This window comes from Jaculus jaculus, chromosome 8 (genome assembly GCF_020740685.1).
Source record: "Jaculus jaculus isolate mJacJac1 chromosome 8, mJacJac1.mat.Y.cur, whole genome shotgun sequence".
Lineage (NCBI taxonomy): Eukaryota > Metazoa > Chordata > Mammalia > Rodentia > Dipodidae > Jaculus > Jaculus jaculus.
In genome coordinates, this window is record NC_059109.1 from 83,049,034 (window position 1) to 83,179,939 (window position 130,906).

The window sequence follows — 130,906 nt, forward strand, 5'->3', positions numbered from 1 at the left end:
TGCATTTGTAAATGGGAGTGATTCTCTGATGTCATCCTCTATGTGTTGTTAGCATATAGGAAGTCTACTGATTTCTGTATGTTTATTTTGTAACCTGGCTACATTACTATAAGTGTTTATCAGCTTTAACAGTTAGCTGGTAGAGTCTTTAGGGACTTTTATGTATAGAATCATATCATCTGCAAATAATGATAACTTGATATCTTCCTTTCCAATTTGTATCCATTATATGTGTGTCTCTTGCCTTATCACTATGGCTAATACTTCCAGTACTATATTAAATAAAAGCGGGGACAGCGGACACCCTTGTCTTGTTCCTGATTTTAGTGGAAAAACTTCCAGTTTTCCCCATTTAATAATATATTGGCTGTAGGCTTGTCATAAATAGCCTTCATTATGTTAAGGTATGTTCCTTCTATTTCCAGTATCCATAGGACTTTTATCATGAAGGAATGATGGATTTTGTTGAAAATTATTTTCTACATCTGAGATGATCATCTGATTTTTGTCCTTCAGTCCATTTATACAATGCATTACATTTATTGATTTGTATATGTTGAATCATCCCTGCATCTCCAGGATAAAGTCTACTTGGTTAGGATGAATGATCTTTCTGATATATCCTTGTATTCTGTTTGCCAATATTTTATTAAGAATTTTTACATCTATGTTCATGAGGGATATTTGTCTGTAATTTTCTTTTTTTTTTTTTTTTGTTCTATCTTTGTTTGGTTTTGGTATCAGGGTGATGCTGACTTCATAGAAAGAGTTTGGTAGGATTCCTTTCTTTTCTATTTTATGGAAAAGTTGACAAGCATTGGTATTAGTTCTTCCATAAAAGTATGGTAAAATTCAACAGTGAATCCATCTGGGCCTAGATATTGTTTAGTTGGGAGAATTTTTTAATTAATAACTGCTTGGATCTCCATACTTCTTGTAGGTCTATTTAAGTGGTTAATCCCATCTTGATTTAATTTTGGTAGAAAATATAAATCAAGGAAATCATCCATTTCTTTCAGATTTTCAAACTTAGTGGAATATATGTTCTTATAGTATGTCCCTATGATTTTTTGAATTTCTCTAGTATCTGTTGTGGTGGTGCCTTTTTCATCTCTAATTTTATTAATTTGTGTCTCTTCTCTCTTTCTTTTGGCCAGATTTGCTAAGGGTTTATCAATCTTGTTTTTCCTTTCAAAGAACCAACTCTTTGTTTCATTGATTCTTTGGATCGTTGTTTTGTTGTTTCTATTTCATTATTTTCTGCCCTAATCTTTATTATTCCTTCCCGTCTACTGATTTTCGGTTTCCTTTGTTCTTCTTTTTTCCAAGGCTTTAAGGTGAAGCATTAGGTTGTTTACTTGCAACCTTTCTAATTATTTCAATTTTCCTGTATTTTTTAAGATTTGTTTTGTGTCCTAATATATGGTCTATTTTAGAGAATATTCTATGTGTGGCTGAAAAGAATGTGTATGCTGCAGCATTTGGATGAAATGTCCTGTATATATCTTTTTTTTTTTTTTTACTTTTAAAAAACGATTTATTTTTATTTATTTATTAGAGACAGAGAGGGGGAGAGAGAGAGTGAATAAGAATGGGCATGCCAGGGCCTCTAACAACTGCAAACTGAACTCTAGACTCATGCACTATCATGTGTATCTGGCTTTGGTGGGACCTGGACAGTCAAACCTGGGTTCTTAGGCTTCGCAGGCATGCGCCTTAACTGCTAAGTCATCTCTCTAGCCCAAGAAAAATTATTACTTTTTAAATAATTCTGAGAAATGGGGTAGTTTACAATTAAATTAACTTAAAAAAATTTTTTTTGTTTATTTTTATTTATTTATTTGAGAGTGACAGAGAGAGAGAGAGAGAAAGGGGCAGAGAGCAAGAGAGAGAATGGGCGCTCCAGGGCTTCCAGCCACTGCGAACAAACTCCAGACACGTTTGCCCCCTTGTGCATCTGGCTACTGTGGGTCCTGAGGAATCGAGCCTCAAACCAGGGTCCTTAGGCTTCACAGGCAAGTGTTTAACCATTAAGCCATCTGTCCAGCCCACAATTAAATTAACTTTGATTCTCATCTTACACTAGATATTAAAATAAATTCCACTCATATATATGAAAGTTCAGTTTCCTGTATATACCTTTTAGGTTCATTTGTTCTATGATCTCATTTAATCCAGATGCATTCTGTTTATTTTTTGCCAGGATGACCTATCAATTGATTAGAGTGAGGTGTTGAAGTCACCCACTACAACTGTGTTTGGTGTTATCTGTGACCTTAGTTCTAATAGCATTTGTTTGATGAAGTTGGGAGCCCCCATGTTAGGTGCATATATGTTTAGGATTGTAATGTTCTCCTGTTGGAGTGTGCCCTTAATCAATATAAAGTGACTTTCCTTATGTTTCCTAACTAATGTTTGTCTGAAGTCTGCCCTGTCAGATATTAGGATAGCAATCCCTGCTTGTTGTCTAGGCCCATTTGCTTGAAATACCATTTTTTAAACTTATTTTGTTTATTTTTACTTATTTGAGAGCAACAGAAAGAGAGAGAGAGAGAGAAAGATGCAGATATAGAGAGAGAATGGTCACGCCAGGGCCTCCAGCCACTGCAAACTGAATTCCAGATGTGTGCACCCCCTTGTGCATCTGGCTAACGTGGGTCCTGGAGAATCGAGCCTTGAACAGGGGTCCTCAGGCTTCATAGGCAAGCGCTTAACCACTAAGCCATCTCTCCAGCCCGAAATACCATTTTTTGACCTTCCACTCTAAGATAGTCTCCATTCTTTGTAGAAAGGTGAGTTTCTTGGCAGCAACAAATTGAAGAATCCTGTTTTTTTTAACACAGTCTGCAAACCTATGTCTTTTGGTTGGGGCATTGAGGTCATTGGTAAGAGTTATTGTTGAAGGGTGTGTATTTATTTTTAATATTTTTCTTGTTTTGTAGTTCTTCCAGTTTTACCTTTGCTGTCTTGTGTTAACTAGTATCTGAGTATGGTTTGTTTTTACCAGGTTCCTTATATGTGCACTTTTCTTTCTCTTTAGCATGGAGGATCCTTCCAAGTATTTTCTATAGAGCTGGTTTTGTCTTTAAATATTCCTTTAGCCTGCTTTTGTTGTGTAATGTCCTTATTTCTCTGTCTATTTGAATGGATAGCTTTGCAAGATATTGTAACCTTGGATGACAGTTGTTATCTTTCAGAACTTGGAATATATCATTTCAAGCCCTTTTGGCTTTTAAAGTCTGTGTTGAGTAATCCTCTGTTATCCTGATGGGCTTGCCTTTGTATATAGCTTGATTTTTTTCTCTAGTTGCTTTAATACATTTTCTTTGGTTTGTGTGTTTGGTAGTTTAACTATAATATGGCAAGGAGAGGTTTTTTCCAGATATTGTCTGTTTTGTATTCTAGTGGCTTCCTGTATCTGCATTGGCATCTCTTTCCCTGTTTGGAGGAAGTTTTCTTCCATGAATTTGTTGAAAATGCTTATTATGTCTTTGCAGTAAATTTTTTCTCTTTATACTATACCCTGAATTCTTATGTTTGATCTTTTCATAGAGGCCCAAATATCTTGAAATTCCCATTCATACTTTCCTATTAGTTTGTCTTTCTCTTTGTTGGAATGTATTAGATCTTCCACCTGGTCTTCTAGTTTAGATATTCTGTCTTCTCCTTCATCCATTCTACTAGTGAGATTTTCTACAGAGTTTTTTTCTTTCATTGATTATGTTCTTCATTACTAGTAAATCTGACTGGTTTTTCTTTATTGTTTCTATTTCCTTATTTATGTCTTTATTTCATTAAGTTGGTTTCCTGCACCTTTTTTGATTCCTTTGATTTCCTCTTTGACTTCTTTGAGCATTTTTTAAAATTTTTGTTATTTATTTATTTTTTGAGAGCAACAGAGAAAGAGGCAGAGAGAGAGAGAGAGAAAGAGAGAGAGAGGATGGGCATGCCAGGGCTTCCAGCCACTGCAAATGAACTCCAGATGCATGCGCCCCTTGTGCATCTGGCTAATGTGGGTCCTGGGGAACTGAGCCTCGAACTGGGGTCCTTAGGCTTCACAGGCAAGTGCTTAACCACTAAGCCATCTCTCCAGCCCATCTTTGAGCATATTTATAGTTATTCTTTTGAAATCTTTCTCAGGCATTTCCTCTAACTCATTCTCACTGAATGTCATTTCTGATGCATTAATACTTTTTGGTAGATTTATATTATCTTGAATTTTTTGTGTTTCTTGTATTATAATGTACATATTTTTGCATCTTGGATTAATTTAATGCTTGGTTGATCTAAGTATCTGCAGTATTAATAGATGTATCAATCAATCTTCAGGGTAGGAGCTTAAAGTGCTAGGTGTGGCTCCTAAGACTCTCAGAGTAACCACCAACATGACCGTAGGTGTTGGTTTGCCTGATATGAGAGTATTCTAGTAGGATGGGTGGAACAAAATACAGGCAAATTCTAAAATTTATTAAACAATATATTCATTCCATGAAAAACAGCATACGGTATATATGCAGGAGTAGATATTACAACAAACAGATCTTCTAACAAAGTCACAGTCCCTAAGGATGTGTTTGTCCCACACCCTTAATCCTGTCAATTGGGAGGCTGAGATTTCTGGTCTGTAGAGGGTTTCAAGGTCAGTTTGTAACTGAGTGAGACCCTTCCTCAATGAATGACAGAAGAGAAGACAAAGTCACTATAAATCAGTAAGCAACAAATGACAAACCCAAACTATAGCTTATTTAAGAATGGCAAATCCAGCCTATATAGCAGGCTTTTTTGGCAGGTACTGACCTGGTGTAATCCCAGAAGACCCAGTTATCTTCTGGGATGGCTTTAGTCTCAGCTATGCTACACACCTGCTTGGGTGCTGTGCTGTGGGCTCAGGTAGGCTGGCTGGATCAGTGAGTCACTGCTCTGATTGCCTGTGCCGGGTGCTCTCTAGGTGAGCTCCCTTCCCCAGGACTCTGGTACTTGCTGGAACTTGGGCTGGTAGTGGGGGGAGGGGAGACTGTGGATGGTGGCTGAAGTTCTACTGCAGGTCCTCATGATCCTCTTCCTCATGAGCCACTCTGATGACTGCTGTCCTCCCTTCATCTTTCTTGTGTTTGCAAGGAGGCTGGTATGAGTGGAAAATCCCCTCACTTGGCTTTTCCTGCAGTTCAGGCTGAGCCTGGTGGTGTGGTGACACAAACCTAGTGCCGCCACTGCTGGAGCCCCTTCTGCCTACTTCTGTGGTCTTTAGATACTCTAGATCTCGCTTACTTATTTGCGGTGGTTGATAATTTTTTATACACCTTCACTTTTTAGTAGAAGAGCATATTTATTTTGCAGGGTTTTTTCTTTTTGTTTTTTCTCCCATAAGCTGCTTTGGCATGGTTCCTATGCACCATCTTAACCAGAAATTCCCACAATCCTTTTTAAAAATATCCATTCACGGGCTGGAGAGATGGCTTAGTGGTTAAACACTTGCCTGTGAAGCCTAAGGACCCTGGTTTGAGGCTCGATTCCCCAAGACCCACGTTTGCCATATGCACAAGGGGGCACACAAGTCTGGAGTTTGCTGGAGGCCCTGACATGCCCATTCTCTCTCTCTCTGCCTCCTTCTGTCTTTGTCTGTAACTCTGAAATATATAAAATAAAACAGAACAACAGTGTGTGTGTGTGTGTGTGTGTGTGTGTGTGTGTGTGTGTATGTATCCATCCAGGGCTGGGGAAATGACTTAGCAGTTAAGGTAAAGCCTAAGGACCCAGGTCCAATTCCCCAGTACCCACACAAGCCATATAAGCCATATGCACAAGGTGGTGCATGCATCTGGAGTTTGTTTAAAGTGGCTGAAGGTCCTGGTGTACCCATTCTTTCTCTCTCTCTCTCTCTCTCTCTCTCTCTCTCTCTCTCTCTCTCTTTCTGCCTCTTTCTCTTTCTGTCTCTAAAGAATAAATAAATAAAAATATCTATTCAGAGCTGGTCATGGTGGTGTTTGCCTTTAATCCCAGCACTTAGAAGGCAGAAGTAGGAGAAGCACTGTGAGTTCAAGGCCACCCTGAGACTACGTAGTCAGCCAGGGCTAGAGTGAGACCCTACCTCGAAAAACAAACAGACAAAAAAAATCTATTCAGGTCAGGTGTGATAGCATACACCTTTAATCCCAGCATTCTTTTTCCTTTTTAATATATTTTATTCATTTATTTGAGAGAGAGAAAGAGGGAGAGAGAGAGAGAGAGAGAGAGAGAGAGAATGGGCATGCCAGGACCTCCAGCCATCCAGCCACTGTAAATGAACTCCAGATGCATGTGCTCCCTTTTGCATCTGTCTTACATGAGTCCTGGGGAGTAGAACTGGGAGCCTTTGGCTTTGCAGGTAAATGCCTCAACCACTAAGCCATCTCTCCAGCCCAATCTGAGCACTCTTGAAGCAGAGGTAGGAAGATCACCATAAGTTCAAGGCCACCCTAAGACTACATAGTGAATTCCAGGTCAGCTGGGCTAGAGCAAGACCCTACCTTGAAAAACCAAATCATATGTATGTATATATATATATTCTTTTTTCAGTGGCTGGGTGTGGGAAGCTGAGGTAGGAGGATCACTGTGAGCTGGAGGCCAGCCTGTGTCTAATTCCAGATCAGCCAGGATTAGAGTGAGATCCTACCTTGAAAAAAACAATGTATTCAGGGGCTGAAGAGATGTCCAATGGTTAAAGGAACTTGCTTGCAATGCCTACAGGCCCACGTTTGATTTCCCAGTATGGATGTAAAGCCAGATGCACACGGTGGCACTCATGTCTGGAGTTTTACTATAGTAGCAAGAGGTTCTGCCATGCCTATATTATTTCCCATGTGCTCTCTCTCTCTCTCTCTCTCTCTCTTTCTCTCTCAAATATTTTTTGTCCCTCACAAATAAATTTTAAAAATTGAGGGGCTGGAGAGATGGCTTAGCAGTCAAGTGCTTGCCTGTGAAGCCTGAGGACCCCAATTCGAGGCTCGATTCCCCAGGACCCACATAAGCCAGATGCACAAGGTGGGGCATGCATCTGGAGTTCGTTTGCAGTGGCTGGAGGCCCTAGCACACCCATTCTCTCTCTCTCTCTATCTCTGCCTCTTTCTCTCTCTGTCTGGTGCTCTCAAATAATAAATAAAAATAAGCAAAATAAAAATTTTAATAAAAAATAAAATAAATTTAAAAAATTGAAATGTCTATTTTAAAATAAGGACAGAAAGAAAGAAAGAAAAGAAAAAAGAGAAATTTAGCCAGGCATGGTGGCACATGCCTTTAATCCCAGCACTCAGGAGGCAGAGTATGAGAATCGCTGTAAATTCAAGGCTACCCTGAGACTACATAGTTAATTCTAGGACAGCCTGAGCTAGAGTGAAACCCTACCTTGAAAAACCAAACAAATAAAAATAAAAGAAGAGAAATTCAAATCCTATGCCAATTCTCTTAGGTAATTTTTTTCCCCCAGTGTTGGGGTAGGGACCCAGGGCAAATGTTCTCCCCAAATGAGGGCCCAGACCAGATATTCTTTCTTACAGTGCTTTAATACCTGATCTCCTTTGAAGACCGTGACGAATTCTGTCCTTTGTAGGAGTCTTCTGATTCCTGCTGCCATTTTCTTTCTGTCAGTGTTTGTCTTTTTTTTTAATTTGCTTTTTGACAATTTCATACCTGTATATAATGTATTTTGATCATATTCACCTCCCATCATCTTTTCTTGTCCCCTCTTACTTCTACTAACCTACTCTTCCCAACTAGTCCTCTTCGTTTCCACTTTCATTTCTTTTTTGTGTGTGTGTGACCCACCAAATTTAATTAGGGTTGATTGCATGGGCATGGGTGGGGATTATTTACTGTGGCATGGGCAACTTACCAATAATGAATGGATAACAAAGAGGTGGTACATTTATACAACGAATTTTTTAAACTATATTTTTAATATTTTTTTGTTCATTATTTATTTATTTATTTGAGAGTGACAGACACAGGGAGAACGACAGAGAGGGAGAGAGAGAGGATGGGCGCGCCAGGGCTTCCAGCCACTGTAAACGAACTCCAGACCCGTGCGCCCCCTTGTGCATCTGGCTAACGTGGGACCTGGGGAACCGAGCCTCGAACCGGGGTCCTTAGGCTTCACAGGCAAGCGCTTAACCGCTAAGCCATCTCTCCAGCCCAAATATTTTTATTTTTATTTATTTATTTGAGAGAGAGAGAATGGGCATGCCAGGGTCTCTAGCCACTGCAAACAAACTCCAGATGCATGCGCACCCTTGTGTATCTTGCTCATGTGGGTACTGGGGAATCAAACGAGGGTCTTCAGGTTTTGCAGGCAAGCTCCTTAACTGCTAAGCCATCTCTCCAGCCCTACAACAAAGTTTTATTCAGCTGTAAAGAAAAGTGAACTTAAGCTGGGCATGGTGGTGCACGCCTTTAATCTCATCACTTGGGAGGCAGAGGTAGAAGGATTGCCAAGAGTTTGAGGCCAGCCTGAGACTACATAATGAATTCCAGGTCAGCCTGGACTACAGTGAAACACCACCTTGAAAAAAATATATTAACTTCTTTGCTAACAAAATAATATATGTTAAAAAAAAAAAAGAGCCAGGAATGGTGGGACATGCCTTTAATCCCAACACTCAGGAGACAGAGGTAAGAAGATTGCCATGAGTTTGGAGCCACCCTGAGACTATATAGTGAATTCCAGGTCAGCCTTGGCTAGAGCAAGACCCTACCTCAAACAAAAAACAGAGACAGAGAGAGTTGTCAGGCATGGTGGTACACAACTATAATCCCAGCACTCAGGGGGCAGAGGTAGGAGGATTTCTGTGATTTGGGGGCCATCCTGGAACTACAGAGTGAGTTCCAGGTCAGCTTGTCTCAAAAAAAAAAAAAAAAGATTTTGGGCAGAAGTACCCTGTGGAGGTAGATAGTGCTGTGCCTAGGAGCCACAGATTATTACAAGAAAAATTAAGGCCAGGGGTTAGATACCTCCAGCAAGTTATTGGCCAGGGAGGCTCCTAATGCTCTCAACACAATATAGGCTATTGCCAAGGTTCTTGGTTGCACACCAGACCTAGATGATTAAGATCCTATTGCTGAAGATACCACATGCTTGGGCTGTAGGAAACTGAGAAATAAAGCTGGAGCTGAGCTGGAAGCCTCCTCCCGGTTTACTAGCTGTCAGGATGCTGGAAAGATCTATGCAGCTTGTTGGGGAAGAAAAATCATCATAGGCCTTAACTAGTAGTGGACCCTATAAGCTTTACAGCTGGTTAGCCAGACCAAATGGTGGTATGTCTGTTATAGGGGTAACCAACTACTCTGTGATTGAACTTGAGGCCCACTCCACAAGAGGATACTGAAAACTTAATCAAAAGTCTATGGCTAAAAAAAAACAACAAAAAAAAAAACCTATGGCTTAGGTGGTCATAAGCCATAAGCAGGGATACTACTGTTGCCCACCAAACTGTTTTCTTTTTTTTTTTTTTAAATGAGTGAGAGAAAAGTCATAGTCCTTCCTCCCATTTTTTAAAATATTTTTTGGTTCATTTTTATTTATTTATTTATTTGAGAGTGACAGAGAGAGAGAAAGAGGCAGATAGATAGAGAGAGAACGGGCGTGCCAGGGCTTCCAGCCTCTGCAAACGAACTCCAGACGCGTGCGCCCCCTTGTGCATCTGGTTAACGTGGGTCCTGGGGAACTGAGCCTTGAACCGTGGTCCTTAGGCTTCACAGGCAAGTGCTTAACCACTAAGCCATCTCTCCAGCCCCCAAACTGTTTTCTAAATACTTATGTTTATGCCCACATATTAATTAATTAACTCACTTTTGGCTAAAGATCCTTTTCTTTTCAGAGGGTGGTGACCACTGGGATGACTCAAAAGTCACCATAGTACTGAGAAGTGACAGTGGAGTGTTCAGCAGTAAATGAGACATTTCTTTCACACCCTCTAAGTCTTAGGGACTATTACAGATGAGGTAAAAGAAAGAAAGTAGGGCTGGACCCCTGTTTGATTCCCCAGGACCCACATAAGCCAGATGCACAAGGGGGCGCACATCTAGAGTTTGTTTGCAGTGGCTGGAGCCCTGGCATGCCCATTCTCTCCCTCTCTCTCTGTGTCAAATCAATAAATAAAAATCAAATATTTTTAAAAATAAAAAAGAAAGAAAGTAATAGCCAAAGGATGGGGAGGAGTGCTTACAGTATTCTCTTCCAGATACAGAGCAATGTGGATATTCATGACCTCAGAGTGGCTGATGCTACCTACAGAAGACCTGCATAATAGAAGCGGGGAGATGACACCGACATAGAAGAGACTAGTTGGAAAGAAGAAGGGATTCAGTTGGAGGGTTATTTGGGACAGGGAAGAGAATGATGGGAAGGGATTATGATCATGGCACATTACTTACATTTATGCAAGTTATCGATAAAAAAATTTTAAGAAAATCGGGTATGGTGGTACACACCTTTAATCCCAGCACTTAGGAGAGGTAGGAGGATTGCTGTGAGTTTTTAAGGCCACTCTGAGACTACATAGTGAATTCCAGGTCAGCCTGGGCTAGAGCAAAACCCTATCTCAAAAAAAAAAAAAAAAAAGAAAAGAAAAAAGGCTAAGGCTAGAGTGGTCATAAACCCTAAGATGAAAAGTTCTGCTGTTGTCTGGCTAAATAGATATATTATACCCACTATAGTGCCCTGTAAATACTTATGTTTATGCCCACATATTAATACTACTGTCATTTTTGGTTAGTGAAACTTCTCTTTTCAGATGACAGTGACCATTGGGGTGACTCAAAACTCATTAAAGTACTGAGAAATGACAGTTAATGCTTGCTTGGGCATGGGTGGAGGTTATTTGCTGGAACATAGGCAACTTCCCAATGGCTAAACCACTGAAGAACATGACTCCTCTTCACCCAGCAACTATTAACTGTTGGTAGTTCCTCAGGGAGGAGTGCAGCCTTGTGTCCCTCCCCGACCCATGATGGTATGTTAATGGGCTCTTGTGCGGGTAACCACAGCTGTTGGGAGTTCATGAGTGAAGCGGCCATGTCATGTCCAAAAAACTGCATTCCACAGTACCACCCTCTATTCTGAAGCTAGTTCACTCTTGCTGCTTTCTCCCAGCTGACGTGGCAAGATATGATGCCCAGCTGTCCTGCTATGCTTTCCCTGCCATGATAAAACTTCCCATCAAACCAATAGACTGAAATGAATACTTTTCCCCAAAAAAATGCTTCTGGGCAGGTGTTTTTTGTTTGTTTGTTTGGTTGGTTAGGGTTTTAGGTTTTTTTGTTATTTTTAGTTGAGGCAGGTTCTCACTCCAGGCCAGTCTGACCTGGAATTCACTATGTAGTTTCAGGCTGGCCTTAAACTCACAGTGATCCTCCTACCTCTGCCTCCTTAGTGCTAGGATGAAAGGTGTGTGCCACTGGCTTGTTTTTGCTTTTTTTTTTTTTTTTTTTTGAAGCAGGATCTTACTCTATCTTTCTAGTCCCTTGTTTCCTTTCTTTTCTTTTCTTTTTTTTTTTTTTTTGGTTTTTCGAGGTAGGGTCTCACTCTGGTCCAGGCTGACCTGGAATTAACTCTGTCATCTCAGGGTGGCCTTGAACTCATGGTGATCCTCCTACCTCTGCCTCCCGAGTGCTGGGATTAAAGGCGTGCGCCACCACGCCCGGCTCCTTTCTTTTCTTCATATATATATATAATTTATTTACAAGAAGAGGTGTGGAAGAGAGAGAATGGGTGCACCAGGGCCTCTAACCGCTACAAACGAATTCCAGATGCATGCATCACTTTGTGCATCTGGCTTTACGTGGGTCCTGGGGAATTGAACCTGATTCATTAGGTCATTAGGCTTTGCAGGCAAGCACCTTAACTGCTGAACCATCTCTCTACCCCCCTCCTTCCTTCTTTTTTATTTTTTAGAAAGTGTCACTATATAGTTCAGGCTGGCCTCAACTGATGACTCTCTTGCCTCTATTTTCTGAGTACTGCAATAACAGGTGTACATCAATCTTTATGCTGAGTGACCAGATACATGACAAAGAGGGAAATGTTCACCATTAACAAAAATAGCAATAAGGCTGGAGATATTGCTCAATGGTTAAAGGTGCTTTCTTTCAAAGCCTGTCAGCCTGGGTTCAATTTCCCAGTACCCATGTATGCAGTAAGAGGGCCTGGCATGCCCATACATCTCTCTCTGTCTCTCGCTCATGCACAAATAAATTGATTAATTAATTAAAGAAAATAACAGTAACTACTGGAGTGGAAGCAACTAACATCGTATGTCCAACAATACACAATCTCCTCTTACCTGACATGGGTGAGGTGGAAATTTTGCTTTCCCCAGCATTTTCTCTCCCCTTATTCTTGCTCCTTTGTGCACATATCCCCCTCAAGAGGGGCAATTCTATGGGACCAGGAGCTGGCAAAGGAAAGTCTCACACAAACTAAGTGAAGAAGTTGTTCAATTAAGCTGAACTTCATCAGGATCAGACAGTGAAAGGCCCAGACAGAAGATACCCAAGTGGAGCAAGTGGAGTTAAAGGTTCCTGGGCAAAGGACCAGAATGTTTGTTAGGTGTGATCACTGGCTGCCCAGTATGGTGATTCCAACCTGCCTTCAGTTGGCTCTACTCTCTCTATATAGAGAGAGTTCTGTATATACAGCCACTTGCACCTGGTGTGTTCTTCTCCATGGGGTCCACTCCTTCAGGGCTCAGATCAGGGGTCACCTCCTCCAAGGTTCCTGTCAACAAGGAGGGGCCAGTCTCCTCTGGTCCCATTTCCATTGAGAAGAATGATGCTGCCTGAAGCCTGAGACCACAGGCCACAGAAAGGAAGTCCATCTGGGTGGCGTCAGGCAGAGTAATTCCTGGAAGGAAGCTCACACCTCAGGAATCTGGTAGAACACTGCTGAATCTCTGTCCCAGGAGCTGCCCACCACTGGTCTCCAGGACCTGCCAGAGCTGGACTGAGCCACCAACTAGGCCATCCAGCACCTGAACTAGGGGGTTACTGCACCATCCCCAGCCCCTGTCCTATGGCTAGGGCAAGAGTGGGGCTCAGAGGTAGCCTGTACCCCATTGTTTCTCTATAGCTACAGCACCTTCATCCAGATGGTGAAATAAAAAGACTTTCTTTCCATGCTTGCAACAGGACAGCGAGGGCACCTGAGTAAGGTCCTCAGCTAGGCACCAGCATATCACAATGTCCAATGACCCTGAAAGAGTTCCCCCCATCGTGTGTGTGTGTGTGTGTGTGTGTGTGTGTGTGTGTGTGTGTCTGGAGTAGAGCTAGCAGCCAGACTTGGATAAGAGGTGGGCTGGGAGCACAACTGCAAAGCTCTCCCCACAGTCCCTTAGCACAAATGGGCTCAGGTAGCTTTCCACTCCTCTGCCATGTCATGGGCACTGGGAATAGAGCTCATTCTCCTGCCTTCCAAACCCAAAGATTCTTCTCAACATCCCTCCTGGTGGTGCAAGGGGTCAGAAGCTTTCTGAGCAGACACACACAGTACCCACAACAGGATCCAAGGGGTCCGTTTCTCCTGCAGGCCTGGAGGAGGGAAGTATGCCTGGTGAGCAGGTCAAAACGGGGCAGGCCCAAATAGAGCAAAGGTTAGGAAGGGGTCAGAAGGCAGGCTGTGCTCAAAGAGCAAGAGAAGAAGCTGAGGCTGGGAAGAAAAGAGTTGAGACATGAGCTAAGGGCCTTCTGTGGATTTTAGGGAACGATGGAGAATGTTAAGAATGATGAAGTGATAGGCTAGATTTGCATCTTTGAGAGTCTAACTGTTACATGTTACAAATGGGCTGGAACGGTAGGACTGGGAGGGAAGACAAACCCTGAAAGAAGAAGGTCCTGGAGATGTCCAGAGAAGGCCTGGGGACAGATCTCACTTGGGAAAGATACTCTCAGAGGCCATACTTTCCCCTGTTCCTTTCCCCAGGGAGAAAGAGGAAGCCACTAGGGTCACAGATGGGTCCAAAATGGTGCTGAAGAGGACAGGAGGGAGGCAAGAGGGCCCAAACAGGTGAAGGTCAGGGGCTCAGCAGGACGCTTTGCCCAAACTTTCTATGGTGGCTGAATTGAACTTCTGCTAACATGGATCAAGGAGTCACTGGAACCATTTGCTATCCTTCTCTGTAAAAAGTGGCAGCTGCAATTTATAATAGCTGGGAAATGGAACCAGCCTAGATGTCCCTCAACTGATGAGTGGATAATGAAGATGTGGCACATTTATACAATGGAGTTCTACTCAGCGGTAAAGAAAAATGAAGTTATGAAATTTGCAGAAAAATGGATGGACTTGGAATGGATTATACTAAGTGAGGTAACCCAGGCCCAGAAAGCCAAGCGCCACATGTTCTCTCTTATATTTGGATCTTAGCTACAGATGACTGGGCTTCTGCGTGAGAATGAAAATACTTAGTAGCAGAGGCCAGTAAGTTAAAAAGGAGACATAAAGGGAAGAGAAAGGAATGGAGGAGGGTACTTAATAGGTTGATATTGTATATATGTAAGTACAATGATTGTGATGGGGAGGTAATATGATGGAGAATGGAATTTCAAAGGAGAAAGTGTGGGGGTGGGGGAGGGAATTACCATGGGATATTTTTTTATAATCATGGAAAATGCTAATAAAAATTTAAAAAAGAAAAAAAAAAAAACGGCAGCTGCCCAAGGGTGCAGCCTGTGAGTCCCACATCAAACCGATGAGGCCTGAAGCAGAGGCAGAGAGGCAGGGAGCTGCAAGCAGATGTTGGGGTAGGGGGCAGGCAGTTTCCTCACATCATCTCTCTGGCTGGGTACCTGCTGCTATGGCCCTCAGAGATGAGTTAATCTCAAGGGTTGAGGTGGGAATGGAAGAAAATAGTTAGAGGTACAAAGATAAACAAGAAGCAGGCATGTGTGAGGAGCCAGACCCTTCACTCTCAGCCCAAACACACTTTAGTTTTCTCTGGCTTAGCTCAGCCTTGAATGAAATTCAAGCATGTCTGTCCCGGCCAAGATCTGTCATACACATACACACACACACACACACACACACACACGCTCCCAAACAGGCAAATGAGACAGATACACATAGACAAAATACAGTGACAAACATGTGTACTATACAAATACACAACACACCCTTAGTTAGGCAGGCAGAGGAGTCTGTTGATTGGACACCTTGCTGACATCCCGGCCCATGACCTCAGTAAGAAGGCACTCAGGACAGTGGACCTGACAATATGGGCAGCAAGCCTAGGGAGCAGCATTTTGTCTGGTCAAAGCGGAAAAGGAAAAGCCACGGAAAGTGGACTTGCACAGAGGTGGGTTGTAAAGGGCAAACATGGTTCCTGCCTTGTTGGCTGGGATTGAGGGAACGGTCACAAAGAGTCACTGCAGGGAAGTAGCTGGAGCCTCTACGGGGCAAATGAAAGGCCTAGACCCTGCCAGATGTAGGGGGTGCCAAGCTGGAGGGCAGGATGTCCTTGCTGAGGAAGCTCCATGAGGGACCTGGCAGAATCCTTCTGCTCCTATAAATCCCCACCTGGAGGCCAAGTTCTGCCATCCAAAAGAGTCTGGGGATAGATCAAGAAGACTGTGGGTCCCACTTGAAAAGCTCAGCACTTCCCCTCGTTGATACAGGATGAACACTGATTGGACCACTGGCCAAATGTGGGGTCCTAGCTTATGAGTACCTTGTCTTGCAGACTGACCTTGAGCAAGGACAAGGTTAGGCTAGGCCCCAATCTGGTAGATGAGGGTCTGCCCTAGCCTTCAATTCCGTCTGACCATTGAAGACCCTCTAGGAAAAGTAAAGGAAGGGGAGGTCTGATGGAACTCTGGATCAAGGAACTAGGAACCCATAGGAAGGTGTCCCTTTGCAGCAGCTAGACCTTAGGTTGTAGATGGCAAGGCCAAGCCCCAAGGTGGACTGCTGGAAAGGCGGGAGTTTGGAATTCCTCCTCCCTCCCGTCTCCTTCCCTCTCAGCCTCCTCCCACCCCCTGGGCTGCCCACGGAGCTGGGGAGGTGCAGGAGGGGCGCAGGGAGGGGCCGAGGACAGGGCTGGGCCCCTCGGCAGAGGCCGCGCAGCAGGCCCCGCCCCGGCCTCGCACATCTGGGCGGCGAGCGCGGCCATCCGGCCTGGGGGAGGGGGCGGCGGGCGCGGTGGGCGGCGCGGGCCATACCGGGTGCGCATCGAAGGCTGCGAGTTGGCATCCAGGCGACCGGACGCGGTGGAGCTGTCCGGAGGGCGGAGGTGAGCTGGGGCAGGGGCTGCGGGGCTCCCAGGGGGTGGAGAGAGGCGCGGAGGTTGGTGGTCTGTGGCTGTGCGCTGAGAGCCCACGAAAACTCCAGACTCCTGGGCTGGGTGGGAGCAGATCTGTAAGCTCCTCGAGACAGCGGGGCTGTGGGCCCACTAGGCAGTTGTGGCAGCACCCAGCTCCTATCTGGGCTTTGGGACCCCACAACCGCTGCTGCCAAGGCTGGGGCTGGAGGGACATCTGTAACTGGGGGAGTAGCCCTACAGCCTGTGGGGTTGGGGCCTGCACCGTGGAGTTAGTTTTAAGGACGCACTACCTAGGCCTAGAGGTGGAGATTGGGGGTTGAATGCATGTGTGTTGGGAGGTGCCTCACAGGCCATAGGCACTCTAGTCCCATTCTGCAAGAGTGGCTGGGTGGGCAGGGTATGGATGTGCCACAGACCTCAGATCTCTCTCAATGTGGCCATCTCAGGTTGGGTGGATCTGGGCTCCCATAGGGGCCAAGAATCTGCCTGTGGAGCAAGCTTGTGTGGAGCAGAGAAGGGAGGGAAGGACCTCTTAACTAGGACTGCAGTGAGCAGATGGGCCCCGAAGATCATGAAAGGTGAGGGAGGTCATGGGAGATAGTGAGCAGTGATGGGAAAGTTTCAGGTCTTTGTGGGACAGAGGTTGTTTGTGAATTGGCTGCTCCCATGATGAAGACCCAAGAGGGTGGGGCATGTGTGGAAAGCAAAGTTGATGGCAAAGAGGCCCCAGGGGAGACCATTTCTGTCACTCCAAGCCCAGCACAGGAAGGGTAGCCTCTTCACTTCATAGTCTCATTTGCTCCCCTCTCCTTGAGGACTCCATTCTAGAAATACTGCGGAACAGCTCTTTAGATGTCATTTCTGGTCTGACCTTTGGGCATTATTGGTTGGCCCATATAGTGCTTGGAAGAAATGCCTGTGTGGCCTCACTCAGTTCACTGACGTTCTGTTCCAATAAAGGACTGGCAGGCTGCTGTTAAGTAGACAACACTGGACAGGGAGAGCGGATCTAATCATTGGGATCTGAGCCGGCCTTTTGTTCTCATGGCATCGTGTGGAATCCTGAAACCCAGCAACACTACAACTCTGCAGAGCTCCAGGGACCATAAATGCATAAGTACCACACCCCAGGAAGAGGTTCTTGGAGAATTCTGTCAGGCAAAAAGTCCTAGGCTTTTGTGAGAAACTGGAAGTCTCTGGTTGTGAGTCTGTACTTGACTATGTCCTGTCCTGGTCTTTAGGCATAGCCTGTTAGATGGGAGTCAAGGCCATGGGTCAGAGTGAATCTGAAGATTAGAGGTCAACATGAGACCAAGAGTGAGGTACCAGTCTATAGGCAAGGTTAAGGGTCTCTGCACAGGTAGAGGAACAGTCAGGTTGGGAAGCCAATGGCATGTACTTGCTGCCAGCAAATGAACTTACTTTCTAGGTAAACCAAACTGTCCCACCCAGTTACTCACAAACTCATAGATATCAGCAGTCTGGACTCTGTCCAGACCTAGCTTTTGGGAGCTAGGTTGTCCTGAGCACCATGATCAATATTCTTAAATGTTTTTGTGTATGGTGGGGAGGTCTCAAAGACACATGGGGTATGTGTATACCCTTGCATGGCTACCACTCCCTTTACCCCACCTCTCACTTCTTTAACACAAGTTGATTCAGTTTTTACCTCTTTCCCAAAGACCTCAGGATGAGTAAAATAAAATTCTCAGTAAGCCCCAAAACTATACAAGTGGAGATTCAGAGCCCACATGGTGAAGGAAAGAACACTGCCCACACATGTGCAACCCCTCCCTTGACCCTCACCTTCCACACCTGGATTTGTTGGTTCTTACAGGTACCCAATGTCACCCATTGCATAGGGAAGGACATTGAGACACACAGAGAGGACATGACAGTCACATCAGGTATGTAATAAGGCCTTGGTATCCCTGAGGCACCAATTTAGGCCACTGTGTGTCTCACATCAAGAGATAAAATTTAATAAGCTTCAGCAAGCTGGGGAGAGTATAGGAATGAGGTTGTGGCCTGGAATTCAGTTTAAGAGTGACAATTCAGTCTTCTTTTCTCCAGGTCCAATAAGATTGGTCCAGGAAAATCCATTCATTCATTCAACAAGGTACTTCTTAGCACTTAGCCCCAAACTTGTTACAAAGAAATGTCCAGTACATATTGCTGAAGAATTATGACTTCGATCCAGGGCAGGCTGGTAAAAATACTTCACAGACAGACTCCCTGAGGAGTAGGAAAAAAAAAAGATTTGTAGTCTGCTAGTTTCTCTGGTGTAAACTCCTAGCCATGGCTGCCTTCACGCTACCAGCACTATGCCAGTGAATTCAGAATTGATAAAGGAGACATAGTGCCACCTCTGTTGAGCTTGTGGCATCCAGCTGTAGCATACCACTCTGTCATTCTGATCTGGGCACCTGCTCTGATTGCCAAGGTTCCTACAGGCCATTTCCTCAGCATTGTCTTGTGCCTATAGCCAGCACCATCTTTCCCCTGATTCTGATCCCTGAGCACCTACTGCATACCCCTAGTAATATAAAGGGCAGAAGGGCAGCAAGTACCTGGAAATCTCCAGGGTGCCAGCCATGAAGAACATACATGTGTATGTGGGAGTCTAAGTTTGTCTATGGTGGGGCTGGGTTTGTGAATGAGCAAGGGTGTGGGTGTGCTGGTGCCCACCTCTGTGTCTGCTTGTTTTCTGTTAGCAAAACTTCCTGATGAGGCTACAAAGAGAGAGACAGCGGGCCCTGTGCAGCCCCTGCCTTTGTTTAGAGAAGCCAGGTTCATAGATCTGGACAAAAGCAGACACTTCAGCATTGCTCATACTTTAAGAGAAGTCTGAATTACCTTGATCAGAATCAGTTCTGATTCTGCAGGTCAGGAGGGGGGCCTCATGTCTGCATTCCTACAAGCCCCCTGAATGACCAATGGTGCCACTGCTGCCTGTCCTGAAGGCACACTTTGAGAAACAGAACTGTTGCAGATTTGGAAGTGTTTGCCTAGAGCCTGGCCCTCAGAATCTCACAGATACAAGTTCAAGTTCCTTCAGTCTTGCAAAACAAAATAAATATCCTTCCTCGCCTCCCTCCACTTACTGCCTTTATATCTGTTCCTCTTCTCAGCAGTGCTAGTTCAGATTTCACCTCCTGCTAAGCCTCACCTGGATTACCTGCTTTGGGAGGAGATGTCTGCCATTGTTTCTAAGGATGTCCTTGAAGTATATGGCTTCACCCCTTATTGTAGCTTTCATGAAGCCACAGGACAGTCCTCAGTCCCCTGCCAGCCCACCTCTACCTGTTTGGTCTTTAAGTGTCATTTTTCCTCTTTTCCTTCCTTTCTTTACTTCCTACCAAGCCTTGCATGACAATGACTCTCAATGTACATCTCCAACTCAGAGATTATGCATTACCTGGTTGCTTGGTATATTTTCTTAGTTTCCACTTCAAACTCTGCCCTTTCTTGTTGCCAACCTGCCCTTTCTCCACCTTGATGTCTTCTTCCTAACTACCACCCCCCATAACAAGTCTGGTCAGCTGGGTTAGTCTTAACTCTGTCTCTGCAATGTCTCCTTGAGTCTTCAGGCATACAGCCCCCATTATCTATAGCTGGGAGCTATAGCAGCCCACCTGGGCTCCTGCTTCCATTTTGTCCCACAGCAATCCACCCTCCCATGCAGCCAAAGGGCATCTCAAAGTGAAACCCAAGGCATGCTCCTCCCCACCTTGCCATTGCAAACCCTTCAAGGTCAGCTGTTATCCTGCATATAAACCAAGTCTAAAGGAAGGTTGAACTCGGTCCTTCTCTCCCACACTGCTGTCCACCTCCAAGCCCTTAGTACTGTTTACCTTCACAAAATTATCTGTTATTGACTAATTATGTTCAATATCCCCACTAGGCTGTCCATACCCAGGACAGGAACAGTGTCTCTAGATCATGGCTTCTTAAACCATGGGGTCACAACCCCTAATGAGGTCCAATAATTGAATGTGTAGGTCTTGAAAATTTAGCAACAATAAAAGTTTTCTGAATGGGCAACAGCCAAAACTTAATTCAGAAACAAACATGTAATGAATCTGAGGTATTTCTGGCAGTGTAGACCCATGTTGCATCAGGTGACTTTATTGTAGGCCTGTTCTAAACACACAATATGTGCACTGTGCATGTCATCACATCACACAATGACAACAAAACACTTCTAAAACTACGTGTGTTATGATTGCAGTGTTTTTATTGTCCAAGTAAAGTTTTCGGCTTATAGAAACGTAATTGTTTAATTACAGAAAACAATACTTCTAACATTTCCCTACATCATTTCTCAACATGTATCAAATTAGTGTATCTTAAAATATATATTTTATTGGGCTGGAAGGATGGCTTAGTGGTTAAGGTGTTTGCCTGCAAAGCCAAAGGACCCAGGTTCGATTCCCCAGGACCCACGGTAAGCCAGATGCACAAGGGGGTGCACATGTCTAGAGTTCCTTTGCAGTGGCTAGAGGCCCTGGCATGCCCATTCTTTCTCTCTCTCCCCCCATCCTCTTTCTCTGTCAAATAAATAAATATTTAAAAAAGGAAACACCAAAACCAAAAAATTTAAAATATTTTATTCATTTATTTGAGACAGAAAAAGAGGCGTAGATGGAGGGAGGCAGAGAATGGGCATGCCAGGGCATCCAGCCACTGCAAAAAAAAAAACCTGCAGGTGCATGTGCCATGTGCATCTGGCTCACATGGGTACTAGGGAATTGAACCTGGGTCCTTTAGCTTTGTAGGCAAGTGCCTTAACTGTTAAGCCATCTCTCCAGCCCCAACTTAAGGTATGTTTGAATTTTACTGTGCTAGAATGATTTTTGGGTTTTGTTCATTTTTGAATGTTTGATTTTTAAAAGAATATTTTTAGTTGTTTGTGAGGAAAGAGAGAGAAAGTATATATGGGTGTGTCACGGCCTCTTGCAGTTGCAAACTCTAGGTGCACATGCCACTTTGTATACCTGACTTTAGGTGGGTACTGGGAAATGGAACCCTAGCTGACATGATTTGCAAGCAAGTGCCTTTAACATCTGAGCCATCTCCCAGCCCCAGAATATTTGATTTTGTTTTTGTTTTTTTGTCTTGTTTTTCAAGGTAGGGTTTCACTCTAGCCCAGACTGACCTGGAATTCTTGATGTAGTCTCAGGGTGGCCTTGAATTCATGTGATCCTCCTACCTCTGCCTTTTGAGTGCTGGGATTAAAGGCGTGTGCTACCATGCCCAGCCAGAATATTTGATTTTTGAAAATGCTATTTGAGTTGCTACCTTGAATTTCATTAAAAAAATTATTAAATGAATTTTGGATGGGGATTAAAACAGAATGTCCAACAATTTGTGAAATGTCCCTAAAGATTCTTCTGTCATTTTGTACTATGTACTTATGTGAAGCAGCATTCTCAATATTGACAATTATAAAATCAAAATATTGATCAACTCTGAAAAATATTAAGATGCTGTATATATCCTGCAGTATCAAATCTGCAATGACTCAAGATTTTTTTTTCTTTTTAAGACAGGGTCTTATAGCCCAGGCTAACCTCATGACCACTGTGTAGTTCAAGGTGGTCTTGAACTCCTGATCCTCCTGCCTCCATTACCCAAGGCCTGTGATTACAGGCATGAGTCACCACATCTGTCTAAAATTTAATTTTTTTTTCCCCAAGGTAGGGTCTCACTCAAGTTGACCTGGAACTCACCCTGTAGCACCCCCATGCTGGCCTTGAACTCATGAAGCATCTCCTACCTCAGCCTCCTGAGTGCTAGGATTAAAATGTGCACCACTATGCCTGGTTTATGTATAGGAATAAACAAGCACATCCATCTCACTATTATGCAAATTTACTTTCATGTTTATTAAGTGGTAAAATTTTATGTACACAAAAGAATTGTTTTGTTTTAAAATATTTTTAACAGTTTTCAGGAAATATTTGATTTGTATACCTATTTTATATACTTACACCCTCAGGACTGCATAATAATTTCTCAGGTGAAACGAGGTCATGAGTGGAAAAAGTTTAGGAAGTCCAACTCTAAATCACTGATGCCCCTCAGCACCTGGCACAGAGCAGGAGCCACAAAGCACTGAGGAGGGTCTTGATTCCTACAAAACAAAGCTACATTTGAGTTAAGCTGGGCCTGCAAGGACAACTTCAGCTATGATGAAGGAATTTAGTCAGCCATTGTAACAGTGATGATGTTTTTCACAAGTCTTTAGACTCTTCTCAGAGGTATATTAAACAGTGTATGAGTGAAACAACATGGTGTCTGGGATTAGCTTCAAATGACTCCAGAAAAAGGTAAATAACTAGCATAAATAAGCCTTCAATGAAAGGAAAAGACAGGTAAATCCCATTCTGCTCATCTGTTCCTGTTGACAGGTACAGGGCCTTAAAGGATGCTGGCTGTTCCAGAGATGGGCCTGCAGGGGCTGTATATCGGTAAGACCTTTGTTTCTCTGTCCTCCCCACTTACCACCCTGCTCCCTCACTTGCATGGGCCCACTGACCCATGACCCACATGTGCCTCTCCCACCAGAATTTTCTAAAAGCTATTCTGAGCACATTCTTGTATATGCACAGGTGCCCACATATGCAAGGAGGGTCTTGCACTCAGGTGTTTGTATATAGGTGTAAATAAAGGGAGGTGTACAGGGAAGATCTATCTCCAGAACTCTTCTGTTGTGTACATGAGTATATACGTATGTGTAGGAATAGTCCGGGTGCAGAAAGCAAATCTGCTCCGATCTCCTGTGTATGTGTCTGTGTACATGCTTGTGTGTAAGTAGGACCTGTCTTCACAAAACTGTGCATATGTTGTGTGCATGTGTGTGCACAGGGCCCTGAGGGAATATATGGGTAGGTGTATCTGTGTGTAGATGGATTCCTGTGCACAGTACTTGTGTGGGCTGAGTGTCCTGCAGGTGGACATGGGAGCACTGAACTCTGTGCGGCTGACCTCATCTAAGTGCAAACTCTGTGCAGGGGTGGGAGGCCAGCAGGGACACTCCTCAGGAAGTCCATTCACAAAGACCTGGTGGGCTGGGCCCTTCCTTCCTGCCTCCCTTCCCAGGCTCAAGCCACAGCAACTTTGCCTCTCATACTAGAGCTGGTGGCAGGGCCCAGCCTATGCTGGCTGCCCAAGGAAGGGAAGCCTAGAATGTGGTGGCCATGTCCCTGCCCCTTTGATACTCAGCCCTGCCCAGGCACTTCCTAGAATCTCTCAGTCCCAGCCCCTCACATACATTCCTGGGCTATTACAGGGCTGGCAAAGGCTGGGCCTTATCAGGAGTCACTTGGTCAGGCTGTGGCTGAAGGAGTACAGATTCCTGTGCTGCCCTGGGGTGAAGACAGACAGACTTACTGACTTGACTATGTCTTTATGCCAGATCCCACTGTGCTTCTCTGACCAGCCTCCTTGTCCCCATCCATGGGTGTCAGTATTGCCTCAGTATTGCCACTTGTGACCCTTCGTGAAGTTCAATATGATAGTAGCCACTGCCTTGGCACCACTTATGAGTGTCCAGCCAGGCCTTCCCTCCTGCCCCATGAGTGCCCAGTACTTCAAACCAGGCCTGGGATCACCTCCAGCCCAGTCCAGTGCTTCAGGAAGGTCTCAGTGAGCCGTCTGCCCCCAAATATTAACTGTGGTGTGATGTGTGTACATGGGAGTGGGTGATGGGGCATGAGATCAGAATTCCTAGTGCTGCAGACATCCACTGGCTCAGGGTTGGGCTACCTTCCCCTCCTGGTCCTTCCCAAACATCCAGCTGGGCCTGTCGATAGCCCTTGGAGGAGGAGGAGAGGGAACTCCCTCAAGTCTTGATTAGAACCATGTGGCTCAACTTTAGGAGAGAAAGGAAGAACCCACCTCTGAGCCAGCTACCCCACCTCCCAGCTCTTGAGTTTGTAGTTCTCCAGCCACACAATAGAAATTCATCTGCCCCATTGCTCCTGTCCTTCCATCTCTGGGCTCTGCTTTCCCACTACATGATACCTCTCTGCTGCCTTATGGCCCCACTGTATGTCTGAAGGGGGCTGTGGACACAGTGTGACCAACTGAAACACACAGGTCACCCTCCAAGGAAAGGATGCTTTGGGATGATCCAGACAGGCTTTTGCCCTACCTCTCTGCCTCATGTCTGCTCTTCCTACCCCCTCCAGTCTTCCTTCCCCAGCAGATGGTCCCTTGCCTCAGCCAAGCTCAGCTAGTGTAGAGAACCTTACATGCCACGCCTATTGTCCTCCTGCACTGACTGTGCCAAGGTGACCTGCCCTCTCTTCTCTGCAGGCTCCAGTCCAGAACGGTCCCCAGTGTCCAGCCCACCCGGCTCCCCAAGAACCCAGGAAAGCTGTGGCATTGCCCCTCTCACACCCTCACAGTCTCCCGTAAGCCCTGACTAGGGGGGTTGGGTGGGGAATAGGTGGCCTGGGTGGTTCAGAGGGTGGTGGTGCCTGGTAGAGCCATGACCAGGCCTGGCCAGGGAAGGAGGAAGGAGCAGGAGCATACCACCATGCCTCCTGTTCCTACACTTTCTATTCATATGCACCATGTGGCCCTGGACTGCAGGGGTGATAGTTTTACTGAAGTGATCCCTAGCTAACTTACTCCTGAATTTCCATGTGATAGGATGACACCCAGGGGCTACTGTGGCTATCCTGCTTGGGCAGATAGTGAGCAACCATATAATTTTTCTAGGTCCTAAGAACACTGTGGTGGGGCTTCCCAGAGTCACTTACTTTTCTTGCCAACCCCACCTGCACTTAATCAAGGTCCTATCTGAGGGAGAAGAGATGTATTGCTTAAAAAAAAAGGTTAGAAGCTGGGTGTGATGGTGCATGCCTTTAATCCTAGCACTCTGGGAGGCAGAAGTAGGAAGATCGCCATGAGTTTGAGGCCACTCTGAGACTACATAATGAATTCCAGGTCAGCCTGGGCTAGAGCGAGACCCTAACTCGAAAAACAAACAAACAAAAAAAGAGGTTAGAAAATGCTTTATTAAAGTTTCCAGGGCATAGCCTGCTTACCCACAGCCTCCCTAGACCACTCACCTTGCATGGTCTTGTCCTAGTCATTCAGCTTAGGGAGTCCTGGCCTGGCCTAGGAGAAATCAGGGGCCACTGCCATGCACATGGACTTCTCCTCACTTCCACAAACCAGTCTGGGTTGTGTCATAAAAAGCAAAACGTAAAGCACACAGAGGTCCATGTGTTAGAAAGCAGCCCAGAACAGCAACACTGCTCCCAGCTGGGCCCCACCTAGTGTCAGGCTATGAGGATGGGCATGGGCTGAAGCTGTTTGTGCAGAAATCAGGTGAGCTGGAAACAGGAAAGCAGGAGTTTCTGCCCCATACTAGCAGGACTGAGAGGCTTGGGCTATCTGAGCTGCTGGTATATCCGGGTCTCACCCTGGAGTCTGGGAGGCAGAGGAAGCAGGCGGGCAGGCAGGCTGATGGCAATGGGTCAAGGCTGCTCTGGGCCACAGCCAGCAGAGAGGAGGAGTTCCCACTAGCTGTTCCCTGACTCCAGGTCTTGGATTTGCAGAAACCAGACACCCGAGTCCCCCAGCAAGCGCCCTTCTCTGTGGTGGTGGCCATTGACTTCGGCACCACATCCAGTGGCTATGCCTTCAGCTTTGCTAGTGATCCTGAGGCCATCCACATGATGAGGTAGGACAGCTGGGCTGGGATATTGGGCAGGGGTTCACCTAAGACATGGAATCTTCTCAGAGCCTTTCCATCCCTAGTTTGGGGCTCCCCATTAGGACATAAGCTGGAGGGTGGGCCTCAGATCCAAGGTGCTGTTCTCACTTGGAGCACTCCTATCCTCTGCAGGAAATGTCGGGCTTTATTGATTGATTGATTTTTTTTATTTGTTACAGTCTTGGGGACCCAACCCAGGTTTTCAAGCATGCTACACAAGTGCCCAGTTATACTCCAGCTCAGGATTTATTTCTAATTTTATACTGAGACATAACAAACATGCAGTAGGCTACATTAATCTTTTCCTCCAGTTGTATAGAAACATGCACACACACACACGCACACATGCATTTTATTTCACACATATATTTTGCAAATAGGTAGGCTAAGCCAGGTATAGTGGTGCATGCCTGTAATTCCAGAACTTGGGAGATGAAGACAGGTCTCAAAGTCATCCATGGCTACATATGAAGTTGAAAGCCAACCTGGGCCAACTGAGACCCTGTTTCAACTAAAAATGAATTAGTTTTTCATTTTTTAAAATAGGCTAACTCTACCCTAAAACTACATACATAGTGAATTCCAGGTCAGCGTGGGCTACAGTGAGACTCTACCTCAAAAAAAAAAAAAAAGTGTGTGTGTGTGTGTGTGTGTGTGTGTGTGTGTGTGTGTGTAGGCTATCTGGGGCAGCACATTCCTATTAAGTCCAGTACTTGGAAAACTAATGATGGAGGATTTTGAGTTGGAGACCCACTTGGCCTACATAGCAAGACCTTGTCTTGGAAATAAATTAATAAATAAAAACATGGAGGGAGGATGAAGCCATCATACAGTTTGCATTCTAATTATTTGTATTTATATTTATTTATTTGAGAGGAGAGAATGAGCTCATCAGGGCCTCCAGCCACTGTATATGAACTCCAGATGCATGCACCATTTTGCATCTGGCCCCACATGGGCACTGGGGAACCAGACCAGGGATGGCAAGCCCTAGTAACAAGCACCTTTATCCACTACACCATCTTTCCTGTCCCATTCATTATTATCATTACTATTTTAATTTTCAGTTGTTTTTATTTTGTTTACCTGACATCCACTCTGTAGTCCCAAGCTGATCTTGAACTCATGATGACCCCTACCTCAGCCTCCACACCTGACTAAATTTTTAGGTTTTTTTAAAAAATTTATTTATTTGAGAGAGCAAAAGAGAAAGAGGCAGTGAGAGAGAGGGAGAGAATGGGCACTCCAGGGCCTCCAGCCACTACAAATGAACTCCAGACTTATGTGCCACCTTGTGCATCTGGATAACATGTGTCCTGGGGAATCAAACCTTTGCAGGCAAATGCTTTAACCACTAAGCCATTTCTCCAGCCTTTTTTCAAGGTAGGGTCTCACTCTAGCTCAGGCTGACCTGGAATTCACTATGTAGTCTCAGGGTGGTCTCGAACTCTTGGCGAACCTCCTACCTCTGCCTCCCAAGTGCTGGGATTAAAGGTGTGCACCACCACGCCCAGCTTAAATTTTCAGTTTTTAAGTATGGGGTTTTCCACAAACTTGCATGGCATCCTTGAGCCATGGTAATCTCTGGATCATTTCAGTTTTAGTACATGTGGCTGTCGAGGCACATGCACTGCTTGCTTAATTTTAAACTCACAATAGGGCTGGAGAGATGGCTTAGTGGTTAAAGTGCTTGCCTATGAAACCTAAGAATCCACATTTGACTCCCCAGGACCCACGTAAGCCAGATGCACAAGGTGGCACATGCATCTGGAGTTTGTTTGCAGTGGCTACAGGCCTTGCCAAGCCCATTCTCTCTCTCTCTCAAATAAATAAATAAACTCACAACACTGTTTTGTAGACATTCTATGTCACCACATAGAGAGCACTCGCTTTCTTTGAGAAGTTGTAAAGTATTCCATAGTACAGAACTATATAATTTTTTTTCCCTTGACGGTTTTAGATTTTCCTTCTCTCATTTTTCATGATAAAAAAAAGTGCTGGAAGAGGGCTGGAGAAGTGGTTTATCAGTTAAGGCACTTACCATTTGAAGCCTAAGGACTCAGGTTCAATTCCCCAGAACACACATAAGCCAGATGCCCAAGGTGGTGCATGTGTCTGGAGTTTGCAGTAACTAGAGGCCCTGGTACATCTATTCTTTATCTGCCTTCCTCTCTTTCAAATGAATAAAGAAAGAAAAATATTTTAATTTTATTTATTTATTTGAAAGAGAGAATGGGTATGCCAGGGCTTCCAGCCACTGCCAATGAACTCCAGATACATGTGCCACCTTGGGCATCTGGCGTATGTGGGTCCTGGGGAATCGAACCAAGGTCCTTTGGCTTTGCAGGCAAATGCCTTAACCACTAAGCCATCTCTCCAGCCCTGAAAACAAATTTTTAAGTGCTGCAAGAGCCAGGTGTGATAGTGCATGCCTTTGACTCCAGCACTCGGAAGGCAGAGGTAGGAGGATCACTGTGAGTTTGAGGTCACCCTGAGACTACATAGTGAATTCCAGGTCAGACTGGGCTTGGTCAAGACCCTACCTCAAAAAACTAAAAAAAAACAAAAACAAAACGACAACAACAGCAACAAACAAACAAACAAAAGTCTGACGAGGATTGTTCTCTGAAAACTAGCACTGGAATCTTTATGAGGGAGGTTTCTGGAAGCAGATTCTTAGACCCAACATAGGAAATGAAAACAAGCAGATGAAGGTTCAGAGATTAACAAGTCACACAAATGATATAAAAGAAACGTTTGCTGGGCATGGTGGTGCACACCTTTAATCCCAGCACTTGGGAGGCAGTGAGTTTGAGGTCAGCCTGGGGTAGAGTAAAACTTTTAACTTGAGAAACCAAAAAAAGGAAAAACGAAAAAAAGAAATGCTTGAAGGCTGGAGAGATGGCTTAGCCATCAAGGTGCTTGCCTGCAAAGCCAAAGGACCCAGGTTAAATTCCCCAGTACCCATGTAAAGCTAGATGCACAAGGTGGTGCATGCTCACAGCATCAGAAGGGAGAAGTAGGAGACAAGGGTTCACCAGGCCAACAACAAAAAAAGGGGATAGGGACAGGATATTCTACATGTGTGTTGAGATTCATGATCTCATTCAGGTTTTAGGGACATACCCATAGTCTTCTAGGACATGACTACTGATGTGAATCACATACAGATAATCATAAAATGGCTGTGAACACTTCCTGTGCCAGCATAAGGGCCTGACAGTCCACCCGGTTGGATACTCAGGACCCATATAAACAGCTTGCATGGCTGTAACCCCAGTGTCAGAGGAGAATCACTGGAGCTTGTGAAAGAAGCTCCTGGGTAAGATACTCCAGCTCAAGTAAGAACAGCTGAGGATGAGAAGATGGCTCAGTAGTTAAAGGCACTTGCTTACAAAACCTACAAGCCTGGAGTTCAATTCCCTAGCACCCATATAAAGCTAGACTCAAAGTGGTGTATGTGCTTGAAGTTCATTTGCAGCAGAAGACCCTGATGTGCCTATACACATGTATGCATGCATATGTGCATGCAAATAACTACGTAAAATTCTTAAAAATTTGAAAGAGAATGGACAGAAAAGCGATGGAGTGGGACACCCCTGATATTTCATTCCAGCCACTGCAGACAAACACACAGGGTACCGCATGGGCGCACAAACATGAATGCACTAACATCATACATGAATATACCACACACATGAATACACCACACACAAAGACATACACACATATGAATACACCACACATGCATGAATAAACCAACACAGCATACAAACATACATGCACATACATGAATACAAAACACACACACGAATGCACCAATACACACATGAATATACCAACACACATACACTCACACATGCATGAATACACCAATACACACCAACATACCACACACATGAATATATCACACCACACACGAGTACACCAACACACACAAATATACCAATACACACATGAAGAATACACCACACACATATAAACACACCCCATACACATATGAATACAGCACACACATCACACACACACATGAATATACCAACATATACATGCATACACATGCACACATACCACACACACACATATACATGCAGGATAGAGAAAGAGAGGAGGAGGGAGGGAAAAGCTAAGTGTAGTGGTACACACTTGTAATCCCCAGAACTTGAGAGGCTGAGGCAAGAGTTTACTGGGAGTTCAAGGCCTGGGCTACATAGTGAGATCCTGATAAAGATAAAGAGAGGGGTCCTGGAGAGATGGCTCAGCAGTTAAAGGCACTTACTTGCAAAGCCTGATGGACTGGGCTCAATTCCTGAGTGCCCACATAAAGCACATGCACAAAGTGGCACATGTGTCTGGAGTTTGTATGCAGCATTGGGAGGCCCTGGAGCACCCTCATTCTTTTTCAAATAAATATTTTTTTAAAAAGTAAAGAAAGGACTGGAGAGATGGCTTAGTGGTTAAGGTACCTGCCTATGAAGCCTAAGGATCCAGGTTCGGTTCTCTAGGTTCCACATAAGCCAGATGCACAAGGTGGTGCATGCATCTGGAGTTCGTTTGCAGTGGCTAGAGGCCCTGGTGCTCCCATTCTCTCTCTGTCTCTAAGAAATAAATAGGGCTGGAGAGATGGCTTAGCGGTTAAGGTGCATGCCTGTAAAGCCTAAGGACCCCGGTTCAATTCTCCAGGTCCCATGTAAGCCAGATGCACATGGTGGAGCATGCGTCTGGAGTTCGTTTGCAGTGGCTAGAGGCCCTGGTGCACCCATTCTCTCTCTCCCTCTCTCTGACTCTAATAAGTAAATAAATAAAAATAAAATCTTTAGGTATTATATATATGTAAGTACAATGATTGAGGTGGGGAGGTAATATGATAGAGAATGGAATGTCAAAGGGGAAAGTGTGGAGGGCAGAAAGGGTATTACCATGGTATTTTTTTTATAATCATGGAAAATGTTAATAAAAATTAAATAAAAGAAAAAAAGAAATAAATAAAATCTTTAAATAAATAAAAATAAAATTAAAAAAAACAGAAGGAGAGAGATCAAATAGATGAGGGTTGAGGAAGAGGAACAGGGGCCCATGGATAGGGAGTACCCCAAGGGGAAGCAGTAAGCATTTGTGGAGATTCAAGTATGTGCTATTTGTTCTTAACCCAAAGAGATATGTACTATTTTTAAAAAATATTGGTTTATATGAGAGAGAAAAAGGCAGAGAGAGGGTGCATGCCTCCAGCCACTGTAAACAAACTCTAGATGCATGTAGGACCTTGTACATTGGCTTATGTGGGTACTGGGGAATTGAACCTGGGTCCTTAGATTTTGCATATAAGCTCCTTAACTGCTGAGCCTTCTCTCCAGCCCCAACATGTACTCTGTAGCCTCGACTGGCCTGGAACTCACTTTTGAAGCCAAAATACTCATGGCAGTCCTCCTTGCCTCATTCTCCAAAGTGCTAGAATTATAGGCTTGAGTCACCAAAACCAGCCTCATTATTCTCACTTAATAGATGGAAAGTTGAAGCTTAGAAATGGTGCCCTGCTATGGGCTGGAGAGATGGCTTAGCGGTTAAGCGCTCGCCTGTGAAGCCTAAGCATTCCAGTTCAAGGCTTGATTCCCCAGGACCCACGTTAGCCAGATGCATAAGGGGCACACACATCTGGAGTTTGTTTGCAGTGGCTGGAAGCCCTGGAGCACCCATTCTCTCCCTCTCCCTCCCTCTCTCTCACCCTTTCTCTGTCACTCTCAAATAAATAAAAATAAACAACGACAAAAAGATATGGTGCCCTGCTCAAGGTTATGCAGCTGTCCCTGGAGCCAGTCCCTAACTATATATAGGAAGGTTGCCACTGTTGCCACTGACCCTCTGTGCCTCCACAGGAAATGGGAGGGCGGGGATCCAGGTGTGGCCCACCAGAAGACCCCTACTTGCCTGCTGCTGACCCCAGAGGGAGCTTTTCACAGTTTTGGCTACACCGCCCGTGACTACTACCATGATCTAGACCCTGAGGAGGCGCGGGACTGGCTCTACTTTGAGAAGTTCAAGATGAAGATCCACAGCGCCACTGTGAGCCACTGTGGCTCAGGCAGTGGTCTTGCCTGGGAGGCAGAGTTTAAAAGGGAAAGAGCAGGTTTAGTGGAGGATGGGGTACAGCTAAGAGACAGGAGGATGGGCCAAGAGAGAGTGCGTCAAAGGGAGCAGGAATTGGTGGGTGGGGTTCAGACACTGGAGGCAGAGCTAACACACTTGAGACTCCAGGTGAGGATGGGATGGGACAGCAGCAGGACTAAGAATGGCTGGGGACAGAGCAAATTAAAAAAGAGGAAACTCTAGGAAATTGGGTGGTTTTAGCAGTTGTCAAGAAACGGGGCAGAACTGTGGCTCCCTGCAGAGTGACTCCATGTGTGTCCCCGCCAGGATCTCACGTTGAAGACCCAGCTAGAGGCAGTAAATGGGAAGAAGATGCTGGCCCTGGAGGTGTTCGCCCATGCCCTCCGCTTCTTCAAGGAACATGCCCTGCAGGTTTGCTGCTATCCTTTCTCTCTAATGACTAGGTTAGGGACCTCTCCCCTTATCCTATCCCCTACCCAACAAAATGGATGGTCACTGCTAGTCACAGTCCTGTGTCTTCGTGTCTAAAGAACTTGCACTGGGCCAGCCAGGTGGAGGAAGGACTTTCTGAGGCTGACTTCCTCCAAGCTCCCAAAAAGGGCTAAACGTGACCACAGCAAACTTGTCCCCTCACTGCCTTCCACTCCAGGAGCTGAGGGAGCAGAGTCCATCACTTCTGGAGAAGGACACTGTGCGTTGGGTGTTGACAGTGCCTGCCATCTGGAAACAGCCAGCCAAGCAGTTCATGCGGGAGGCTGCCTACCTGGTAAGGAATCAAGCAAGCCCCCTTTCAAAATGGCCTGTACCTCATCTCCTCTGCTATCACAGAAGACCTCCAGCCTTCCCTGTGGGGGACTTTGGAGATGTGTCTAGGAAAGGAGCATGTCAACAGGGACAGACCACAGGCCGGAGTAGACAGTATCTTATCAGGATTCCAAGGAGCGGATCATAAGATAGTTATTGGAGAACCTTGTGCATGTGTCTATTGAAAACAGGATCTTGGGAGAAACGATGCGGAATCAGGACAGGAGGGTGTTGAGCAAGGACATGGTCTCAATAGTCTAGCTTCAGCCTGGTCCCACCAGGAGCTCATAAAGGAGGACTGTGGCACTGAATTAGCCACGACAGTGAGCCAAGGGTCCATACTGACCTGCCACTGGCTGCTAGTGGCATGGGAAGGGCACAAGTCCAAGTGAGGTGGTTCCCATACATACAACTGGAGCAAAGCAGCTCTATGACAATAGCAGCCAACACACCAGCAGCAGGCAGCAGACATTCACTTCCGCCTACATCAATACTTTCAGGCACCCTCACTCCTGCCCCAGCCATTGTAGGTTCTTCACCACAGGAAAAGGACTATTTACCCAGGAAGGAAGGTGATTCTAACCAATATGTGCTGCTCTTCCCACTACAGAGATGCCCAGAGGTCTGGAGTTGTGGGTTTAGACACTAGTCTCTCTGGGGGAAACAGACCGTCAAACATCCAAAAAGTATCTCAAGCCTGCTTGTACGCCCCCTTGGAGATACCAACTCCCCCACATCTGTGATCCTGGCATGCCCCGAGTGACATGTCTGTAGGAGCCTACGCTTGTCCCTGAAAGAAGCTGGCTTTAAGTACAGTGAGTCTCCTCCACTGCAGGAATCAAGATGTCCCCAACCAGAACACTCTCCACCATTCTCTCCTGCCCATTTCCCATTTCCCATTGTTTCCTGCTACAAATTTAGAGAGGGCTGGCCTTGATCAGGAAGTCTCCATCCCTCCCTTTCTCCTACTCTTCCACCTGGTCAGAATCCCACAAGAGCCAAAATATTTCCCAAAGGACTCTCTGGCCCTGTGCTGATCTCCCTCTACTGGCTGGTCTGGCACCTAGAATTTCAGATTCCTTCCTGCTATAGCAGATTCTTTTGCAAGTGGAGCAGCCTGTGGCCAGTATCTGACACCAGCCTAGTGGACCCCACCATCCCTCTGGTCTACTACACCAGAACCCCACTGCTAGAATCCTTGTTTACATCATAGCCAGTGCTAGGATGGCCAGCTCTGCAACTGGGAATGGGAACCTTGCTACAGGTCCTCCATCTCTTACTAGGGAACAGACCCTCTGTTGGATCCTTGGGCATAGCCATGCTCTTCCCCAAACCTGATCTCAGGGTGGCTGCAAGGCAGCTCCAGCTACATGCCTCATGAAGGTGCTAAAAGGCTTAGCATAGATTGGGAAGAGGTGTTAACACCTAGATCCTAGAGTGCCATTTTATATGGATGCCCATGGTGCTGCCTTGTCCTGCCCACCACTTATCCCCAGGCTGGCCTAGTGTCTCGAGAAAATGCTGAACAACTGCTCATTGCCCTGGAACCTGAAGCCGCCTCTGTCTACTGTAGAAAACTGCGCCTACACCAGCTCATGGACCTGAGCTGCCGGAATCCAGGTGGTGGGCGCCTGGGTGAGCGCCGCTCCATTGATTCCAGCTTTCGGCATGGTGAGCTGTCCCAAGTTGCTGTCCAGTGCTGGGCTTGATGACAGTCGCTGATGGAAGGTCAAATGCTCATGGAGCCTGGAGACTTAGCCCCCAGCTTCATCATGAGCTTTCCTTTAAGCAGCTGTTGTACCAGTTGTCACCCCACCCCTCAACAGCCCAAGTTCTTGCTTGCCAGACCCAGGCACTGAGGCCAATGACAGTGGTGGTCAACCTTGATCATCCTCCCAAATGCCATCTCCTATGATAGAGGCCCAAGTCCTGAATTTTTTGTTTTGTTTTTGGTTTTTCGAGGTAGGGTCTCGCTCTGGTCCAGGCTGATCTGGAATTCACTAAGTAGTCTCAGGCTGGCCTCAAACTCACGGCAATCCTACCTCTGCCTCCCTAGTGCTTGTGTGTCACCACGCCTGACCTGAACTTCTTTAGGAACCCTGAACTGTCCCCAAACCAGCACCTCTAAAACCTAAGCCTGACTGTGCCATGGCCTGAGTCCCCCTGGACAAAGGGATGGTAACGTGTCTAGAAATATCTCATCCAGCTGCTTAGGCTGCCACGGGTTTGGGATGAACATTGCCTGTCCTGTTGGCTGTCTGGAGTGGCTAGGGGGTTTCAGGAGCACCTGCTCCTTCAGGGTCCCTGCTCAGCATTGATGGGAAGCATAGGGGTTGAAACTAGTAGCTTCTTCAAACCTCAGTGTCTCCCAACCTCAGCCCGAGAGCAGCTGAGGAGGTCCCGTCACAGCCGTACATTCCTGGTGGAGTCTGGCGTGGGAGAACTGTGGGCAGAGATGCAAGCAGGTAAGGGTATTGGGGTATTTCATGGCTTCTGCTGAGACCCTTCAACTGATGGGTGAAGGTTTCATTCTTCCATTCCCTGTACAAACCTTGTATTCCCCTCAGTTGCTTATACCCCATCCCATTCACAGCCATGTCCCTATCGTGATCCGTGGATGAAGTTGCATAGTGTCAAACCATTTTTCCCCACACTCTACTCTTATTTGGTGATCTGAGGTTGGAGATTCTTAAGTTCAAGGCCTGGAGTAGGAGTGGTAGCTGGGGGGCACAGGACTGAGGGCGAGAGGCAGATTCTGAGTGTTTACCTATGGTGTCCACCACAGGAGACCGCTACATGGTGGCAGATTGTGGGGGAGGCACTGTGGACCTGACGGTGCACCAGCTAGAGCAGCCCCATGGCACTCTCAAGGAGCTCTACAAAGCATCTGGTGAGTAGACAGCGCTATGTCATCGTGCTTGTCTTGCCATATCCCCCTGGTGGCCAGATGGGCAATGACACCTTTGCCCACTGCAGGTGGCTCCTATGGTGCAGTTGGCGTGGACTTGGCCTTTGAGCAGCTGCTCTGCCGCATATTCGGGGAGGACTTCATCACCACCTTCAAAAGACAACGGCCTGCAGCCTGGGTGGACCTGACAATTGCCTTTGAGGCCCGTAAACGAACAGCAGGCCCACACAGGGCAGGTGCGCTGAATATCTCACTTCCCTTCTCGTTCATTGACTTCTACCGCAAGCAACGAGGCCACAATGTGGAGACTGCCCTGCGCAGAAGCAGGTATGCTCGGAGTCAAGGCCCAAGCAATATTTGATGATGTGACTGACCCCCACAAGGGGGGATTTAGGCCCCAGCTGGCAGAAGTGCATCTGTCTGGTCAGTTATACACATACCAAGACAGAGGCAGGGAAAGGGTTGTGACCACTGCAGGGGGGTGGGGGAGGCACAGGTACATTGGGATGAGAACTCTGCAACCCAAAGTGGACGAGAGGGCAGTTGTGGGACCTCACACCTAGGACGGGGGCAGACTGCAGAGTGGGGTTGAAGGCAGGTGTCCACCCTTCACACACAATGCAAAGCTGCCTCCCTATTGAACATCCCCAAAAGAACTAGGAAGTAAGGCTAAGAAATAAGGACCACAGACTATAAGCTGTGACAAGCAGCTGGGCTCTGACCCAGACCTGTACTCCTTCACTACCTACAGTGTGAACTTCGTAAAGTGGTCCTCACAGGGGATGCTCCGCATGTCTTGTGAGGCCATGAATGAGTTATTTCAGCCCACGGTCAGTGGAATCATCCAGCACATAGGTGAGTGCATGAGCCTGTGTTCTCTATAACCAACTGTGGAAATAATTCCTCTCCTCTATGCCTGGAAGCTATCATGCATCCTTACATGGGAATAAGACCCAGAATCACCTGTTAGTACCAGAAGCAGCAACGTGTGGTGGTTAAGAGAATCCTTGGTCTTGCTTGGTTAAAGAACCCTGGTGCCTGCCTCCATTTCCCCATGTACAAAATAAGTGTCTAGAGCAGGCACACTGTCCTGAATAGTGTCAGTACATGTCCCAATTCCCTACCCTCCAAGGAGTGGGGGAAAGAGATGGAGGTAGAGTGTTAGGGGAGGGGGTTAGCAGGGCTGGGGGTGGCTAGGAACCTTCAATGATAGTGCTCAGTGTTTCCTATCAGAGGACTGGTTTTTAGTTGCCTTAGAAATACAGGTGGAGGAGAGGTGCCAGTTGTACTGAAATGAAGGCCTCTGTATCTTTTCCCTCCTCCACTCCCCACCCACCTTGTCCTTGTTCGGTGCAGAGACGCTGCTAGCACAGCCAGAGGTGCAGGGTGTGAAGCTGCTGTTCCTGGTGGGCGGCTTTGCCGAGTCAGCTGTGCTGCAGCATGCTGTGCAGACATCGCTGGGCAACCGTGGCCTGCGTGTTGTGGTCCCCCACGACGTGGGACTTACCATCCTCAAGGGAGCAGTGCTCTTTGGCCAGGCACCAGGTGTGGTACGGGTGCGCCGCTCACCACTCACCTATGGTGTGGGTGTGCTCAACCGCTTTGTGGCTGGCCGTCACCCACCTGATAAACTACTGGTTCGCGATGGACGCCGTTGGTGCACTGACGTCTTTGAGCGCTTTGTGGCTGCTGAGCAGTCAGTGGCTCTGGGCGAGGAGGTGCGGCGCAGCTATTGCCCTGCGCGCCCCGGCCAGCGGCGTGTGCTCATCAACCTATACTGCTGCGCAGCCGAGGATGCATGCTTCATCACCGATCCTGGTGTGCGCAAGTGTGGTGCACTCAGCCTTGAGCTGGAGCCCACTGAAGACTGTCCAGATGGTGTGTCCCCCAGCCGCCGTGAGATCCGTGCTGCCATGCAGTTTGGCGACACCGAAATCAAGGTCACTGCCATTGATGTCAGCACCAATCACTCAGTGAGAGCTGCAATTGACTTTCTTTCCAACTAAAGGTGTGTCTGTGGTCCCAACCCAGGACCAAGGTATGTTAGCTCCTATGACAATACCCCTTTACTGGCCTTCCAGCCCCAGAGAAAGGGTGGAGCATAGGAAGATGACAGGGACACTGGAGATTCACTTTAGGATTGGGACACTGACTGGAAGTCTAAAGAGCCCCACCTGAAAACCTAACAGACTGCCACTATTTTTCCAGTGGTTTTCTTGGGGGAGCCCAGCTGGACAGGGGGTATATGACCAGATAGAATGTAGCATAGGACCAAACATTAGCCTGAATTTAAGGGTTGGGGGAAGAGGCCAAGCAAAAGTGGGCTGAGGAGCCACAGGGCCAAAAGGGTCAGAATTTACCCACTGTTGAACTATGGCAACAGAAACTAAGCAGAGCAACCCTCTGCAGCAGGAAAATGACAACTGCACATTGGAGGGGTGGGGGTGATAGCACCCTCCTAGATGTGGTGCTAACCACCCAAGTGCAACTCTTAACTGAGGAAAGAGCAATAGCTGACTGCTGAGGATGGTACATTGTTACAGTGAAGACAGTTCTGAGGGGAGCTGTGTGCTGGGGGACAAGAACAGCCTATGCATGACTCATCTGCCCCCGATCCCAACCATGGAAGGACAGCTAGAGAGGAGACGGAGGAAAGGGAGACTGGGAAGGGGTCCCAGCACTAACATGCTGTGCCATTAGAACATGCCTTGATCACCATGGGTCCCAAAGTCTCCAAGTATGAAATGTCAGGCTCTTCATACCAACCATGACATGCAACAACTCTGTCTGAGAACTCCCCCTAAGATGACAATAAAGCATTTACACTGAAGGAAAGCCACTGCCTGTTAGTACCACCAGAGGGGGGACTCCATACTGGGAGCAGTGTAGGAGGCCTGAGTGTTAGAGAGAGAAGGGAAAAAGGTTTCAGCTACACAGGTGGAGGGCAACTGGCAAAAAGGGACTACTACTTTATCCCTGACCAGCCTCCCAAACAGACTTCCTTGAGACTGCTCTATGGCCTGGGTAGGAGTCCTATCCCCAGCCAAACTCAATGAACAACAAGTCTGAGGCCCCCTTTTTAGGGTTAAGATCTATAATATCATGCAGTACCCCTTGTCTCCTGAAAGAATGAGTTTACCCAAGTCCTCCCTTGTCTTGGCCCATCTATGGAGTATTGGGCGGTCTCCAGACCCCAGATAAGAAAAATCCATTCTGGCCTCTGGTATCACTAGAAGTTTTATTTCTTAAGGATTCCATTCCAATCAGTCACTTAAAAACCAAGTATCACAAACCTGAGGGAAGGGGCTGGGAACTGTCTCCTTCACACTCACATGAACAGCAGTAGAGAAGGAAGGACAGGAGAGGTGGCTAAGGTGAGACAACAGCAGCAACAGTAACGGGGTGTCAACGTCATAGCCACTCCATCCTCCCCCAGACCCTGACTGAAGCCCCTATGGCTTGGGTTGGAGAATGGGTAGATCCATCCCAGGCTCTCCCTTCCTCTCAAATAGCCTCCTTGGGGGCTCAACCCATTTCTTCGGTCAGGAGACTGAGGCACATAGAGGAGGAAGTGGGAGAAAATGCAGGAGAGGCAGGGTGGTGGCATGAATGAAGGCAGAGATGGGAGGCAAGAATAAGCCCAACCCTGCCACCTTGGAAGAGTAAGGAAGCCATATCATCAGGCAGCATGTCTGGAGACAGGCCAAGTTTAAGGCTAAGGGGCCTGAGGCACGAAAGCAGGGCCACAGGCCTCAGTCGAAACCATGCCAGTCACTGTGCTCCGAGTCGTACTCCAGCTCAGCGCCCACGCACTTGACACCATCTAGCAGCATAGGTGTGCCATGGTGCCGGTCTGCAAGGAAGACACCACAAGTTGGTGTGTCCACTGTGCCCAGGCCCCACACAGGGCTTATGCCTCTGGGACTTCTTCCTGAAGTTGGTTGTGAGGAGGACCATTGCCAAGGAAGTTGGAAGCCCCAGGCAGCTTCAAGGATCCCTTGAGGCCAGTCTCACACCTCCCTCCAGCCAGATCCCACCTCACATTCTCACTCACCCATGACACGAGCCTGTACTGTCACGCGTACCCAGGTGCTGGTACCACCCTCACAGGCCAGTAGCATCTCCTCTTTGAGGACACCTTCCTTGTGTGCTGTGTACTCACATTTGATGCTGTAACCTGCCATGGGTCAGGAATGGGTAGGCAATCAGTATCTCCATGGCTTCCACATACTGGTCCCAGAGCTCGCATCTCCCTATCCAGTAAGGCATGCTGAGCCTCTGCCAGAAAGGGATAAGTATGATTCTTCCACCACTCAGACATTCAGCCCCACAAGGCTAACACAAAGAGCTAGGAAACTTCCCATTCTTCAATCAAGTGAACATGCCTCTGGCCTGAGAGCTCAGCATGTCTCCAAAGGTGAGGCAGGCTCCAATTCATGCTTCCAAGAGAAAGGTCCACGGTTCCACACAAACAAAAGCAGGGAAAAGGGATGATGGAGAACAAGTGGAAGCAGGCAGTGTAGGTTTTGAAAGGCCTTAAAGGCCTTGCTTAGTGCCAAGAAGGGAAAGGTTATAAAGAGATTGTTGTGGGGAAATGAAAATGAAAAGCTGGGGATCAGCAAAACACTATGAAACTGATATCCTAGTATTTACCAGGCTGCAGGTTGGGGGTGCGGCAGGGCCTAAAGCTAGCAGGAGAAGCAGCCTGAAACCCAAGGCCTCAGACTAATGGGTTCTAGGAGTCAGCCATCCTGTGTTCCTGCAGCTCCAGCTTTTTGCTTCCCCATAACCTCAGGCAGGGTCTCACTCTAGTCCTGCTGACCTGGAACTCACTCTGTAGCCCCAGGCTGGTCTCAAACTCAAGGCAATCCTCCTATCTCAGTCTGCCAAGTGCTGGGATTAAAGATGTGTGCCACGCCAGGTAGCTCCTGCCTATTTCTTTTTGGGGGGGAGGGGGTTTCAAGGTGGGGTCTCACTCTAGTCCAGGCTGACCTGGAGTTCACTATGTAGTCTGAGGGTAGCCTCAAACTCAAGGTGATTCTCCTACCTCTGCTGGGATTAAAGGTGTACGCCATCACTCCCGGTTAGGTCCTGCTTTTTTATCCAGAAAGATAGGAGGGAAGGCTGAAGGCCTATAGCCAGTTGCTCAGTGGTCCCCACCTCAGTAACCTCCCCAACTGAAGGTACCAAGAGCAAGCTTGTAGTGTGAGCTCATAGATGTCTGTCCAAGAAAGGAAGCCTGAGGCTTCAGAACTGCCATACTACCACACGGCAAACTTACAAAGTAGTACATATCCTTGACTTCATGAGCTGTTGATTCAACCTAATTAGAAGAAGGGGACACCAGACATTCTCACTTGCAGTAACAGCAGCAGGCCCTGCGGGATGAGGACAAGCCTCTAACAACCCAGGAGGACCTACCTTCAGGAATGGGCAAGACACTGAGAAGCTTGAGGTGCAGGCTGTGGACAGGTGCCTCACGTATGTCCTTGCTCAACCTGTGCACTGGGGGCAGAGTGAAGGTAATCTCATATCTGTGCAAGATCTTCAGGAAGCCAACCTGACACAAGAGAGGTGAGGGAGAGGTATCCCTTGTTATTTCCCTCAGGGCCCATCCAGGGTATGCCAACTATGATCCTGGTTGGCCCCAGTATCTGCTTTCCCACTGTTCTCCAGCTATTCCACCCCACAACCTAGCTTGATGGTTCCAGATACTTTGACAGACCCCTTCTCCTGAGGACCAGCACAATCCTTAGCATCTGTCTCAGGGCTCCCACAGGCTCCACTGGCCAAATTTATAGATACGAGCATAGAAAATAAATAGGCATGCATGGAAGCCAGAAATGACGAGTAGCAGGCCACACTGTGTGACTAAGGAAAAATTCTCCCTAAGACCTCTTGATCATTCCTGTCATGTGTAGCACACAATATAGCACCACCCAGCATCCATAAACAGAAACTCAAAGTAACATGACAGGACATCTACCTTCTCCCATCACTTCTAGCACCTGCCCAGAGCCAGGAGCCAGGGGTCAAGGTGCCTGGTTCTCAAGTCACTCATACACACCAGACAACTTGACAGCATAAGATGAATGATGGGATGAAATGAGACAAATACACTGGGGAGTTGGGGTGTACCTCAGCGGTAACAGTGTGTACTTAGTATGTGTGAGGCCCTGGTTACAATTCCCAGAACCAAAAATATTACAAAACCACACTAGCCTAGCTGTCAAAGACCACAGCAGACCCACAGGCTAGGCATCAATCACTAAACCTGGATGCCTGCCTACCCACTCAAAGGTTCAGTGTGCCCAATAGCCTCTGCTCACGGCCCAAGCAATTTTTGTTGTCCATACACACTGCTTGGCAACCAACACTGTCATTCTGGGACAAATGCCATCCTTGAACTCTAGTGATGTGAAGGGTCACAAGCTGGGATAGCTGCTGAGGAGAGTGGCCAGTCCAGTAGACACAGGTGTGGCATGCTGTACCCCAAGCACAGGTGGGCAAAGGTACTGCTGCTGTTATAGGAGCCAAAGGGCCCAGCAATAATAACCTAGCAATAGGTTAGGAATGGCTACATGGAGCAATCACCCTGCTGTTGGAGGGTCACCTCTCAAGACAGTTTTTTGCACTGGGCTGGTAGCTCACACCTGTAATCCCAGCACTCAGGAGACAGAGGCAGGAGGAACAGGAGTGGAAGTCATCCTCAGCTATACAGTAAGTTTGAGGCTAGCTTAAGATACATGAGACCCCGTCTCAAAAAAAGGTGGTGCTAGAGAGATGGCTTAGTAGTTCAGGCGCTTGCCTGTGACACCTAAGGACCCAGGTTCAATTCCCCAGTAACTGTGTAAAACCAAATGCACTATGTGGTACATGATCTGGAGTTCATTCAAAATGAAAGGGCTGCAGAGATTGCTTAGTGGTTAATGTTTGTCGGCAAAGCCAACCCAGGTTTGATGTCCCAGGACCCATGTAAGCCAGTTGCAAAAGGTGGTACATGCATCTCGAGTTCATTTGCAGCAGCTGGATGCCCTGGCAAGCCCATATTCTCTTTCTCTCTAATAAATAAATTAATTAATTAAAAAAAAGAAGAGCTAGAGAATTGGCTCAGCAGTTAAGGTACATGCATACCTGCAAAGCCTAAGGACCCAGATTCAATTCCCAAGTACCTACATAAGCCCCATGCATATGGTGGCATATGTGTCTGGAGTGATTATAGGCTCTGGCACACCTATTCTCCCTCCCCCCTCCCTCTCTCTCTATCTCTCTGCCTCTCTCCCACTCAAATAAATGAAAATAAAGAAAAGAAATTGAAAGGAAAAAAAAGAGGCCTTCTGGCTATGCCTAAAATTTGCCAGAGAAAATACTCAGTGATGTGCAAAACAATACTCATCAGTACCCAATTGATACAGAAAGAACTATTAGCACCCAAAACACAGAAGCAACCAAATCAATGATACACATACAGGCAGGTGTAAAGCCTCATGGAAAATTATTTTCTAACTCATCAGGAAACATTTCACAAACAGAAGCAAACAAAAAGACAACATGTCCACTGTGAAACCAGCTTTTTTTTTTTCTTTAGCTGTTTTGTTTAAAAAAGAGAGAAAGAGAAAGATTGGGGCTAGGGAGATGGCTCAGTGGATAAAATAGTGGCTAAAGTATCAGAGTTCAACCCCCATGTCCCACATTACAAGCTGAAAGCCTCAGTGGGCTTCTGCTATCCAACACAATGACAGAGATCTGGGAGAGAGAGACAGAAGATTTTCCCAGAAGCTTGTGGCAAGCACAGCAAAAAACAGCAGCAGAGTGAGAAAGTGAAAAATCCTGCTTCAAACAAGATGGTAAGACAAGAACCTGCTGGAAAATTGTCATCTCATCTGACCTGCACAAATACACCATGGCACACATGCACCTACCTACACATACATGCATGCATACACACAAAAATATTTTTTTTAAAAAAAGGCTAGAATGGGGCTAGGAGTATTGCTCAGTGTTAAAGACGTCTGCCTGCATAGCCTGCCAGCACATGTTCAGTTCCCAAGTCGACCATGTAAACCACATGTGAATGGCGGCACAAGCACCTGGCATTCATTTACAGAGGCAAGAAGCCCTGGCATGCCCATATTCACATACATGCACATACATACACATACATACAAAAAATAATTTTTTAAATTTAATTTGTTTATTTGAGAGAGAGAGATAGAGGCAGATAGAGATAGAGCAAGAGAGAGAGAGAGAGAGAGAGAGAGAGAATGGGCACGCCAGGGCCTCCAGCCGCTAGAGACTCCAGATGCACCTGGATTACATGGGTAATAGGGAATCGAACCTGCGTCCTTTGGCTTTGCAGGCAAGTGCCTTAAGCACTAAGCTGTCTCTCCAGCCCCACAAAATATTTTTTTTTAATCTTTATTTATTTGAGAGGGAGGGAGAGAGAGACGGAGAGAGAGAGAATGGCTGTGCCAGGGCCTCCAGCTGCTACAAACAAACTCCAGATTTACGTGTCACCTTGTGCATCTGACTTATGTGGGTCCTGGGGAATTGAACGTGGGCCCTTTGGCTTTGCAGGCAAGTGCCTTAACCACTAAGTCATCTCTCCAACCACCACAAAATAATTTTTAAAGGCTAGAATGACACACATTAAAATTGTAACCATGTTTATTTCTGGTTTGTATAAGTGTGTGACTAGTTAACTCTTAATCTTTTTACCTTTTTAAAAATAGGGTATTGATGAGTATTTTTGAGGTGTTTTTTTTTTTTTTTTTTTTTTTTATCACTGCAAGGACAGAACCCAAAGGCCTCCTTACATGCTGGGCAGGCACTCTGCAAGGACAGAACCCAAAGGCCTCCTTACATGCTGGGCAGGCACTCTACCAGTAAGCTAAGTTTTCAGCTCCTTTGCATTTTTCTTTATCTTCCAGATATTTTCTAGTAGACATAGATAGATTTTGGAATAAGGGAGGGAACTACTTTTTAAAGTTTTGGTTACTGCCCTGGGGAAAACTGTCAGCAGTTAAGAGAGAATGAAGACTTTTTAGAGGTAGACAGAAATGAATTCAAACCTGGGTCCCCTCTAAGCAGGGTAGCAAGCCTCTTCAAGTGGTCTTAAAGACCAGTCCTCTGTCACTGATGGCACTATCACAAGGCACTCCACTCAACACTGCACCCCTTGCTTACTGATTAATCTGAAGGCCTTGAACCCTCCTTTTCTCAATGCACACCTCCAACAACTCTTTCCTGTCCCTTCCAAGTGAATGTGTCAACAGTGTCACAACAACTGGAGAAGCCATGCTGGTAGGTGTTTGAGGTGTATCTGTGAGAAGGGAGTTTTCTACCAAGTAGACAACACAAGGTAAAAAGGTTAATGTAGCTCAATGGTGGAGTGTGTGCTTAGCATGCTCAAGGCCCTGGATTCAATTCTTAATGCCAAAAATGTGAGTTGATAAATATCACTACAAAGAGCCTAAACCATCCAGAGATTAGCAAAAAATAGAAAATTATACTTGTTATCACCATAATTAGCTTCACCTCTGCATTTTATACACACATTCTTTTATTCTCATACCACCTCTGTGGGGTATGAATAATCTCCACTGCAAAGGACAAATGGAGGTGAACTCAGGGTACACAGCCAGAACAGCAGGCCAACACCTGACCCAGGTTCTAGGCTTCCACACCAGCCTTCTACTGTTCCTGTGTGAATGAGACCAATGACAATGGCTCTGCTCATCTTGACTCAAGTGACTTTCTAGCTTCATTGATCTTACTGATCTTCCTACCTCCCATCTTAGAGATGAAGAAACAATGGCTCAGGGAGGGGGAAGATGGTGCCTATGAAGCTAGCTGAGGGATGGGGACAGAAAGTCCTAAGAAGCCAGGCAAGGCCAAGGAGGGTGGAGAAGGAGTGAGGCTGATGATAGTGAGGAGCACACATACCTTGACCAGATAGCTGCTGTCACTCTCCTTTGTAACCATAACCACTGAGTCATGTAGCTTCTCATCGAAGTGAACATGGCTCTGGGAACCCTCTGCATCATGGCCTGCCGCAAAGCGGATACTCCGGACTCTGGGCTTATTGCCTAGAAGAATGAGAGCACAATCCAGAGGTGGTTGGTCTCCCCTACTCCCAGGAAACCACTCCCGCTTGCTCCCTACCCAACTCTAGTCTGCCCCTGACATTACCCAGCATTCACTGGTCAGACTCATTTGAGGCCTAAGTAAATACTGGTGCTCAAGAGTGTTGAGGCTCCCCAGTGAGACCTAACTGTTCAGTTCTCTCACAAATATACCCTCTGCCTTACATGTAGCAGAAGCTAAGAGACTGGCTGATATAAGCTTTCTCTTGGAGGGGAAGAGGCTGGCAACTGAGAGTACTCTTGACCTTCTCCTATCACCAGGCAGTGCAAAATAAAGCTCAGGCTTCTACATGCCCCATCCCATGCTCTCCTCTAGAGTTCAAAGCTTGCCATCCCCGGCACCTTTTCTCCCAGGTCTGTCAGGCATGAGGCAGGCCTCTGTATATACCACCTGATGATAAACTCAACAAACCTGGGGTACAAGGATAGGAATGGATTCTAGGGGACCTACTTTGAGAGTAGGAGGAAGGTCAAAAACCATACACGGTTACCTAGGAAAGGCTACAACTGCCATTAAGGCTTAATGATCATTAGCAGGTAAGAAAGAAGAGGCTAGGAAGCCACTCCATGTATTTTCCTTCTCCATCAAGGTCCTTGGTTGTCACTATAATGGACTGGGGTCTCCAAAGCCAGAAAGAGCAGGGGATTCACACAGTGGTGGGGAGATAGATCAAGGACTTAGAACAGATGAACACTCAGCCTAAGGAAAGCCAAAGGTTATGACCCCAGTACTTTCTAACCCTCTAGCAATGCCTAAGGCCTCTCAGGGTCCTGTCTAGTCTTTTTAGTGGGACAGCTCGGGTTCTTAAGATATTCAAAAGAGGCCTCAGGAGCCAGCCCGGCATACCCACAGTGCCTGTTGAGCCCTCACAAATCTGAATCTCAAATCGTACCCAGTTACCCTTGCCTAAAGCCTTCTAGTAGCCCTCCAGATTACAGATTCCTGCTGTGGCCTGCCTATTTCTGTAATCTGGTACTCACCACAACTCTGCATGTCCCCTAAAGTCATCCCCACCAGTAAAGGGGAGCTGACACATGAAGACACATGAGCACAAACCTCCACAGAATATCAAACCAAGGAACCAGCAGGGGTATATTAGCATATTCTGAATGACAATTTAGACAGTCACAGGTACACATTCAAAATACAAACACACACACACGTCTGAAGCAGGTCCAACTTCCAGAAATACCCCTTCTCAGCCGGGTATGGTGGCACACACCTTTAATCCCAGCACCTGGGAGGCAGAGGTAAGAGGATCGCCATGAGTTCAAGGCCACCCTGAGATTACATAGTGAGTTCCAGGTCAGCCTGGGCTAGAGTGAGATCCTACCTCAAAAGACCAAAAAAAAAAATAAATAATAATAATAATAAAATAATAACAACACCCCTTCTCCCAGGGACCACAGGAAGAGTCCTGCAGACTCGCAGACGAGGAAAGCACTTACCTTTATTGGCCGCAGCCATGGACGTTCTCCCTGCCACTGGACAAGACAAGTAGCTCCTGTTGGACACCACCACTGAAGCTCAAAAGCTTCCCATGTTTCAAGGACACCCAGCAGAAGTCTGGAGGATAAGAGATGGGAAAGGCAGGAGTTAGGACCACCCATGAGCCCATAACTGATGGGGAGCAGAAGGATCTCTTTATGAAGGATCCAATCCTGTTGCTTTCAGAAGCCTATAGACAGGGGTTTCTGCTCGATCTCTCCAGCCACCCCCCACATACATGGAGAATTCTCACCCCTGCCTGACACCCTACTAATATAAGGCCTTACCAGCATGTGCTATGCTTCAGGGTTTCAAAGTTCCAGTATAGGGTTCAAGTGTCCAGCCCACCAGAGACAGACAGGAAAGCCTGGAAAAAAGGGAAGCTTTATTTATTTCCAATTATATGGTATCTTCCCAAACTTTTATCAGTATCTTTAGAGGCCATTTTTGGCACTGAGGATACTAAAAGGCAGGCCCAGGGGCCACATTATTCAACTTATACACCCAGTACAGTTGTGTGAGTACAAGATAGTCAACATTTTGCTTAGAGGTCACCAAGAATAGGAGACCCATCAGAGTGGAGAGATGGTTTAGAAGTTAAGGCACTTGCCTGCAAAGCCTAATGGCCAGGTTCAATTCCCCAGAACCCACATAAGCCAGATGCACGTGGTGGCATATGCATATAGAATTTGCATGCAGTGGCTAAAGGCTCTGGTGCATCCATACTTTCATTCTCTCTCTCATAAATAAGTAAATATTTTAAAATATATATTGAAAAGTACCAGGGTCATACCTTTGTCTTCTCTCAGGCTAGTGTTCATCTATTCTAAATCCTTGGTCTATCTCCCCACCACTGTCTGACTCATCTGCTCTTTCTGGCTTTGGAGGCCCCAGTCCATTACAATGACAACCAACTCGAGAGATGGCTTAGTAGTTAAGGCACTTGCCTGTGAAGCCTAAGGACTCATGTTCTACTCCCCGGGTCCCCACATAAGCCAGAAGGTGATGCAAGCATCAAGGTCACACATGCATAGTAGGTGACTCACGTATATGGAGTCTGATTAACAGTGGTGGAGGCTCTGGTACACCAAGTCTCTCACACACACACATTCTCATTCTCTCATTAAAAAAGAAACTAAAGGGAGGGGATATGATGGAGAGTGGAGTTTCAAAGGAGAAAGTGGGGAGAGGGAGGGAATTACCATGGGATATTTTTTATAATCATGGAAAATTATGGAAGTTGTCAATAAAAAAATGAATTAATGAAAATAAAAAAGAAATTTTTAAAGAGGAAAAAAGAGCAAGAGACCCATAAGGTAAACATAGCCTGGCACCAGGTCAGGGCCATATACAGAACAGAGGCCTAGTGAGGTGGTGTTCCCCCAGCTGAACCTGCCATTCAGACCCTGGCCTGAGTCTCAGGGTAACCTCTAGCTCAACAAAGGGTTATGTCAGCACCAGCATAAGTAGTGAGGAACGTCTAGGAAGCCTCCAACTGGCTGAGCTGGGCCCATCAGAAATAATTATGAGTGCAACTGCTAGAAACAGGTAGAATACAAAAAAATGGAGCATGGGGGCTGAGGAGATATCTCAGTGGTTAACAGTGCTTGCATGCAAAACCTGCCAGCTCAGGTTCAATTCCCCAGCCACCCATGTAAAACCAGACAGGAATTTGTTTGCAGCAGCAAAGGATCCTGATACACCCACACGTGTGCGTGCACACACGTGCACGTGCGCACACACACACACACACACACACACACACACACACAAATAAACTTTTTAAAAAAATGAAAAAGAAAACCAAAGCATGCACAAAGATTACAAAAAAGTGAGTGAACAAAACAAACCCAAACCCTCATGGGTCACTACTGATGGTGGCAGTGCCCTAACTTGATTCTGGAGGCTAGCAATTAAGAAGCAATTTAGTCCATCTTTCAGCCTTTCTTGAAAGCAAACTCCCCTGGTGGTTGATGGAAAACTCTTCTTCACAATTTCTTGGCTAATAACAAATGATCAAATGCTAAGTCATCCTGAATCCCTAAAAAAATGTCACAGTCAAGGGCACTCAGGGGATGCTGAACCATGAGGGGAAAGGTTGACAGTTTGCAGATATCCAAGTGAAACTGACGAATGACTTGGTAAGCTTAAGGGAGAGCCATATAATAAGCCTACAATGGGGGGATAGGACATCTCTGCTGCCACACCCTGGTCCATCTCCCCTAACTGGGGACAACCCGAAACACTGATGCTTCCTGATATGTATGAAGCAGCCCACAGTCAGCAGCCCTGACAAGGTATTCCTGCCAAATATGCTTAACCTGGATCTAACTAAGCCTACAGGATAGTGGAACAAATTAAAATAACTGTGAGGAAGAAATGAGACAACCTAGAAGGCAGGATATGCCACAGAATAACTGACCTGCTTCTTTCCCTTTTTTAAAAAATATTTTATTTGAGAGACAGACAGAGGGAAAGAGGAAGGGAGGGAGGGAGGGAGACAGACAGACAATCGGTGTACTAAGGTCTCTAGCCATTGCAAATGAAAACTCCAGGTGCATCCACCACCTTGTGCATCTGGCTTACGTGGGCACTGGGGAATTGAACTCAGATTCTTAGGCTTTGCAGGCAAGCGCCTTAACTGCTAAGCCATCTCTCCAGCCCATGGTCTACTTCTTTCAAACTATAAAGAAAAAAATATATATGGGAGACTGTTCTAGATAGGAATCAGCCTGCTGGGCAACTGCCTGCTTTTTGTAAATGAAGTTTTACTGGATCACAATCATTCTTGTTCATTTACAAGTTGTCTGTGACAGCTTTTGCACTGAAACAAAACTACTTTGAGTAGTGACAAAGACCATCTTCCGACACAGTATAAAATGTTTATCTAGCCCTTTACAGAAAAGTTTGACAATTTCTGTTTAAATTAATACACACTTAAGGGACCAAGAAAGTAGAAAAATCTACAAAAAAAAATGGTCCTTTTTTTAAAAAATTTTTTTGTTCATTTTTATTTATTTATTTGAGAGTAACAGAGACAGAAAGAGGCAGATAGAGAGAGACAGAGATAGACAGAATGGGTGTGCCAGGGCTTCCAGCCACTGCAAACAAACTCCAGACACATGCGCCCCCTTGTGTATCTGGCTAACGTGGGTCCTGGGGAATCGAGCCTCGAACCGGGGTCCTTAGGCTTCACAAGCAAGCGCTTAACCACTAAGCCATCTCTCCAGCCCTAATTCCACATTTTAAAAGACATTTGAGGGCTGGAGAGATGGTTCAGCAGTCAAAAGGTACTTGCTTGCAAAGCCTGATGGCCTAAGTTCAATTCCCCAGTACCCATGTAAAGCCATGCAATACCATGCATCTGGAGTTCATATGCGGTGGCAGCGGCACACCTGTACTCTAGCTCTCTTCTCTCTTCACAAATAAATAATTTTTATTAAAAAAAATGTGGCATAGCCGGGCATGGTGGTGCATGCCTTTAATCCCAGCACTTGGGAGGCAGAGGTAGGAGGATTGCCGTGAGTTCGAGGCCACCCTGAGACTCCATAGTGAATTCCAGGTCAGCCTGGGCTAGAGTGAGACCCTACCTGAAAAAAAAAAAGTGGCATGCCAGCGGCAGTGGTGGCTCAGCTCAGGCTCCTTGAACAGGTGGACAGGGCGACCAACATGACCAGGTTGGAGATTACGTCTACTTTGAGAATTTTTCCAGCAATCCATACCTAACCAGAAGAACTTAACAAGACTGTAAATAGCAATGTAGAAACAAAAGTCATGTGCTTTGCTGGACGTGGTGGCACATGCCTTTAATCCCAGCACTTGGGAGGCAGAGGTAGGAGGATCACCATGAGTTCAAGGCCATACTGAGACTACATAGTGAATTCCAGGTCAGCCTGAGCTAGAGTGAGACCCTACCTTGGAAAACAAAACAAAACAAGTCATGTGCTTTTATAGAACACAAGCTATTTCCAACACACAGACAAACATACTAAAAAAGTTGAGGAAGAGTCTGAAACACCCATTGAGGCTGCCTCAACCAAGACAAAGAAACACCAGGGGCTCTTTCTGTCCTGCCAGTACCCATCTCTGCCTGCAACACACATCAGGGGAAAATGCAGCACTGCTCTACTGAATGAAACAGAGTCAGTGTTGTCATATCTTGAAATAGAGGACACCTTTTTCTATTCATGGGTCTATGGTAATAATGTAAAAACATTAACTGACAAAGGTGAAGTCAGAGTGAGCCCTAGACATCAAACAGACCTTCCAGAAATGCTCTTAGAAGGAGAAGCAGATGAGAGGAACAGTCAAAATTGGAAGTTAAAGCCTGGGATCCCAATAGCCCACTCTTAGGTCACCAAATTGACCAGTTTTTAGTTGTTGCTCATGCTAATGGGACATATGTCTGTGCCCTGTATTGTAGCAGTTCCATGAGGCAGCATGAGTGCAGCTGCAGCTTGTCAAGATATCATTTCAGCTGAGCGTGGTGGCGCATGCCTTTAATCCCAGCACTTGGGAGGCAGAGGTAGGAGGATTGCCATGAGTTCGGTTCGAGGCCACCCTGAGACTCCATAGTGAATTCCAGGTCAGCTCTGGGCTAGAGAGTGAGACCCTACCTCGAAAAACCAAAAAAAAAAAAAAAAAAAAAAAAAAAGGATATCATTTCATTCCGCACTATGGGTATGTGTTAGTGCCTCTTGGAGGGCCTGTTCTATGCAGAGATGACATGGAAGAATGGTCAGCTTCTGAAGCTAGCTTATTTGAAGAAGCACTGTAGAAGTATGGCAAAGACTTCAATGATACATGCCAAGACTTTCTCCTATGGAAGTCACTGACTAGCATCACTGACTATTACAACATGTGGAAAACTAATGACAGATATGTTCAGCAGAAATGCCTAAAAGCAGCAGAAGCAGAGAATAAACTAAAACAAGTATATATCCCAACTTACAAACCACAAACCAAATCCTAACCACATATCCACCAACAATGGCAAGTATGGCACTGTGTATGGAGCTATGGGGACCACGTTCCAGTCCCAGAACCCCCTCTTAAGGAAACCCTGTGAGAGCTGTTATGCGACACAGTCTCACCACTAGTATTCTTGGGGTCCACCTAATATGCAGTAGTATAGATTATATGCAACTTGTTGGATGTATTGGAAAAAATATGGAGGTCTGGAAATGCCCAACCAGTCAGAAGAAGAAAAATTATCTCCCAATCCTACTACAGAGGATCTCTGTGTTAGAAGTCACCTGTCCCAGCAGGCCATGCAAGGGATGCCAGTCCAGAACACTGAAAGTCCAAAATCTGCAGTGAAGACCCACCACGCTTTCTTCCTTCATGCAACATATTTCACAAAGTTTGCTTGCCAGGTCTGCAAAAATACCCTCCAGTTGTGGCAAGGAGCAAGACAGCCATTTGTTGCTATTAATTATGCCACCATTAGGGCAAAACATATGATGTTTTAAATTTTTTTAATTAATTTATTTATTTGACAGAGAAAAGAGGGGGAGAAAGAGAGAGGAGGGGGAGAAAATGGGCACACCAGGGACTCTAACAACTGCAAACGAACTCCAGACGCGTGCACCCCCTCGTGCATCTGGGTAATGTGGGTACTGGGGAATTGAACCTGGGTCTTTTAGCTTTGCAGGCAAATTCCCTAACCACTAAGCCATCCCTCCAGCCCCGTTTTAAAATTCTTAACCTTATATGTTGTGCTTTGTCTCACCATTTTTTCTTTCTCTCTCTTTTTGTTTGTTTGTTTGTTTGCAATAAACATAAGCTCTTGTGTACAAAAAAAAAAAATTGGAGGCCTGAGGATGAACTCAGTGGTAGAGTACCTGCCTAGCATATGCAAGGCTCTAACACCAAAGGGGGGAAAAAGAGAGAGAGAGAGACATTTGGAGATTTGGAGAATAACTAAGGAATATAGTGGCCTGGATAATAAATGACAAGTAGCAAATGAACTGGGGGCTGGGGATGTGGCTGAATCTGGTGAAGTACTTGCTTAGCATGCACAAAATCCTGGATTTGATCCCTAATTCAGCATGAACCTGGTTTGGTGGTACATGCTTATAATCCTAGTACTCAGGAGGCAGAGACAGGAAGAAGTTCAAGGTCAAGCAAATCCAGGTCCACATAACTGATTTTGTTAAGTGAGATCATGAAACTGTACTATTATCCTCATTTTCAGAGAAGCACACTGAAGAATTTAGAAATGAATGACTCATGGGCTGGAGGGATGACTTAGTGGTTAAAGGCACTTGTTTGCAAAGCCTGATAGCCCAGGTTCAATTCCCCATTACCACATAAAGCCAGATGCACAAAGTGGACCATGTATCTGGAGTTCATTTGCAATAGCAGGAGGCAGCTCTGGCATGCTTATATTCATTCATTCATATTCCTTATCTCTCTCATGTGTACATAAAACTGTTAAAAAAAAAAAAAAGAAATGAAAGACCCATTAATTAACCCTGGCTAGTGAAAGAAACCACAAGGTGGCCTCATAATGGCTGGGCCCGTCCAGAGCATGACCTCAAAGTCACTGGAGTAGGAACCCCTGGGAATGGAAGTGTCTTTATCCCTACTTCTTGCTGCCAGACAAGTCTACTATGGCTAGTGTTCACAGCTTAAATCCCAGGGAACACCTGGTACAAAGAGGCCTGGGGACATGCATGGAAGACTAAGACTTTGGCCTCTGGAATGCAGGAGTGGGAACAAACCCCAGTCAACATACCTGCCACTTACTTGGATGCTAGTTCCCAGGCCTCAGCATGCAGAGAAGCAAACTATGTCCTACTCACTTTTGGCCAGGGTAGCTTGGGGTCAGCTTTCCTCCAGGAAACCTGGCCTTAGAAAATAGTCTGCCCTGATCGCTCCATTGCAGCCACTCTGAAGCAATTGACTCCAGGCATGTGCTCAATGGAGCAGTGAACTTCAGGCATGTGATCAGTGACCAGGGTACCAGGTCTTTCATTACAGCCACACTTCTGCAGCCATGGGGCAGGTACAGCCAAATGTACAAAGGATCTCCTCTCCCCAGGACACTATCTACAAGCCCAGGTGAAATTCTTTTTATTTAATTAATTAATTTATTTATTTATTTACTTATTTATTTATTTATTAGAGACAGAGAGGGGGAGAGTGTATGAGAATGGGCACACCAGGGTCTCTAGCCACTGCCAACTCCAGATGCATGTGCCACCATGTGCATCTGGCTTACGTGGGACCAGGAGAATTAAACCAGGGTCTTTAGGTTTTGCAGGCATACGCCTTAACTGCTAAGCCATTTATCCAGCCCCCAGGTGAAATTCTTAACCAGCAGGTGATGAGCAAAGGCTCTCACAGCTTTTTCACAAAACATTCTGATGCAGTGTGCGCCCAATCCCTGGCTACATTTGACCAGGCCATCAGCCAGAAACAAGTACTTGACACTCACCAGTCCACACCTTAGCTAAGGGCTCAGCCTCAGCCCTAGCATCATCTTTTTAGAGAAGCAACCCTCAGGAATGGCCTTACACTTTACATGTACAGCAGCATCTCCATTCTAACTTCTGGAATCATTTATTTTCAATCTTCCCTATCTTAAAAGAGCAGTGGGGCTGGAGAGATGGCTTAGTGGCCGCATGCCTACAAAACATAAGGATCCAGGTTCAATTCTCCAGGTCCCACGTAAGCCAGATGCACATGGTGGTGCATGCATCTGAAGCTCCTTTGTGATAGCTAGAGGCTCTGGCACACCCACTCTTTTTCTCTCTCTCCCTCTATCTCAAATAAATAAAAATAAAAAGAGCAGTGGTTGTGGTTTGCCAAATGTTTCCAACATCCAGCAAAGAACCAAAGTACTGAATTCAGTTTACATTTGTTGAATGACCACCCCACAGGAAGCCCAACTGTGACAGATGTGGTATGATCAGGAGCAGCGACTCTTGGAACTCCTCATTCCACTCTCTTAGCCAAGCCCTGCTCTGGAGGGGACTCTCCTACCAAGTGAAACTTCCTTCCACTCTTCCACTGTTGGTTTGCCACAACCAGTTGGTTCCCTGCCCATGACCACTTTGAGAGGGACAAGATGCTGAAAGCAGGAACCACTAGTGTTCAGAACTTGGGGCAGAGCAATTACTCAGGAACTGCCTGTCACCCTCCATAAGTTAATCATAGAGTGGTGAGGCAAGTGGCTGCAGGGGCTCAAAGAAGCCTGGAAAATAAACCAAACTTCTTTCACAGTAGAGAAACTGCCAGTGCATGCCCTCCTGGGAGCTAGACTCTCAATCACACAAATTCCTTATTAGAAGCAAGGAAAGAGGCCACTGGGCCTCCCCTGCTGCAGCTCTACCCAAAGGAAACTGCTAGGTCACCTTACAACCCCTGGTTCTGCTTCCAGACTGCACCTATAGCAGCCAGATCTTCACTGTGGCCCAAGCTACACAGAACCCCCCTCCCCTCCCAGGGGCAGTAGCCCTCGTACTAAATTCAGGCTCTGCCCTTGCTGACTGCATGAGCCAGCCATCTCACATCTATGATAAAGTAGTGACATCTTGTGGGGTTGGTTTAGCTGTCTAAAACTATGAAAATGTTACCACCCACCCCAGATCACTGCAAAAACAAAGCCCTAAACACATAGTTTCTAAAGTAACAGCAATTTTACTGGAAGAGGCACTGGAGGACAGCACTTTAGGTCAACCCTGCAGGAGCCAGGAGCAACCCTCCAAATAGGCCCTAAGGAGTTCAGCCTTTCAGAAAACATCTGATGGGACACAAATGGCCTGGATATCCATGACCTCACAGTGCCTGACACTATCTACACAAGACCATCATAAGAGGAGGAAAAGATCATGACGTCAAAAAGAGAGTGGGCTGGAGAGATGGCTTAGTGGTTAAGTGCTCGCCTGTGAAGCCTAAGGACCCCGGTTCGAGGCTCAATTCCCCAGGACCCACGTTAGCCAGATGAACATGCATCTGGAGTTCGTTTGCAGTGGCTGGAGGCCCTGGTGCACACTTTCTCCCCCCTCCCTCTCTGTCACTCTCAAATACATAAATAAAACAAAATAAAAGAGAGACTGATTGAGAAGGGGAGGGGATATGATGGGGAATGGAGTTTCAAGGGGGGAGGGTATTACCATGGGTTATTTTTTATAATCCTGGAAGTTGTTAATAAAAATTTGAAAAAAAAATCTGCTGGCCTAAGGAGGGCTCTGTCCTCTATCCTTCTCTTCTTCTACTCACAGAGCAGCTAAGCCCCCCAGGGAGGACAAAGTAAAACTATGTTCTCCCTTCCCTCCCAACTACATGGGCTCAAAAGATATAGATAATGTAATCTTACCCTGGCAAAGCTATCAACAAATAAGGGGTGAAAATGGGGTATGGTGACACAAACCCACAATCCCAGCACTCAGGAGGTGAAGACGGGGATAAGTTAAAGGACATCCTCAACTACATAGCTAGGTATAGGACCAGTCTGGATTACATGAAACCCTGTCTCAAGTCCCCAGCCCCCCACAAAAAAGTCAGGGTGAGACCATGAACAGCTGCAGTATGAAAAGGAGGGTACCTACCTAATCAAGTGAGACTTGGGACAACAGCTTTGGGAGCTTCTTGGGCCTTCAGATGCTCTCAGAAAAACTGAGGGAACAGATAGTTGCCTCTTTGGCAAAGGAAGGCTGTCTTACCCAGGAACCAGCATGTGGGCAGATAGCTGACAGTTAAAGATGAACTAAGAATTCTCAGCACACCCCCCCCCCAACAGAATGCTGGCCACAACCCCAGGCTGCCCATACTAGGTCCCAAACTCCAAACTGAGAAAAAGCCACACAGTCTGTTCTTGGTAATGTGGGGCTTCTGACTCTGACTCTTGCTCTTCCCAGTGCACATCACCTCTCTAACCTAGAGGTGGCCCCTAAGGCCCAAGGCATTACAGGCCAATGCCAGCTTGACCTGAGCTGTGGCTGCAGCATGTATCTAACCTTTTAGAACCTCTGTCTCAATCCTTCAGTCCTCAGTCTCAATCTAGTAGAAACCTTTCATGTATGAGGCCACACAAACAACCTTCTACTTTTGCTACTTTTCCCCTATTCCCATTCTGGGACCCAGTTCTGATTCAAGCATGCAGCCTGGCAGAAGCATTGTCTGATCTCCCATTAAAGTTCAAACTTGTGCCAGGCATGGTGGCACATGTCTTTAATCCCAGCACTTGGGAGGCAGAAGTAGGAGAACCGCTGAGAGTTCAAGGCCAGCCTGAGACTACATAGTGAATTCCAGGTCAGCCTGGGCTGGAGCAAGATCCTACCTTGAAAAAAAAAAAATTCAAATTTGTAGGGCTGAAGAGAAGGCACAGTAGTTAAAGGCACTTGCTTGCAAAGCCTAACAACCTGATTTACGATTCCCCAGTACCCACAGAAAGCCAGATGCACAAAGGGGTGCATGTACCTGGAGTTTGTTTGCAGTGGCTGGCACGTTCATTCATTCATTCATTCATACTCTTTCTCTCTCTTCTTCTTCTTTCTTCACATTTTTTATTATTTTTATTTATTTGAGAGTGATAGAGAAAGGCAGAGAGAGAGAATGGGCACATCAGGGCCTCCAGCCACTGCAAACAAACTCCAGATGCAAGCGCCACCTTGTGCATCTGGCTTCCGTGGGTACTGGAGAATCTAGTCCCGAACCAGGGTTCTTAAGCTTCACAGGCAAATGTTTAACCACTAAGCCATCTCTCTAGCCCCTCTCTGCTTCTTTCTTGTAAAACAACACCCACTAAGGCCTTGGGATAGACAGGACTGGACACACAGCAGGGCTACACACAGAAAGATAAGACTAAAAGGTTAGATGTGGGAGTAGTGTCCCATCAACTTAGCCTTCACCTGTCTTCATTTCTTCCTCTAAGAAGCCAAAGGTGTAAGGATGGTATGGGTGTTTTCTCTCACAAACAGTGGGTTGGGAAGCCGAACCTCAGAAATAATCCCACCATCCCTCCTCTTTACAAGCAAGTGCTGCCCTCCTGTGCCCAGCATCCTCTCTCCACACCACCCCCCTGCCCACAGCCAGAAGATGCTTGGATTCCTCTAGCCTCCAGGTTGCCTGCCCCACCCGAGAAGCCAAGGCCAGTCTAGTATCAGGGGATGACAGTTGCCCCTGACTTTCCTCAACTCCCTGGAGCAGAGTAATGCCCTATCCCCACTTCCCACTGCCAGGATTCAAATGGAAAGGCAAAGTGAGGCTCCCTTTTTAGTCCAACGGGGTCTTGTTCACAAGGAGAAGGTCCTGAACCTAAATAAAATTCCTACTGCGTGACAGCGGGGAGGTTCCAGCCAAGTCTCCACAGACATCTTTTCCTGTCGCCATCCCAGTGGGTGTGGCACCCTTATCCCCACCTCATTCTAGTCTTCTGGGAGGACAAAAGGTACTGGACTTGCCCTGGTCGTACCCATCCCAAGCAGCAAGGTGGCGGCTCTGTTCTCAGACAATCCCCCTAAGCTCTTAGCTCACCTTGGCTGACGCAGGAGTGTGGGGAGCACACACTCCCAACCCCACGGCCCTCCTCCCGAGTGCTCTCGGGCACTGGAGGCGCAGAGGCTATTCTTCCAAGGTCACGGGGAAGCGGGCACGAGGCGGGAGGACGACGACAACCCCATCACACCCCCGCCCTGTGTCACTCGTGCCCAGCGACAATGCCTCGCGGAAACACCATCGCTCCTCCAGACAACGGTCAGCGGCGTCCTCCAGCGGTGCCCCACCCCCAGACCCAGACGGAGGGCCTTCCATCCAGTCCAACACAGAGGGGGGGGGGGTCCCAGACACCCACCGCCCCGGGCGCACAGGGGGCAGGTCGCGGAGACTCGGTGAGCTGAGCGCAAGCCGGAGGCGTTGAGAGAAGGGGCAGTCTCACCTGGCACGCGCACGCCGAGGCCGGCCGGGTGCGAACGACCGCGGAAGGAACGGCAGGGCCAGCTGCAGCAGCTGCTCTGGCGACAGCAGCCCGGACTAACCCTGAGGCAGCACGAGGAAGACAGCCCCGCGCCGCATCCACCCGCCTCACCCACGCCCTCGCCTCCGCTCATTGGTCGACCGGAGAGGGGCGGAGCAAAGACCAGTTCCAGCCAATGAGCTGGCTCTAGAGAACCGCCAAAGAGCCACGAGCCACTTTCGTCACGTGCGGGGGGGGCGGGGGCGCGGAGGCTGCGCCCTGCCGTCTCGCGTGTACAGGAGCGGCGAGCTCTCGCGATGAAACTGCCAGCCGCCCGAGCGAGCTTCTAGAAGGCGACCCGAGGGAGAAGGAAGCGCGTCTTGACGAGGCTCCTCCAAGTCTTGTCCTGTGCTGGGCTTGGCGCCCCGAGCCTCTTGCTTCAGTTTGGGAGGGGCCTCGCCCCATTGGGCGGTCCAAAGGCGGGACTGAGTGTCAGCTGGAGTGTAAGGAGATACCATTCTCCCTGGGCTTCTACGGCCGCCTCGTCAGTGGGCACGAGCCACGCTGTACTGTTTAACTGCTGGGCAACCATCCTTTCCACCCATTTAACTGAGTGTCGGCTTCTTTTCCCACCCCATCCCCATTCCCATCCCCCTGCCTCGAAGGAAGCGCACCCGCGCAGATGGCCTCCAGACGCGTCCCATGGGCCCGGCCCAGGTCAGATACGTATCAAGACAAAGGCCTTCGGGATGGGGAGTGGAAGCGTCTTTAGTGTCCCCGGGGACTGGAGGCTCTGCTCCCGGGCTCCGTGGAGGCAGTTACCATGGCAGCGAGATGCGCCTAGCTCCGCCTGGCGGGTTGTGTGCGCCTCCACTGAGCCCAGGAACGAGAGGCGTGGCCCGGGTCTTAGGTGTTTTTTGCCACAGCCCCGCCCGTTGGTGCTTGAACACCCCTACCCTTATTTCAGCTGACCGAGACAGGATCCAGAAGTGCTGAGGGAGCCCTACATCGCACACACGTTCTCCTTCCAACTTTACTGGTGGAGAAGGGACTTAAGCTGAGAGCCAGCTTTCTTTCCGAAGGACGGGGTGTCTGCTTGTGAAGAGTCCTCTAAGTGGTCCATTCTCACTGTATCCCTGTAGCCCCTAACCTGCCTCCTGGTCTTCCGTATGCATACTGTTGACATTCTTTCTAAGTATTGTTTTCATAATGTCATTTCCCTAGTTCCAAAGGGCACTGTGCTTCGCGACCTCCAAAAAGCAGAGCTTCTCAAACTTCATTAGCATTTTGGGTGATTCGTGCGCTCTCTGGTATTTGAGAAGATTCTGTTCTCCAGAGCAGACAATGGGAACTTTCCACGTTCTTATGCCAGCCCACCCATTCCTACGTACTCAACACCCACTCCCACCATTACATGCACTCTGCCATGAATCTTGATCATTCCGAGCAAGAAGACAGTGGGCCTAAAGTAGCATATGTGTGTTTTTGTTTAGCATGCATGAGCCTTTAAAAATAATTCTTCCTGGGCTGGAGAGGTGGCTTAGCGGTTAAGCGCTTGCCTGCGAAGTCTAAGGACCTGTTTGAGGCTTGATTCCCCAGGACCCACGTTAGCCAGGTGCACAAGGGGGCGCACTGCATTGGCCGTAGGCCCTGGCGCGCCCATTCTCTTTCTCTCTCCCTCCCTCTCCCCCCCCCTCTCTCTTTCTCTCTCTCCCCCCCTTCTCTCTCTCTCTCTCTCTCTCTCTCTCTCTCTCTCTCTCTCTCTCTCTCCCTCCCTCTCCCTCTCTCTCTCTCTCTCTCTCTCTCTGTCTCTTTCTCTGTCAACTCAAATAAATAAATAAAAATAAAAAATATTTTAAAATAATAATAATAATTCTTCCTCCTCTCTCCTCCCTCTTCATCCTTCTTCACAAAAGAATCTGATTTTCAGGTTTCTCTCTTTTGAAATACCAGATCTCATCTTTGGCCATACCACTCTGAACACGACCAATCTTGTCTGAAATATCAGATCTCACAACATAGACTCACTTTTCCAGCCAGGCACCAAAGGCTAGCTACACTTAGTGGCCACTGGCTCTTTAGGAACACATCATTTAACCAGAGTCGTCACTCATCCTTTTGTTGTTATTTATTCTTTCTTTTTTTTTTTTTTTTTTTCTTGAGAGAGAGGGTTTTGCTGTAGCCAAGGCTGACCTGGAATTTACTCTGTAATCCCAAACTCACAGGGATCTTCCTAACTCTGTCTCCTGAGACTGGAATTAAAGGCATGCATCACCATGCTCTGCTCTCACTTATCCTTATTTCTCATGTTTGTTTTACTGTCAAGGTCTATGTTGACAGTTGGTCCTATGACTCCTTCCCAATCATGCTTCCTCTCACCTTGAAATCCATCGCTAGTATGGGCTTTTTTTTAAATTATTTTTATTTATTTATTTGAGAGAGTGAGAGAGAAAAAGAGGCAGATAGAGAAAGAGAGAGGGTGGGCATGCCAGGGCCTTCAGTCACTACAAACTAACTCTAGACACATGCACCATCTTGTGCGTCTGACTTATGTGGGTCCTGGGAACTGAGGTCCTTGGCTCTGTAGGTAAACACCTTAACCACTGAGTCATCTCTCCAGCCCTGGTGTGGGCTCTCTTAAATACAGACTAGCTGCCAACAGTCTACTGTTTGTGTCATTTTATAACTATCAACTCCTTTTAACAAATATTTATTGAATATATGTGATGTGCAAAATACTGTGCTAGGCTCTGCAGAATGGAAGGCACTTCATGAGGGAAGGACACCACATTAAAATAACTGTGGTTTTCTGTTCCTGCCAACACTCCTCACATTTCCAGACCCTAGGCAGTTGACGAACTGGGAAAACCTGAAATACAGAGCTGCTGTATGATACATATAATACTACTGGGGTAACTACAGACTCCCAAGGAAGCCCACAAATGGTCTGGAACACCTACCTCCTGGAGAAAGCAAAATTTCTGGTGTCAGAATAGAAGTTACGTGGCTGCTCCATTGCTGCCTAGTGGGCCTCTATATCAAGAAGAGAGTGCACAAGCATCAAATAATGCCCAGGGCTGGAGGCTTCCTGGCATTATCAAAGCTAGATAACCAGGCTCCCTGGAGTTAGGAGCAATATAGGAAGGGATTATGAGCAACTCCAGGTTAGGAGAACAAATGGAGTATAGGGGAAAGCCCCTTTCCAGCTTCAGAGTGTTCTGGACTTTATTCCTTATGTAAAAATTAAACTAGCTAGGTGTGGTGGCACACACCTTTAATCCCAGCACCAGGAAGTCTGAGGTAGGAGAATGGCTGTGAATCCGAGGCCAGCCTGAGACTGCATTCCAGGTCAGCCTGGGCTAAAGTGAGTCCCTACCTCAAAAAACTCAAAAGCAGCAGGGTGTGGTGGCACACGCCTTTAATCTCAGCACTCAAGAGGCAGAGGTAGGAGGATAGCCATGAAAGGAAGAAAGGCAGAAACTGAAGAGCCAAAAAGAAAAGAAAACAGCTTGGGAGTATCTAATAAAATTGGTGGGTGCTAGTCTTCATCATAATGTCCCTCTTAATTATATAGAATAAGACACATACAAAGGCTAAGGCAATAGATCAATCAATAAAGTGATTGCTATGCACACATTTGTGAGCCCAGCCCTGAGGAGGTAAAGACAACCAGACCCCTAGGTTTCACTGGCCATCAGTCTAGCCTACTTGGCAAGCTCCAGGCCAATAAGAGAAGCTTATCTCAAAAAAAAAAAAAGTGGACAAGGGCTGGGGATATAGCTCAATAGGTAAAGCACTTGACTCACAAACTTGAGAATCTGAATTATTTGATCCTCAGTGGAAAAAAACTAAGCTTGTGGGGCATGGTGGTGCATGCCTTTAATCCCAGCACTCAGGAGGCAGAGGTAGGAGGATCACTGTGAATTCAAGGCCAGCCTGAGAACACATAGTGAATTTTAGGTCAGCCTGGGCTAGAGTGAGATCCTACCTTGAAAGAGAAAAACTTGTAAAAAAGGCTGGGGGTTGTGGTGCATGCCTTTAATCCCAGCACTTGGGAGGTAGAGGTAGGAGGATCACTATGAGTGCAGTGCCAGCCTGGGACTACATACTGAATTCCAGGTCAGCCTGGGCTAGAGTGAGATCTTAAAAAAAAAAAAAGAAAAAGAAAAAAGAAAAAAAAAAGTCAAGTTAAGACTGGGAGAGATAGTTCAGTGTACAAAGTACTTATTGCCCAAGCATGATGACCCAAATTCAGATTCCCAGAATACAAACATGGTAATGGGAACATTTGCAATCCCAACACTCCTGTATAGCAAGATGGGAAACAGAAACAGGAGAGAATCCAGAAGTTCACAGAATTGAATATATTCACTATGTAGTCTCAGCGTGGCCTTGAACTCACAGCAATCCTCTTACCTCTGCCTCCTAAGTGTTAGGATTAAAGGCTTCCACCACCATGCCTGGCTAAGATTCTATTTTCTTACATGTGAACTTTAAGCTCCAACATTAGATGGGCCTATAATCCCCACTCCCACTGTTTGGGAGGCTAAAGCAGAAGGATTGCAAGTTCTGGGTTTGCCTGGGCTAGAGTGAGTTCAAGGCCAGGGTGGGAAACTTAGTAAATCTTTGTTACAAAATAAAAAGTAAGGGCTGGAGGGATGGCTTAGTGGTTAAGGCATTTACCCATAAAGCCAAAGGACCTCAGTTCGATTCACCAGGACCCATGTAATCAGATGCATAAGAGGGTGCATGTGTCTGGAGTTCATTTGCAGTGGCTAGAGGCCCTGGTGTGCCCATTTTCTCTCTCTCCCTCTCTGCCTCTTTCTCTCTGTCTCTCAAATAAATAAAATTTTTTTTTTTTAAAAAGTAAAATTGGGCTGGAGAGATGGCTTAGTGGTTAAACGCTTGCCTGTGAAGCCTAAGGACCCCGGTTCAAGGCTCGATTCTCCAGGACCCATGTTAGCCAGATGCACAAGGGGGCGCACGCGTCTGGAGTTCGTTTGCAGTGGATGGAGGCCCTGGCACGCCCATTCTCTCTCTCTCTCTCTCTCTCTCTCTCTCTCTCTCTCTCTCTCTCTCTCTCTCTCTCTCTCTCTCCTCCTCCTCTCTGTCACTCTCAAATAAATAAATAAAAATAAACAAACAACAAAAAAAAAGTAAAATTGAGCTATGGATACAGCTAAGTGGTAAAATGCTTGCCAAGCATGCATAAATCCTTGAATACCACCAAAACAATCAGAAAAACCACCGACTGTTTTACTACTTCCCAAAAGTATCTGCATTTAATCTCTGTAAGAATTTCCTTTACCTTCTCTCATTGCAGCCTAGTTTGTAGAATAACATTATCCACCGTCTAAAAGAAACTGCCAAACTGTGATCTGAGGTGTGCTTAGCTATTTGAACTCCCATTAACTGAATAGAAGGGTTTCAGTTGCTTCACATCCTCATCAGTATAAAAATTAGCAGTCCAAAAAAAACCCTCACCAACAGAATAGACCACATGGAGGACAGAATTTCAAACCTCAAGGACAAAACAGAAGAATCAGTTTCAGGACTCCAAGAACATTGTCAAATTCAAACAAATGTGCAACCAAAACATGAGAGAATTTTGGGACACCCTAAAATGACCAAATAGGATTGGAGAGATAGCTCAGTGATTAAGGCACTTGCCTGCAGAGACTAATGACCCAGGTTCAATTCTCCATTACTCAAATAAAGGCAGATGTCCCAAGTGGTGAATGCATCTGGAGTTTGCAGTGGCTACATACCCTAGCATGCCCATTCTCCCTCTTTCTTTCTCTCCCTCTCCCCCCTCTCTCTTTCCTTGAAAATTAAGTAAATAAGCATTTTAAAAGGACCAAATACTCAGATCATAGGCATACAAGAAGGGAAAGAAATTAAGGGCATTGGCATAGAGAATATCTTCAACAAAATTATTGAAGAAAAAATTCCCAGTCTGACAAAAGAGAGAATGATCCAAGTACAGAAGGTGCGCAGAACACCAAATAGGGCCAGAAAAGAGACACCCCATGTCATATAACACAAACAATACTAAAACCTTTAAGAAAAAGACAGCTCATTACATATAGAGATGGCAGAGAAAATGGAGGAGAACCAAGATCCATTGATAAGACAAGAAGATAGCTGACTGCCAACCACAAGACATGCCACCTCTACCACATCTAACAGGGCCCAGGAGAATTGCAGAGCAAGTGGTGACATGAATACTGCTCTTACTGCTAGCCTGACAACCAGTTCCAGAGTGATGAGGATAGATACAGTAATCACTCCAAACCTATCAAAGCAGAAATCCAGAGGCTACAGAGAGCACAACACTAAATCAGACAGTCAGCAGGCTTGTCATGGCCCATGGAACATTGCAGAAGAGGAGATAGAAATAGTGGAAGAGCCACAGAGTGTGTAGGAATATCCTGAGGTACAGTCCTCCTCCACCACAGGGACAGACTGAGGCCTCCATGACTCCACAGTGAATACCATAACCCCACTAAGGAGGGCCTCCAGAGTAACAGGAGCTGGGATGAGGAGATAAAAGAGTATAATCTGTTCTATAAAATAAAAAATTAAATTCAAAAAATGAGCAGTTAATTTGTGAAGACATGTTGTGCAAACCAAACAAACCAAAGCAAAAGGCCACTAGTATTTAGCTTCTGCTATGATCCATGCCCTTGTGTATAATTTTTTAAAATTCTTTTAGAGTTTTCAAGACAAGGTCTCACTTTAGCCCAGGATGACCTGGAATTCACTCTGTAGCCCAGGCTGTCCTTGAACTCACAGTGATCCTCCTACCTCAGCCTCCAGAGTGTTGGAATTAAAGGTATATGCCACCATGCCCAGGTGAAGAAAAATTTTTTAAAAATATATATTTTTTTATTTATTTGAGAGAAAAAAAGAGGGAGAGAAGGGGGAGGGGGAGGGAGGGAGAGAGAGAGAGAGATTGAGAAAGAGAGAATGGGCTTCCCAGGGCCTCCAGCCACTGCAAAAAAACCCCTTCTGTGGGTTCTGGAGATTCAAACTGCGATCATTTGGCTTCCCAGGCAAATGCCTTAAAGGCTAAGCCATCTCTCCAGACCCAACATTGTTTTTTGTTTTTTTTTTTTGAGACAAGCTCTCACTCTGGCCCATACTGACATGGAACTTATTTTATAGTCCCCAGGTCAAATCTCAGTTTCTCAAGTACTGGGATTGAAGATGTGCAGCTATACTAAATTATTATTATTATTATTTTAGTTTATCAAAATAGGGTCCCACTCTAGTCCACACTGACCTGGAATACACTATGTAGTCTCAGGGTGGCCTAGAACACACAGTGATCCTCCTATCCCTACCTCCTGAGTGCTGGGATTAAAGGTGTGCACCACCATGCACAGCTTGATACTAAATTATTAATGAGGCTATACATTGTTACATTGCTACTATGTAAAAAATGAGCCAGGGGCTGGAAAGATTGCTTAACAGTTAAGGCTCATGCCTACAAAGCTTAAGGACCCAGGTGTGATTCTCCAGGTCCCACGTAAGCCAGATGCACATGGGGGTACACGTGTCTGGAGTTCGTTTGCAGTGGCTAGAGGTCCTGGCAGGCCCATTCTCAGTCTCTAATAAATAAATAAATAAATAAATAAAAATCTTCTTTTAAAAAAAGGAGGGCTCAGCTGGGTGCGATGGCACACACCTTTAATCCTAGCACTCAGGAGGCAGAGGTAGGAGGATCACCGTGAGTTCGAGGCCACCCTGAGACTACATAGTTAATTCCAGGTCAACTTGGGCGGGAGTGAGACCCTACCTTGAAACACCCAAAAAAAAAAAAAAAAAAAGGAAGTGGCCAGGTGTGGTGGTGCACACACCTTTTTATCCCATACTTGAGAGGCAGAGGTAGGAGGATCATCATGAGTTCAAGGCCAGCCTGGGACTATAGTGTGAGTTTCTGGTCAGCTTGTGCTAGAATGAGACCCTACCTCTAAAAAGGGGGGGGGTGCTGGAGGAATGGCTTAGTGGTTAAGGCGCATACCTGCGAAGCCTAAGGACCCAGGTTCTATTCTCCAGGTCCCATGTAAGCCAGATGCACATGGTGGCACATGCATCAGTAGTTCATTTGCAGTGGCTATAGGCCCTGGTGCGCCCATTCTCACTGCCTCTCCATTCCTTATGCTTTTAATAAATAAATAAAAATCTTAAAAAAAAAAAAAAAAACAAGCCAGGCATGGTAGCGCATGTCTTTAATCCCAGCATTTGGGGAGGCAGAGGTAGGAAGATCACCATGAGTTCAAGGCTACTCTGAGACTACATAGTGAATTCCAGGACTGGAGTGAGACCCTACCTCGAAAATAAAAATAATAAGAAAGCGAATATCTAGTAGGTGGCTTAAATAAATCTGGTACAGACCATAGAATTTCATGTGGCTAAAATAAAAACGAGGAAGTTTTCAATGTGTCAGTATGGAAAAATCTTATATTAGTCATGGTTCTCCAGAGCAGCAGAACCAATTTTAGTATATGTGCTGCTGAAACCAGCACAAAAACAGAACCAAAAAAAAAAAAAAAAAGCAATTGAGAGACTGATTTGTTATAAGGAGTTGGCTCACAATTATAGTAGCTGGCAAATCCCATGATCTGTAGAGTGACTTGTCAAACTGGAAACACGGAAAGGCCAATACAAATTCAAAGGCTTGAAGAGCTAATAGGATAGTTCTAGTCCAAAGGCCATCAAGCTCCGGTTCAAGTAGAGTCAGCGTTTCTGTTTGAATCTGAAGACAGGAAAAAGCTGAGGTGCCAGAGCCAAGGCCATCAGGCCCCTATACTGGGGAAGGTCAGCCTTTTGATTCTACTCAGGCCTTCAATTGATTGGATGAGACCCAGTCATGTGAGGGTGGACAATACGCCTTACTCATCTGCTGTTGTAAATGCTAATTCCATGTCAGAACATCCTCACAGAAAAATTAGAATGATGTTTAACTAACTGTCTGGATACCTTGTGGCCAAGTCTAGTTTGTTCATAAAATTAATCACCACAGGGCTGGCTCTGTGGGAAAGAGCATTTACACAAGCATGACAACCCAAGTTCAAATACTCAGATCTCACATAAAGCCAGACAAGGTAGCACAAGCTTCTATAATTCTAATATGCCATTAGTGAGATGAGAAATGAGACACAATCCCCCAAAGCTCGCAGACCAACTAGACTGACATATGCAGCAGTGAAAAGAGACCCTGTGTCTCAAGTAAGGTGAAAGATAAGGACTAACACCTAAAATTGTTTTTAACTTGCACATGCGCACTGTGGCACCCATGCCTGCACTCACACACATGAACACACATACATATATGGATTATACATACACAAACAAAAGTTTTAAAAAAATCACCATAGATTTAGAAGAGATACAGAGCAGGGCTGGGGAAGTGGCTTAGCAGTTAAGGAGTTTGTCTGCAAAGCCAAAGGACCCTGGTTCAATTCCCCAGGACCCACATAAGCCAGATGCAAAAGGGGATGCATGTGTCTGGAGTTCTTTTGCAGTGGCTGGAGGCCCTGGCAAGCCCATTCTCTCTTTCTCTCTATCTGCCTCTTCTCTCTTGCTCTCAAATAAATGAACAAATAAAATATTAAAAAAGAGATACAGAACAGAATATATAATATGCTGCACTTTATATACAAAGAATAAAAGAAAAGTAAGGAGAATAAATGTGCCTGTTGCATAAAGACACTCTGATCCAGGCATGCCTATAATCCCACCACTCAGGAAACCAAGTCAGGGATATTCCAAGTTTAAGAGCAGCCTGGGTTACATAAAGAGGCCCTGTCACAATAAAAACTCTCTCTGTTCATTTTCAAGACCAAGTGAACTTTTTTCTTTTTTTTGAGTTAGGGTCTCCCTATAACCCTGGCTGACCTGGAATTACTATGTAGTCTCAGTCTGGCCTTGAACTCACTATAATCCTCCTACCTCAGCATCCCCAGTGCTAGGATTAAAGGTGTGCGCCACCACACCCAGCTTAAATTTATGTGTGTTTTAAAGTATTCATGTGTATGTTTAGTCTATCAAAACATTGAACAGAGGCTGGGTGTGGTGGTGCATGCACTCAATCCCAGTACTGCGGAGGCAAAGATAAGAGAATCACTGTGAGTTTGAGGCCAAGCTGGGACTATAGAATGAGATCCAGTTCAGCCTGGGGTAGAGTGAGACCTACCTCAAAATAAACAAACAAAAAATATGTTGGGAAGATGGCTCAGCAGTATACACTGAGTAAATGCCTAGGAATCGAATTACTGGAGCTCAGGATTTACAAATGTTCATCATCATTGGCGGTCAGCAAATGGTCAGAATGAGGTTATATCATGGGCAGTCAGGGTTGCAGGTGATACTTGGTTTCAGTACATAGAATTGACATCACTGGTAATCTTATAGGAGGCTAAGTTAAGGGTTAGTCCATGAATAGGAGTGAGGGCACTCATGCAGTCACAGTTCAGAGAATATGAAACCCGAGTTTGGGATTAGGCAAGGCTGGAAGACACTCTGAAAGTGAATGAAGGGGTCACACTAAGTTAGGGCTAGAAGTTAGGCTTGTCATCATTCACCAAGCTTGCCCCCTGGGGATTTCATCAATCTACTAATCAGTGGGTACACAGGACTTGCCACTCAAAAGATGAGAATCATTTTGGGTCCAGAGGCTCTCTAGTTAAAGAAGGTAGAGGGATGAAGGACAAGGGGACAAGAACTTGCCTTCAGAGAATGATCCAGGCAGGAAGGGAAAGCATTCACAGGAAAAGAAAACTCAACACCACCTTTAATGGGGACAGCTCTGTTCCGGATTCCCGGGCACTCCCAACAGTACTCCAGTGAGGAAAGGGCAATAGCACAGCAGGTGTCTCCCTTATTCCTTGCTAGCCCCACACTTTACCCCCTCCTCTTCAGCTGCTGAGGTCTCCAGCCCATAGATGGGTCCCAGGTGGACACCTAGGAGGAGCAAGGGAAGCCCTTGGTTTCCAGGGATACCTTCCCTCGTGGTCCAGGCCATGCAGAGCATGGATGAAGGGACTGCTGTCCTCTGAGCAGGGCAGCGACCAGGTTCTGGAGGTGGGGGACAAGCCAGAGGACCGCTTCCCCAGGCCCATCGCCGGGAACTCCAAGGTGGACACAGTTTTGGGGGTCACACCGAGTTTCTATACATGGCTTCTGAGCTCTGAAAAGCGGTCCATCCTCCTGGCCCAGATGGAGTGTAAGGAGGACCGCTCAGTCTTGGGCCTCGGTTTTGAGGACGTCTGTCCTAGCGCCCCCAGCTCACCCCCATGCCCTGGCAGAGAGGCGCTCCAGCAGGAGGAGGTACGTGCGAGCAGCTGGCTCCACTCTGCCCGTCCAATCGTGCTGGTGGGTGGGTGGGCCGCAGCGTCTGGGCTCTGGCGGGTACCGGGAGCCCCCATAGCAAAGGCCGCCTCTCACCGCTGCTTGCGCTCAGCCTGCTGCAGTCGCCTGGAGAGGTCTTCGATACGCACGTTCTTGAGTTGGAGCAGGTGTTCCAGACGCCTCACCTTCATCTGCAAGACCTGGGCCACAGCACGCAGATGCCAAGCTCTGCAGCCCACTGCCCAGCCCCTTTGCTGTCCCCAAGCTGCCCCGCCCCTACGGCCGGCCTCCGCCCCAGCGAACCCTCACCTGCACCGTCTCTTGAGAGGCCAACAACTCCTGCTCCTTTTCAGCGATCTGGAGAACGAAGCTTGGACCGCCCTGCAGTGCCTCGTTATACACGGGAGGTCGGGTCACCAGTGGCCGCCCGCCCCTGCGGTGTGTAGCAGCACAGCAGAGGCTTGGACCTCAGACTCCAGCCTTTCCCTACCAGTGCCCAGCCAGGCCTTCTTTCTTCCCCTTTCTCCCAAGCCTTTTCCTGCTTCTTGTCCTTCACATCTACCAGGCACAGCTTATACCCCTAGTTTGTGCGAGGAAATTACCAAACCTGGTGAGGTCAAAACTATAGGCTTCTTTACCTGAGCTGTCCTCCTCCCTGGGGGTCTGGGGCACCTTCCCCTCGGTTCTTCTGGGACAAGCCTAAGACAAGGCAAATGGAGGAGTGACCTCGCTGGAGTCTACTGTTCTGTTTCCCTGTCACCCTAAAAGCAGTAGAAAAGGGGTAGCCTTTTCTGGAAGGGAGGATGGGGAAAGACCATCTTACCCATATCCATGTAGCCACTGCCATCCTGAGTTGCCAGATCCTGAAAGAACCCCGTTGGTCTACTGTGAGCCTGGCCATCCCCAAGGAGCCCAGGTTCCCTTCCTCAGCGACCCCCTTCTCCCTCCCCCCATCCCCCATCCCCGCACAGATAAGATCGCTCCAGGCAACCCTTCCTTCCACAGAGCAACAGGCTTGAGCCAGCCCAGTGGCACCTGTAAGGAGCCGCCACCCTGCTTCCTGCGCCTCTGCCGCTCCTCCAGGCGCTGCCTCAGCGGGATGAGCACCAGTTCCACCACGCCAGGAGCACACTGGGCAATCTTACGCATTACATCGTCTGGTACGGAGAAGTTTAATTTGTTCAGTACCCTCCTATAGGATAGACATGGGCAGATTGGACTGGAACCTTTGCAGAATGAAGAGAGTGCAATGTCCAAGAAGGGAGGGGACATAATCCTGGGATGAGTGGAAGGGAAGGCATCCGAACTCCACCGTTTGAGTTCCCCGGTTTCCTTGTTCTCATTCCAATAAGAGTTCCATGGTTTTGTCACTAGAGGGATTCAGCCCACCCCACCCTCCCACCTGCACAGTCCTGGCATGGGCATTAAGACTAGGAGGTTTTGTTATTGTTTTACATTGGTGAGTATTAACCCAGGGCCTTGCACATGCTAGGCACGTGTTCTATCACTTATCCATATCTCTCTAGTCAAGACTTTAGGAAGGTGAGAGAGATGGAGGTTCCTGGGAATCTGGCTACTCTTGGCTATTCCACTACCTGTTCAGGTGACCCCAGTTGCTGAGCTTCTGCTGGAGCGAGTTGGCAGGGACATAATTGTGCATCTCCACCATCTTGGGGAAGTAAAACTTGATGACCTCTGCAACCAGGACTGATGAAGTAGAAGGGGAAGGCAGGGGAATGGGAAAAGGGATGGGAGAAGAGAAGGGCAGGGTGGAGAAACAGCAGAATGGTGGAACCTACTTGGGGAATAGGAAAACCGAGTCTCTGAGAGAACCCTTCCGGAGCCTGTGGCCCCATGTAGGAATTCACATGCACACACACACGTCCTAGGAGATTCACACACATCCCAGGAGAATCACAGACTCACACAAAGACACAGGATAGAAGAAAGAAAGAAAGAAAGAAAGAAAGAAAGAAAGAAAGAAAGAAAGAAAGAAAGAAAGAAAGATGCAAACAAACAAACAGGATAGGATCCTTCTGCAGGACTTGAGGGTATAGCACATTCTGTAACATGTATGAAGTCCTGTGCTTGCTCTCCAGCACCACAGGGAATGGTGGTTGTGGTAGTTTGAATGGATGCCCCCAGAAGATTCAGGAATTTTCTTGGATTCCCAGCTGCCTGGCTGGAGAAGGTATCACTGGGCATTCAGCCCTAAGGTTGCTTTTAATTTAATTTAATTTTTTTCGAGGTAGGGTTTCACTCTAGCCCAGGCTAACCTGGAATTCACTATGTAGTCTCAGGGTGGCCTCGAACTCACAGCGAGCCTCCTACCCCTACCTCCTGAGTGCTGGGATTAAAGGCATGCACTACCACGCCTGGCTAAAGATTTTATTTTTGTTTATTAATTAGACACAGAGAGAGGGAGAGAGACAGAGGGAGGGGTCTCTAGCCACTGCAAATGAACTCCAGATACATGTGCCACCACGTGCATCTGGCTTATGTGGGACCTGGAGATCGAACCTGGGTCCTTAGGCAGGCATGTGCCTTAACCACTAAGCCATCTCTCCAACCCCAGCCCTAAGGTTTTGTTACTAGGAGTAGCTCTGAATTCCAGCCTAGGATATGCAGAATGCTTGAGTTCTGCTGGGGTTCCTGGAGTGTGCTTGCTTATGATGCTGGTGGTGGTATATTTCTCTGCATGGACCTGTGAAAGGGGCCAGCTTCTTCCACCATTATGGAACTTCTCCTGGATCTGTAAGCTTCAAATAAATTCCCTTCCTGTCATAACTGTTTCTGGGCTGGAGGTTCATCACAGCAATGTGAAGCAGTGTGCACCTGTAATTCTAGAACTCAAGAAGTAGAGGTAGAAGGATCAGAAGTTTAACGTCCTCCTCAGCTACATAATGAGGTCCAGGCCAGTCTGAGACCTGTGAATAAAACCCAATCTTGAAAAAAAAGAAAAAGAAAAAGAAAGTCCCACAGGGCTGGAGAGATGGCTTAGCAGCTAAATGCACTTGTGCTTGCAAAGCCTGACGAACCAGGTTTGATTCTCCAGTACTCACATAAAGCCAGATGTACAAAGTGGCACATGCATTTGGAATTCATTTGTTGTGGCAGAAGGCCCTGTCATACCTATTTTATCCTCCCCACCTTTTTCTTTCTCAAAGAAGTCAATCAGTACTCTCTTTACATGTATACACATATGAGAATGTGTAGGCATTCAGGACAACCACAGTCCCAACCCACAGAGGTCCACACACAGAGCAAACAAATATACAAGTCTTATACATACTCTACTCAATTATAAATTCTGCCTACAGAAATATATACTTCTGTTTTGAAATCCCAGGAGACTTTCCTGAAACACAGATACACAATCACAAAGAAACATATGTGCACGCAAGACTCACCCAAGTACAACCAGGACAGAACATTTTGACATACACGAACAGTTTTACAAGACAGACATATGTAACAGCTATGTGAGAAAGCAGGAAGATTCACAAACACACACACTCGTGCGTACACACACACACACACAAAATCTTAAAAGTCCCTGGAGGGAAACACACACATACACACACACATGATTGAACAAGTAGATATGCACATGGACATAAATTGTTCACACACACACACACACACAAATAGCAAAACATACGCATACACTTCCATAACTGAAGACCCAGGAGACAGATCGCACCCCCCTACACAAACTTTACACACACGAAAAATGATAGTATACACACAAACTCCTTACACATATGTACAGTACAGAACATGTTTAAACACACAGGAGAGCACACCTCCATCACTGAAGTCCCGGCAGAGGTTTCTTTTGGGTCGGGACAAAGGGATGTTGTCTATCCATAAGTATAGCTGGTGCAGCGCCTCCTCATCCACGCTGCTCGCCATTGGCTCCTTGGGCAGGGCCAGAGTCGTTTCAGCCAGACAGAATCCAACTCCAGCCTCAGGATCCCTCAAGCGCCTTTTCTCTCGGCGCTGCGGGCGTTCAGATCTTCGTTTACTTTTCTAACCCCACAGACTTACGTCCCAACTGGCAATAGCCATATTGTTTCCCGAAACCATGGCAACTATCACCAACTCGCCTGGAAGCAGAGACTTCTGGGAGTTGTAGTGTTTTCCGTGTTACTCTCCCTTGGGCCCCAGCTTTGATTCCTTCTCTCCCAGAAGGCATCACTTCTGTGCCCACACCACTTGCTGACCAGCCACCTCACCTCACTTTGGGCTTTGCCAAAGCTAACCAGGCCTCTAGAACTCCCGGCACCAGCAGCCCCCTAAGCTACTTAATTGTCAGCTTTATCTGGGGGTCCACTGTTAATCTGTTGCCCATCCAGCCTCTGGTATGATAATCTACATGACAATTTTTTTGTTGTTGTTGGCTTCCTCCCTAAAGCCCTGTAGTCCTAGGGTCACTGTCATTTCCCCATCTTAGCAGTATGTCCTAATGGGGCATTTAATATGTAACTCAGACTTCCAAAGACAAGCGTTCAAGGTCAGTATCTCAACTTATTTCCTCCTACATAAAATGTCCCAACAGGATACTGGGAAAGAAATTAAAAAAAAAAAAAAAAAAGAAAAGAAAAAATTTAGTGGAAGCTGTGCATGTATGGGAACTAGAGGAAACGGGAGTTATAGGCATGAATGAGCTTCTGTAGTCACTTCAGCACTCATGCCCTCCCTCCAAAGATATTTACCATGGATTAGAAGTGGATTTCAGAACTTTACTCTCTCTGCCTTGGGCAGAAGCTCTTCATACCTTCTCTTAATCTAATAGTCTCTCTAAACAAAAACAAAAAAGCCACACACACACAAAGGATTTCAATAACAAAGCCTATTTCAAAGTAGCACTGCCTTTAGGATTGGGAATATGGGTTTCTCTTTAGTGAAAGCACAGCAAGTACCTAATAGGATATTTCTAGCCAGCCTGTAAAGAAAGCTCACTTCCAACATAGGCTAATAGTGTAGCTTTGGGCACAATACTGAACCTCCCTGTTCATAATAGCTCTCCCCACAGCATAGGAACTTTGTGAACATCTAAAGTGTTTAGTGTCTGTCACACAGAAAGGGCCTTATTCCCATCAGCTGTTTTCAATGAGTTCATCTCAGTTCCAGCAAAAGGTATTTTTGTTTTTCAAAGTTGTCTCATTCTAGCACAGGCTGATCTGGAACTCATTCTGTAGTCCCAGGCTGGCCTCAAAGTGATCCTCCTAGCAAGAGATATTCTCGTTAGCAGGAGGCAAATAGAAATGATTTGCCTTGGCACTTGAGGTACATGGGCTGGCAAGAGGCACCTAGTGGGAAGGCCACCACTCCCTCCTTACTCCAGAACAGGCCTGGGGTGTTGGGTAGGCTGGGCTTTCTGGTCTCCTCTTCCAGCACTTCAATTAGGGAAAGAGGTGGTGCCAAGAACAATCCTAACTCCTTTTCTTGACACTATTTCAGAATCTTCAGAGCATGGAGAGGCTCTCTAGAAATATCTTTTTGTTTTAAAGTCATACTTTCTGGAAGGAACCACACCAAAAGCAAACAAGGGACAGAGGATAATCCTTTACCTTGTAACATTCCAGGGTGGGGAGACGAAGTTGATGGCTGGCGGGGGGGGGTGGGGGGGATAGGTTGGGAAGAAATGATAGCTGATAGCCCCAGATAGGGTAGAGAAAACCAGTTTGAGGCTCAGAGATGCCTGCCTTGCTCAGGCCTTCTCTGGCTGGAACTGGCCTGAGGACCTCAGTGAGAAAGGGAATTGGAGGAAGGGTCTGGGCCCTGAAAGAAAAAAGGGTCAGCAAAGGATGTGTCTTGTCCTCACCTTTGGACTTGAGGGGGATAAGGCTCTAGAGGGTAAAGCACAGGGAGCTACCAATTCAATTGTGCAGCCTTTTGGGATAGTTTGTTCCTAGCAACTTCATCTTCTGTCAAAGTCCTCGTTTCCTCAAGGCACTGAAGGTAAATCGGGGGTGTCCTGAATGTCCCTCCAACTTCAACCTGGCCCATAGCTGATCCTTTCTTCCACGCTGCACTCCTGCAAGGACTATCTTTAATCAGCTTTGGTGGGCTCAGTCCTCAAGTGGGTATTAACTACTTTGGCCCAATAAGACTGCCCTTCCTATTGCCTCAGGCATGTGACCCAAACTTTTCTCTAATCCCAAAGCAGTGAAGGCTAGGGTTCCTCATATCTACCCCTGGACCCTCCCAAGTTCACACATTTAGGTGTGGGTGTCTCCTTCTGTCCCTCACCCCAATCAGGGCCACACTCCCACCCCTTGCTTCCACAGTCCACCAGAGCAAGCACCAAAGGGAACCCAGAAAGGACGTATCTCCCAAGACAGACGCAAGCCCAGACCATGAAGGATGCATCCTTGGCTGTTAAAATGTTCACTCCCACAAAAGGGGAGTGGACAGATTTATTGAATTCAAACTGGGAAAGGAGCAGCTGGATGGCTGGACTCTGCGCCCAGCCCCAGGCCCCTCTGCCCAGGAAGGGGCCCTACCAGAGAGGGATGAGAGGCATGAGGCCTGCAGCTGCCCATAATGGAGGTACCCACTGTCACTCCCCTGGAGGGCCTCTTGGAAACCTCCTCCTATCTGGAAAGAATACCAAGGGCCAAAGTCACACAGACTGGGCCAGAGAAAGGAATAGGGAGGTGGAAAGCAGGCAGAAGCAGGCTCAGAAACCTGCTCTAAGTTAACTGTGCTTCTCAAGGTAGCCCACGGGTGTGGGAGCGGTGCTGCCAGTCCTGTGAGGCCCTAGGCTGGACCTTTCTCTGGAGCCCTTCCCAGAATGGCTTTGGGGTCCCCCGACCAAAGACTTGGTTGGATGGCAGGGGGAGAGGCACTCTCCGGCTGGGAGTTTCCAGGGCCCATCCCTGGTTGCTGCCGTGGTCTAGTCCACTGATGGCATGGTGTGGTAGCACCGGACAGCTCCCCATCCACCCAGTGCCCTGAGCCCAGGACTAATGGGGAGGAAAGAGGATTCTGAGAAAGAGGCAATAGCAGGCAGTGAGGCACCCCTCAGCTCCTGGGCCTGTCTCAGGGCCAGGGGAAGCATTATTACTAAAGGCCTAGGGCTCCCTCCTTTGTCTCCAGCAGCTGCCCAGAGTTCTACACCCTGGGCTGGTGCTGCCCATCTGGATCGGGGCACAACTTTGCCCAGTGGCTCAGCTTTGATGTCCAAGACCCCGAACTCCCGCCTGTCTGGCATGGTTCTTCCTAGTCACGTGGACCAGATCATGCTCCAAGTGGAGGATGTGGCTCTGCACCCTGTCATCAATGGGGAAGGAGGTGAGGTACCTCTTGACCATAGCAAAGTAGGCCATGGCCTCCCCAAAGCTGGGTACAGGCACCTCATCACTATCATCATCATCATCTTCATCATCATCTTCCTCATCCTCATCTTCCTCCTCTTCATCACTGTCTGAGTCAGAGTCCTCTCCACCTTCCAGGAAATGGAGGGTAGGGCACTGGGCCTCCTCCTGGGCACTGTAACCCCTAAAACTGCCACTGGCCTCCACTACTCCCTGGGCCCAGTCCTCAGCCTCTAAACCCTCAGAGGAGCTCTCTTCCTCCTCCTCCTCCTCTTCATCACTGTCATCAACATCACCCTCCTCCTCTACCTCCTCCTCTTCTCCCAACTCATCTCCTTCTCCTCCTTCCTCCTCCTCCCCTTCTTCTTCCTCTTCCTCCTCCTCTTCTTCCCCTTCACCCTCCTCTTCTTCTTCCTCCTCTTCCTCCTCTTCTTCTTCCTCCTCCTCCTCTCCCTCACTCTTGAGAGAAGTGGTGATGGTGGCATTAGGGCCACCCCCAAAACCAGCCTCGCGAAAGCAGGTAGCTATGTCGGAAGGCTCCACTGCCTGCCAGGCTGCAGCCACAAAGTGCAGGGCCTCTACGAGGCCCAGCTGCAGGCCCGAGCGATCCTGGCCCTCCAGTGCAGCCATGGCCTTGAGCAGCATAGCCTGGCGGTAATGGCCCTTCACCTGCTGGACCACTCCTCGCTCCAATGGATGCACGGTGCCCGGAGGAAAGAAGGCTAGCTGCACATGCCGTAGACCTGAGGTGTCCAGGGACTGAGCAGCCAAGCGGCCAGCCAGGAGCAGGACCCGACGAGATTCTGCAGCCATTCGGGTGTCCAGGGCCTTCAAGTACTTGGCCAGAGCCTGGCTGGTGACACCACCTTTGGAGTTGGCTGTGTAGTCACAGGGCAGGCCTCCTTGGCCCGCGCGGGGCTTGGCTGACTTGCCTGCCACCAGCGGGGGCAGTTTCTCGCTGCCGTCGGCATTGGCGCACAGCAGGACGCTCAGGCGCTGGGTGGCTTGGCGCGCCCTGCCATCACCTCCACACAGCCCCGCGGCCTGGTCGGGCAGAAAGTCGTACCACAGACTGGTCTCGGTGGCGCTGAACACGTCCTGGGAGGCGTAGCCCTCAGCCACCGACGGCGGCTGCTCCTCCCGCCCGCGCCAGCCCGGAGTGCTCCCAGCGCTGCCCTCGGAGGGCAAGGCGGCCGGGCTGGCAGGGGCGGCCGGGGCCCGGGGAGCGGCGCTGCGGCCCCGGGAGCGGGCCACGCCGCTGCAGGACACCACCCCGTGGCGCCGGCGGAAGCGGTCGAGCCAGCCGTTGGAAGCAGTGAAGTCGTCCATGCCCAGCTCCTCGGCGATTCGCAGCGCCTTCTCTTTGAGGATGATGCCCTTGACCGGCAGGCCGGCGGCGCGGATCTGCTGGAACCATGCGATGAGCAGCCCCTCGAGCTTGTCGTAGGGGGACAGCTTGTTGGTCTTGCGGCAGGTGGAGGCCACGCCGTACTTGCGCTCCGACGCCAGGATGGCGCGCTTGTTCTTCAGGATGGTGCTCAGCGTGGACGGCGGGATGTTGAAGCGCCGCGCGATCTCGCCCTTGCGCAGGTCCGGGTTCTCCTCCACCTCCTGGATGATCCGCGACTTCTCCCGGAACGTCAGCTGCCGCCGCTTGGGGCCCATCCCGGCGCGCCCCCCGCCCCGGGGCCCGGCACCGCCGCCGCCACTCCGGGGCGGGGGGCCCGGGCCCGCGGCGGGGGGGGCACCTGGCGGCCTCTCCCGCGCGCCCCGCCCGAGACAAAGCAGCCCGCGGGGCGGAGGGACGGGCGGTGACCCGGCCGGGGGAACCTCCCCGGGCGGCGCCGGTCGGCGGGCGGCGGGCGGCGGACGCGGGAGAGGGCGGGCGGCGCGGGCACGGGTGGCAGGAAGTGCCGCGGCGCGGGGAGCTGGGATCGCGGCGAGTGGGGCGGAGCGGGCGGAGCGGGATCTCGCGGGAAGCGCGGGGACGCCCGGCACCGCCTCCCGGTCCTCGGTGCCCAGCCCCTTCCCGCTGCCGCGGACCTGCCACGGGGGGCGCTGCGGCCTGCGGGACCTGCCGGTGTCCAGTGACCGGCGGGACCCGCGCAGGCCCGGCCGCGGTGCGCTGCCATCGCGCCTGCGGACCGCGACTTGCTGCCTAAAAAGAGTAACAACCTTCCCCTCCCCCTTAAGGTAAAAATAACTCAGAATTACCTTTTACTCCAGCATCTGAAGAAATGTACAGGTAACAGTTTGATATCTTTTCTTGTCTCTAGACGCAGTCAGTTGCTTTCAAATGTATTAAATTGCCGTCACGCTCTAGAGACTGAAATGTGGCATCCCCTGCCGTTTTACTCGACTGGCATCAAGTAATGAGAATTTTCTCCTGTCTGTAAATATCACTGCCTACAAGCTTTGTAATGGTTGCGTATTGTTCCGAGTGTGAAAGGAAGCCAGTCTATGTAATCTGTAGTTATATATTTTAGGGCTATTTGTATAGACAACATATTTAAATCTACTTGATAGTGTTAATGACATGATAGTGTCTATGTGTCACTGGGCTTTTCCATGCATGTAGCTACAGAAATAGCATCGTGTATTTACATCTGCATATATTCAAATAAATACCAAGCATTTTCCTTCAGTACCAAATATGTTAAAATGATCATCTCGGATGATCAAAGCACTAAATGACCGGAATTCGATTCCCTAGTACCCATATTAAAGCCAGATGCACCAAGTGGCGCATGTGTCGAGTTCATTAGCAGCTGCTAGAGTCCCTGGCATGCCCATCTCTCTATCTCTCTCTACTTGCAAATAAATAAATATTTTTCAATGATCACCTTTTTTTTAATGTGTGCACTTCAGTGTTAAAGGGTTTTGAAGAGTAGCAACACAGAAAAACTGGCTGAGGAGCTGGGTCTGGATGAAACTTCGAATACATGTAGACTAAGAAGAAAAGAGCCAGGCATGATGGTAAACGCGCCTTTAATTTCAGCACTTGGGAGGCTAAGGTAGGAGGATCACCTTGAGTCTGAGGCCAGCCTGGGCTACAGTGTAAGTTTCAGGTCAGTCTGGACCAGAATGAGATCCTGCTTCACAAAAATAGGGAGCTGGGTGTGGTGATGCATATCTTTAATTCCAGCACTTGGGAAACAGAGATAGGAGAATTGCTGTGAGTTCAAGGCCACCTTGAGACTGCATAGTGAATCCAGGTCAGTCTGGACTGAAGTAACCCCATCTCAAAAAAAAAGGGGGGTGGGGAGCTGGATGGCTCAGCAGATAGGGTGCTTGCCTGCAACACCTAATGGCCTGGGTTTGATTTCCCAGTACAACATAAAGCCAGACGCACAAAGTGGTGCATGCATCTGGTGTTCTGCAGCAGCTGGAGGCCCTGGTGTGCCCATTCTCTCTGTCTTTCTTCTCTCTGCCTCTCTCTGCTTACAAATAAATAAATAAAATAAAATAGGAGGAGGTCAAATGGAGGGAGGACCAAGGACAGTACCCTGGGAGCTTCTTGGTTAAAGGCTCTAGAAGGGATCAACAAGGAAGTGCTAAAGACATAAGGGGAAAGCCAGGTCAGTGTGGTGTTCTGCAATCTTTTCTTATGTATGCCATTTGAATCCTGTGATTTTCAACCTTTGCCCATGCTTCTCTCATTTGTATTAAGTATCAAACCAAGGACCCATGCATGCTAATCACATACTTTTTCACCAAGCCATAGCCCTCAACCATCTTTTTCTTGGTGTTTTTAAACTCTTCACATACTCTGAACACAAAATCTTTGGTTAACTAGCACAGTGACTCACAAATTTAATCCAGCACTGAGCAGGCTAAGTCAGAGGATTACCATGAGTTTGAAGCCAGCCCAGGTTACAGAGTGAGTTCTAGGTCAGTGTGGGCTACAGTGAGACCCTGCTGGGGGAGAGAAAAAAAAAAGCCTGGTGTGGTGGCACATACCTTTATAATCCCAGCATTTGGGAGGCAGCAGAGGTAGGAGTGCTGTGAGTTCAAGGCCACCCTGAAACTACATAGTGAATTCCAGGTCAATCTGGGCTAGAGCAAGACCCTACCTCAAAAAAAAAAAAAAAAAAGTATTTGCTTTTTTTCTTTTAGCCACTTGTTGTTTACCTTAGAAAATCTTTTAGATATGAGAGATTCATAGTCTTCAGGTAGGTGGCTCTGCTCATGTTTTACTTCATTGCTTCTTCTGGTTATGTGTCTTACTTAGAGGTCTTCCCTACCCCTGAGGTATAAAAAGTATTCTTCTAAAAAAGAATTATTCTTTTTTTTTTTTTTTTTTTTTGGTTTTTTGAGGTAGGGTCTCACTCTAGCCCAGGCTGACCTGGAATTCACTATGGAGTCTCAGGGTGGCCTCGAACTCAGGGCAATCCTCCTACCTCTGTCTCCTGAGTGCTGGGATTAAAGGCATGTGCTACCATGCCCAGCTTAGAAAAGTATTATTCTTTTTTTTTATTTTTTATTTTTTAATTTTTTTTTAAATTTTTTATTTATTTATTTGAGAGCGACAGACACAGAGAGAAAGACAGATAGAGGGAGAGAGAGAGAATGGGCGCGCCAGGGCTTCCAGCCACTGCAAACGAACTCCAGACGTGTGCACCCCCTTGTGCATCTGGCTAACGTGGGACCTGGGGAACCGAGCCTCGAACCGGGGTCCTTAGGCTTCACAGGCAAGCACTTAACCGCTAAGCCATCTCTCCAGCCCAGAAAAGTATTATTCTTGTTCAGAAGAAAACATGAAACTTTTTTCCATTGGGACCAGGTGAGTGCTTGGCCCAAGGTTGCTGCCTGGTCACTATGCCACGGTAAATGTGGGGGGACCTGGCTAAGGGCCCCCCCTCCTATGTATCTTAGGAAACCATGCCTACATTTTGGAAATTTCATCCATTTGTACCTATACCTCCCCTAGCCTCACTCATGTGGACTTATAATCTATGAGTGTTTGGGTAAATGGACTAGATGGACCTCTTCCCTTACTTGGTTGAATTTTTCAAGTTTGTCCTCCCTCCCTTCCTCCCTCCCTTCCTTCCCTTCCTTTCTTTCTTCCATATTGGGGATTGAATCCAGGGTCTCATACATGCTAGGCACTACTGAACCACATACTTCTTCTACTTTTTAATTTTAATTAAAAAAAAATTTTTAAATTTATTTGAGAGAGAGAAAAAGGCAGAGAGAGAGAGAAAGAGAGAGCGAAAGTGCGTGCCAGGGCTTCCAACCACTGCAAACAAACTAGATGCATATGCCACTTTGTGCATCTGGCTTACATGGGTCCTGGGAAATCAAACCTGGGTCCTTTGGCTTTGTAGGCAAGCACCTTAACCACCAAGCCACCCCTCCAGCCCTATTTTAAATTTTTTAAGGTAGTGTCTCACTCTAGCCCAGGCTGACCTGGAATTCACTATGTAGTCTCAGGGTGGCCTTAAACTCATGGCGATCCTCCTACCTCTGCCTCCTGAATACTGGTATTAAAGGCGTGCACCACTACACCTGGCCTTTCTGAGCAATTTCGGACAAGGTCTTCCTAAATTGTACAGGTTGTCCTTGAATTGGTTTTCCTCCTACCCAGCCTCTAGTGTAGATGGGATTGCAGATATGTAACCATGTCCGTATTTTCTTTGATAAGAAGTACTACAGTACTCCAGGGCTCTCTAGGACTATATAGTGAATTCCAGGTTAGCCTGGGCTAGTGTGAAGCCCTATCTTAAAAATAAAAAACTACAGGCCCTTTAAAATGAAAAATAGGGGCTGGAGAGATGGCTTAGTGGTTAAGGCACTTGCCTAGAAATCTAAGGACCCAGGTTTGGTTCCCCAGTACCAGTGTAAAGCCAGATGCACATGGTGCCACATGCATCTTGAGTTTGTTTGCAGTGGTTAGAGGCCCAGCGGCTCCCTTTCTCTCTCTCATAAATCACATATATATATATATATGAGAAAGCAAGGGCTGGAGAGATAGTTTAGTGGTTAAAGGTGCTTGCCTGCAAAGCCTAACAACCCAGGTTCCCCAGTGCCCACAAGATGGCACATGCATCTGAAATTTGTTTGCAGTGACTGGAGGCCCTGGTACTCACTCTGTCTCTGTCTCCCTCCTTACAAATAAATAAAATTATTTTTTTAAATTCTGGGCATGGTGGTACATGCCTTCAATCCCAGCTGAGGTAGGAGGGTCTCTGTGAGTTCCAGGACAGCCTGAGACTAATTCCAGGTCAGCCTGGGCTATAGCAAGATCCTCCCTCAAAAAACCAAAAAGAAAAAGAGAAAGAAAGAAAAAGAGAGCCAAGGATAATGGCATATAGTTGTAATCCAAGCACTTGGGAGGTAGAGGCAGGAGGATCAAGAGTTCAAGAGTAGCTTCAATTACGTACTAAGTTTGAGGCCAGCCTAGGCTTTTCTCAATAATAACCAAAAGAAAAATAATGGAAAGCTTGCTGATGGGCATGGACTGGGTTACAATGGGTATGAAGTCTAGTGAGCAGTTCTGGGTAGCCTGGGTCAAAAAAGAAAAAAGATAGCATATTGTGGGTTTTGCTAACAAAGGAAAGAAGGTACTTAGAGAAGGGAGGTGGGAGATCCCAGGGCTTCACATAGGTGGTAGGGACAATGGATCCTGTGCAGGGTTACAGAAAACAGGTAGACCAGATGTCTGGAAATAGCTATGTCAGCAATATATGCATATGATTTATTTTCTGTGTCCTAGTAGTGGTTATATGACTGCCCTGTGTACAGCTCCAGAGAGGGTCTTAGAAATAGAAGACCCTGTGAATATATGGTGGTTTGGGCAGATGATGTTAGCAGGATGGAAGATAATCCAGCCTTCAAGGGCATCCCTAGAGTTTCTAAAGTATCCCAGAACTAAAAGTCCTAAGAGAAATATTTCATCTCTGTGTCAAGTCTCCAGAAAACACACTCTTAACAAAAAGTTTTGTAATATATTTCACATACTATAGGGCTTATCCACTTGAAGTAGACAGATTACACATATGTGTAACTATCAGCCCAAGTTAATTTCAGAACATTTAGAAAGAAACCCTAACTATCTTCTCCCTGTCATAACACCAGTACTACCAACCTTAAGGAACCACTGATCTACTTTCTGTTTCTCTGTTCAGAACATTACAGATGAATGCAAGCATAATTTGTGTACTTTATGACAGGTTTCTTTTTCTTATCATCATGTTTCAGGGCTTATCTGTGATATAGCCAATATCAGTACTCTTTATTTTAAAAAAATATTTTATATTTATTTATTTGACAGAGAAAGAGAGAGAGAGAGAGAGAGAATGGGTGTGCCAGGGCCTCCAGCCACTGCTAACAAACTGCAGATGTGTGCACCCCCTTGTGCATCTGGCTAACGTGGGTCCTGGGGAATCGAACCTGGGTCCTCTGGCTTTGCAGGCAAATGCCTTAACTGCTAAGCCATCCCTCCAGCCCAGAACCTCTTTATTTTTTATGGCTAAATAATATTTCAGGGGCTGAAGAGATGACTCAATCAGTAAAGTGCTTGCTGTTAAAAAATATATATATATATATATATGAAGACCTGAGTTTGTATCCCAGAACCTATGTAAAACCTGAGCACCAAGGTCTGTGCATGTAAATCCAGTGCTAGGAAGGCAGAGACAGTAGGATCCCTAGGGCTTGCTAGCTAATTTAGCCAAGTTGGAAAGAACCTGTCTCAAAAAATAAAGGTAGGGCTGGCTAGATGGCTTAGCAGTTAAGCGCTTGCCTGTGAAGCCTAAGGACCCCGGTTCGAGGCTCGATTCCCCAGGACCCACATTAGCCAAATGCACAAGGGGGCAAACGCATCTGGAGTTCGTTTGCATTGGCTGGAAGCCCTGGTGCGCCCATTCTCTCTCTTGCTCTCTGCCTCTTTCTCTCTGTGTCACTCTCAAATAAATAAATTAATTAAAAAAATATTTAAATACGCCGGGCGTGGTGGCGCACGCCTTTAATCCCAGCACTCGGGAGGCAGAGGTAGGAGGATTGCCATGAGTTCAAGGCCACCCTGAGATGACAGAGTTAATTCCAGGTCAGCCTGGACCAGAGTGAGACCCTACCTCGAAAAACAAAAAAAAAAAAAAAAATTTAAATAAAATAAAGGGAGAGGGCTGGAGGGATGGTTTAGCAGTTAAGGCTCTTGCCTCCAAAACCAAAGGACCCAAGGTTGAATTCCCCAAGACCCATGTTAGCCAGATGCACAAGAAGGTACACACATCTGGAGTTCATTTGTAGTGGCTGAAAGCCCTGGCTCACCCACTCTCTCATGCACGCTGTCTCTCTCTCTCCCCCTCTGTCTCTGACTCTAGTAAATTTTTTAGAATGTTTTAAAAAATAAATAGAGGGGCTGGGGTCATGGCTCAGTAGTTAAAGGCACTTGCTTGCAAAACCTGCTGGCCTCTGTTCAATTCCCCTGCCACCTATATAAAGCCATATGGAAGCAGTGACACAGCATCTGGCATTCCATTTGCAGTGGCAAGAGACTGGTACACCCATACACACATGTGCATGTGCCCAAATAAAAAAAATTTAAGGGACTGGGAAGATGGCTCAGAGGTTAAAAGCACTTGCATACAAAACCTGCCAGCCTGTGTTCAGTTCCCAAGCCACCCTTGTTAGCAAGATGCAAAAAAGAAAGAAGAAAGGAAAAAAGTGATACAGGGTCTGGCATGCATTTGCAGCAGCGAGAGGCCCAGGCATGCTCATACACACTCATACACATGCAAATAAATCTAAAAAATGAAACAATATATTAATTCTTTTCAATTTTTTTTTTTCTAGGTAGGGTTTCACACTAGCCCAGGCTGACCTGGGACTCCTTATGTAGTCTCAGGATGGCCTTGAATTCATGGTGATCCTCCTACCTCTGCCTCCTGAGTGCTGGGATTAAAGGTGTGTGTCACCAAGCCCAGCTTCAAAATATTTTTTATTATTTATTTAGTTGTTTGAGAGAGAAAGAGGCAGATAGACAGAACAAGAGAAAGAGGGAATGGGCACACCAGGACCTCCTGCCATTGCAAACAAAATCCAGATACATGTGCCAACTTGTGCATCTGGCTTATGTGGGTACTGGGGGAATAGAACCTGGGTCCTTAGGGTTAGCAGGCAAGTGCCTTAACTGCTAAGCCATCTCTCCAGCCCATTTTTAAAAAAATAATATGGAAAGTAAATGAGGAAGACACATGATGTTGACCTTGGACCTCTACACACACATATGCCACACAATGAAATACTACTCTCTTGTATAGATATATGACATTTTGTTTATTAATTTTTCAGTTGATAGACACTTGGGTTTTTTCATATATCTTTCAAACTTATTTATTTATTTGAAAGAGAGAGAAAGAGGCAGATAGAATGGGCGTGCCAGGAACTCCAGCCACTGCAATTGAACTCCAGATATATGTGCCACCTTGTGCATCTGGCTTATGTGGGTCCTAGGGAATCGAACCTGGGTCCTTTGGCTTTGCAGTCAAATGCCTTAATGGCTAAGCCATCTCTCCAGCCCTCCATATATTTTTTAATATTTTATTTTATTTTGAGAGAGAGAGACAAATAGAATGGGTGTGCCAGGGCCTCCAGCCACTAAAAACAAACTCTAGACACTTGGCCTACATTGTGCATACAGCTTATGTGGGTATTAGAGAATTGAATGTGGGTCCTTAGGCAAGAACCATAACCACTAAGCCACCTCTCCAGCCATTTCCATATTTTGGTTATTATTAATGCTGCTCTAAACGTTAATTTACAAAGTTTTTGGTGACCCTATGTTTCCACTGTTCTTTGGTATATATCTAGTGTAGGATTGCTGGGATTAAAGGTATGTGTCAACCACACCTGGCAAAAGTCAATCTTTATTTTTCTTTTTGTTTTTTTCAAGGTAGGGTCTCACTCTAGCCCAGTCTGACCTGGATATCACTTACTCTGTAGTCCCAGGCTGGCCTCAAACTCACTGAGATCCTCCTACCTCTGCTTCTCAAGTGCCACCATGCCCTATTTTAAAAATATTTATACTTAGAATGTGCTCCCCCCAGACATAAAATGCCTGGATGTCCATGACCTCACAGTGCCCGACACTACGTACACAAAACCATCATAATAGGAGGAAAAGATTATGACATCAAAATAAAAGAGATTGAGATGGGGAGAATGGAGTTTCAAAGGAAGGGAGGGTATTACCATGGGATATTTTTTTTTATAATCATGGAAGTTGTTAATAAAAAATTTTAAAAAATATTTATATTTATTTATTTATTTATTTGAGAGTGAGAAAGAGGGATAGAGAGATTGAGAATAGGTATGCCAGGGCCTCTAGCCACTGCATACAAGCTCCAGATGCATGCTTCACATTGTGCATCTCGCCTACTTGGGTCTTGAAGATTCAAACCTCGGTCGTTTGGCTTTGCAGGCATTACCTTAACTGCTAAGCTATCTGTTAATGTCCTTATAGACCCTTTTTAGCTTCCTGGTCTCTATTACTGACTTTTATTCCAACTCACAATCAAATCTAAACATTTGTAGCTAGAATTCACATATGAGAGAGAACAAGTGTCATTTGAATTTCTGGGCCTGGGTTACCTCATTATATAATCCTTTTCAGATCCATCCATTTCCCTGCAAATTTCATAATATCATTTTTCTTTTTAAAAATATTTTATTATTTATTTGAGAATGAGGCAGTGAAAAAGAGCCAAGCATGGTGGCCCACACCTTTAATCCCAACACTTGGAAAGCAGAGGTAGGAGACTACTTTTGGCCCATACCTGTGTTTAATCTTCCTGCATACTTTTTACTGGTGTACAACTGTATGGGATAGGCTAGGATAGCTGTCTTTCATACTAACTAGGTCTGAAAAAATGCATATGTAGAGCTGGGCTTGGTGGCACACACTTTTAATTCCAGCACTTGGAAAGCAGAGGTAGGAGGATCACTGTGAGTTTGAGGCCACCCTGAGACTACATAGTGAATTCCACGTCAGCCTGGACTACATTGAGAACCTACTTCGAAAAACTGATGAAAAAAAAAAAAAAAAAAAAACGCCAGAAGTTGTGGTGGGCTTCTGTCATCTCAGCATACTGACTGCAAGATGAGGACTGGAGACAGGAGAATTTCCCAGAAACTTAGAGATTGCAGCTAAAAACAGCTGTCCAGGAATCCAGAGTGAGAAACCCTGCCTCAAATGAGGTAGACAGGTAAGAATCAGTCCAAAGCCTGGTATGGTAGCACATGCCTTCAATTCCAGCACTCTGGAGTTGGAGGCAGAGATAGTAGGGTTGATGTGAATTTGAGGTCAGCCTGGGATTACAGAGTGTGTTCCTGGTCAGCTACAATGACATCCTACCTGGCAGGGATGGGGGTGGGGGAAGCCAGGCATGGTAGCGCACACCTTTAATCCCAGCATTGAGAAGGCAGAAGTTGGAGGATCTCTTGTGAGTTTGAGGCTACCCTGAGACGACGTAAATTCTAGGTTGGCCTCGGCTAGAGTGAGACCCTACCTCAAAAAACACAAAAACAAACAAACAAAAAAACAACCTGAAAGTTGTCCTCTGATTTCCACATGTGCACATACTTACACAAACAGACACACACACACACACACACACACACAAATCTGAAATTCATTGTAGCAGCTTGAGGCCCTGGCATACCCATTCTTTCTTTCTCTCTCTCATTGCAAATAAATTTTTAAAAAATGGTTCCATGGAAGAAATTTTGGGTTTTTAAAAAATTATTTATTTATTGGAAAGAGGGAGAGGGAAGGAGGAAAGAGAGAGGGAGGCAGAGAACGAGAGAATAGACACACCAGGGCCTCCAGCCACTGCAAATGAACTCCAGACGCATGTCCCACCTCGTGCGTCTGGCTTATGTGGGTGCTGGGTCCTTAGGCTTTGAAGGCAAGTGCTTTAACTGCTAAGCCATCTCCCCACACCTGTTTCTTTTTCTTTCTTTCTTTTAAAATATATTTTTATTTATTTATTTGAGAGAGAGAAAGAGGAAAAAAGAGAGAGAGAAAAAAAATGGGCACCCCAGGGCCTCCAGCCACTGCAAAGAACTCCAGATGCATACATTCCCTTGTGCATCTGGCTTATGTGGGTCTTTGAGAATCGAACCATGATCCTTTGGCTTTGCAGACAAACTCCTTAACTGCCAAGCCATCTCTCCAGCCCTCTTTTTCTTTTGTTAATATTTATTTTCATGTGTTGTGGTGTGGGTGGCACCAGGCTTGCAGCTGTAAATGAATGCCACAAACATGCTCTAATTTTTGGGTTGCCAGGGGAATTGAATCCAGGCTAGAAGGCTTTGTAAACAAGTGTCTATAACCAGCGAGCCATCTTTCCAGATCCTCCTCTTTTTTTTTGCAGGGGGGTGCGGAGGAGATTCTAGATAGGGTATCACTCTAGCTCAGGCTGACCTGGAATTCACTATGTAGTCTCAGGATGACCTCAAACTCACGGTGATCCTTCCATCTCTGCTTCCCGAGTGCTGGGATTAAAGGCATATGCCCAGCCTGTTATATATATACACACACACATATATATAATTTTTTGTTTATTTTTTATTTATTTATTTGAGAGTGGCAGATGAGAGAGAGAGAGAGGGAGGGAGGGAGGGAGAATGGACATGCCAGGGCCTCCAGCCCCTGCAAACTCCAGATGTATGCACCACACTGTGCATCTGGTTTACGTGGGTCCTGGGGAATTGAGCCTGGAACCGGGATCCTTAGGCTTCACAGGCAAGTGCTTAACCGCTAAGCCATCTCTGCAGCCCCTTAATATATATATTTTATTATTAACAACTTCCATAATTATAGACAATAAGCCATGATAATTCCCTCCCCCCTCACTTTCCCCTTCACAACTCCGCTCTCCATCATATCCCCTCCCCCTCTCAATTAGTCTTATTTATTTTGGTTTTTTGAGATAGGGTCTCACTCTAGCCCAGGCAGACCTGGAATTCACTTTGTAGTCTTTGTAGTCAGGGTGGCCTTGAATTTACAGTGATCCTTCTACTTCAGCCTCCCAAGTGTTGGCCTGTGCTTTTCTAACCAGGCCTCAGGATCACCACAGACATCCTAGAATGGGCCTTGAGCTTGATATGCTCCATTCTTCAGGTTGGTTGTTTTAATGGGAAGATGACGCCTTCTGCAGCCACAAGTATGGCCAAGCGGGTATGGGAAGAACTGGCCCCCTTACTATGCTAGTTGCAAATATTTTAACTTGTGGTGGCTCATGCCTATGATCCCAGTTCTTGGGAGACTGAGACAGTAGGCTTTCTGTGAGCTTGAGACCAGCCTGCTCTATATAGCAAATTCTAGGCAATAAAAGAGAAAATGCAAACATTTTTATTTATTTTATTATTATTATTTTTGGTTTTTCGAGGTAGGGTCTCATTCTAGCCCAGGCTGACCTGGAATTCACTCTGTATTCTTAGGGTGGCCTCGAAGTTATGGGGATCCCCCTACCTCTGCCTCCCAAGTGCTGGGATTAAAGGCTTGTGCCACCACGCCTGGCTCTGATAACGCAAACATTTTAACCTTAGGGACTAGTTTTTGTTTTGTTTTGTTTTAATTGAGCACATATCTTATATAATCAATTTGACAAAAGGAGGTTCCAGGCACACAGAGAAATAATGTGAGGTGCTCTGGGAAGGGGGAACCTCCCCCTTTGGGATTTTACTCCCCTGCACCCCACTGGGTCAGAGGCAACCTCCAGCTGTGATATTTCAAAGGCTTCAGGGGGTTTTCAAGCTTCGCCCTTACCATGTAGTTACCATGTGTTGGGGTGAGGGAGTACCTGTTGTGTTGGTTTTGAAAGTGCAACCCTTAGGGTATTTCTTCGTTTCTCTCCCCCTCCCGGCACTAAGAGCAGCCAGTGCAGGTTAGGGATGGAGGTCTAGAGCTTGACCTCTGACCTGAACAAGAAAGCAGTCCCTCTCTATCAGGCAGTATAGCACCTGCCACAACACAGGAACTGGACAAAATGTTGAGAAGGAAAAGGTCGCAGCTCCCACCGTGGTCACTCCTCCTTAGTAGAGCTAGGATCTTCCTTTACTCTCCAAGCATCAATACTCCCCTACTAAGGCCTCCTTTCTGCCTCCCCCAACTCGTTCGTCTATGACGGATGGTTGAGACCGGACAGGAAGCAAGGTTCCTTGCTTTTCTGAGCTGCACCCCTTGTTCCTGATTATCAGCTTAGGGTAGAGGCAGCTTCAAAGTGCCCACTAGCTCTTTCCCAGTCTCATACCAGGAAAACAGGCTAGGTCGACGGTGAAGATAATTAGTCTATGCTCATAGTAAACTAATGACGAATTCAGCTTCACCATCAAAGAAACCATTTAAACAACATGGCGCTATTGACATCAAATTAGGCCACCAGTGGGTGTGAGGTACTTCCATAACTGAGTTCTCTAGTGGTTAATCCACCAAACTGCCCGCAGCAGAAATCCATGCCTCAGTCCAACCGTTAGAGCCTTTCCTGGGGACTGCGTGAGGCAGCTGGGCCCCGTGGGGTCCGGTGGAGGCCGGGATCCCCGGAAGCCGGCTCAGTTCCAGTTCCCGCGCGGGACCTGCGCGCTCGCGCGCGCGCTCGTGGCGATTACCCTTTGCAGCTGCTCTGCGCTCCCGCGTCGTGGCGGGAGGGGCTGCGGGGTCAGACGCTCTCGGGAGGCAGCTTAGCCAGGCTCCGCTACTTAACCAAATGCGTGACCCTAAGTGAGTTAATGACTTTCTTCACGCCGCGATGTCTCCGTCCTGTAACATGGGACGAGATTCAGACCTCAGCACGCTTGGCCACTTCTCGGAGGCAGAAGGCGCGTCCCACGGTCCTTTACTGGTGACCGCGCGCAGGTTAAAGAGCGACCCTAGGGGGTCGTTGCTTCCTCTGAGGGTGAGTAGCTCAAACCGGGTCCCGAGAGGTGGAATTTTGGAGGCCGGATCCTCGGGCCCAAGAGCAGGGAGGACGATGTGCGCGGACCTGGGATGAACCCCAATTTCTGAATCCCACCCGAAGCTTGCGAACGGGGCGGGCAGGGCTCATCCAGCCCAGGCGCCGCCAGCTCCACGGGTCCCGCCCTCGATCCCGCCCTCCCTGAACCCGCGCCCCATTGGGCGGCGTCTGGCAGCGCGGCCGCTGTTATTTTTCGAATATATAAGGAGGTGCTGGTGGCAGCTGCAACCTAGACGCTCCCGAGCAGCTGCCCTGCCCCGGGTCCCTTCCCCCTTCCCTCCTCTCCTCTCCTCCCCGCGTCCCTCTCCGGTCGGGCTCCCGGCCCGCGGCTCTTCCCCCCTTCCTCCCTCCCTCCCCCTCGCCCCAGCTCTCCCTCCCCGCGCCCCGCATCTGTCGGCCGCCGGGGCGCTCCGCTCCGCTGCAGCCTCTGCCCCGCGCCCCGCCTCGATGGAGGTTCCTCAGCCGGCGTCCGGCTCCGCTCTCCGTGGGGCCCACTGCCCGCGCCATCTCCCGGGCCTCGGCTTGGAGTCTGATGGCCTTCTCGGGTCCCCGGTCAGCACCCTCACCCAGACCATGCATAACCTCGCTGGGCTCGGCAGGTAGGATTCCTCGAGGAGGCTGGATGGGGTGGGATGGGAGGCCCAGACCAGACCTCTGAGGGACGAGGCACCGGGGCCGAATCCGTGCAGTGCGGAGCAGAGACGCCCGGACCCTTGCTTCAAGGGCCCCGGGAAAGGGGCGCTTGTGTGACTTACACCCTCCAGGTAACCTACCGAGGATACTCCCTTCCTCCTCCCTCATGGTGTCTCCCCCACGCTTCTTCTTTAATCTCTGCCCCAAGCCACCATTTTGCCCCAGGTAGTGGATCCCTCCCAAGCCTGGTTGGCATAACAGTAGTTCTCACAAGCCCGTGCCCCTGCTTTCTCTGCACCTTGCATCCCCCAGTCTACTCCCAGTGTTAAACTGATGGAAGACTGTTCCTGTTCTCTAAGCAAGCTTTTGGGGTGCTGGTTAGGTTGTCTAGCTGCAATAGAGACCCAGATCTTGACTGTGATGAGGTGGGGATGTGAAGAGCAAGGGAAGACTCTTCAGAGCTCCTCTGCTGCCCCCTGCCTAGCCTCCTTGCTCTTGCCCCTGGCTCATTTCTTCCAGTTGCTTACTGGAAGGATCTTTCCTAAACCACTCAGCCTAGAGAAAACACTTTTAAGGCCTCTGTAGAATGAGGACCTTTGACCTGAGAAAGAGGCTAGTTCCATGATGTGAACCACCTGGTACGGTGTTGGGTGGGTAGGAAGCCCTTCACAGATGAGCCAATCCTTGAGCCCTGTTTATTTACCTTCTTTTCTGGGTCTTTTCCCAGGGAGACCCCAAAGAGTCTGGTAGGGAGCCTGCCTTACCGGAACCGGTTGGGACGCCTATCTCTGTCCAGGCGCTCATCTGAATCCTCCCTTTCATCTGAGTCCTCGGAATCTTCTGATGTAGGTGAGGCCTGGGGTCTCTGGGTAGGCCCCTAAGTGCCAGGAAGAATTTGGGAAGTTCCTGGATGTTTGACTTTCTTTCCATCAAATCTTTCATACAATCTGGTGGGGCCAGGAGCCTGTTTTGCCTTGCCCACAAAGCTGAGAAGACATACCTCCGGTGGGTCTCACCACACCCAGTTCAGACTGGAGAGCCTGGGAGGGTGTGGCCCTCATTTGGGGGTGACACCTTAACTTTTCAAAACATTGTGGCACAGTCACTAAACCATAGCTCCACCCAGAAAGCATTTAGCAGTAAAACTTGGTCTTTAAATCAGCTTAAGAAAAAAATGCTTAGAAACGTGGTTATAAGCACTGTGTAGAGAAGTTTCCTTAGTAAACAGAGTGGAGCCATGTGTGTGCCCTTTGGGAATCATAGGTAGGTTTTACCTTTTTTTTATTTTCTATTTTTCCCTTCTTGGGAAGCCAAGACTTTTTGTTGTCATTCCTCCCAAGGTCTCTGCATGGACACCCCCAGCCCTATGGATCCACAGATGGCCGAGCACATGTGAGTAAAAAAAGGGGGAATAAAGGGGGATGCCTATTACTGAGGAGTTGGCACCAGCCTTGGATGTTCTGTTTTATTTATTCATTTATTAGTTTTTCGAGGTAGGGTCTCACTCTAGCTTAGGCTGACCTGGAATTCACTCTGTATTCTCAGGCTAGCCTCAAACTCACAGCGATCTTCCTACCCCTGCCTCCTGAGTTGGGATTAAAGGCGGGAGCCACCCAGCCTATTTTTTACTGTAAATTCACAGAGGAGATTAGGAAAGTAGACACATCCTTCAGAATCCCCACGTGGGGGACTAGCTGATCTTCTGGTACCTTGAGAATCTGTTTATTTTAGAGAAGGGTCTGTTGTCACAGGAGCCAGATGAGAGAAGACTCAGGGCCAGAGATGGGAGGGGCAGTGGCTGATTGGATACTTGACCCCAGCATTTCTTTCAGAAATGTAATATCCTAGGGGCTGAGGAAATGGCTTAGCAGTTATAGGTACTGCTTGTAAATCCTACAAGCTCAGGTTTGATTTCTCAGTGCCCACATAAAGCCATATGCACAAAGTGGTACATGCATCTGAAGTTCATTTGCAGAGTGAGATCTTGTCTCTAAAAATCAAATAAAAATAAGAAACATCCTATGTTATATTTTTCTCTTTTGCTGTACAAATTTTTTGCATGTAAAATGTTTTCCAACTTAAAAATGTGGTTCTAGTCTCCTGGGTGTGGTGGCCCACACCAGTAATCCCAGCACTCAAAAATTTAAGGCTAGAGGATGGGAGCTGGGTGTGGTGGTACACACCCGTGATCCCAGCAGTTGGGAGGCAGAGGCGGAAGGATCACTGTGAGTTCAACACCAGCTTGATACTACAGAGTCAGTTCCAGGTCAGCCTTGGCTAGAGTGAGACGCTACCTTGAAAAACTGGGAGCCGGGTGTGGTGGTGCACGGCTTTAATCCCAGCACTTGGGAGGCTGAGGTAGGAGGATTGCCATGAGTTCGAGACCAGCCTTTAATCCCAGCACTTGGGAGGCACAGGTAGGGTCACCATGAGTTTGAGGGTACCCTGAAATTACATAGTGAATTGCAGGTCAGCCTGAGCTACAGTGAAACCCTACCTAAAAAAAAAAAAAAAAAACCTGTGGCAAACGAAATAATCACTTGCAGACTGGCTTGGTCCTTGGCCCATCAGCATTCCCTTGCTTTAATGTTTTTTGGGGGGAGGAGGAGGCAATACTTGGACCAGGCCCTTTGAATAACAACAAAAACTGGTGGGCTCTGTTCTCAGAAGACTCTTCTCCCTCCTATGTGATTGTGCCATTCAGAGCACACCTGTTCCCATCCAGCTGCTGAAACAGCTGCCAGTTATTAGTAGGGACAGCTGGGAATTGACAGTTTGGGCTGGTTGATGGTGGCTTTGGGTTTAGAGCCGTGACTGTATTTCCCCCTGTTGCCTTTGATCAGATTAGGTAGGCCCAAGGTTTATTCACAAACAGGAAAGAGAACTAGGTGGGTTTGGGAGGACTGTGGCTTGGTTTTTAGTGGTGACACAGATCCCTTACCCCTAAAGCCCGGTTGCAGATTGGAAACCAAGTCAATTAAATTATTTGTGACTTATGGCAGGTTGATGGGGCACAGCTCCTAGGCACTGAGTGCCAACCCCACGCCGCCCTCCCCCCGCACCTGCTTTTGACAGTTATTGAGTTCTCAAAGAAGCTAGGGTATGTGGGTGGTGTGTGTATCTCAAAAGCTCTATGTAGCAGATGGTCTCCAGTAACATTGCTGGTGGGTGGAGCCTATATACAGAAGCTTATGCCTCAGCCTCAAAAGGAACATCTGTTGGAATTCCTTGCCTGCTGGCCTTTTCTATAGCAGAAGGAGGGGGTGGAACAGAGGTTGGATCTGGAAAATTCCATAGGAGGGAGGAGAGGATGTGAGCCTGCACATTTGTTACTATTGGGTTTGCTGAATGATTCAAGGAACTGCTAAAGCAGGCCTCTGTTCTAGAGGGAGGCTAGCCAGCTTCTCTCAGAGGAAAGAGAAACCCAGCTTTGCTAGCATCCACTTTTGGAGTCACCCGCATTGCTGGGTGTCTGTGGCCTGTCATAATGGGATGAATGGATGCCTTTCCTGGTGGCCATATGGCCCCAGTAAGGTGATTTGCATATAGGTGGAAGGTCTGTGTTGACTGGTGCTAGCAAGCTGGCAAGACTGTTGCCTTGGTGATGTCTCAGTGACCTTGCAACCTGACCCCTCTGTCTCCATGGCTGCCATTCTCTGGGCCCTCTTCCATTCAGGGAAGCCTTTAAAATCCCAGGCTGCCTCTCATCCTCAATACCTGGTCCACCAACAGTGAGCTGCTTCCTACAGTCGTCTTCCCCTAGCCTGAGTCCTGGCCATCTTGTAACTTCATGCATGTCCACTGGTCCTTATGGTCTGGGGTCTGGTACATGAGGTGGTCAGTGGGCTACAGTGATGTTCTGTATAGAACAGGACTGTGGCCCAACAGCCTTACCTAGGGAAAATCACTCTTCTAGGTTTGAACAGGCTATTGAGGCAGCCAGCCAGGTCATTCAAAAGTAAGTACTACTCTTACCATCTCTACTCACCTCATGCTGTCTCCTGCTGTGTACAGGACTTGAGGCTCAAGGACATGGGCCTACTCTCGTTCTCTGGCCCCAAATCTCCTAACCCTGACTGGTTCCTCTTTCTTTTGTAGTGAGCAGTTTCCAATAAGACGCTTCCAGTCCTTGCCAGTGAGTGACTCTGAGGTTCCACAGGGAGATGGGCATGCTGCTGGGCCATGGTGGTACCTACCAGAGGGTGTGATTTAAGCAGCCTAGTGTCCTTTCTTTAGCTGGCTGAGGAAGATAGGGGTTCAGAGGTGGTTGGGTGGCCTGAAGGACTTGGAGTGGGGTGAGAGGAGGTTGGGATTGAGTAGTGGCAGAGGAAAGCACCATTCAGTACTTGTTGCCCTGCCTGGTTCCCTAGGTAAGACTGCTGGGCCACAGCCCTGTGCTACAGAACATCACCAACTCGCAAGCACTAAACAGCTGGAGGAAGAATGAGGTGCACAGCAGAATTGTCAGCAGTCCTGGGGAAGACAAAGAGAATGTGTGTTTCCAGGGGCCAGGATGGAAGGGGATAGAAAGGGGTGCACTGGTGTGGTCCTCTGGCATCTTCTGATGCCTCTTCTCATATCTTAACTACAGGACAGATTTGTTTTCAAAATGCCATGGAAGCCTACTCGCTCCAGCCCTGGCCAAGCTCTGTCAGAGTGGGCCAGCCGCAGGGAGGCTTTTACCCAGAGGCCAAACTCAGCCCCTGACTTGATGGTACATGAGGAGACCCCGACATTCTATAGGAGGGAGGAGATGAATGTGACCCTGCACATTTGTCACTAGGTGTTTTCTGGGCTGATCCAGGAGACCACTAAAGCAGGCCTGTGTCCTGGAGGGAGTCAGATCAGCTCCTCCCAGAGGGAAGGGAAGCCCAGCTTTCACAGGGCCTTCCAAAAAAAAGGGGGAAGAAAAGGGTGGTCCAGAGTGCTCAGGCACTGGGGAAGCTAGCCTCAGAAAAGACGGCAGTCTGCACTTGAATATATTGTGCCTGTGTTGTTCCAACAGTGTGTTTCTGCTGAGCAGAAGATGGAAGTAGAGGTGGTGAGCCCTGCATCCCAGTCCTGCTTTTCCCTGACCCCTGCTGGGGGGGCTGCTGAGGAAGATGATGGATTTGTTGACATCCTGGAAAGTGATTTAAAGGTAAACAGGCTTAGGGCACCAGACACTTCCCTCTCCCTGGGATATATCAGAAGAGCTCTGAGCATCTGCCACTGTGACCTCACCCAATGTCAGAAGAATTTGAGGTAACTGAGTCACAGCCTGATCTCAGGCCAATCAGAAAAGAGCACATGGCAGGTGCTACAGTGGACTGCAGTCTGGCCAGGGTAGAGGGGCCTCTTGTTCAGGGCAAGCCCCAGCAGCAAGTGGATCCCTATAGCTTTGAAGGCTTAGGGGTTGCTATGGGAGAAGGAGCCAGCAAGGCTGAGGAGGACTTGGGGCCTGAGGAATTGACCCTGTGTGGATGGTTGTTATCATGTCTTTGCTGATTTGACCTCAGGAGGATGATGTGGTCCCCCCGAGCATGGAAAGCCTCATTAGTGCTCCACTGGTCAAGACTCTGGATAAGGAAGAAGAACAGGTGGGCCTCAGGTGTCTCCCTCAGACCTTGGGAGGATTTGGGGTTGGGTATTTGGGCACTCTGACCCCTGACCTATTGGCCCCTGCCAGGATCTCATCATGTTCAGCAAGTGCCAGCGGCTCTTCCGCTCTCCATCAATGCCCTGCAGCGTGATCCGGCCAATCCTCAAGAGGCTAGAGAGGCCCCAGGACAGAGACATGCCTGTCCAGAGCAAGCGAAGGAGGAGTGTGACCCCCCTGGAAGAGCAACAGCAGCCAGAGGAGCCTGTAAGTGTCTGTCTCCTGGGGCTAGGCTGTCACTGCCCATGTGGGGATACGTCTGGGTGTCATATGTTCTGGGCAGCACTCTCTTGGCCAGGTATGTAGCAGAGAGTAATGTGCAGGGTCCTAGCTTGACAGGGTACTTCAAGGCAACCTTACCTCTCACCCCCTCATGTGCTTCATCTTCCAGAAAGCCCGTATTCTCCGCTCAAAGTCCCTGTGTCATGAAGAGATTGAGAGCATCCTGGATAGTGACCACCGTGGACTGATTGGGGATTACTCCAAGGTACCAGTGCAAAGCCCTCAAGGTGCCTGGCCTGTTACCCCTAATCTAGGAGCTACTCTGGCTCCCTCTTTCCCCCATGGCTCCCCTTTCTTTTCCTATCTTTTCATCCCTGTTCTCATGTAGACTCCCCTCTTGTTCTCCTTCCTGATTCTACCTCAAATCTGTTCAGTCATCTGCTAGACTTCAATCCTGGAAAATATTTCCAAACTAATGTCTAGTGTGGAGTCTTCTCCTTCCTCACCCTTAACAAATAGCCTAAGGGGCAGGAAGCAAGTTCATGTCTTCCCCTGCCATACTTTTTTTTGGTTAGTTCATTTTAAAAATGGTGCTTCAAGGTTGGTTTTTTTTTTTTTCCTTTACTATCCTTTAAAATTAATACCAAGGACTTTCCCCCACTCCTGTCTTCTCATGTCTCCTCTTTCCTTCTCTTAAGCACCTTAAGTTCTATCTAGAACCTAATAAAATATCTCTAAACTTTAAAACCCCCCCAAAAAAATGGATTATCCTTTTTAAAAGTTTTTATTTATTTATTTGAGAGAGGCAGAGAGAGAGAGACAGACAGAAAGAGAGAATGGGCCGCCAGAGCCTCCAGACACATGTGCCATCTTGTACATCTGGCTTACTTGGGTCCTGGGGAATTGAACCTGGGTCCTTTGGCTTTGCAGGCAAATGCCTTAACCACTAAACCATCCCTCCAGCCTAAGATTATCTTTGTCAATCTTTTTATTTTATTTTTTATTTATTTATTTGAGAGCAACAGACAGAGAAAGAAGCAGAGAGAGAGAATGGGTGTGCCAGGGCCTCCAGCCACTGCAAACAAACTCCAGGCGCATGTGCCCCCTTGTGCATATGCCTAACATGGGACCTGGGGAATCGAGCCTCAAACTGGGGTCCTCAGGCTTCACAGGCAAGCGCTTAACCGCTAAGCCATATCCCCAGCCCTCAATCTTTTTTCTTATGAATTCAATTAATGTTTGCATGGGTGGGCTTTTTTTTATTGGAATATGGACAACTTACCCGTGGGTATACAATTAAAGAAAATGTCTACCCTCCCCTAGTAGCTACTGCCTGCCAATAACTCTTCAGGAAAGGGTAAGTTCCTCATGAGACCTTCCACCACTCAGTGTCAACAGGCCAATCATGTACAGGCAACAGCCGATGTGAGTTCATGAGTGCAATGGTCATGTCATATGTGGAAGACAGCATTCTCTAGCACTTCTATTCTATCCTCCTGTTCTCTGCCTTTTACATTCTTCCTGCCCCCTTCCACAATATGCCCTGAGCCGTGGAGGAAGTGGTATAGTTGTCCCGTTTAGGGCTGGATACCTAGTAGTTACTCTCTGCGCTTTAAGTTTTAAGTCTCTGATAATCACTGTCCACACAGTCTTTTCTGACCAAAGCTGAGAGCAGCACTAACCTACAATCAGAAACATAAATATTTAGAGGATACCTTTTCTTGTTTTGGAGAAGGTTATTTATTCCTTGGGTATCAACTCCAGGAGGTTCCTCTTGGTTGCTGTGGGAGCCAGTGCTGAATTTGAAGGTCAGAACCGATGTTCCCTCTGGGTTTGTGAACGCAGCTGTGCTCTTTCAAGGCTTCTTGTCTCAACAACTTCATTTTCCCTCAAGTGCTGTATTGGCCTGTCTGTTCTCCCTTTAGGCTTTCCTCCTGCAGACTGTGGATGGCAAACACCAAGACCTTAAGTACATCTCACCAGAAACCGTAAGCAGGGTTGGGCCACCTTGCAGGTGCATGGCAGATTGATTATTGTTCAGCTGTTAAATTCTGTCAGGGTGGATTGCGTGTGTCAGCCATGGAAGGGTAAGGGCCAGCTCCTAGTTGCTGGCAACCAAACCTCATCACCCCTGCAGATGGTGGCCCTGTTGATGGGCAAGTTTAGCAACATCGTGGAGAAGTTTGTGATTGTGGACTGCAGATACCCCTATGAGTATGAAGGTGGACACATCAAGGTGAGACGGGTGCTGGGTGAGGTCCCTCATTCAGATCTGCTATTGAGAGACTCGTTAACCTCCATGGGGTACCTTCTCATGGTATGCATGCTCAGTGAGAGGTGGTGTTACCTGTTTGCAGTTACCAAAGGGAAGCCCTACAAGCAAACTATGGTCTTACATCTCCCCCTCCCCTCTCCTTTGATAGACTGCTGTGAACTTGCCCCTGGAACGGGATGCTGAGACCTTCCTGCTGCAGACGCCTATCACAACCTGTAGCCTAGACAAGAGAATCATCCTCATTTTCCACTGTGAATTCTCATCAGAGCGTGGACCCCGCATGTAAGTTCCAGTCAGATCCCCTCACTCATTGCTGCCATCCCCACAAAAGCCTGATAGTCCTATCCTTACCCCATCCTTAGTGATACTCATACTTCCAGAGTTCAATGTTGTTAGGGCTCCACTAGAATACTGCTCCCTTGCTGTCCACAACCTGGATCTCAGCCTTCCTTTACTTGCCTCTCCTCTTATCTCTGTTCTGCCCTGGCTATTTCCCAGGGTTGCCTCCAGCTCCATCTAACTATTAGTGGCCTCACAGTGGACACCTGGCTCCAGATTCTGTGGGCAGGGACCTCATCCCTGCTATGCTCCCCCCTCCTGTGAAGTTTTAGCACATGGCTCCCATTTCCACTGGGCACTGAGACCAATGACTGGGCTTTTTCTCCTCTTTCCTCTTTTTCCTACCTTGGGTCCTCTACCAGATCTGGTCTAGAACATGAGCCTACATTTTTTGGTTTCCCAAGGTAGAGTTTCACTCTAGCTCATGCTGATCTGGAATTTACTATGTAGTCTCAGGATGGTCTGGACCTCTCAGTGATCTTTCTGCCTGCTTCCCGAGTGCTGGTATTAAAGGCATGCGCCACAACGCCTGGCTGAGCCTAGATATTTTTTTGTTGAACTGGTGATGGAACGCTATGACTTCGTCCATGCTAGACAAGCACTCTACATCCCTGGGCTTTTAACCTTTTATTTATTTATTTATTTATTTATTTTGGTAGGGTCTCTTTCTAGCCCAGGCTGACTTGGAATACACTATGTAGTCTCAGGTTGCCTTGAACTCAATAGCAATTCTCCTACCTCTGCTGCCTAAGTGCTGGGATTAAAGGTATGCACCACCACACCCAGCTGACTCTTATCTTTTTTTTTTTTTTTTTTTGGTTTTTCAAGGTAGGGTCTCACTCTAGCCCAGGCTGACCTGGAATTCACTATGGAGTATCAGGGTGGCCTCGAACTCAGGGCAATCCTCCTACCCTGCCTCCTGAGTGCTGGGATTAAAGGCATGTGCCACCACGCCCAGCTTTATCTTTTTTAAAAAGTGTTTTATTTATTCATCTGCAAGCAGAGAGGTACAGACAGAGTACATGGGCACATCAGGGCCTCCAGCCACGGCAGGTGAACTCCAGAGGCATGCACCACTACAAATGATTTTGTATAGTTATTGGGGAATTGAACCCAGGTTGTTATGCTTTACAGGAAAGTGCCTTAACCACTGAGCCATCTCTCCAGCCCCTGACTTTTTAAGACAGAATCTCAGTATAAAGTTGTCAGGCCTGGCCTTGAGCTTACTCTGCAGCCCAGGAAGGACTTGAATTTGTGATCCTTCTACTTGAACCTCCCAAGTAACTAGAATTATAGGCTTGTGTCACCAGGCCCCATGTATATGCGTATCTTTTTTCTTTATCTTTTCTTTTTTTTTTTTTTTTAGAGAGAGAATTGATGCTCCAGGGCCTCAGCTATTGCAATTGAACTCCGGATGTTTGTGCCACCTACCTCACTTTGTGCCCCTGACTTTCATGGAATCTGGAGAGTTTTTGTGTGCCTTAACTGCTTAAGCCTCTTCAGCCCTCTTTTGCTTTTTTAAATATTTCATTTATTTACTTGAGAGAATGAATAGGCATGCCAATGCCTCTATCCACTGCAAATGAATTTCAGATGCATGTGACACCTTTTGCATCTGGCTTATGTGTATCCTGGGGAATCAAATCTAGGTTCTTAGGCTTCACAGGCAAGCACCTTAACCACTAAGCCATCTCTCCAGCCTCTGAGTATATATCTCTTGTATTGTGTTACTTGTTACCTTTCCTGTTTCCTCTTTCTTGGTCAAGACCAGAGATTTTTCTAATGAAAGTTATGCAAGAACGTTCTAGAAATAGTGCCTCTCTTCTATTCCGGTATTTATTTTCTCTTAACATTGCCTCAACATCTTCCACCCAATAGCCAGCTGACACTGCTGTGCTCAGAAGTCATCTGTGCTCCTGAAGGCCCTCTGAGGAGTGTGTATAAGGAACAGGTCCTCTGATGGCCCTCCAAAGAAAGCATGGAAAACAGCTTTCCCTAAGCATAACCAGCTCTAACAGACTGTTAATATGCTGCTGTAGGTGCCGGTTCATCAGGGAACGAGACCGTGCAGCTAACGACTATCCTAGCCTGTACTACCCTGAGATGTATATCCTCAAAGGCGGCTACAAGGAGTTCTTCCCACAGCACCCGGTACTGTCTGGGTGTGGCTACAGCTCTCATAATAACATGGACTATAGGGACAGGGCTTTAGCCCCCCCCCCCAAAAAAAAAGGCAGAGGGAGTCTACCCCTTCCAAGTTACCCTTTCCCTCATGTTAATGGACTTCTCCCATCCTTTCCTAGAGCTTCTGTGAGCCCCAGGACTACCGACCCATGAACCATGAGGCCTTCAAGGATGAGCTGAGAACTTTCCGCCTCAAGACACGTAGCTGGGCTGGAGAGCGGAGTCGGAGGGAACTCTGTAGCCGCCTGCAGGACCAGTGAGAGCCAGCCTCGATCCTGCCACTGTTTCTCCTCATGGGACCTGAAGTCCCAAGGGTCTGTGGTGCCAAGGGCCTGCTAGAGACTCCAGGTGCTATCAGGGGCGAAAAACGGTGTGGGTGTCACATCTATGTGCTCCTTTCCCCAATTCTTTTGTCTCACTCCACTTATTTTCCATATTCTGGTACCACTCCCAGTCTTGAAGACCCCAACCTGGTGGGTGAATAGTAGCCCAGAAGAAATGTTTTGTGTTCAGTGGGAGCCTTTTTGCTGTCCTTCCTTATTGGTGTTAACTCTGTCTTTCTGTGTTCAGAAAAGTGCCTTTGTACATGTCAGCTGAGGCTGGGGTCCACTCTGAGCATGAACACAGGCGGCCCCTCCCTCTGCACTCTGCGGGAACGCCAGGCTGTGCCTGCTCTTCTCTCTTGTTTTCCACATACTCACCTCAACGACATAAACTCTGAAACTCTCCTGTTTTCTTACTTGCAGATTTGATATTTGTTTGTCTGACTTACACTGTCTCAAGACACATTCACACCTGAGTAGGCTCCCCTACACAGCTGGGGTTAAAGATTCAAAAGACCCTGGCTTTTGTTACTCCAGGAAAGGATATTCTCCTTGCCCACTCCCCACCTCCAGGTCAAGAGCAAAAGTCTGAACTAGGAGCCCCTGCTGTGAACCCGAGCCTAACTGGTCAAAAGTTGCTGCTGCCCTGTTGTACGTGGGTGGGTAGAAGGATATGCAAAGACTGAGTTAAATAAAGCATTTTCATGAGCATGGTGGCCCACAGCAGGACAAAAATCTTTACTCCTAATGTTTGGAAATGTTCAAGAAGCAATGTCATGGAAGCAGCTAAACCAAGCAACCTCTGGATTCAGAATCTCTACTTGTAGGAAGGGCTGTTGGAAGGCCCCAAAGAGTCATCCATTAGGACCTTCGTTTAATAAAGCACTTAGCAAATTAAATAATGAATAACCAGTTGTGTCATATGAAAACCTTGACAAGACCATATCAGACCTGATGGTAGAACTGGGGTAGAAGACTTGGAGAAGGGATGTCATGCTGTCTTTTCTGAAATCACCTTTTTTTTTTTTTTTTAAATTTTTATTAACATTTTCCATGATTATAAAATATATCCCATGGTAATTCCCTCCCTCCCCACCCCCATACTTTCCCATTTGAAATTCCATTCTCCATCATATTACCTCCCCATTACAATCATTGTAATTACATATATACAATATCAACCTATTAAGTATCCTCCTCCCTTCCTTTCTCCACCCTTTATGTCTCCTTGAAATCACCTTTTTTTTATTTTTTTGGTTTTTTGAGATAGGTTATCTCTCTAGCTCAGGCTGGCCTGTAATTCACTGTAGTCTCAGGGTGGCCTTGAACTCATGGCAGTCCTACCTCTGCCTCCCGAGTGCTGGGATTAAAGGCGTGTGCCACCATGCCCAGCTTCAAATCTTTTTTTTTTTTTAATTTTTTGTTTTATTTATTTATTAGAGAGGGAGAGAGAATGGGGCATGCCAGGGCCTCTAGCAACTGCCAAAAAACTCCAAATGCATGTGCCAGATCAGCCTGGGCTAGAGTGAGACCCTACCTCAAACTTCACCCCCAAAACAATAGGAAAGGGCCAAACCCCAAGAATAAGACCTCCGGCTGGAGAGATGGCTTAGCGATTAAGTGCTTGGCCTGTGAAGCCTAAGGACCCCGGTTCAAGGCTCGATTCCCCAGGACCCACGTTAGCCAGATGCACAAGGGGGCACATGCATCTGGAGTTCCTTTGCAGTGGTTGGAGGCCCTGGTGCACCCATTCTATCTCTGCCTCTTTCTCTGTCACTCTCAAGTAAATGAAAAAAAATTTAAAAAGAACAAGACCTCAAGACACCCCCCGCTTTTTTGAGGTAGTGTGTCTAATCCAGACGGACCTAGAATTTGCTATGTAGTCTCAGGGTGGCCTTGAACTCGTGATACTCCTACCTCTGCCACCTGAGTGCTGGGATTAAAGGCATGCTCCACCACGTCCGGCCAAGAAATCCCTTTTGAGTGCCATTGTAGCTGACTCCTCAATATGAGCTTTGTGATGTAGTTATTGTTTGGTACGAAATGCACACATGGGCTAGGGTGTTACTCAGTGGTAGACCACTGCTGAGCATGCAGAAGGACTTGGGGCTGATTCGCAGTACTTGCGAGGTGGGGGAATTTGAGGCACTCAAACATCTGGTGTATTTCCCACTTTTTGTGGGAGTTCTAAAGTAGGTGGTACAATTATATCCTGCCTCAACCTTGAGGTCACTCTTTGTCTAGAGCCCTTTGAAGAATGTAGCAAGTGGGGAATGATGGGATGGGCCTTTGATGATGTGAGGGTCCAGAAGGCTTCAGCAGTTTATAACAATATAAGCATCTATTTGGGTGAGAAGACTGCCCAGAAGAGAGGTAAGTTGTGACAGAACTGCAAGAAAGGATTGGAGGCAGAGGGGTAAAATAACCCTAACACAATCCTGCTGAAACTGGCCTGCTCCACTCTGGGCCCAGGTGGTTTGGTGTCACAGGAAGGCATTCTGGGTAATCACACAGTGCACTCACTTTGCCCAGAAACAGAGGGAGCATTCCAGCCTGCCTGTACTTGAACCATTCACCACCCACCTAGATCTGAGAGCAGCCAAAAACAGGCTGCCTGGGTTCTGTTGTCTTGCTCTGTCACCTGGGCAGGAGGGAGCAGACTGTCTACAATGTTTAGGCTTCACACTGATGTCTGACCCTATTGTCTCCATCTAAGCCCCAGTCTCAAGTGCAGATGTAGGGTACTTAACAAGGTAACATTAAGGTTTGGAGGTGATGAGGTGAACCTTCAGCCATTTCAACTACCCGGTAACTTGCAATAATGTGTGTATTTATTTGCAAGCACAGAAAGAGAATGAGCACACCAGTGCCTCCAGCTACTGGAAATGAACTCCAGAGGCATGTGTCACTTTGTCCAACTGGCTTTCCGTGGGTACTGGGGAATCAAACCCTGATCGTTAGGCTTTGTAGGCAAGTACTTAAGGCGCCGAGCCATCTCTCCAGCCCCCAGCATTAACAGTAAAAACACAAAAATTGTAGCCAGACGTGGTGGTGCATGTCTTTAGTCCCAGCACTTGGAAGGCAGGAGTAGAAGTTAGGGTTAAAACTGACAATCTACCTCAAAAAACAAAAATTGTTTTCAGTTCTGGAAACCAATTAGGACCTTGTACATACTAGGCAAGATCTCTGTTACTGAGTTATCTCTCTAGCCCATGCATTTTTTTTTTTTTTTTTTTGAGGTAGGGTCTCTAACCCAAACTCATTTACAGCCATCTTCCTACCTCAGCCTCTGTGTGCTGAGATTAAAACCATGAGCCACCAAGGACAGCCCATATCTTTTTTTTTTCACTCCAGCCCAGGCTGACCTGGAACTGACTCTAGTCCCAGGCTGGCTTTGAACTTACAACAATCCTCCTACCTCTGCCTCCCAAGGCAATGCACCACCAAGTCCAGCTCTCCCTCTCTTTTCGGGGGCTAGGGTTTTTTTAGGTAGGATCTAACTCAAGCCCAGGCTCACCTAGAATTCACTATGTAGTCTCAGGGTGGCCTTAAACTGATGGCAATCCTAGCTCTGCCTCCTGAGTGCTGGGATTAAAGGCATGTGCCACCATACCTGGCTAAAAAAAAAAAATTTTTAAATAATTTATTTATTTAAGAGAAAGGGAGAGAATGGGCGTGTCAGGGCCTCCATCCACTGCAAACGAACTCCAGACATGTGCAACTCCTTGTGCATCTGGCTTACATGGCTCTTGGGGAATCAAACCAAGGTCCGGTGGCTTTGCTAGCAAATGCCTTAACTGCTAAGCTATCTCTCCAGCCCCTTAAAATTTTTTGTAAAGGAAGATTCTAAGTCAGGCGTGGTGGCACACATCTTTAATCCCAGCACTCGGGAGGCAGAAGTAGGAGTATCACTGTGAGTTCCAGGCCACCCTGAGACTACATAGTTAATTCCAGGTCAGCCTGAGCCAGAACGAGACCCTACCTCCAAAAACCAAACAAAAATTACACACACACAACACACACACACACACACACATATGCAAGCCCAACAGATTGTCTTTTTAGGTTCTTTGAGGTAGGGTCTCACGCTAGCCCAGACTTACCTGGAATTCACTAGTCTCAACGTGGCCTTAAAGTCATGACGATCCTCCTACCTCTGCCTCCCAAGTGCTGTGATTAAAGGTGTGCACAACCATGCCCGGTGCCTTTTTTTTTTTTTTTTTTTTAACATGAGAGAGAGGGTAAAAGAGTGAGAGAGAATTGCCACACTAGGGCCTCTAGCCACTGCAATAGAACTCCAGACATGTGCACTCCCTTGTGCACATGTGTGACCTTGTGTACTTACATCACTTTGTGCATCTGGCTTATGTGGGATCTGGAGAGTTGAACATGAGTCCTTAGACTTCACAGGCAAGTGCCTTAACCACTAAGCCATCTCTCCAGCCCCCTAAAAATATTTTTTAATTGACTGATTTTTATTGACAGTTTCCATAATTGTAAACAATATCTCGTGGCAATTCCCTCCCTCCCCCCACTTTCCCCTTTGAAACTCCACTCTCCACCATATTCTCCCTCCTCAATCAGTCTCTTTCTCCCTCCCCCTCTCTCTCTCTTTTTTTTTTTAACATTTTATTTTTATTTATTTATTTGAGAGAGAGAGAGAGAGATACAGAAATAGGCAGGTAGACAGAGAGAATGAGCACGCCAGGGCTTCCAGCCACTGCAAACGAACTCCAGATGCTTGCACCCCCTAGTGCATCTGGCTAACGTGGGTCCTGGGGAGTCGAACCTCGAACTGAGGTCCTTAGGCTTCACAGGCAAGCACTTAACCGTTAAGCCATCTCTCCAGCCCTCTCTCTCTCTTTTTGAGGTAGGGTTTCACTTTAGCTCAGGCTGACCTGGAAATCACTAGGTAGTCACAGGGTGGCCTTGAACTTTCGGCTGGGATTAAAGCGTGCACCACCATGCCAAGCTCTCAATCAGTCTCTTTTATTTTGATATCATGATCACTTCTTCTTATTATGGTCTTATGTAGGTAGTGTCAGGCACTGTGAGGACATGGATATCCAGGCCATTTAGTGTCTGGAGGAGCACTTTGTAAGAACTCCTACCCTCTTACATTCTTCCAGCCACCTCTTCCACATTAGACTCTGAGCCTTGGAAGGTGTGATAGAGATACTGCAGTGCTGAGCACTCCTCTGTCAGGTCTTCTCAGCACTATGGTGCCTTCTGAGTCATCCTAAGGTCACTGTCACCTGAAAAGAGAAGCTTTTCTAACCAAGAGTGGGTAGCATTAATATGTGGGTATGAACATTAAAAAAAGTGCTCACTTTGATGAGCATAGTATATACATTTAGCCAGACACCAGCAGACATTACACCCCTAGGGCTCATGACTATTCCTGTTGTAGGTTTTCAGTATCACGGATGTATTCCCTCCCAAGGAGTGGGCCTCCAGTTCAAGTAGAGAGCAGCTGTTTTCCCCCATAACAAACATGCCTCTACTGCACCTGTTGGCTCATTTGGCCTGGCTGGCCATATATAAGGCTTGCAGTGTCCACTGTTGAGTATCTTCACTGGTGATTTCTCTCTCTCCCATTGAACTGCATGCAGTGTGGCTTTTTCCATCTTTCTGTCAGCTGGTCTACATGGAGGAAGTTTTCAGCTCAGCTCCAGCAGGATTTCTCAGTGGTCTTGCAGCCCTAGTATGTGGAGTCTTCAGCAACAGGGTCTTACCATCTATTCCTGGTAGGAAACCAAGAGCCTCAGCAATGGCCTGTAATGTTTTGGGGGCATCAGGGACCTCCCTGGTCAACAACTCACTGGAAGGTATCCCATCCTGGCACTGAAAATTTTCTAATAACAATCTATGGCTTCTGAGTGTTCTATTGTCCAAAAGAGTTAGTTTCCATATGACTTATTTATATCCTCTTAGATCTTGGTTAGCCCTCCTTCCACCTTTCCTGTACTCAATCTCTTTCTCTGACCTCACTCAGTCATTTCACCCTCCATTAATCCGTTCTACTTATATACAATACCATTGTATTAAGTCCCACCCCCAGCCCCCTGCTTCTATTCCCTTTATATCTCCTTTCTAACTTTACTGGTCTCTGTTGAGTTTTATTCCTACTCACAGAGAGAGAGAGAGAGAGAGAGGCAGATAGAGACTGGGCAGGCCAGGGCCTCTTGCCACTGCAAATGAACTCCAGATGCATGGACCACCTTGTGCATCTGGCTTATGTGGGCACTGGGGAATTGAGCTTTGGTTCCTTGCAGGGCTCCCCCGGCAGGTAGTGCTGAGGAAGGACCAACCAAGGGGTTGAGGAGGAGGATGAGTGTCCACGGCAAGGAGCACATCACCAAGCCAGGAATCTTGTCAAAGCAGGAACTCGCTTTATTATTACAAGCAGTTACTTATATAATATTGAAAACGGTGGAGATTTTTGGACGGGGTGGGGGGGTGGGAGAGGTAAGGGCCAATAGTAAACCGTGACTTTTGAGATGATTGGTCCCAAACGCGCATGCGTTTGCGTGGGAATTCTAACTCCTATGCGGAAGTAGCAGGCCAAAGGCTATTTGGCCCCCTGCTGAGTCCTAGCTGGCCAGAGGCAGGTCGCCAAACTTTAGCTAGGCTCAGGAAGTTCCACTAGACCTCACTCCGGGGCCTCTCAAGGCCCAACAGTCCTTATACTTCACAGACAAGTGTCCTAACTGTTAAGCCATCTCTCCAGCCATAGAACCTTTGCTTATCTGTTTGTTTTTTGAGGTAGGGTCTCACTCTAGTCCAGGCTGACCTGCAACTCACTATGTAGCCTTAGGGTGACCTTGAACTCACAGTGATACTCCTACCTCTGCCTCAACAACACAGCCACCACCCTGCAGCTGAAGCGACTTCCACTCTGACAGCAGCCTCGTGGCATCACTCCGAAGAGTCTTTGCAAAGCCCCAGGGCCCATTCGGACTTCTGGCCAGAACTGAATCTCTAAGAACCCAGAATGGCTGCAAAACCCACAAAGCGCACTGGGTTCACAGGGACACTTTGCTTGTTCTTCATGCATCTCACAGACTTTTTATCCATGGAGACAAGCAGATGAGGAGGTGCTGTTTCCAGATCCAGAGTGATTTCTTCACTAAACTAATTGTCTAATTGTCCGAAGGGTGGAAAACTGAGAAGGAAGACAATACCCTTCTTTCCTGAATTTGAATAAATAGAAGGTGGGGGGCTTCATGTTTTCACACCTGTGGAAGATGCTCTTGATGTCCGTCAGTGATTCCACCTCTGGTGTCATGCTCTTCTCTGACACCTCCCTGAGCAGCCCTTCCATTGCAGATATGTGCTTTGCAAACTATGTCTTACTCCCATGGAACTTCTGAACCATCTCCCTCTCTTCCAACCTGGACAGCACTGCCTGCTGCTCCTGGTCTGCCAACTGCTTCAAGTATTTGGACTCAGAGCCCAGTTTCCTCCTTTTACTCTCCATCTTCTCTTGCAGTTGTGATTGGTGTCTGCCCTGACTGGCATTCTGAAACTCTGCCACTTGCCTGTTCAGAGACTTGATGTGCCTGTAGAACCTTTCTCTGTGCTGAGAGGCAGCTTCTTCAATGAGCCTCACATGGTGGCCCTGGTGGGTGGGCAGCCAGGTGCACAGGGCATACAGCAGCTCCAGATCCTCCTCACAGAAAAGGGTCAGGACCCAGCTGTGCTTCTTACACTGTGGTTTCTCCTCCTGGGTCCCACTCAGCTGGCTGTGGAGGTGCTTGGCCGTTGCAATTCTCCTCAGTTGGAGGTTGCTCGTGAGTGGGCTGTCTTTGCATTGGTATTAGCACACAGGACAGGGGAACCTGCCTTCCAGATCTGCCCAAGACTTCATGATATAGATGGAACAGAAGCTGTGGCTACATTCGATCATGACAGGGTCTGTCATTTCTCCCAGACAGATTTGGCATTTGGCTTCTGCCTGGAGATTGGCCAAGGCTGTTTCTAGCGCCATCCAGCTGGGAATGAAGGCCTTGACTGAAGGGGCTGTCTTTTGGTGGATACTAGGATACCTTCCAGAGACAAGCAGATTCACTCTTAGATTGCACCAGTTATTAAAGTGATGTCTTGATAGCATATGAAGTGACTGGCCTCTGTGACAAAGTATGTCCAGTCGAGTTCCACTACAACCTGCAGCTAGTCAGAGGCTCTGTAACTAGTTGAGAGTATGAAGCCAAGCTCAGCACCTCCTTTGATCAGCAGCAATCACCACTGTAAAATGACTAGTTGTTCCTTCTGGTTGATGGGACAAAACACCCAGGCAAAAGCAGCTGATGGGAGGAAAAAGTTTATTCTGGCTTAGAGTCTCAAGGGAACGCTTCATGATGGCAGGGGAAGAATAGTTCCAGAGCAAAGGCTGGTCATCACTTTTTGCTGCAGCAGGTAGAAGACAGCAGCAAGAGAGTGAGCCTGCAGGGTCCACTATTATCTTCACTGATGACTTCTCTCTCTCCTATGGAGCTGCAAGCAGCATAGCTTTTCCCAGCTTTCTGTTAGCTGCTCTTCAGGGAGGAGCTTTTCAGCTTAGCTCCAGCAGGATTTCTCTGTAACCTTGCACTGACAGCATGTGAAGTCTTCAGCAATAAGGTCTTCCCATCTATTTCTGGTGGGAAATCAAGAGCCTTGGCAATGGTTTGTAATGTTTTGGGAGCATCAGAGATCTCTCTGGCCAAGAACCCATTGGAAGGTATCCCATCTCTGGCCCTGAAATTTTTCTAATAACAACCTATGGCTTCTGGGTGTACCATTATCCATAAAAGGTTTCCATATGGCTTATTCAAAACATCTTAACTTTTTATTAACCCTCCCCCCAACCTTTATTTTACTCAATCTTTTCCCCTGTCCTCACTTAGGCCATTCCACCCCCAGTATTCTGTTTATCTACTTACATATGTACAATATCATCTGCTTAAGTCCTCCCCTCTCTTCCCTCCCTTACAGCCCCTTTCTAGCTTACTGGTCTCTGCTACCAATTTTTACTCCAACTCACATACAAGTCTACTCAGGAGGCAGAAGTAGGAGGATCACTGTATGAGGTCAACCTGAGACTACAAAATGAATTCCAGGTCAGCCTGGGCTAGAATGATATCCTACCATAAAAAATAAAATAAAATAAATAGGGCTGGGGGGATGGCTTAGCAGTTAAGGCATTTGCCTGCAAAGCCAAAGGACCCTGGTTTGATTCTCCATGACCAACGTTAGCCAGATGCACAAGGGGCACATGCGTCTGGAGTTCATTTGCAGTGGCTAGAGGCCCTGGCATGCCCATTCTCTCTCCCTCTCTCCCTCTTTCCCTGTCAAATAAATAAAATGAAATAAAATATTTAAATAAATAAATAGCTAAAATAAACATAACATTTGTAGCTAGGATCCACATGTGAGAAAAATGTTGGTGTTTGGCTTTTTGGGCCTGGGTTACCTCACTTAGTATAATCCTCTCCAGATCCATCCATTTCCCTGCAAATTTAATTTTTCTTTACTGCTGAATAGAACTCCATTGTATCAATATCACAGCACTTGGGAGGCAGAGGTAAAAGGTTTAAAAGGTTCGTTGAGTTTGAGGCTACTCTGAGACTACATAGTGAATTCCAGGTCAGCCTGGGCTAGAGTGACATCCTACATTGAACAACCAAAAATAAAAAATAAAAATAGCAAGGCACACACCTTTAATCCCAGCACTCAGAGGATGAGGTAGGAGGATCACTATGAGTTTGAGGCCACCCTGGGACTATATAATGAATTCCAGGTCAGCCTGAGCTAGACTGAGACTCCACCTCAAAAGAAAGAAAAAGAGAGAGAGAGAGAGAGAGAGAGAGAGAGGGAGAAAGAAAGAAAGAAAGAAAGAAAGAAAGAAAGAAAGAAAGAAAGAAAGAAAGAAAGAAAGAAAGGTTAGATGCATGTTGCAGCTCATATGTATAATCCTGGCTATCCAGTGGGTTTGAGGCTGCCTTGGGGAAAATATACCTTTTTGTTTTGTTTTGTTTTGTTTTTTCAAGGTAGGATTTCACTCTAGCTGACTTGGAGTTCACTATGTAATCTCAGGTTAGCCTAGAATTTACACAATCCTACCTCTGCCTCCTAAAATGCTGAGATTAAAGATGTGTGCCACCATACCCAGCTTTTGGGGGATATTTTTGAGGCAGGGTCTCAGTCTAGCCTAGGCTGACTGTAACTCGCTCTGTAATCCCAGGTTGGCCTCAAATGCACAGTGATCCTCCTACTTCTGGCTCTCTAGTTCTTCTAGTTCTGAGATTAAAGGTGTGTTCCACCACATCCATGTTAAAAAATATTTTTATTTATTTGAGAGAGAGAGGGAGATAGAAATACACAGGTAGACAAATAATGGACACATTAAGGCTTCCGGCCACTGCAAACAAATTCCAGGTGTATATGACCCTTTGCACCTATCTGGCTTATGTGGGTCCTAGGGAGTTGAACCTGGGTGCTTTGTCTTTGTGGGCAAATGCCTTAACCGCTAAGCCATTTCTCTAGCTCCCACATCCACTTTTTTTGAGGCATGTTTCATTCTAGTCCAGGCTGACCTGGAACTCTGTAGCCCTAGGCTGGCCTCAAATCCCCAGAGAGCCTCCTACCTGAGAGCGCTTGGAGCGCTAGGAGGTGGTATGCTGCAGGCGTATACTACCACACCCAGATTCCAACCCAATTTTTGTTTTTTGTTTTTTTTTTTCGAGATAGGGTCTCTAGCTCAGGCTGACCTGGAACTATGTAGTCTCAGGGTAGCCTCGAAACTTGTGGCAATCCTACCTCTGCCTGCCAAGTGCTCGGATTAAAGACGTATGCACCACACCTGGCTTCCACCCCATTTTTAAGCCCATGCTGGCCTTCAATTCATGATAAACCTTCTAAGTGCTAGCACTGCAGGAGTGTAGCCACCGTGCCCACCAATACCTCATCCTGAAGAAGGAATCTGCTGGGCTTGGTGCTACAGGCCTGGAATTCTAGCTGCTTCAGAGGCAGAAGCAGAAGGATTACAAATTCAAGATCCACCTGGGCTACAGGGTGAGTTCAAGATTAGCCCTGACAACTTAGTGAGACCCTACCTCAAAATAAAAAAGGGGGGAGGTGTATGTAGTGTAATTTGTAATCTTGGACTGAGAAAGCAGAGGCAAAATTTTAAGGCTAGCCTGGCTTACACAGTGAGCGCTAGGTCAGTCTGGACTTCACAGCAAGACTCCTGTCTTTTTTTCTTTTTTCTTTTTTATTTGGTTTGCTGAGGTAGGGTCTCACGTTAGCTCAGGCTGACCTGGAATTCACTATGCAATCTCAGGGTGGCCTTGAACTCATGGTGATCCTCCTACCTCTGCCTCCTGAGTGCTGGGATTAAAGGCATATGCCACCACACCCGGCTCTTTTTTTTTTTTTCTTTTTATAAAATATTTTTATTTATATATTTGAAAGCAGAGAGAGAGAAGAGAGACAGAGAGGAAAAGTGTGCCTGGACCTCTAGCCACTGAAAATAACCCTAGATGTATGTGCCACTTTGTGCATCTGGATTTATGTGGGTACTGGGAAATTGAACCCCAGTTGTTAGACTTTGCAGGCAAGGGCCTTAATAGCTGAGCCATCTCTCCAGCCCCTCCTGTCTTTTTAAGCAAATATTCCTTAAGGGGCTGGAGAGATGGCTCAGCTATTAAGGCCCTTGCCTGCAAAGTTGAAGGACCTAGGTTAGATCCTCCAGTACCCACGTAAGCCAGATGCGCAAGGTGGTACATGTATCTGGAGTTCATTTGCTGGAGGCTGGAGGCCCTGGTGTGCTCATTCTCTATCTGCCCCTCTCTCTGATTCTGTCTCCTTCAAATAAATAAATAAAAGATTTTTAAAAATTATTTTATTTTTTATGAGAGACACACACAGAGAAAGAATTGGTGTGACAGGGCCTCTAGTCACTGCAATCAAACTCCAGATTCGTGCACCATCTTGTGTGTGTGCAGCTTTGTGTTCTTGCATCACCTTGTGTGTCTGGCTTATGTGGGATCTGGAGAGTGAAACATAGGTCCTTAGGCTTTGCAGGCAAGCACCCTAACTGCTGAGCCATCTCTCCAGATCTAAAATGTTATTTATTTATTTATTTATTTGCAAGGAGAGAGAAAGAGAAAGAATGGCCATGCCAGGGCTTGTAGTCATTGCAAACAAACTCCAGATGAATGTGTCACTTTGTGCATCCAGCTTCATGTGGGTCCTAGGGAATTGGCAGACAAGTGCCTTAGCCATTGAGCTATCTCTCCAGCCCCAAGACCCTGTCTTTTAAAAAGGTGAGAGTAGAACTGGGGATGGTGGTGCATGCCTTTAATTTCAGCACTTGGGAGGTAGAGGTAGGAGGATCGCTGTGAGTTTGAGGCCACCTTGAGACTATATAGTGAATTCTAGGTCAGCCTGGGCTAGAGTGAAACCCTACCTTAAAAAAACAAAACAAAAAAAAAAAAAAAAACACTTCTGAGAAGCCAGGTGTGATGGCATATGCCCTTTATCTCAGCACTGGAAAGGCAGAGGTATGAGAATCACTGTGAGTTCAAGGTCAGCCTGGGACTGCAGAGTTAATTTCAGGTCAGCTTGAGCTATAATAAGACCCTACCTTGAAAAAAAACTAAAAACAAAACAAAACAAACTATAGCTGAGTGGCAGTCCCATCTATAATCCTAGCACTGAAGAGGCTGAGCTAAAATGATAGCTAATTTGAGACTAGCTTAGGCTTCTGGGTAAGATGGTGACATGGTAGCCACGCCAAAGCAGCCTAGGGAGGGAAATAAGCAGAAACAGCAAAATACACTCTTCTACTGAAAAGTGAAGGTGTATAAGTTATTATCAACATCAGCAGAGAAGCAGGAGAGACTAAAATCTTCCAGAAGGGAGGACACGGGTCAGAATCCCACCAAGGCACCAGTGGCCCCTATCCACATGCCTGCCCACAGAGCGGCAGGAACAAAAGCCAGGTGGAGGGATTTTCCACTCACACCAGCTTGTCTTTATATGTAACATGATTTTTCTCTCTAACTACTTTCAATATATTTTCTTTGGTTTGTGTGTTTTATAGTTTAATTGTAATATGACAGTGAGAGGTTCTTTCCTGATTTTGTCTGTTTGGCATTCTAAAGGCTTCCTGTATTTGCATTGGCATCACTTTCCCTACTTGGGGGAAGTTTTCTTCTTTGATTTTATGGAAAATATTTGCTATGTTTTTGGAATGAAATTCATCTCCTTCTACTATGCCATGAATTCTTATGTTTGATCTCTTCATAGTGTCCCAAATAGCTTGAGTACGAGGCCACCCTGAGACTACATAGTGAGTTCCAGGTCAGCTTGGGCAAAAGTGAGACCCTACCTTGAAAAACAAAAAAACAAAAACAAACAAACAAACAATCAAAAAATACAAGAGAGTAAAGGAAAAACTGGAAGAACTACAAAACAAGAAGAATGGCAAGAATAAGCACACACCTTTCAATAATAACTCTTTTTTTTTTTTTTTTTTGTGGTTTTTCAAGGTAGGGTCTCACTCTGGCTCAGGCTGACCTGAAATTCACTATGTAGTCTCAGGGTGGCTCGAACTCTCGGCGATCCTCCTACCTCTGCCTCCCGAGTGCTGGGATTAAAGGCGTGCGCCACCACGCCCAGCTCAATAATAACTCTTAATATCAACGGCCTCAATGCCCCAACTGAAAGACACAAATTTTCAAACTGGGTAAAAAGCAGGATCTGGGCTGGAGAGATGGCTTAGTGGTTGAACGCTTTCCTGCGAAGCCTAAGAACCCCGATTCGAGGCTTCATTCCCCAGGACCCACGTTAGCCAGATGCACAAGAGGTCCCACACATCTGGAGTTCCTTTGCAGTGGCTGGAGGCCGTGGCATGCCCATTCTCTTTTCCTCTCTCTCTCTCTAAAATAAATAAATACATTTAATGCAATCCCTATCAAAATTCCAAAGGCATTCTTCATGGAAATAGAAAAAACAATCCAAAAATTCATTTGGAATCACAAAAAACCTCGAATATCTAAAATAATACTGAGCAACAAAAATAAGGCTGGTGGTATCACCATACCTGATTTTAACCTATACTACAGAGCCATAGTAACAAAAACAGCATGGTACTGGCACAAAAACAGATCAGTGGAACAGAAAAAAGGACCCAGATGTAAGCCCAAGTAGCTATAGCCACCTGATATTCGATAAAAATGCCAAAAAATACTCATTGGAGAAAAGACAGCCTCTTCAGCAAATGGTGTTGGGAAAACTGGATATATATCTGAAGGATGAAAAAAATAGATTCTTCTCTCTTGCCATGCACAAGAATTAAGTCCAAATGGATTAAAGACCTTAACATCAGACCTGAAACTCTGAAACTACTAGAGGAAAAAGTAGGGGAAACCCTTCAACATATTGGTCTTGGCAAAGACTTTCTGAATACAACCCCAATTGCTCAGGCAATGAAACCACAGATTAATCACTGGGACCTCATGAAATTGCAAAGATTTTGTACTGCAAAGGACACAGTGAAAAAAGCAAAGAGGCAACATACAGAATGGGAAAAAATCTTTGCCAGCTATATATCTGATAGAGGATTAACATCCAGGATATACAAAGAACTCAAAAAGTTAACTAATAAGGAATCAAACAAGCCAATCAAAAAATGGGCTATGGAGCTAAATAGAGCATTCTCAAAGGAAGAAATACGAATGGCATATAAGCATCTAAAAAAAATGTTCTACATCACTAGTCATCAGGGAAATGCAGATTAAAACTACATTGAGATTCCATCTCACTCCTGTCAGATTGGCCACCATCATGAAAACAAATGATGATAAATGTTGGCGGGGATGTGGATAAAGAGGAACCCTTCTACACTGCTGGTGTGAATGCAATCTGGTCAAGCCATTGTGGAAAACAGTGTGGAGGTTCCTAAAACAGCTAAAGATTGATCTACCATATGACCTAGCTATAGCACTCCTAGGCATATATCCGAAGGAATCATCTCATTTCCTTAGAAGTACATGCTCAACCATGTTTATTGCTGCTCAATTTATAATAGCTGGGAAATGAAACCAGCCTAGATGTCCCTCAACTGATGAGTGGATAATGAAGATGTGGCACATTTATACAATGGAGTTCTACTCAGCAGTAAATAAAAATGAAGTTATGAAATTTGCAGAAAAATGGATGGACCTGGAAAGGATTATACTAAGTGAGGTAGCCCAGGCTCAGAAAGCCAAGCGCCACATGTTCTCCCTCATATGTGGATCCTAGCTACAGATGATTGGGCTTCTGCGTGAAAAGGAAAATACTTAGTAGCAGAGGCCAGTAAGTTAAAAAGGAGATATAAAGGGAAGAGAAAGGAAGGGAGGAGGGTACTTAATAGGTTGATATTGTATATATGTAACTACAATGATTGAGATGGGGAGGTAATAGGATGGAAAATGGAATTTCAAAGGGGAAAGTGGGTGGGGGAGGGAGGGAATTAACATGGGATTTTTTTTTATAATCATGAAAAATGTTAATAAAAATTTAAAATAAAATAAATAAATAAAAATGAACAAAAAAATTTTTTTAAAAAAAGCAGGATCTTTCTATTTGTTGCCTCCAAGAAACCCATCTTTCTATAAGATGGACACTATCTTAGGGTGAAAGTTTGGAAAATGGTGTTTCAAGCAAATGGGCCTAGAGAACAAGCAGGGGTCGCTGTCCTAATACCTGACAGGGTATCTTCAAACCAACATTAGTTAGAAAAGATAAGGAAGGGCACTTTATATTGATTAAAGGAATGTTCCAACAGGAGGACATAATACTCTTAAACATATCTGCTCCTAATATGGGGCTCCCAATTTCATCAAACAACACTATTAGAATTAAGGTTACAGATAACACCAAATATAGTTGTAGCGGGTGACTTTAACACCTCATTCTCATTAATTGACAGGTCATCCCAGAAAAAATAAACAGAGACATATCTGGATTAATGAGGTCATAGAACAAATGAAACTAACAGATTCTACAGGACATTTCACCCAAATGCTGCAGAATACACATTCTTTTCAGCAGCATGTGGAACGTTCTCTAAAATAGATCATATATTAGGACACAAAGTAAACCTTAACAAACACAGGATAATTAAAATAATTCCTTGCACTCTATCTGATTACAATGGGATTAAAGTACAAATCAACATCAAGAAAAGCTATACAGCATACACAAAATCATGGAAACTAAACAGCACACTACTAAATGATGAGTAGTTCAATAAAGAAAACAAGAAGGAAATCAAAAAATTCATAGAATCAAATGATAATGAGAACACAACATACCAAAACCTTTGAGACACAATGAAGACAGTCCTAAAAGGAAAATTTATAGCTTTAAGTACCTATATTAAGAAATTACAGGCTGGGCATGGTGGTTCATGCCTTTAATCCCAGCACTTGGGAGGCAGAGGTAGGAGGATCACCATGAGTTTGAGGCTGCCCTGAGACTACGTAGTGAATTCCAGGTCAGCCTGAGCTAGAGTGAGACACTACCTTGAAAAACTGAAAAACCTTAAAAAAAAAAAAAAAAAAGAAAAGAAAAGAAAAAAAGAAAGAAGAAAAAAGAAATTAGAAAGGTTGCAAGTAAACAACTTGGTGCTTTACCTTAAGGCCTTGGAAAAAGGTCAAGACAAACCAAAAATCAGTAGATGAGAAGAAGTAATGATTAGGGTAGAAATTAATGAAAGAGACAAGCCTAGACTACATGGTAAGACTCTGTCCCAAAACCATATAACAAAACATTTTTGGGGACTTGTAGTTAAGATGGCAGCATAGGAACCCTGCCAAAACAGCCTAGGGGAGAAAAAAATAACAGAAAAATCACTCTTCTACTAAAAAGTGAGATGTATAAGAAATATCAACCACAGCAGACAAGTAGGAGAGATCCAAAGAGTCTAGAAACCACAGAAGCAGGCAGAAGAGGCTCCAGCAGCAACAGCACCAGGTTCACATGCCTGTAGTTGCCAGGCTCAGCCTGAGCCACAGGGAAAGCCAGGTGAAGGAATTTTCCACTCATACCAGCCTCCTTGCAAACACAAGAAACGTGAAAGGAGGACAGTAGGGACCAGCAGAGTAGCTTGTGAGGAAGAGGATCGGTTGTCGTCTGGCTAAATGTATTTACTATGCTCACCAAATTGCCTGGTAAGCACTTCTCTTAATGTTCATACCCATATACTAATGCTTTTCGTTAGAGAAGCTTCTCTTTTCAGATGACAGTGATCTTGGGATGACTCAAAAGGCACCATGATGCTGAGAAGTGACAGAGGAATGCTCAGGACTGAAATATCTCTCACATCTTCCAAGGCTCAGGGTCCATTGCAGAAGGGGTGGCAGAAAGAATGTAAGAGCCAATGGAAGAGTAGGACTCCTTACAATGTGCTCCCCCAGACACAAAATGGCCCAGATATCCATGACCTCGCAGTGCCTGACACTACCTACACAAGACCATCATAATAGCAGGAAATGATAAAAGAGAGACTGATTGGGAAGGGGAAGGATGATGAAGAGTGGAGTTGCAAAGGAGAAAGTTGGGGGAGGGAGGAAATTACCATGGGTTATTGTCTACAATTATGGAAGTTGTCAATAAAAAGAAAAGAAAACATTTTTGGTAAATTTTAATTTCTCTCTTAACTGAAATGTGACTCCTATGTACAGCAAGGAGCTCAGCTGTCAGCTGCTAAGTCCATAAGCCCATAAGCTGCAACTGTTTAAGCAATACAGACCCAGCCTGACTTGTGGCTTTTATATTGTAAGATGGGTAATACATTTAAAAACTTGGGGCTGGAGAGATGGCTTAGCTGTTAAGTTGCTTGCCTGTGAAGTCTAAGTACCTATGTTCAATTCCCCAGTACCCACGTAAGTCAGATGCACAGGTGGTGCATGTGTCTGGAGTTAGTTTGCAGGGCCAAAAGTTCTTGGCACACCCATTCTCTCTCTCTAAAATAAGTAAATAAAACACTTTTTTTTAAATTAATGACTTTCAGTTTTAGGACATAGTTCATCTGGTAAAGTGCTTGCCTTGCAAGCATGAGGAACTGAGTTTTATCTGCAGAATCCATGTGGAAAAAAAAAAAAAAGGCAGGCTTGTTGATGCGTTTATAATCCTAGCACTAAGACAGGTGGGTCCTGGAAAGCTCTAAGTCAGTCAGAGACCCTATCTAAAAAGGTGGACAAGGGCTAAAGAGATGGCTTAACGGTCAAGGCATTTGCCTGAAAAGCCAAAGGATCCCAGTTTGATTCTCCAGGACCCATGTAAGCCAGATGCACAAAGGGGTGCATGCATCTGGAGTTCATTTGCAGTGGCCAGAGGCCCTGGCACACCCATTTTTTCTCTCTCTTGCTCCCTCTTTCTCTATCAAATAAATAAATAAATAAAATATATTTTTAAAAAGCTAACTGGGCACGGTGGCGCACGCCTTTAATCCCAGCACTCAGAAGGCAGAGGTAGGAGGATTGCCATGAGTTTGAGGCCACCCTGAGACCACATAGTGAATTCCAGGTTAGCCTGAGCTAGAGTGAGACCTTACCTCAAAAAAAAAAAAAAATCTGTTGGTGTACCAGGTGTGGTGGCACATTTGTAATTCCAGCACTTGGCAGCCAGAGGCAGGAGGACTGACACAAGACAAGCTATAAGTTCTAGGCCAGCCAAGGCTACACAGTGAGACTCTATTCCACAGAACCCCCTATTCCCCCCCAACAAAATAAAACCTAATCAGCCAACCAAAAACATAGTAACAACAAACCTACTGGTGCAGAAAGATTTGATAAGACTGTCTATGGGTACATGGAACCTGGAACAAGCAAGAGAGGTAGCTGAGTAATGGAGAAACTGCTACTCACAACCGTACAGGAGAGAATGCTTCATGGTATGAGAGTATTCATAATTTCTGGTTCAAAGAAGATAGGTGAGGGCTGGAGAGATGGCTCAGTGGTTGTTAAAGGCACTTGCTTACAAAGTCTTACAGCCCATGTTAGATTCCCCAGTACCTACATAAAGCCAAATGTACAAAGTGGTGCATGTGTCTGGTGTATGTTTACAGTGGTAAGAGGCCCTGGAACACTCATTCTCACTCATTCATTCTCTCACTTACTGCTTGTAAATAAATTTTAAAAAGATAGGGTGTGGTGGCACATGCCAGCGCTCAGGAGGCAGAAGTAGGAGGATTGCCGTGAGTTCCAGGCCACCCTGAGATTACATAGTGAATTCCAAGTTAGCCTGGGTTAGAGTGAGACCCTACCTCGAAAAACAAAATAAATAAATAAATAAATTAAATAAATAAAAAAATAAAATAAAATAAAAAAGGTAGAAAGAAAGTTGGTTGGGCATGGTGGCATGTGGGACAAAAGGTAAGAAGCATTCCCACCTTCTCCACATAGGAGTCTTGTGGCTGCTCAGAGTCCAAGGGAGGTGCCCTGGACCTCACCCAACCCACACTGGCATGCACAGCCCAGGTGTGGGGTGTGATGACAGCTGCCAGGCTGTGAGTCAGCAGGCCTGGGGTAGAAGGGGAAATGGCTTCACGTGGCTAGATCTAGGCTGCCTCGTGGAGCCACTTGGCTTGTAGCCCTTAAGGAAGTGCAGCTATTTGAAAGAACAAATCATATAAGCCCCATCCTCCTCAAGCCCAGCCAAGGCCACTTCCCTGAAATGGGGGGACTTGTGGGTTGGATCCTGGAGTAGGCCTGGCAGTACTGGCTAAGAATGACAAGCAAGGGACTAGAGACATGGTTTAGTGGTTAAGGCTCTTGCTGGCAAAGCTAAACGACCCAGGTTTGATTCCCCAGTACCCATGTAAAGCCAGATGCACAAGGTGGCATATGTGTCTGGAGTTCATTTATAGAGGCAAGAACATAGCTCCAGGTTGGATTGTAGAGGGTAACCATGGGTGGGGCTGGGGAAAACTAATATAAGGGAATGGAGGACAGAGCCATTCCCTGGGGGGGGGGAGAAACTCAATGGGAGTGAGGAGACAGGCTGAAATCCACTAGCATGTACGTGCCAAGTGTACATGCTATCGGGACACTTACTTCCATCTCATTGGGTCTCTATTTCCTCATCTGCAAAATGGGAATAAGAAAGCCTCTACTTCCAAGGGCTAATGATTAGCTTCAAGGAGTAAGTGAGGCTCTGGCTCAAAGGTTGTCAACATGTAATGACTTCCTGAATCCCCAGTGTGTGCCAGGCTCCACTCTATCCACTTCAGAAGCTACATCAGCCAGGAGTGCATTCATTCGCTGTATGTAACAAAAGGCCCTCGGTGGCTTCATCACATAAGCATGTGCGCTGCTTGCTTGGCAAAAAAATTCTGCAGCACCTCCAAAGCCCCGACTTCTTCCTGTCTGTGTCTTCAGCACATGTATTTTGACCTTAAGGAGCCACATAATGGTTGAAGACAGCAAAAGGTCAGAGAATGGTACCATATGTCCCACTAATCTGGAAATTTTTTTTTTTTCTGAGGCAGGGTTTCACTCTAGCCCAGCCCAGGCTGACCTTGGACTCATGGCAACTCCTCTACCCAGAGCTGGGATTGAAGATATGAGCCATCATTTGTGCCATTCTTAAATCTGTTGAACCTTTTTTTTTTTTTTTTTTCGAGGTAGGGTCTCACTCTAACCCAGGCTGGCCTGGAATTCACTATGGAGTCTCAGGGTGGCCTTGAACTCACAATGATCCTCCTACCTCTGCCTCCCAAGTGCTGGAATTAAAGGCGTGCGCCACCATGCCCGGCTTATGTTGAACCTTTTTTTGTTTTTTTGTTTACTCCTATCTGTTGTGACTATTGCACCTGTCTGTGTAAAACCTGGAAAAAAAAAAAACAAAACTCTTAAGAACCCAGAGGATGGGCTCATTAGAATGAGCCAATGAATGGATAATTTACTTATTTATTTTAAAAAATTTTGTTTATTTATTTTATTTGAGAATGACAGACAGAGAGAGAGAGGGAGGGAGGGAGAGAGAATGGGCGCGCCAGGGCCTCCAGCCACTGCAAATGAACTCCAGATGCATGTGCCCCCTTGCGCATCTGGCTAACGTGGGTCCTGGGGAATCGAGCCTCGAACTGGGGTCCTTAGGCTTCACAGGCAAGCTTTTAACCGCTAAGCCATCTCTCCAGCCCGATAATTTATTTTATTAGCCTTTTTTTTTTTTTTTTTTGGAAACCAGGCATTATGTGGCTAAGGATGGTCTTGACCTTGATCCTCCTCCTCTTCTTCCCAAGGGCTGTGATTACAAGCGTACACCAGGCTCTGTGTTCTTCAGATCATGCCCTTTCTTCATCAATCATCTTGTTTAAATTCTCCCCTCTTCTCTTCATGATGGCTGAAATGGAAACAGAGCCATGCCTCACATGCTTGCAACTCAACACTGTTGTGTGTGACACTGACCACCATCAGGAGCATCTCTGAGCCCACTTGGCCATCTGTTAAAGGAGAGGCTGTGCTTGGATTATAAATTTCATCCATGCCTAACTCAAACTTTGCATCCTTTTAATGCAAGGGAAGAATTCCATTATATTCTTTTATTTTAACCTTTTGTTGACAACTTCTGCCTCTGTACATATAGACAATATATCATAATTATATTATATCCCACCACCCTCATTTTCCCCCTTCTCCCTTTTCATTGAATCTTTTCTTCTTTCTTCTGTTTCTTATTAACTCCTCCTCCCTTCTCTTTCTTCTTTTATTATATTATTCTTACTTTTTAAATATTTTATTTCTTTATTTATTTGAGAAAGAGAGAGAGAGGCAGAGACAAAGAGATAATGGGCATGCCAGGCCCTCCAGCCACTGCAAACGAACTCCAGACGTAGGCGCCCCTGCGCATCTGGCTTACGTGGGTCCTGGGGAATTGAGCCAGGGTCCTTAGGCTTTGCAGGCAAATGCCTTAACTGCTAACCCATTTCCCCAGCCCAATATTATTATTAGTTTTTTAAAATTATTTATTTATTTATTTGAGAGCGACAGATGCAGAGAGAAAGACAGAGGAAGAGAAGAGAGAATGGACATGCCAGGGCTTCCAGCCTCTGCAAACAAACTCCAGACGCCTGCGCCCCCTTGTGCATCTGGCTAACGTGGGACCTGGGGAACTGAGCCTCGAACTGGGGTCCTTAGGCTTCACAGGCAAGCGCTTAACCACTAAGCCATCTCTCCAGCCCTATTATTTGTTTTTAAATGAACTTCAGACACACTTGTCACCTTATGCATTTGGCTTATGCAGGTTCTGGGGAATTGAACTTGGGTCCCTAGGTTTTGCAGGCAAGCACCTTAACTGCTAAGAGCCATCTCACCAGCCCTCTTCTTTTATATTTTTAAAATATGTTATATTTATTTATTTATTTGACATAAAGAGAGAGAGAGAATTAATGGGCATGTCAGGGCCTCCAGTCCCTGCAAAGGAACTCCAGACGCATGTGCCACCTTGTGCATCTGGCTAACATGGGTCCTAGGGAATCAAACCTGGTTCCTTTGGATTTGCAGGCAAATGCCTCAACTGCTAAGCCATCCCTCCAGCCCTCTCTTCTTTTATTTTTGAGATAGGGTCTCATTCTAGCCCAGGCTGACCTGGAATTCATTAAGTAGTCTCAAGCTGGCCTCAAACTCACAGCAGTCTTCCTACCTCAGCCTCCTGAGTGCTAGGATTAAAGGTGAGCACTATGTCTGGCAGAGAGAGAATGGGAGCATCAGGGCCTCCAGCCATTGCAAACTCCTGACACATGTGCTACCTTGTGCATCTGGCTTTAAGTGGGTACTGGGGAATAAACTTTGGTTGTTAGGCTTTGCAGGCCAGCACCTTAACCACTAAGCCATCTCTCCAGTCCCCTCCCTTCTTCTTTCCAAGTAGTCTCTCTTCTATTGTTTTTGTTTCCTTTTAATATTTTTTATTTTTAGTTATTTATGAGAGAGAGAGAATGTATATACCAGGGCCTCCAACCACTGCAAATGAACTCCAGACACATGTGCCACTGTGTGCATCTGGCTTACATGGGGCCTGGTGAACCGAACCTGGATCCTGTGGCTTTGCAGGCAAGCACCTTAACCACTAAGCCATCCCTCCATCCCTCTCCCTTCTTTCCAAGTAATTTCTCTTCTATTTTGATGCCATCATATTCCCCTTCTATTATGCATGTCTTGTGCAGGAGCACCAGTCATTGTGAGGTCTTGAGTGTCTATTACATACTTCTTTTAAAAAGATTTCATTTTTATTTATTTATTTATTAGAGACGGTGGTAGGAAGAGTGAGAATGGGTGTGCCAGGGCCTCCAGCCACTGCAAATGAACTCCAGACGCCTGTGCTACCATGTGCTCCTGGTTTACGTGGGACCTGGAGAATCCTTGGGCTTTTCAGGCATGCGCCTTAACTGCTAAGCCATCCCTCCAGCCTTACATTCTATTTTTTAAAAAATATTTTATTTGACACAGGCAGATAGAGAGAGAGAGAGAGAGAGAGAGAGAGAGAGAGAGAATGGGCACACCAGTGCCTCTAGCCATGGCAAATGAACTTCAGACACATGCACCACCTTGTGCATCTGGCTTACATGGGTACTGGGGAACAGAAGCTAGGTCCCTATGCTTCACAGGCAAGCACCTTAATAGTTAGGCCTCTATTACATTCTTTTTTTTGTTTTTTGTTTTTCGAGGTAGGGTCTCACTCTGGTCCAGGCTGACCTGGCATTCACTCTGTAGTCTCAGGGTGGCCTTGAACTCATGGCAATCTTCCTACCTTGGCCTCCCGAGTGCTGGGATTAAAGGCGTGCACCACCACGCCTGGCTTTCTATTACATTCTTAACTCAATTTGAAACCAATCTTCAGAGCCTGGCATGGTGGTGCATGCCTTTAATCCCAGCACTCGGGAGGCAGAGGTAGGACGATCACAGAGAGTTCCAGTCCACCCTGAGACTACATAGTGAATTCTAGGTCAGCCTGGGCCAGAGCGAGACCCTACTTTGAAAAACAAACAAACAAACAACCCCCCCCAAAAGACAAATCAAAACAAAAAACCCAGATTTCAAAGTAAATAATGATTTTAGAATTGCTGAGTCAGGACTGGGGAGATGGCTCAGTGTTTAGTTAAAGAACCACAAAGTGGCACATGCATGTGTAGTTTGTTTGCATTGGCAGGAGGCCCTGGTGCACCTATTCCCATTCTCTCTCTGCTCACAAATAAGTAGGTAGGTAAAATATTTTTTTAAAAAAAAGAGATTGAGGGTTAAGGCATTTGTCTGCAAAGCCAAAGGACCCAGGTTTGATTCCCCAGGACCCATGTAAGCCAGATGCACAAGGGGGTGCATGCGTCTAGAGTTTGTTTGCAGTGGCTGGAGCCCTGGTGCACCCATTCTCTCTCTCCCCCCCCCATCTGTCAAATAAATAAATAAATAAATACGTAAATAAATAAAATAAAAAGAGAGAGAGAGCCAGGCACTTGGGAGGCAGAGGTGGAGGATCACTGTGAGGCCAGCCTGGAGCTACAGAGTGAGTTACAAGTCAGCCTGGGCTAAAAGTGAGACCCTAACTTGAAAACAAACAAACAAATGCTGGTTCACAAAACAGTGTGGCTAGCATAGCAGGCACAGCTGGGCTGGCTGCTTTGTTTTTTTTGGGGGGGGGGCTGGCTGCTTTTGACCATGACTGAGATGAGGTGGCAGGCATGTATGTTCCCACGGGACCCAACAGATTTCTTTTTTTAAAGTATTTATTTATTTTAAGAGAGAGAGAGAGAATGGGTATACCAGGCCTCTAGCTGCTGCAAATGAACTCCAAATGCATGTTCCCCTTGTGCATCTGGCTTACGTGGGTCCTGGGGAATTAAACCTGTGTCCTTTGGCTTTGCCAGTAAGTGCCTTAACCAATAAGCCATCTATCTCTCCAGCCCAGGAACCAAGAGATTCTTTTTTTTTTTTCACAATTTTTATTAACATTTTCCATGATTATTAAAAAAAAAATCCCATGGTAATACCCTCCCTCCTCGCCCCCCCCCCTGCACTTTCCCCTTTGAAATTCCATTCTCCATCCTATTACCTCCCCATCTCAATCATTGTAGTTACATATATACAATATCAACCTACTAAGTACCCTCCTCCCTTCCTTTCTCTTCCCTTTATATCTCCTTTTTAACTTACTGGCGTCTGCTACTAAGTATTTTCCTTCTCACTCAGAAGCCCAATCATCTGTAGCTAGGATCCACATACGAGGGAGAACATGTGGTGCTTGGCTTTCTGGGCCTGGGTTACCTCACTTAGTATAATCCTTTCCAGATCCATCCATTTTTCTACAAATTTCATAACTTCATTTTTCTTTACCGCTGAGTAGAACTCCATTGCCAACAGATTCTTTAGTGTGGGTTGGAACCAGAAGAGGTCAGTGGTCAAAGACGGGCTTACCCAGGGCACACTCACAGCAGCCCTCAGTAAAACCATAAGGTGAGGCCTCCATTCCTCCTTACCCTAGCACCCAACAGACTGAGGAACCTTTTGTGAATCACCGCTATCTGTCTTCCACTGCAATAAAATCAGTAGATCACTGCAATCTGTACCATAGACAAGGTCTGTTCTCCAGATCTGGACCTGGTGTGGACTTTGCCTCAGTAGACAGAGGCCAGGATAACATGTTCCCAGGACTATGTAGATTCAGCAGCCAGAGCCCTCTGCTGTAATCAGCTGACAGACATGAGGCCTGTCTAAAGATGATAGGGACTGGGGACCAGGAGTGAACCCAACATTACTCCCCAGCTTTGTGGGTGAGGCCCCACACTGTTTCTGGGCCCATCTCTCTACCTACATACTTATGTATGAGGCACCTCAGGTCAAAATGTGCAAGTCTTGGCCAGTACTCCCTAGTTCTTATGTCCCAAGGAACCCAGAAATGGGGTGAGGGCTGCATCTTGTTTTCAGGTCCCTGACCTGAGCCACTCTGCTCTTTCATTTTCTGTCACCAGTGTTCAGGCTGTGGTAGTCTTGCCTCAGGTGGGACAGCACAGATGTGAGTACACAGGTGAGAAGCAAAGTTATGGCTGGAGTCATTAGGAAAGGCAACAGAAGGGAAAGGGGATTCCAATCTGAAGGAACAGCCAATGTATATATGTAAGTGTGTGTGGGGGTGGTGGTGAGGGGAGCAGGGGCTCTGAGCCACAGAACACTGGGACATACTGCAGGAGAACTCAAGGATTTACATGCCAGGAGGTAAAGGAGTGTGTTCCTTTGAGGGCCCAGGGCAGTCCTTGTGGGGCAC

At 46.6% G+C, this 130,906-nt stretch overlaps 5 protein-coding genes and 1 pseudogene across 14 annotated transcripts; 3 read left to right on the top strand and 3 right to left on the bottom strand.

The window, feature by feature from the left end:
• Nucleotides 1–16,160: 16,160 nt before the first annotated feature.
• On the top strand, nucleotides 16,161–38,657 carry Hspa12b (heat shock protein family A (Hsp70) member 12B). Of its 4 annotated transcripts, none has more exons than XM_045155942.1 (15): nucleotides 16,186–16,247; nucleotides 17,238–17,479; nucleotides 18,115–18,184; nucleotides 22,691–22,750; nucleotides 24,600–24,697; nucleotides 25,838–25,977; nucleotides 31,884–32,070; nucleotides 32,422–32,526; nucleotides 32,765–32,881; nucleotides 34,416–34,590; nucleotides 35,298–35,384; nucleotides 35,705–35,809; nucleotides 35,896–36,154; nucleotides 36,579–36,682; nucleotides 37,184–38,657. In XM_045155942.1, exons 4-15 carry the CDS (start codon nucleotides 22,708–22,710, stop codon nucleotides 37,831–37,833), a joined length of 2,070 nt encoding a protein of 689 aa, XP_045011877.1. In that variant the 5' UTR covers nucleotides 16,186–16,247; nucleotides 17,238–17,479; nucleotides 18,115–18,184; nucleotides 22,691–22,707; the 3' UTR covers nucleotides 37,834–38,657. The 4 variants fall into 4 exon arrangements, with proteins under 4 accessions (XP_045011876.1, XP_004661536.1, XP_045011877.1 ...); XM_045155943.1 differs by having other exon boundaries at nucleotides 17,238–17,394; XM_045155941.1 differs by lacking the exons at nucleotides 17,238–17,479; nucleotides 18,115–18,184 and having other exon boundaries at nucleotides 16,161–16,247.
• Nucleotides 38,658–39,046: 389 nt separating this feature from the next.
• On the bottom strand, nucleotides 39,047–59,472 carry C8H20orf27 (chromosome 8 C20orf27 homolog). 2 transcript variants are annotated; one of them, XM_004661482.2, is made up of 7 exons: nucleotides 59,346–59,472; nucleotides 47,749–47,828; nucleotides 47,422–47,539; nucleotides 45,773–45,915; nucleotides 41,249–41,387; nucleotides 39,882–40,004; nucleotides 39,047–39,680 (listed from the first exon to the last, which is right to left on the bottom strand). In XM_004661482.2, the coding sequence occupies exons 3-7, from the start codon at nucleotides 47,438–47,440 to the stop codon at nucleotides 39,580–39,582; spliced, it is 525 nt and encodes a 174-aa protein (XP_004661539.1). In that variant the 5' UTR covers nucleotides 47,441–47,539; nucleotides 47,749–47,828; nucleotides 59,346–59,472; the 3' UTR covers nucleotides 39,047–39,579. The 2 variants fall into 2 exon arrangements, with proteins under 2 accessions (XP_004661539.1, XP_045011879.1); XM_045155944.1 differs by lacking the exon at nucleotides 59,346–59,472 and adding an exon at nucleotides 58,946–58,966.
• Nucleotides 51,902–52,709, top strand: LOC101614112 (annotated as a pseudogene).
• Nucleotides 59,473–70,143: 10,671 nt separating the features above from the next.
• On the bottom strand, nucleotides 70,144–75,287 carry Spef1 (sperm flagellar 1). Its single transcript, XM_004661483.2, has 7 exons — nucleotides 74,525–75,287; nucleotides 72,314–72,425; nucleotides 71,754–71,910; nucleotides 71,542–71,581; nucleotides 71,357–71,417; nucleotides 71,028–71,151; nucleotides 70,144–70,918 (listed from the first exon to the last, which is right to left on the bottom strand). The coding sequence occupies exons 1-7, from the start codon at nucleotides 74,631–74,633 to the stop codon at nucleotides 70,811–70,813; spliced, it is 711 nt and encodes a 236-aa protein (XP_004661540.1). The 5' UTR covers nucleotides 74,634–75,287; the 3' UTR covers nucleotides 70,144–70,810.
• Nucleotides 75,288–77,098: 1,811 nt separating this feature from the next.
• Cenpb (centromere protein B) lies at nucleotides 77,099–79,729 on the bottom strand. The gene has a single exon (XM_004661484.3). The coding sequence runs from the start codon at nucleotides 79,706–79,708 to the stop codon at nucleotides 77,897–77,899; it is 1,812 nt and encodes a 603-aa protein (XP_004661541.1). The 5' UTR covers nucleotides 79,709–79,729; the 3' UTR covers nucleotides 77,099–77,896.
• A 414-nt stretch (nucleotides 79,730–80,143) lies between these two features.
• On the top strand, nucleotides 80,144–105,516 carry Cdc25b (cell division cycle 25B). Of its 6 annotated transcripts, none has more exons than XM_045156614.1 (16): nucleotides 80,144–80,236; nucleotides 94,364–94,485; nucleotides 94,977–95,028; nucleotides 97,553–97,594; nucleotides 97,735–97,771; nucleotides 98,007–98,129; nucleotides 98,228–98,350; nucleotides 98,642–98,776; nucleotides 99,135–99,215; nucleotides 99,305–99,481; nucleotides 99,666–99,761; nucleotides 101,422–101,484; nucleotides 101,634–101,732; nucleotides 101,920–102,053; nucleotides 104,150–104,261; nucleotides 104,414–105,516. In XM_045156614.1, the coding sequence occupies exons 3-16, from the start codon at nucleotides 94,985–94,987 to the stop codon at nucleotides 104,552–104,554; spliced, it is 1,407 nt and encodes a 468-aa protein (XP_045012549.1). In that variant the 5' UTR covers nucleotides 80,144–80,236; nucleotides 94,364–94,485; nucleotides 94,977–94,984; the 3' UTR covers nucleotides 104,555–105,516. The 6 variants fall into 6 exon arrangements, with proteins under 6 accessions (XP_045012549.1, XP_045012548.1, XP_045012546.1 ...); XM_045156613.1 differs by lacking the exon at nucleotides 80,144–80,236 and adding an exon at nucleotides 92,704–92,943; XM_004661443.3 differs by lacking the exon at nucleotides 80,144–80,236 and adding an exon at nucleotides 93,187–93,602.
• The last annotated feature ends 25,390 nt before the right edge of the window (nucleotides 105,517–130,906 follow it).

What these genes read in the sequence shown, in the direction of transcription:
- Cenpb (XM_004661484.3), bottom strand. Translation starts at nt 79,708, where the DNA reads ATGGGCCCCAAGCGGCGGCAGCTGACGTTCCGGGAGAAGTCGCGGATC.
- C8H20orf27 (XM_004661482.2), bottom strand. An exon ending in ACAGCAGCTATCTGGTCAAG is followed by an intron (nt 41,388 to 45,772) that starts GTATGTGTGCTC and finishes CTCTTGTGTCAG; the next exon opens with GTTGGCTTCCTGAAGATCTT. An exon ending in TGTCTTGCCCATTCCTGAAG is followed by an intron (nt 40,005 to 41,248) that starts GTAGGTCCTCCT and finishes GACCCATGGCAG; the next exon opens with GTTACAGCATCAAATGTGAG.
- Spef1 (XM_004661483.2), bottom strand. Translation starts at nt 74,633, where the DNA reads ATGGCGAGCAGCGTGGATGAGGAGGCGCTGCACCAGCTATACTTATGG. An exon ending in AACTGGGGTCACCTGAACAG is followed by an intron (nt 71,911 to 72,313) that starts GTAGTGGAATAG and finishes TCTATCCTATAG; the next exon opens with GAGGGTACTGAACAAATTAA. An exon ending in CCTCTCAAGAGACGGTGCAG is followed by an intron (nt 70,919 to 71,027) that starts GTGAGGGTTCGC and finishes GCTGTGGCCCAG; the next exon opens with GTCTTGCAGATGAAGGTGAG.
- Cdc25b (XM_004661443.3), top strand. Translation starts at nt 93,451, where the DNA reads ATGGAGGTTCCTCAGCCGGCGTCCGGCTCCGCTCTCCGTGGGGCCCAC. An exon ending in CCACAGATGGCCGAGCACAT is followed by an intron (nt 95,029 to 97,552) that starts GTGAGTAAAAAA and finishes TCACTCTTCTAG; the next exon opens with GTTTGAACAGGCTATTGAGG. An exon ending in GCCAGCCAGGTCATTCAAAA is followed by an intron (nt 97,595 to 97,734) that starts GTAAGTACTACT and finishes TTTCTTTTGTAG; the next exon opens with TGAGCAGTTTCCAATAAGAC.
- Hspa12b (XM_045155941.1), top strand. Translation starts at nt 22,708, where the DNA reads ATGCTGGCTGTTCCAGAGATGGGCCTGCAGGGGCTGTATATCG. An exon ending in TCAAGGAACATGCCCTGCAG is followed by an intron (nt 32,527 to 32,764) that starts GTTTGCTGCTAT and finishes CTTCCACTCCAG; the next exon opens with GAGCTGAGGGAGCAGAGTCC. An exon ending in GGAGCTCTACAAAGCATCTG is followed by an intron (nt 35,810 to 35,895) that starts GTGAGTAGACAG and finishes TGCCCACTGCAG; the next exon opens with GTGGCTCCTATGGTGCAGTT.